The sequence below is a fragment of the Capra hircus genome, chromosome 5 (genome assembly GCF_001704415.2).
Source record: "Capra hircus breed San Clemente chromosome 5, ASM170441v1, whole genome shotgun sequence".
Lineage (NCBI taxonomy): Eukaryota > Metazoa > Chordata > Mammalia > Artiodactyla > Bovidae > Capra > Capra hircus.
The window spans coordinates 32,033,660-32,158,587 of record NC_030812.1 but is presented as its reverse complement, the minus strand read 5'-3'; the positions used below and the strand labels follow the sequence as shown (position 1 = coordinate 32,158,587).

The window sequence follows — 124,928 nt, the reverse complement described above, 5'->3', positions numbered from 1 at the left end:
ACGCCTTGAAATATTTCCTTGGATTTTCCTCAATTTTTTCTCTAATATTTGCCTTGCTGTATGTAATGGTATTTTACAATCTTAGTGAGTATGATAATCATATGAGAAAGTTACCCCTTGTCTACCATGAACAGGCTATGGAAACTGGTAACTCTAGCAATTTTTTTTTTTTAAGTTCTTAAATGTGGCAAACGAGTTTTTCACTCTGACTGCCGTGCACCTTTCAAGTAAACTCTTTGTAAACGAGTCTGGGTCTTGGATGTGTGTCAGTATTAAGATCAGTCATTAGATTTGCCCTAGCCACAAAGAAAAAAAGAATATGAAACTTTTAATATTTCTTGCTCCTATTTCCTGAATGAGTGAGCTTTCACTGTTCATAGCAACTCAGATTATAAAACAAAAATAATTTTAAAAGAAGCGAAACAACCTTTCTGTTGAAAGAAGCAAAACTTTCCATTTGAAATAGCCCTCACCGAGGGATGGAACCCATGCCCCCTTCAGTGGAAGCTTGCAGTCCTAACCACTAGACCACCAGGGAAGTCTCAAAGCAACGATGTTTTTAAAAATGAATTCTGGCAGAGTCAATTGAGAGAGAAGGGGGACAGCTGGCTGCTCTAGTAAAACATCATAGATTCTCTCACATCTCTCTCTCTCTCTCTCTCTCTCTCAAGTAACATGATAATCGTTGCTGGGCAAGTATAGAATCAAAGCAAGAGGACTTAGTCAGTCTTGATGGCCCCCACCATCATCTAACCCTGAGGCTTCCACTGTCCTGCAAGAAGCTATGCCTGAATGGCAGCCTTCCTTCTGCAAGGGAGGTTGAAGGATTTTCTTAGCAGTCATGTGCTCATCTAAAAACTAAGAATTCGATAAATAAGGAAGAAGAAACAGAGCATTACTGAGAGCAACCAGTACCCTTTATTAAAGGCCTTATTAAGTATTCATCAAAAGAATAGTGAATAAATAAATTAGTCCATACTGAGAGAAATCCAGGCTCACTGTAACCTTAGGAAAAGGGCTGAATTCTGAAATACTGATTCTGCCACTTACTGAAAATGTGATCTGAATGTATCTGTACATTGAGGCTTAATCTAAATTGAAATGAAGATAAAAATACTACTAGAGTGAGAAAGGATATGTAATCAGCCTACTTGGCACAATTTGGGACATGGTAAGAGCTTAACAAATGTTTCCTGTCCCTCCCTCCTGCAAAGGTAAAATCCAGACCCTGGGATTGAATAACTTTCCCCTGCATCTCTCCCTGTCTCCCACTTGACTATCTGGAAGACCTCTGAAGAGGTCTCTAAGGAGCACAAGTTCTAGGTATCAGGAGATAAAGGTTAAGGTTGATAGCAAGGAAGGTAAACTGCTTATCCAAGAGCAAATGATATCTGTATAATAAGGGTTTATTCATTGGAAGGACTGATGCCGAAGGTGAAGCTCCAATACTTTGGCCACCTAATGCAAAGAGCCAACTCATTAGAAAAGACTCTGATGCTGGGAAAGATTGAAGGTAGCAGGAGAAGGGGATGACAGAGGATGAGATGGTTCGATGGTATCACCAACTCAATGGACATGAGTTTGGGCAAGTTCCAGGAGGTGGTGAAAGACAGGGAGGCCTAGAGTGCTGCAGTTCATGGGATCACAAAGAGTCAGACACAACTGAGCGACCGAACAGCAGCAATGATAAGGAAGACAAGAATTATTAGAAGGAATAAGCATGCTGTTTTATTTTGCTTGTCTCACAACAATGGTCATATTATCCCCATTCTGATAAGGACACTGACCTGAATAATTAAGGAATTTTCCCAAATAATTAGCAAATGATGGAGGCTGGTGAGTCAGATCTGGGCAGTCTGACATCAGAGCTGGCCTCTGTGACCCCCTGTTCTGTTCCTAGTCTTGCTCATTTGACTGTGAGCACCCCTGAGGAAGGGTAAGAGGAGGCTGTGTTATCCACCTATACTCTGTAACTTACCTGAGGCACTCAATTGAGGAGTCTCAATACCTGGCATTTTCCTAGCATTTGTGGCCTAAATAACATGTTCACAGGTGAGAAGTCTCCTTGTGTCTCTCTGGCACTTCCTCCTCCCTCAGCTTGGTCAGCCTCTGCAACCACAAAAGCTGCATCCAGAGGCACCCTTATGTTCATGGTCAAGGGACTGGCTATCAGGGCCAGGAACCACCAGTCTCCATTTACCCCCTCATAGGCTATGTGCAATGCTCCTTTCACTTTTTTTCCTAAGACTTTATTTTCTGAGAGCAGTTTTGGGCTTACAATAAAATTGAGATAAATATACAAAAAGTCTCATGTCTACTCGAAGAAGGTGGTCTTTGCCCCTCCCCCTTTCCTTGGCTATAAAATTGTAGTCTACTTAGTCCTTGGAGCAGAGCTCCCTTGCCTTCATGCTTGCATCTCCTACAAGAATACTATATGAATAAATCTACTTCTTGCCAAAAAAAAGATAAATGTACATAGATTTGCATATACTCCTTGTCCCCCAAATATATGTAGCCCTCCCTTTTATCAACATCACTTGCCAGAATGGAAAAAAAAAATCTTTTTTTTACCAAGTATGAACCTACACTGACACATCATAGTCACCCAGAATCCATAATTTAGCTAAGGGTTCACTCTTGGTGTTTGTTACACAGTGGGTTTGCACAAATGACTAATAACTATATATCTATGGTTATAACACCATACAGAGTGTTTTCACTGTCCTAAAAATCCTCTGCGCTGCACGTATTCGTCTCTCCCCCTCAGCTGCCACCCACAATGACTATTGATCATTTTTACTGTCTCCACAGTTTTGCCCTTTCCAGAATGTCAAAGAATTGAAATCATATAATATGGAGACTTCTCAGTTTGGCTTCTTTCCCTCAGTAATATGAGTTTCAGATTCCTTACAGAGCTTGGTAGCTCATTTCTTTCTAGCTCTGAGTTATATTCTTTTGTTGGATGCACCACAATTTATTCACCTGCTGAAGGACATCTTGTTTGCTTCCAACTTTGGGCCATGATGAATGGAACTGTTAAAAACTTCCATGTGCAGGGTTTTGTGTGGGTTAAAGTTTTCAGTTCCTTTCATAGTACAATTGCCAAGGAGTGCAATTGCTGGATCATATGGTAAGAATATGCTTAGTTTTGTTACAGAATCATTAAGCTATCTTCTAAAATGGCTATACCATTTGGCGTTTCCACCAACAATGTCTGAGAGTTCCTGTTCCTCCACATCTTCACCAGCATTTGATGTTGTTAGTGTTCTAAATTTTGACCATTATAACAGATGTGTAGTGGAAAATGGTGTGTTTTAATTTCCACTTCCAAAGAATAGCAAGGAGATATGAAAGCCTTCCTCAGCAATCAATGCAAACAAATAGAGGAAAACAACAGAATGGGAAAGACTAGAGATCTCTTCAAGAAAATTAGAGATACCAAGGGAACATTTCATACAAAGATGGGCTCGATAACGGACAGAAATGGTATGGCCCTAACAGAAGCAGAAGATGATAAGAACAGGTGGCAAGAATACACAGAAGAACTGTACAAAAAAGATCTTCACGACCCAGATAATCACGATGGTGTGATCACTCACCTAGAGCCAGACATCCTTGAATGTGAAGTCAAGTGGGCTTTAGGAAGCATCACTACAAACTATGCTAGTGGAGGTGATGGAATTCCAGTTGAGCTATTTCAAATCCTGTAAGATGATGCTGTGAAAGTGCTGCACTCAATATGCCAGCAAATTTGGAAAACTCAGCAGTGGCCACATGACTGGAAAAGGTCAGTTTTCATTCCAATCCCAAAGAAAGGCAATGCCAAAGAATGCTCAAACTACCGCACTCAATTGCACTCATCTCACACCCTAGGAAAGTAATGCTCAAAATTCTCCAAGCCAGGCTTCAGCAATACATGAACCATGAACTTCCAGATGTTCAAGCTGGTTTTAGAAGAGGCGGAGGAACCTGAGATCAAATTGCCAACATCCGCTGGATCATCGAAAAAGCAAGAGAGTTCCAGAAAAACCATCTATTTCTGCTTTATCGACTATCCCAAAGCCTTTGACTGTGTGGATCACAAGAAACTGGAAAATTCTGAAAGAGATGGGAATACCAGACCACCTGACCTGCCTCTTGAGAAACCTATATGCAGGTCAGGAAGAAACAGTTAGAACTGGACATGGAACAACAGACTGGTTCCAAATAGGAAAAGAAGTACGTCAAGACTGTATATTGTCACCCTGCTGATTTAACTTCTATGCAGAGTACATCATGAGAAACGCTGGGCTAGATGAAGCACAAACTGGAATCAAGATTGCTGGGAGAAATATCAATAACCTCAGATATGCAGATGACACCACCCTTATGGCAGAAAGTGAAGAGGAGCTGAAGAGCCTCTTGATGAGAGTGAAAGAGGAGAGTGAAAAAGTTGGCTTAAAGCTCAACATTTAGAAAACAAAGATCATGGCATCTGGTCCCATCACTTCATGGGAAATAGATGGGGAAACAGTGGAAACAGTGTCAGACTTTATTTTTGGTGGCTCCAAAATCACTGCAGATGGTGATTGCAGTCATGAAATTAAAAGATGCTCACTCCTTGGAAGGAAAGTTATGACCAACCTGGATAACATATTAAAAAGCAGAGACATTACTTTGCTGACTAAAGGTCCGTCTAGTCAAAGCTATGGTTTTTCCAGTGGTCATGTATGAATGTGAGAGTTGGACTGTGAAGAAAGCTGAGTGAGCGCTGAAGAATTGATGCTTTTGAACTGTGGTGTTGGAGAAGACTCTTGAGAGTCCCTTGGACTGCAAGGAGATCCAACCAGTCCATTCTAAATGAGATCAGTCCTGGGTGTTCATTGGAAGGACTGATGTTGAAGCTAAAACTCCAGTACTGTGGCCACCTCATGCAAAGAGTTGATTCATTGGAAAAGACCCTGATGCTGGGAGGGATTGGGGGCAGGAGAAGAAGTGGGTGACAGAGAATGAGATGGCTGGATGGCAACACTGACTCGATAGACATGAGTTTGAGTAAACTCCAGGAGTTGTTGATGGACAGGGAGGCCTGGTGTGCTGCAATTCATGGGGTTGCAAAGAATTGGATACGACTGAGCGACTGAACTGAACTGACTAACATTTGAGGTGGAGTATCTTTTTATATGTTTATTTGCCATCTATATATCTTCTTTAGCCTGTTGATGGTTGATGTCTGTTAATGTCCCATTCTTTAATTAGTTGTTGACTTTTTGTGGAGTTTCAAGAGTTCTTTTCATGTTTTAGATAACAGTCTTTATCAAATGTGTCTTTTGCAAATATTTTCTCCCTATCTGTGACTTGTCTGCTGATTCCCTTGATATTGTCTTTCCCAAAGCAGAAGTTTTTTTTTTAATGGAAGTATAGTTGATTTACAATGTTTCAAATGTACAGCAAAGTGATTCAGTTTATATATATATATAGACACACATATATGTTCTTTTTCAGATTCTTTTCCTTTATAGGTTAATACAAGATACTGAATACAGTCCTCTGTGCTACACAATAGAGTCTAAATTCTCAATTTATCCCTCCTCCCTCACTTCCCCCCTTGGTAACCATGTTTGTTTTCTATGTGAGACTAGAAATAGACAAAAAGACTGTGAGTCTGCTTCTGTTTTGTAAGTTAGTTCATTTGCATCTGTTTTTAGATTCCAGATATAAGTGATAATACGATTTTTGTCACTGACTTACTTTACTTAGATTGATAGTTTTTAGGTCCCTCTATGTTGCTGCAAATGTCATTATTTCATTCTTTATGAGTGAGTAATATTCCTGTGTGTGTGTGTGTATCACACCTTCTTTATCCATTTATCTGTTGATGGACATATAGGTTGATTCCATGTCTTGGCTGTTGTAAATAATGCTAACATTGAGGTTCATCTTTTCAAATTAGAATGTTTATCTTTTCCAGGTATATGCCCAGAAGTAGGATTGCTGGATCATATGGTAGCTCTATTTTTAGTTTCTTAACAAACCTCCATACTCTTCTCCATAGTGGCTGCACCAGTTAACATTTCTACCATCAGTGTATAGGGTTTCCTTTTCTCCACACCCTTTCCAGCACTTATTGACTTTTTGACAATGGCCTGACTGGTGTGAAGTGATACCTCATTGTGGTTTTAATTTGCATTTGTCTAATAATCAGTGATGTTGAGCATCTTTTCATGTGCCTCCTGGCCATCCAGTATGTCTTCTTTGAAGAAATGTTTATTTATTCTACCCATCTTCTGGATTGGATTGGGGTTTGGGTTTTTTTTTTTTTTTATGTTGAGCTGGTTTTGGTTTTGGTTTTTGGTTTTTCTATTGGGCTACTTATATGTTCTGGAAATTAATCTCATGTCAGTAGCATCATTTGCAAATATTTTTCTCCCATTCTGTGGGTTGTCTTTTTGTTTTGTTTATGGTTTACTTTGCTGTGCAAAAGCATTTAAGTTTAATTAGGTCCCATTTGTTTATTGTTGCTTTTGTTTCCATTACTCTAGGAAGTGGATCTGAAAAAATATTTCTGCAGTTTATGTCAAAGAGTGTTCTTCCTATGTTTTCCTTTAGGCATTTTATAGTAGCAAGTCTTCCATTTAATCCGTGTTGAGTTTATCTTTTATATGGCATTAAAGAATGTTTAATTCCAATCTTTTATGTGTAGCTATCCAGTTTTTCCCCAACAACACTTATTGAAGAGATTGTCTTTTCTCCATTCTATACTCTCGCCTCCTTTATCATAGATTAATTGCACATAAGTACGTGGGTTGTTTCTGGGCTTTCTATCCTGTCCCATTGATCTGTTTTTGTGATCTATTTTTGTTTATAGAAATGCAACAGGTTTCTGTGTATTAAATTCTACCACACTGTTCTGACTACTATACCCTTAGTGTATCGTCTGAAGTCAAGAAGCATGTTTGTCCAGTTCAATTCTTTTTTCTCAAGATTTTTTTTGATAATTGGAGTCTTTTGTATTCCCATACAAATTTTAAAACGTTTTATCCCAGTTCTGTGAAAAAATACCATTGGTAATTTGATAGGGATTGCACTGAATCTGTACGTTGTCTTGAGTAGTATGGTCATTTTAACAATACTGATTCTTCTGATCTAAGAACATGATATATCTTTCCACTCATGTTGTCTTAAATTTCTTTCATCTTACAGTTTTCAGAGTACAGGTCTTTTGTCTCCTTGTTGCTGCTGCTGCTGCTAAGTCACTTCAGCTGTGTCCAACTCTGTGCAACCCCATAGACGGCAGCCCACCAGGCTCCCCCATCCCTGGGATTCGCCAGGCAAGAACACTGGAGTGGGTTGCCATTTCCTCTCCAATGCATGAAAGTGAGAAGTGAAAGTGAAGTCGCTCAGCCGTGTCCGACTCTTAGCGACCCCATGGACTGCAGCCCACCAGGCTCCTCCATCCATGGCATTTTCCAGACATGAGTACTGGAGTGGGTTGCCGTTGCCTTCTCCGTTTGTCTCCTTAGGTGGGTTTATTACTAGGTATTTTATTCTTTTTGATGTGATAGTAAATGGGATTGTTTCCCTGATTTCTCTAATTGTTTGTTGTTAGTTTATAGAAATGCAACAGATTTCTGTGTATTAAATTCTAACCTGAAGCTTTACCAAGTTCATTGATGAGCTCTAATAGTTTTCTAGTGGCATCTGTAGGATTTTCTATGTTGTCATATCATCTCATCTGCAAATGGTGAACAGTTTTACTTCTTACTTCCAATTTCGATTCCTTTTATTTCCTTTTCTTCTCTGATTGCTATAACTAGGACTTCCAAAACTATGTTAAATAAAAGTGGCAAGAATGGACATCCTTGTATTATTCCTGATCTTAGAGGGAATGTTTTCAGCTGTTTACCACTGAGTATGATATTAGCTATGGGTTTGTAATAGATGGACTTCTTTATGTTCACTGTGTGCCCACTTTCTGGAGAGTTTTTGTCATAAATGGATATTGAATTTTATCAAAAGATTTTTCTGCATCTATAGAGATGATCATACTGTTTTGTTTTTTATTTATTTAACTGTGCCAGATCTTAGTTGCAGCACACGGGATCTTTAGTTGTGGTATCCACACTCTTAGTTGCAGCATGTGGGATCTGGTTGCCAGGCCAGGGATTAAACCCAGGGCCCTGCACTGGGAGCGAGGAGTCTTGGCCAGTGGACCACTAGAGAAGTCCTGATCATGCAGGTTTTATTTTAAGTGTTTATTGTTAATGAAGTATAGGTTATCAGTTTTTCCTTTCATGGATTGTGCCTTTGCTGTTATATCTAAAAAAGCATTACAGTGACTTCCCTGGCAGTCCAGTGGTTAAAATGCTGCACTTCCAATTGAGGGTGTACAGGTTTGATCTTTCTTTTGATTAGTATTATCATGGTATATTTTTCTTTATCCATTTTAAAGTGGATTTCCTATAGATGACATTGTTAGGTCTCAGCTTTTGATTCACCCAGACAATCTCTGTTTTTTAATTAGTAAATGTAGAACATTGACATTCAAAGTGATTACTGACATAGCTGCGTTAATATCTACCATATTCATTACAGTCTTCTGTTTGTTGCCCTTGCTCTTTGTTCCTAATTATGTCTTCTACTCTTCCTGCCTTTTATGCTTTTGAGTATTTTATATGATTTTATTTTCTCTCCTTTCTTAGCATGTCAGTTATACATATTTTTAACTTCTATAGTGGTTGCCATAGTTTGCAATACACATTTACAACTAATCCATGCCCACTTTCAAATAACACTATGCCACTACATGGATAGTGTGAGTACTTTATAATGACAAAATAGTTCCTTCCTCTGTCCCTTTTACCCGCATTGTAGACAGATACTTTACCGTCTGAGCCACCAGGGAAGTCCCCTTTTACCTGTCACAGATAAGTTTATATAATCAAATACATTGTTGCTATTATTATCTTGAATAAACTGTTATCTGTTAGATCATTTAAGAATCATAAAATAAAAGTTTTATCTTCACTTATTTCTTCTTTGACACTCTTTCCCCAAGCAGTTCAAGGGGGCCATATACAAAGACGAGAAAGATTTCAAGTTTTCTTAAATGACTTTAATTGGAGACGCAAGACTCTAAAGCCTCACTCTGTGGGACAGCATTTGGTCCCCAGTGCGGGTAGGGAGAAATGCATGATTGAGGTTGAAATAGGGAGCCCCAGTCTCCCTGTCTTCCATTTTGGAGCTTATGCAAATTTTGGCTGCTGAATGAGACTTATAATTATGTTAGTGATACCAAACTATAGGTTCCTTTCTTCTTCTGATGTAGAATCTTCCTATGAGGGAAACTCTGCTAAAAACTCTTTGGAAAAAAAAAATAAAAATAAAAACTCTTTGGGATCAAAATTCAATTCTGTAACTGCACTTAATATCTACAAATAGGAAGTTTCTTGATGCAGTTACCTAGCTGCAACAAAAAAAAAAAAAAAAAAAATCAGGCCTGGAGGAGTCTACTCCCTCTCCAGCCTGCTCACTGCATCAGCCCTTACCCTCTCACAGACCCTGTTCTGCGAGTGTTACAACCCTTGGAAAGACCGAACACTTGCCCTTGATCTCCACAGCCTGATTTCTTTGAAGGCCCAGTACAGGGGTGATTACAGTTTGCAGCGCTGTGTACACAGCTATTATGTTAATCTGGGATTTCTATCAGCCGTTCTTCCTAAGAACAATTGAAAACATCTTCACAGTAAAAATAGCATCAGGTTTGCCTTCTTACCAACCCCCAGAAGAGGAAGTGGAGCAAACCCCTTCACTTTGCATTGAAAGGAAACATGAGGCCTGGAGAGCCTTCTTCATGGTTCCATCTCCCTTCAGGGCAAAGAGCTATGGAGGGTCCCATCCTTCTATTTCTAAAGTGCTGGAGGACAAAGATTTGACTGTTTTTCTAACTTGTATAGTTTCCTTCTTTCCCATAGGAACATTTCTGGATTGGGGAATTCCTTCCAGTCTCCTCTAATCCCATACCCTCCAGTGCAGAGAAAATAGCATCTCAGTCCTACAAGACCTCTCACTGCCCTCATATGCCTTTCTGGCTTGAAACTCTAATGGATGGAGGACACCACATAGGCTGTTGCGATGTACTTCTTGCCATTTCCATAGGTTGACTTGTTCCAAGTATAGGTCTGGATGGCCAAGGGATGTCCACCCAGGCTCAGCTGGCACCTGTGGGGAGAGATCACCAAATAATAGGGACTTGCTTCACTCCACCTCCATCTCCAGGCTGGAAGGACTGAGTTTAGCCTATGCAGAAGGGCTCTACCTTGTCTTACCCTTTAGGGGAGCTGCCACAGCTTGCTTCAGCCACTGCCTCCAGCTCCCCACATGTAGAGCGCCCTTTCAAAATCTGTCTTATTTTCTATCTTCTTAAAGAATACTGCTTCTCATCTTTCCTAGAGGAATATTCTCAAATCCAACTCTAGAGCTGAAACGCCCAGAAATGAAATGTTTGCTTAGGGTTTCAGAAGTGGTTAGACCCAGAGTCTTCAGATGTCAGGGAAGACGAGACCCTTGGTTTCCAGCTGTGCTCTCTGGGGCTCCAGAGTCCCCCAAGCAGCCTCAGGAGCCAAGTAGGGAGGCTTCCCTGCGTGTTCCGTCACTTCAGTCATGTCCGACTCTTTGCAGTCCTATGGACGGTAGCCAACCAGGCTCCTCTGTCCATGGGATTCTCCAGGCAGAAATACTGGAGTGGGCTGTCATGAGCTCCTCCAGGGGATCTTCCCAACCCAGACATCGAACCCAGGTCACCTACATTGGCAGGTGGGTTCTTTACCACTAGTGCTACCTGTGAAGAGTCTAGAGAGGCTTGCAGCCCCAGGGCAGTCCCATGTCTAGCTGTGTGACACATTAAGCTCCTGCATAAGATTGCGCTTGGTGAAGGAGGGGACATAGGTCTGTTGCTGGGATGAAGCTTGGCAGCCATGTGACTGATCTCATCAACAGCTTCACAATCCAAGAGAGAAAACTGAGCCCCAGAGCAGCAATTTGCCCACACCCTCCTGGGCCGCCAGGACTTACACTTTGCCTGGCCTGGCAATGAAGCACAGAGAGTAGAGCGCCATCTCAAACTCAGGGCTGCTGCCAATGAAAGCTGAGCCCACTTCCTTGTAGTACCCATCCCAGTTGAACTGCATGGCCAGCACGTCGGGGTAAGAATCCCACTGCAGAGAGAAGGATGGCAAAGAGGGTCTGGTGAGTGCCCCAACAAAGTCAGAGACAGGGGTGGCCAGGATGTGTCGGGGGCCCGTGGGGGCCCATGTGAGCTTTCTGGGGAGAGTGAATTCTCTAAGTCAACAGAAGAAGCAGCCTGCCTGCTAAGGTGTCTGAGTTCCGCTCAAACCCTCTGTTTGGAACCACCATCTCACTTCCCCCAGGAAGGCCAGAGTCAGAATCCATATGCCCAATGCCAGGGGAGCAGGGACATAACTGTTCCCAGTAACCTTCACACGTGGAAGAGGAAGACAGTTTAGTGTCCCCAAATTGTTTCCAGACTTAGGGCAGCAAAGGTTTATAAAAATATAAGAAATTTAACTCAGACTAGCCAGACTGAAACTTCAGCTGACTCCACATTCTAAGGAAATTCAGGCAGCTGGTATTTGCATATCTTTGATTTTCCTTTCTGAGAATCCTCCCCTCCTATACTTTTCCATCCACAGAGGATGCCCTCTGTCCCCTCCTGCCCCCTGCGCCTCGGGAGCCCTCACTGTTTGGAAGCATGCTGGCTGGATAAACCTACTTTCCAGCAAATAGGAAAGTCATATACACAATCCCGGATGGGCTGCCAAGAGGGTCAGGGTAAGAGACAAGCCTGCCTGTTCAGAATGCAGAATGAGGACAAAAAGTCTGGGTGCTAACAAGGCTTTTCCAGCCTATGAGGTCAGCATCAGTACTCACAGGCCCATCATAGATGTGACTATAATAGTCCACCAGGCCCTCCTTCTCTTGCATGTAGAAACGGATCCAGTTATGGAAGCCAGTGACCTTGCCTTTTTTGACTTCACCTATGATAAAGAGATCAGGGTGGGTGATCTGGGCCTCCCCTCCACCTTCTTTCCCTACTCCCATGCCAAGGCTGTCCCCCTTCTCTAGTCTCTGACTCCTAGGATGTCCACCCCAACTTCCTGGAGGCCCTCACATCCCTAATTCTCAGCTCTGGAAGCTTCCCCCACCCCAACCATCATTTCAGCTCAAGCCCTCGGGAGAGTTTCTTCCCCTGGCTGACCCTGGACCAATCTAAGATCCTCTAGCCATTTCCCTAGGAACAGGCCAGTTTTGGTGGGAGCTTGGCGGGGTGTGGCAGTGCAGGAAAAGAACGTGGTCTTCTTGGGAAGCAGCCGGCCAAGCGCTGGAAGCAAAGGACCACTGACAGGTAGACAACCATGGCCTCAAAGGCATCTCCCTTCTTATGTGTGCTCGTTGGGAGCCCCAGTATCTGGGCTTCTTTCTCCCTCAGATACTCCAGAGGAGACCGGTCCTCAAGAATGGCTCCTCAGTCCCCTCCCTCTTGGCCTGCGAGCTGGTATGGCTGCTGATTCATCAGTGTGGACACTGCCCCATGCCTGAGGGAAGCGTCCCTCTTCATCCCTCCACCTCTTTCTTCCCAAGCAGAGTAATCCCACCTGAGAAGACGTGCTCAAAGCCACTTGAGTCCCTCTCTTCTTTGCTTCTGGAATACAGCCCAAACCACATGTTTTTTAGGTCACTGACGAACTCCTGTTCCGAGCTGTAGCGGTCTGGGGAGAGGAGCACAGAAGACTTAGGAGAGGGGAAGGCAGGGCCAGGTCTTGGGAAGCAAGGAAGGGCCATCTTTCCCAACTCGACAAGAGGCAGGTGTTTGTTTAGCAGTTATGTTTGGGGCACCTGTCCTGTGCCAGGCCCAGACCTGAAGGCTGAGGATTCAGCAGGGAATCACAAGGACCAGATCCCTGACTTTATAGTTTACATTCCAGTGGAGGACACAAATGATAAACAAATAAACAGGATGATTTCAGATAAGTGCTATGAAGAAAACAAAGGAGATTATCCCATGATGACTGGCGGTGGGGATGAGGTGCTCTTCTAGAAAGCCAGAAACGCCTCTGAGAAGGCACTAATCAGAGATCCGAAGGATAAGGAGTCAGCTGTACAAAGACCTGGGAGAAACATGCTTACACGTAGAAGAAACAGCAGGTGCAAAGGCTCCAGGATGCCTTGAACTTGGTGTTCAGAGAGCTAAGAGTCTACACGGGGAAGCACAGTGAGCAAGAGGGGAGAGTGGTGGGAGAGGGGGTCTGAGAGGCAGTCAGAAGTCAGCATACAAGGGCTGGAGCTTGATCAAACAGTAATAATAACAAAAGTATTTTAGAGTTACTATGTTCTACGTGCCTGGCACTGCTTTGCTGCTGCTGCTGAGTCGCTTCAGTTGTGTCCGACTCTGTGCAACCCCATAGACAGCAGCCCACCAGGCTCCTCTGTCCCTGGGATTCTCCGAGCAAGAACACTAGAGTGGGTTGCCATTTCCTTCTCCAATGCATGAAAGTAAAAAATAAAAGTGAAGTCGCTCAGTCGTGTCCAACTCTTAGCGACCCCATGGACTGCAGCCCACCAGGCTCCTCTGTCCCCGGGATTCTCCAGGCAAGAGTACTGGAGTGGGGTGCCATTGCCTTCTCCTGGCACTGTTTTAACTGCTTTCAATTCTCACATTGATTCTTCATGTCAGAGTGGTATCAGGCTTGGACTCCAAAATCACTGCTGACAGTGACTGCAGCCATGAAATTAAAAGACGCTTACTCCTTGAAAGAAAAGTTATGAGAAATCTAGACAACACATTAAAAAGCAGAGACATCACTTTGCCAACAAAGGTCCGTATAGTCAAAGCTGTGGCTTTTCCAGTAGTCATGTACGGATATGAGAGTTGGACCATAAAGAAGGCTGAGCACCAGAGAATCGATGCCTTTGAATTGTGGTGCTCGAGAAGACTTTTGAGAGTCCCTTGGACTACAAGGAGATCAAACCAGTCAATCCTAAAGGAAGTCAATCCTAAAGGAAGTCAACCCTGAATATCCATTGGAAGGACTGATGCTGAAGCCCCATTAATTTGGCCACTTGATATGAAGAGCTGGCTCACTGGAAAAGATCCTGATGCTGGGAAAGGTTGAAGGCAGGAGGAGAAGGAGGCAGCAGAGGATGAGATGGTTGGATGGCATCACTGTCTCAGTGGGCATGAGCTGAGCAAACTCCAGGAGATGGTGAAGGATAGGGAAGCCTGGTGTACTGCAGTTCATAGGATCACATAGTCAGACAGGACTTAGCAACTGAACAACAACAACAACAATTCCTGGTGGAGGAAATGGGGGTGGAGAGTGGTGACATAAAGAGAAGAATCAAATATAACTCCTGGGCTTTGGGCACAGGCAGCTGGATGAATTATGGAACTATTAATGAGATGGGGAAGGCTGAGAAAGGAGCGGGCCTGTCTGGAGGAAGAGGCAGGAACTGTGAGTTCTCTTTACACTAAGCTCTGAGTAGATGCCAGTTAGGCAGGTGGAGATGTCAGAAAGGCCAGCGAGACCCAAAGGAAAGGTCAGGGCTGGGGATCTGAATTAGGGAGCCATCAAATACCAAAGGTTTACTGCCTAGAATTGTGAGAGGGGGCATAGAAGATGTACCAGACATATTCCCTCCTTTCAAGGACTTAAAACATAGTTGGAAAACAAGACTAAAGATACATGACATACCATATAGCTGATTCACTTTGCTATACAGTAGAAACTAACACTACATTAGAAAGCAACTATACTCCAATAAAAATTAGTTTAAAAAAAATAAAAATATACGATGTAACAGAGAAGAGCTTCACAGTCTGAATGATGACTGCTTTTCACTGAGTACTTTCCATGCATCAGTTTCCCAAGACCCCACTGCACAGACAAGGCTCAGACAGGGTCCAAGGGTCAAAGGGCCAAAGGGCCCGGGGTCACTTGCTTCATTAACAAGTGAAAGCAAGTCTCTCTGCTCCAAAGGTATTTTAAGACAGAGTCCAAACCCTTGCCGCAAGCTGCGGCGAGTGCAGCTTCGTAACGAGGTAGAATGTGAGCTGGAACTTGAAGAAGTGGGATTTGGATAGGGAGAGAAGGGAAGACTGGGTGAGCAGTGGAAGAGCCTGCAGTAGGGCCGTCTCCACCTCCAAAATCCTCTCGCGTGTTTACCACAAAGAGGACACCAGGGGGCAGTGCAGGATCACGCCCTCTTCGTAGGGTTTGCTTGTGTGTCGCTGGCTTTACCTAAACAAAGTTACTAACTTAACCAGGCCACCCAAGGATGGAATGCGGTGTCTGAGCAGAGGCCATCCTCCGCCCCGCCAGCAAGGGCGACCTGGCTGGAGCCGCCCCCAGGCCAGGCCCGGCTGCCTGGAGTTCAGGGAAGGAATTCAGAGGACACTAACAAACACACCCTGTGCCAAGAAGCCCTGAGGCCCAAGCCATTTTTGGTCTGATTCGAATGTATCTCTATTGGAACCGTTCCAGCTAGAACCCTTCCCGGTAAAACTTCCTACTCTGAACCTTTGTTGATTTTCCGTTGCTACTTCCCCAGCAAAAAAAAAAAGAAAAAGTGAAGTGGGCTGGCCTCCTTCCTGGACTTATTGCCTGAGAAGGGAGCAGGGACAGGGAGTCTTCCTGCCTGGAAAATGAATGGTGCTGAGCCTGGGGTCCACTGAGGGGGCGGGGTGGGGGGGTGGCTCACAGCCTGCAGTGAACCCTGAGACTGACATACTCACGGAGGATAAACGAGGTGGCTGAAAGAAAGTGAAAGTATTAGCCGCTCAGTGGTGTCCACTCTTTGCGGCCCCATGGACTGTAGCCCACCAGGTTCCTCTGTCCGTGGGATTTTCCAGGCAAGAATACTGGAGTGGCTTCCCATTCCCTTCTCCAGGGGTTCTTCCCGACCTAGGCATAGAATCGTTTCCTGCATTGCAGGCAGATTCTTTACCGTCTGAGCCACCAGGGAAGCCCCCTGGTGCTGAGATTAGGTTAAAAGACAGGATGACTCCCAAGCCAGGCAGAGGATTCTTCAACTCCTGCTGGAGTCCATGGGCTCCTTTCTCTGGCCCCTCCCCTGTCCCCTCCCAGGTATACACTGGCCTCCACCTAAATCCTCACCTGCTCTCCTAACCTGCCCACCATGGAGCCCCGTCCGGCAGGCACACCCCGAGTCCTCAGCATGACCTCCCTCGCGGGCCTAGGGGGAGGCTTCGCCGCCTCACTCACTCTGCTGGTGGAGGAAGCCGTAGAGTTCCTTCATGACAGCCGTCTTCATGATCTCTCGGAGGAAGGTGTCCTGCTCAGCCAGCTCCTGGGCTGTGAAGTGCTCCCCGCGGCCCGTGGCCCGCTGGTAGTTGTTGAGGAGGTTGATGAAGGCGGCGTAGGTCGGCTTAGAGAAGAGCTTCTCATTGACATATGTGAAGAGCCTTGGGGAGGTAGAGTGAGGCCCAGTGAGAGGCCTGGACATGGAGCAGAAACACTCCAGAATGTCCAGATGCAGGGCAGGCATGTGAGGACTGGGTCCAGAGGCAGAGTGGGGCCCTCAGATACTCTTGGGGACAATGCATGAGGTCACTCTTTTCTCCACTTCGTCTCTTGGAAGGTCAGTTCTATTCTCAGCCAATCCATCTATCCTAAGTTGCTTCTATCATGTCTGACTCTTTGCAACCCCATGGACTGTAGCCTGCCAGGCTCCTCTGTCCATGGGATTCTCCAAGCAGGAATACTGGAGTGGGTTGCCACTTCCTTCTCCAGGGGATCTTCCCGACTCAGGGACAGAACCCACACCTCTTAAGTCTCCTGCATTGGCAGACAGGCTCTTTAGCACTAGTGCCACCTGGGAAAGCTCAGAAACCCTTCCACATGGATGCCCACAGGCCCTCAGGCCGGCTTTATATGTCTCCAGAGAACCAGTTTCCCCTCTGCCTTCGATCCCCTGCCTTAGGAGAAAAGAGCTGAGGCACCAAAGGAGGCAAAACTCGGGGAGAGGCTTTGCTGGAAGAGGCGTTCAGGGAACTCACGGCTCTGGGCAGCGGTCTACTTGGTCTCTGGTCTCTGAGGGTAAGATGCAGTTTTGGCTGTTGAGAACGATGTCTTCCTTCCGCGCTTTGTTGGTGTCTGCCCTGTAGATCTTCTCAGAGACACTCTGCAGTTCTTCCTTGCTTATGGCATCGCTGCTGTGGGAGAAGCCCTCTGAGAGGAATTGGGGGAGGGGTATCTCAGAGCTCGATGGAGGCCAGGAGGCAGGTAGCTATCTGCGAACATTCCCAGCTCAGGTACCTTCCAGGAGCCAGCATCAGGGGAGGGGGCTGCAGTCGGGCACCCTAGTGACTGCAGGGCAGTGGCCTAGAGCCTGTTAGTCCCGCAGTCGCGTCCAACTCTTTGTGACCCCATGGACTGTAGCTCACTAGGCTCCTCTGTCCGTGGAACTCTCCAGGCAAGAGTACTGGAGTGGGTAGCCATTTCTTCTCCAAGGGACCTTCCCAACCCAGGGATCGAACCCAGGGCTCCTGCATTGCAGGAAGATTCTTAACCGTCTGAGCCACCCAGGGAAGCCCTAAGAGTCTAAAGGATCCTTACACTTAGCACAAAATACCCACATGGTCCCCTGCCACTAGGAAGGTTTTTGCACTTTGGCAAGCATCAGGATCATTTGGAGGGTTTGTGAAAACATATCAGTGGGCCCGACCCCAGAGTTTCTGATTCTGTGGATCTGGACTGAGCCCTAGAGCTTCCACGCCTAATAAATTCCCAGATTATGCTCATGCTACTGGTCCAGGGGCCACGCTTGGAGAACCATTGCTCTAGAGAGTCCCCCTGCCTCCAGGGCTACGCTGAAGGGAGCGGGAGACTGACCATGGCCACACAGGCTCTCAAAATCCTCGCAGCAGTTTCCAAACTCTGGGCAGCGGGCATTACAGTGGCATGGGTGGTGCTTGTCGAAGGCCTCCAGGCAGCGGCCCTGGCAGGAGTTGGGTGCCAAGTACAAGCCTGAGAAGACAGAGAGGAGGTGTGTCCTGACCAGACCGCTAGGGGTCGCTCTGTCGTGTCAGCGGCCAGGCCATGCCCCCTCCCCCAGCCCATTGCCAGCCCCTCAATCCCCACCCCCCTACCAGCCTCGCTCTCCTGCTTCCTATTAAAGAACTCCAGGGAAGGAAAACAAACAAGCTTAATTGGTGCACACCCTTCACAGTCAGGAAGTCCTTTCTGATGCTGAACTCTCCTTTCTGGCCTGTTGTTTTTATAATCTTCCCTCTCTAAAAATAAAATCTCTTAACCCTCCCTCTCCCTCTTGCAGGCTTCAGACTCTTTCCTGCCTACCCCCTCAGCTCACTGAGGCCCCCAGGGCTTCCTCCTGCCCAGGCCTCAAGAGTCCAGTGAGCCCCTCACCACCTCCAGGTGCTAGATTTGGGGTCCTGGCTGGCTTAGGCCCGGGCCTATTGCTCACCTTTGACATGGCTCACCTCTCCTTGCCCCATCCCGTGTCCCTTGTCCTTTCCCAAAGGCCCCCCAGAGGTAGACTCACTGCTAGCTGGGGCGCCCTCCGTCTCCTCTTCCAGCTCCAGGAATGGCTCTGGTTCTATGGGATTCTCTTCAGCTGTAGGTCAGAGAAGTAAAGTCACCAGTCATCCCCAAGGGGCCCCTCCTCCTTATCCCTGGTTCTCAGTCCTCCCAACCAAGCATGTGCAGTGGAAAGAAACACAAAACCGGGGCTCGGGTACAGTAAACAAGTACCAGGTGAAGGAGGAGAAAAATAGAAAATGTGAGACGGAGGGGGATTGAAAACCATTCTGAAACATGAAAGAACACCCCCAGGCATGACCTTCCTCACCATTTGCCCTATGACCTTCCTCACCATTTACCCTGTGACCCTCCTCACCATTTACCCTCTGGTACTCAGTGTTGTTGTTCGGTCACAAAGTCATCTCCGATTCTTTTGCAACCCCGTGGACTGTGGCCCACCAGGCTCCTCTGTCCATAGAATTCTCCAGGTGGGCTACCATTTCTTCTCCAGGGGATCTTCCCAACCCAGGGATCAAACCCGCATCTCCTGCTTTGGCAGGCAGATTCTTTACCACTGAGCCCCCAGGGAAGCCTGGTATTCTCTGTGCTCACCCGTAAAAACGGGAGTGGGGACAAAAAGTGGTCCCTTCTGAGATGAAAACTCTGAGGTTGGTATGACTTTTCTTTAATATAAATTGATAGATGGATAGGCTTGAATCCCCCAAATGACAAGGCCCTCACTTAGGAACGTCCCTTACCTATAACTCCCAGGGTCAAGGGTGAACTTCTCCCAGGCCTCAGGGAATAAGAACTGTTTCCTGAGTTACCAACTTCCCTTCTTTCTTCACAGTTGCACTTGGCAATGGCCACAAAGGCTGCATTTGGGGGAAGGGCGTTCAGAAAGGCGCATTTCTACTGTGCCCCACCCCCCTGCCTGCAAGCAGATTGACTGCAGCCAGGGCTCTAGGCAGAGAAGGATGGAGTGGGGGTGGGGAGGAAGAGGAAGGCATGACCTGGGGACTCAGCTCCTCTCTCATCAGAGTGGAATAAATTCCACCCCCTGCCCACCGCTCAAAGCCAACAATATGACAAAGTGCTTCTTAATCTGTTATTGTGTTCATCACGTGGTATGGGTTATTACCGTCAGACCCATGTTTGTGTGCTAAGTCACTTCAGTCGTGTCCAACTCTGCGACCCCATGGACTGTAGCCTGCCAGGCTCCTCTGTCTGTGGGATTCTCCAGGCAAGAATCCTGGAGTGGGTTGCCATACCCTCCTCCAGGGGATCTTCCCCATTTAGGGATCAAACCCGCGTCTCCTAAGTCTCCTACATTGGCAGGTGGGTTCTTTAGCACTAGCACCACCTGGGAAGCCCATCAGAACCATGGGGCAGGTTATTCACTGTCAACAAACCTCTCCAGTCACTTGCTTTCTGCCAGCCTGCGTTAATGCTGACAATCCACAGGGTTCTTAACTCAGCCACACTTTATGCTGAATAGATTTCTGTGAGCTAATCTAGGGTCTCAACCATCATTTATAATATATTTTCTATAGGAAAAGGGCTCTGAGTTGCACATCAGGGACAGGGATGAATGGTTGCTAAGCTGAGAATGTTGACACGGCAAGCTGATGGTCCACGGTGAGCAAGCCACCCTGTGTCTGCTGAATGAGGGTCTGATTCTGGCACTGAGCTCTGGGCCTGGGTTTCCCTGCCTGGACCTGAACTGCTAGTCCACTGGCGTTTTTGTGCAAATCGAATTAGCGTTCCTTAGGCTGGAAGCACCTCTGACGGCACATGGCTGGGTCAGTGGAGACCACACTTGGGCAGATTAGGAAAAAGTACTCCTATCTCTCAGCAGACACAGCTCTTCACCAAGACGCGTGGCTTAGCGAGAAGGATACAGATTCAACTTCGGTTCAGCTTGCCTTCTCAATCAGAGGCTCTTGTGCAGTACACAACACACACAACTGTATGCAGCTGGCCGTTAGGTACCAGGGCTCCAGTGACCATGTTTTCCAAGCTGGGAGTCAGGGCATACGATTGGACAGTAAACTTAGCAGAAGACCATTTACCTAGGTGTCTAAAACATGGGAAGCACCAAAATAAGGGAATTATTCTAAATGAGTTTTTCAAATTTAAAACTGGGTAGTCGGAACAGCAGAACAACTGGCTTTTGGGTTTCTGATACTTGTCCCGCTTAACCCTTGGCCTAGGAATGATGTGCAGCCACCCAGTCCACTCGTGATAGGAAAAGTGAAAGTGTTAGCTGCTCAGTTGTGTCCGACTCTTTGCGACCCCATGGATTGTATTCTGCCAGGCTCCTCTGTCCATGGGATTCTCCAGGCAAGAATACTGGAATGGGTAGCCATTCCCTTCTCCAGGGGATCTTCCCGACCCAGGGATCAGACCTGAGGCTTCCATATTGCAAGCAGATTCTTTACCATCTGAGCTACCAGGGAAGCCCTGTGATAGCAAGAGTGGTGTAAATTGTGACGGTCATTGACACTCTGTGTTCTTCCTGGTGGCGTGCAAGTTGGGAACGTTCACTACCATTTGTTTACTTTTGCAAAGAGTAATTGGTAATGTCATATATGCTAAAATCATATTTTCATCTTTTCACTTTTTTTCAATTCCTTAAACTTTCCAGATATTAATACTAATAGTTCAGACAAATGTTCCAGGTAAATGACTTCTATTTTAAGTTGGGGTCTTACGTTGGGGACATCCTAATCCTCTTCAGGTCCTTTGAGCACCGTGATCAGTCTGGAACCCTGCTCTGGATAGTTGGACATCCTGGCCGGCAGTCCCTCAAGCAGGCTAGATGTGGTCATGGCCTGGCCTGCTGTACCTCCCAGACCCTTCACCCCACAAGGAGGCTCACCTGTACACAGCTGCTCATAGTCTTCACAGCAGTCCCCGTGCCGGGGACACCGGCGGTCACACTGGCAGACAGCATCCCGGTCAAATCTCTCATTACAGCGAGATGCACATGACTTCCTGTTGCCTACGGTCAGTAAAGGTCACAGACTCAGCTCCTTGGGGATTCTACTCTGCTCATCAGGGTACCCTCTGCAGGAGGGTTCACAGACAGGGACCAGGGACTTACCTAGCAGGAAAGGTCATTACTAGCTGCCAGGGAGAAGTACACACACAGCCTCCCATGCCTCTCCCGCACTGCCCACCAGCCATCACCCACCACCCACTGACTATTGCAGGGTTCATAATATAGACCAAGACCACAAACTCAGATGCCTACTGGAACTAGACCTGTAACACAAGCGAGTCAAGAGCAGGGAGGCAGTAGAAAGAGGTGGGGACTGTGAGAGACTCGGAAACAATGCCCCGCCTGAGACTGGCAGCCACTAGCAGCTCCAGCCAATTGTCACCATTTGGGATGCAGGCTGAGTGTTGCCAGAGCCTCCAGTTTGTTTTTTTTTTTTTTTTTTTTTTTCAAGAGAAGCCTTCATTTTTATGTAAATTTTCCAATTTTAAAAAATTCGGAGAGACCAAAGAAAGAGGTCTGTGGGCTGGGCTTGGCCCAGAGACCGTCATTCCCCTGTCACGCTGAGGACGGTGGATCACGGTTGTTCTAACGACCCCACCTGTCCTCTCCCCATGACTCATTCCCTGCCTTTCATCCTGTCCCTTTTACACCTTCTGCTTCTTTGTTCTTCCCTCCCCTTAGCCTGCTCTCTCTGCACCCCCTTCCCCACTTGGTACAGCTTTCTGTCTCTTCTAGTCTTGGGAATGTGTTTGGATTAGTTTCATTCAGGGTGGGGACTGAGGTGGGTGTGGGTGAGAATTGGGCTTTGGAACAAGATCCGTTATGCAACCACAGACCACATCCCTTGCTCCAGCCAAATGACTTGCAGAAGCAAGCTTTTGGTCACAAGGGGCATAAAACAAGAAATTTTGAAAGAAATGGTACAAACCCACCACCACTGCTGAAAAAACAAGCCCACCACAGCAAAGACAGTGGAAGGAGGGTGAGCCAGGTCAAGCTGGCTGCGCTCTCTTTCCTTCCACTCTAGGCTTTAAGGGTGATAACACAGCCTTTGTTTCCACTTGAGGTCCCTGAGGTTTGGATTTAGCGGGTTCTGGGTTTAGGGTCAGGCTGTGGGTTACAGAGAATGTCAGATCAGAGTCAGAGTCACATTTAACACTGGAATTTGTATGAATGAAGAAACTTAAACCTAATTTTAGCCAGATGGGGCTTGTTAGGTTTAGATGAAGAGCTACAGATAGGATTTGGGCTTGAGTTAATTACTGGTGAAAATAACAATGTTGCATTGCTGTCTGGATAAGGAATGAGGAGTAGGTCTAAAACCACATTCAGGGTTGAGGAATGTGTCAAAATCAGGAGAGGACAAATAATCCCAATTTTGCCTTTGGTACTGGCTGCTGTTTCACACAGGTATAGCGTCACTTAGGGTGGAGGTGGAGATAGGGCTATGGGCTGGGTTACTGGCTTGGGATTAGGGCTTACACTGGTATAATGAGGATGACACAGCAGAGAAGCCAAGAACCCAGACTCTGGCACCAAACTGCTTGAGGCTGGAATTCTAGTTCTGCTGCGTTCTAGCTACGTGTTCTCGGGCAAGTTATTTCACCTGCTGTGCCCCAGGTTCCTTCTCTGTAAAAGTATGGCAGTAATGGAGCCCATCTCATAGAATATTCATAAGAATTCAGTGAGTTACTTTTTGGAAAGTACTTAAGACACTGCGGGACACAGCAGCACCATGTAAGCGTCAGATAAATAAGTGGTCAGCACTCCATGCCCATCTTCTTCAAGGCGGAAGTGTCCAGACTGGCTGGAGCAGTCTTCCCTGCCTACATGCCTGATCTAGCTGACTGCCTCCCTGGGATTCAGCCAGGCCATGCCTTGGGCTGACAGTTTCTGGCTGACATCATCGCTATGGGTCTGTGTTCTTTACATCAAAGAGGTTCTTTACATCATGTCAAGGTTAACCCAGGTTCTGAGGCAACTTCACATAAAGGGCCTCCAAAGTGGCCAGAAAGGCAGAGCCAGTGAATCATCCCTAGAGAAGACCGGGTCAAGGCCACTCGTCCCTCCAAGCCCAGGGGAATGCCCCCTGAATCTTAAGTGATGCTCCCTTGGAGCCCACATGCAAAGAACTTAAGGAGAAGTTTTCAGCCCAGGAGGAAAGCTATGTCAGCTGCCTGCTCAGTTAGCCTGGCAGTACACCCAGAATCCAAAGGGAGAGAACTCAGACAAATCAGGACAACCTTCTTAAATGGGCCAGATCAGCAGAGTCCAAGGAAGGAATTCACTCCAGTCCAGCAGCTGGCGCCAGTTGAGAAGGGCTGCAAGTGAATGGTCAGCTCTGTAGAGCTCAGGAGGACACCCCGCACTGGCCCTGGCTGAGTGAACTCTTTCATCTCTATTCAAGAGCTTTGTCATCCCTGGAAACCCCGAGCCAGAGATCCTTTACACTTCCTTGTAAACCTGACCATCTGCTTTAAGAGGACCTTGGGGTGTGAGGGGATGGGGAAGGGGTGGGAGAGACTTTTCCTCATAGGCCTCTCTGCTGTATCTGTTCTGGGGACCCTCTGGGGACTAGTCACCATGATTACTTACTCCAGTGCTCCCAGCTCACAGCTCCGATCCACACAAACCCTCTGTGTACACCTCGCTCATCAGCCAGGTACCTGAATCACTGCTCCAGTAACACTCTTGCTCATCTCTCTAATTCTTTTTTTTTCTCGTACTCTATTTTGGCCTATCTTTACCTTCACAGAGCTTATCAACAAAGCTTCACAGAGCTTATCACCCACCCCACCCCCACCTCTGGCCAACAATCCCTACATGAAATGCTAAATTTCTCTAAACACTCCAAAACGCAAATGTGCCAGAATGCCCACCCCCATCCGTACTGCCCATCAAGAAACTTGGTCCCAAGCCTGGGTGTCCCCTGTATGACAGTGCTCCGCCCCTCTGATATTTAGGGAATCCTATATCCATGCTTCTCTGGGGGCCCCAGGTGCTGTTTCCATGGAGGCCTAGCCCACCAAGATGATTCACTCCCAGCCTCAATTCACCTGAAATAACTGAGGACCTAAGACTGGCTCCCATGCTATTCGTACTTGCATCTAAGTTCTGAGATGTTGGCAGAAGACAGACAGGAACCGAGCCCCTTTCTCCCACTTTAGGAAAGAAGGAGGCATCACCCACTGGACCCTGACTTCTCCATCACTCCCGCAGCAGGATCAGACCACCGGCCCCAGGGGCAAGGGCTCCACCTTGCCTTTCTGAAGCCACTGTTGCGTCTGCCCTCAGGAATACCCCCCAGGGACCGAATGTCTCCAGTTGCTCTCATCTCCTGAGACTGGGATGCCCCAACCCCACGGCCACTGCTTCACACTAACCCTGAAGCTCTACACCCTCCCTCCCTCTCTACCACGAGCTCTGTACCGCCCGGGCCTTGCTGCTCTGCCCCGTGTGCAGGAGTGGAGGTAGAGCATCCCAGCAAGTGGCGAGGCCTGGAAATGACTTCCCCCTCCGAAGTCTTTTCATTTAGTTTCTTTGGTGGTCTCCTTACCCAAAACCTCATGGGAAATGATGGCAAGACTAAAGTCTGTCTTTATATAAATTATTTTGCATAAATATTTATTATATCATATTAACATGATTAATATATTATAATACAGGTAAAATATACATGCTCTTATCTGTATTTACATTACGGGCTTCCCTGGTGGCTCAGGGGTAAAGAATCTGCCTGCCAGTGCAGAAGACTCAGGTTCAATCCCTGGGTCAGGAAGATCCCCCGGAGAAGGAAGCAGCACCCGGCTCCGGTATTCTTGCCTGAGAAATCCCACGGAGACAGGAGCCTGGTGGCCTACAGTCCATGAGGTCACAAAGAGTCAGGCACGACTGAGTGACTAAATGACAATTTATAATCACAATCATAATCAAAGACCCATTCTTGGAGACATCATTCCATGTAGGGTGCTTCTGATATATTGTCTTATTTAATACTTATGACAGTCCTGTGTAGGAACACCCTGGTGGGGTGCAATGGGTATCAAGCTCGGATTCTTTCTCCTCTGGGCAGAGGAGGCTTCCCCAACACCCCTCAGCTCAGTCTCCTCCCTTGGCACTCTCCCTGCTCACCCAGTAACCACCAGTTAACACGGCAGCACCAGCGCCTGCCCCCTGCTGAACACGTTCCCATCCTCAGCACTGGTCCCATCCCTGCACCACTAATACCTGGGGGCCTGGACCTTTCTCCACTTTAGGTCCTCCACCAGGGACGAGACGGAGTCCTCTGACCACGTGGCCTGCCTCCTGGTCGGGAGCTCTACCCCTGGAGCCTGCCCACCGACTAGGGCTTCGTAGGGAAAAGTCCCACCCAGACAGCTCACCCCTCACCCAGGTAGCAGAGGAAGTGACCAAGGGCGGCCAGGCCACGCAAACCCAGCCAGTCACAGTCCAGCTTCACACCATATGGTGGCCTTGGAAAACAAAACCTTGGTGAAATCAAGTCAAGCTGGACTAAGGGTTGTTTGGGGCTCATCTTCCAAGGTGCCCCGGCCCATCAGTCCTGCAGCTCCCCTCACACAGCCCATCTACTCCAGAGGCAACGCCTGCCTCAGACCAGGCCTGGTCTAGGGGGTCCAAGGCTTTTGGACAGAGCTGGCCCTCCCTTATCTCACGACCCTCACGCTCTCCCTCCCAGGTGCCCCAGCTCTCTGCAGGACCCCTGTCATCCACACCAGCAGTGACTTACCGGCCCAGGCCAGGCCGCAGAGCATGGCCACTGTCAGGGGTACACAGGCCCTCATGGCGTCCAGTCGGAGGCCAGAAGGAGATGGCTGGTGGGCTCTGACTAGCGTCCACGTGAATGTCACGGTTCCCAAATGAGCCTTCTGGCCCAGGCTGGTCCTTTTAAAGACATCAGACCTTGTGGATCTGGTGCCTCCAGATCCTTTCAGGAAGAAAAAAAGAGGAGGGAGGGACCCCAGATGGAAGGAGGTGGGGAGGAGGTGGGGCCTGACACCTGTTAGAAGCCAGAGGCAAGGTGACTAAGGAGGCAGGTAACTCCAGATGTTTAGAACAGGTAATGCTAGCTGTTCGTAGCTTCGAAAATAGGCCACGCAAGCAGGCACAGCAACTCAGGCCTAGTTTGGGGGGGTTCTCTGTCCAGGTGAGAACTCATGGGCTTGTCTCTGGGTGATATCCTCTAAACATCCACCTACCTGAAAGCCAAGGGCCTGACCTTCCAAGGGGCTATGACTGGCTCCATCTTTGAACTCCAGGTGCTCAGCTTGAGGACTATAGTGAAAAGATCATTATGCGTTAGACAAATAGTAAGTGCTTAAGCAAGCTTTGGGCTTCCCTCGTAGCTCAGTGGATAAAGAATCTGCCTGCAATGCAGGAGACCTGGGTTCGATTCCTGGGTTGGAAAGATCCCCTGGAGAAGGAAATGGCAACCCACTCCAGTATTCTTGCCTAGAGAATCCCATAGACAGAGGAACCTGGCAGGCTGCAGTCCATGGGGTCGCAAGAGTCAGACACGACTTAGCGATTACGCCACGACCACCAAGCAAGGTTTGGGGCACAGGAAGGAGTGATCTAGGAGACACGGGTCAGAAACAAGTGCGGCTCTTACTACATCAAGCTGCACGTAGATACCTCATCCTTGAAATATGCAAATGGGCCTCTACTCTTACTGAGTCAGCATCTCAGGTTTTACCTGTTTTAGGTTCTCCCAAGCTCCAGGTTTATGAGGCTGGGGAGGGCAAGAGGCCTCTTAAAGGCTGCCGAAGGACCACCCTTCCCCTCCTCCTTCATCCTCATCCCTGTTACATTCCTCTCCCCCATGGACCGACCCCGCAAGACACAAGGCTCTCAGGACTCCCATCATCCCAGGCCCAAGGGCAGAGACGCAGCAACGAAGAGCTTCCACGCTCTCCCCGCCAACAAAGGTAAACTCTTCTAAGTGAAATGCCCTCTCCAGAAAGAGCCCTGCATGGAGAGTCTCAGCTGTCTCAAAAAAGGAAAGTCTCATAGGAAAAGCCAAAACTGATGCACAGTTGAGACCACACTGTAGTAATTTTTCTTGGGGTAGAGTCAAGGCAAGCACAGCCTCCTCAACAAGTGCTTTTTAACAGTGGAAACTTCCTCTCTTTCAACTTCAATTTTCCTATCTTTGAAACAATGACGGGGTTATAGTTAATGATCCCTCCTAAGTTCTCAGATTCTAATTTTCAAGCTTCCTGTCCATGCCCTGTGGTGGGCAGCTGCAGTGAGTTAAGGAGAATCCCCCAAACCTCCCTGTGTGGAGATGAGACCAAACCGTGGCCCCCTGGGAATGGAGCAGGCACTTTGTAAGGGACTTGCACCGGGAACACAGTAAGGAGTAAGCCTCGCCCTTCTCTCCAGGAAGTCCGGTTAAAGGGAGTAGGCGTCCTTTGTTTGCATAAATGTCGTTTGCACAATCAGAAAGCAGGAGCTAAGCCTTCGCCAGCCAAAGTACTCACCCTCCCTGGACTGGCAACACAGGGACATAGACACATTAGTTTAGGGATTAAAGGAGAGAGTCCCTGGCTGGGAGGAAGCAATGTAGCCTCAGAGTTTGGGACTGGAAGGTCTGTCCCTTCCAGGGGCCCAGCTGCATGGACCTTGGGTAAGGCCAAAGCTCTCAGGGTGGGAGTGGGGTCTGGCCGGGGTTGCCCTGATGTCCAGCTGAACAGACTATGGGATGGAGCATCAAGTGTGGGAGCACTTCCCTCCTTCAGGGGAGTTTCAGGTCACGGGCAAGGCTGGGAGCTGGGGAGACCATTGAAACCAACCCCTCAGGGCCAGTGTGCTGATGGGGTCAACCTTAACAACAACTGCCAGCACTGACCGAGCACGTATTACGTGTCAGCCACAAAGAGCTGCCTACGTGCTGTTCCCTCCTCACTCACTGCAGTCCTTTAGAGGTACTATTGTTGTGTGTAGCCCAGCAGATTCCTCAGTCTATAGAATTCTCTAGGCAAGAATACTAGAGTGGCTTGCCATGCCCTCCTCCAGGGGACCTTTCAACCCAGGGATCAAACCCACGTCTCCTACATTGCAAGCAGATTCTTTACTATCTGAGCCACCAGGGAAGCCCCAGGTACCATTGTTACCCTCATTTTACAGGTGAGGAAACTGAGGCACAGAAAGGTTGGGAGATGTGCCTTAAACACCTGTTCCACCTCCCTTGTCCTCTCTGAAACTGAGGCCGAATCACTGCAGCCCAGGACCAGAGTCCAGATGGACCCTGCAGCTGGCTCAGCACAGGTGAGGCCTGGAGTCACTTACTGAGGGGCCCCTGGCACCAGAAGATGCTGGATCTCCAGCCTCCCCCCAGCTGTGACCTGGGAGTGCCCCCAGGATGGCAGCTCCCATCTCATTACTTGTGAGCCACATTAATCTGTAGTTTCCTCTTACTGAGAGTGTCTTAGAATGGCTCCATGTGTGGTTTTCTCCCACATTGGTTTGCCTGCTGTGTACCACAGTTGGGTTTCCAGGAATTTTTTTTTTTTTTTTAAGTTCACGGGCATCCTTGACATTCAGTATCACATTCACCACCAGCCCTAGGCATATTCGTCAGACATGCCACCGGGCCCATTCGTACGTGATGTACCCAAGCTGTAAATCTGATTCTACTGGCCACACCATATCCTGGTACTCTGCCTGGAATGCCCTCCCCCCAACTCATCCACTGTCCATCTCCCACTCATCCGTCAGCCCCAGAGCAAACCCACCCTTCCACAAAACCCGACTTCCTCCTCCACTCCTGTCTATGGACTCAGTTCCTACTATTTGTCACATGTGCCTTTGAAACACATCACGCCTGAGACAGTGCTGCCAATGGAGTGGGGTTAACCGCTGCCCTTCCATTGAACTCTTCATCTGTACTGGTGGTCTCTTCAGCTGGCCTCTGAAATTCCTTGATCTAGGAACTCTGCCTCCTGGGTCCCCTCTACTGCCTTGTATTGCCCACCCAGTGAGTATTAGAGTACGGTCAACTTGTGCCTGGGACCATCAATGAATCAGTGAATGAGAAGTGAATGAGTGAGCAGGCTGAGCCTTCCAGCCTCACTGTGATAAAGGCCCAAGGGAAGATGACAAAACAGAACAAATGGCTTCCTCCAGGAGGTCTGAAGGGTCCAGAATCGGTCCTGGGGGAGAACGTGGGAGAGCTCGTCGGCAGTGGATGGAAGTGGGTGTAGGGATTCACTTTGTGGTTGTGTTGTCATAGCAAACACTATTTTCATCTGGGACTAATGGAAACCTGGGGGCACCCAAAGCCCCAAACCATTCCTTGGCACCACCACTGCAAAGGAGCAGCCAGTGCAGGGACTGGCTAGACCTCAGGATTCCAGCAAATTCTGAATCCACCATGTAGATCATTCAACTTTATCCTGCTTTTTAGAATCCCAAATAGTCAGCTGCCTGCGCTTTTTGCCAACCGTGCTGTCTGTTTTATACGGCTTGCTAGTGACTGTAAAATAAAACTTTTTCACGTCCCCGAACCCCAGTGGCTTTGGAGAGGTCTGGGGGCACAGATGGGAACAAAGAGAAGTGGATGAGACAGCAGACAGGGATAAGGAGGCTTGGAGAGACAGCAGGGGAGTGAGCAAGGGCAAGATCAAGGCAGAGTGCTGGGCGGAGGCCGACCAGGAACCAGGTGCAGGCATAAGGCACCCTGCCCACCTCTTGCCCCAGGTGTGTTGGCACCGCCAGCTGCTCTGTCCTCACAAAGACGATGACAGGACTGGCAGGAGCAGTTCCCAACCCATGGCGTGGAGATCTGCAATCTGGCAAAACTTTCATAATTACTTGCTGAAGTAGTTGAATGATGGGTGGTTCGCCCCTTCCTTGTTCATCTGAGCATGCGCTCTGTTATGCCAAGCCAAGCGGACCATGGGTGAGTTCTCAGCGTCATACAGGATGACGGACAGAGCGCACCGAAAGCTCGGACTGAAGCCAGCCGGGCACCATGCTGAGGCCACTGGTTCTAAGCCAGGCCGCCTGGGTCTGAATCCCAGCTCTGCCCGTCACCTACTGTACAACCTTGGGCAAGTTCCCTGACCTCTCTGGGCCTTGGTTTCTCCTAGTAAGAATACCTTACAGGATAGGTTGTGGGACTGAATGGGTCAGTATTTGCCGAGTCTTAAAACAGTATCAGGCATGTAGCAAGACCAGGGAGGTGTGTGCTTTAAAAAATAAAAATAAAAAAGGTCTGGCCTCAAAACACAGCCATGGATGTTCCCCTGGAGGAAAGATCAACAGGCTGTGAATGGAGCTGAAGAAGAAGCTGTTCAAGTGGGCGCTGGTGTTGAACCTGGAGTGGAGACTGAGGCATCGGGTGGTTGGGGCTGTGATAGACGAAGGGCTAATCACGCGGAACCACCTCAAGAAGCAGGGGTCCAGTGCGCATGCCAACATTACTGTGTGAGAAGAGGCACAGAAGACTCTCGCAGCAGAGCCAGCTTGCCCAGAAAGAGAAAGCAGCTACGAAAGTGGAATCCCCTCCCAAGCCAGCCAGGACTAGTGCGTGCGGACTAGGTTGCCTCACTCTTTGCGACCCTATGGACGGCAGCCCGCCAGGCTCCTCTGTCGATGGGATTCTCCAAGTAAGAATACTGGAGTGGGTTGTCATGCCCTCCCTCCAGGGGATCTTCCCAACCCAGTGATAGAACCCACATCTCTTACATCTCCTGCTTTGACAGGCAAGTTCTTTACTACCTGGGAAGCCCACAGCCCAAATCAAAAAAGAAGACAAAAGCCCCCCAGACATAGAGGACCTTGAATATAAGAGCTAGATCTCACAGCTCTTCCACCAGAAGATTTCAAGGGGAACCAGGAGGACTCGAAGCTTGTTTCAGGGGACTTTGGAGAAACTGTTGCTCCTTTTCACTCCCTACAGATTCCTCTTCCCTAACAGCCTACTGACCTGCCCTATAGGGATGTACTGAGAAAAGGAGGGTAGAGAAAAAAGATTGGAGAGCGGGTCCAAGCAGACAGCTCTATTTGTAACAGAGCCCGAGTGTTCTCTCTGATTAAGAACACAGTGGTTAAGCATGGGAATGGGCCATGAAAAGGGGCTGTGAGTGTGCAAACAAGACAATTGGGAAACAGGACACACAGCGCTTACTTGAGCAAAGGCAACAAGAAGCCAACCTACGTGATGGCCCTGTTTCCCCAAAGAGTGACACTCCAACTTTGGATTTCTGACCAAAATGACTATTGTAGAGATGGCAGAGGCGGTAAGGGTCCTGATATGAGCCCTGCCACCTGCCCTGTGTGACCAGGGCGGACTAGTGACCGTGGTTGTCTCTGCTTCCTTTGCTGGATTATGTTTTTAATAAAGTAAACATTATTTTTCCCTTATAAAAATAGGTTCACATAGCATCTAATTTACATGGATGCTTAGGGAAGGTCTCCCTGAAAAAGTGACCTTTAAAGTGGCAATTTTTCTTTTTGTTTGCAGTAATTTCTCTAAGCTTCCCATTAGGTGATTTTTTTTTTCTTTTTTGGCCCTGCCACATAGCTTGTGGGACCTTAATTCCCTGCATGCATACTCAGTTGCTTCAATCGTGTCTAACTCTTCGCCACCCTATAGACTGTAGCCCTCCAGGCTCCTCTGTCCATAGGATTCTCCAGGCAAAAATACTGGAGTGGGTTGCTATTCCCTTCTCCAGGGGATCTTCCGAACCCAGGGATGGAACCTGTGTTTCTTATGTCTCCTGCCCTGACAGGCAGGTTCTTCACCACTTGTGCCACCTGAGAAGCCCTGATCAGGGATCAAATCTGTGCCCTTGCAGGGGAAGCCAGGAGTCCTAACTACTGGACCACCAGAAAATTCTCTATAAGGTGATTTTTTAAAAATAATTCCAAAAATAAATTTACATTCTCAAACTGTACATTTGAGTACTTTCAAGTCTTGGGGACGACACTTTAATGAGTCACACCGTCTAGCTCACCTGGTTTGTTTGCCAAAGGTGACCACCTCTTTTCTGGGGGTCCAGCTGCAGCCTGGGGAACTGAGCTTTCTGCTGTGGGAATCTGAGCACTTCAGTGGGAACAATGCACAGCTCTGGCCTCCTGGGCCTTGGCTGTTGATGAGATTGCCAACAGTTACCTGGCCCAGAAGACAAAAACCAAGAAGAGGGACAAGGAAGGCTGGCCTCTTCAGTGGGCCTCCACAGTCCAGTAGGCTCTACCTCCAGCACACAGGTTGCCCTCCAGGGCGTGGTCCCAGTGAAGCTGAGTAGGTGGAGCTTGCCACCCACTTCTCTGTCCAACTATCACCCCGGAGGATTCTGCCATATTCCCTAAGTCATACTCTGGACCTTGCCCTTGGCCCTCTGTCATGAACATTCCCTTTATGCCATTGCTTTAGGCTCTTCCTTTCCTGTTCTCCCCCTTAAAGTGACCATTAGAAGTATTCGCTAAAACCTTGACCATCAGAATCCTCCCAAGTTTGTTGTTCAGTTGCTAAGTCTTTCCAACTCTTTGTGACCTCATGGACTGCAACACCAGGACCTCCTATCTGGGAGTCACTATCTCCCAGAGTTTCCTCAAACTCATGTCCATTGAGTGGGTGGTGCTATCTAACCATCTCATTCTCTGCAACCCCCTTTTCCTTTTGCCTTCAATCTTTCCCAGCATCAGGGTATTTTCCAATGAGTTGCTCTTTACATCAGGTGGCCAAAGTATTGGAGCTTCAGCTTCACCATCAGTCCTTCCAATGAATATTCAGGATTGATTTCCTTTAGGATGGACTAGTTTGATCTCCTTGCTGTCCAAGGGACTTTCAAGAGTCTTCTTCAATACCACAACGCAAAAGCATCAGTTCTTCAGCACTCAGCCTTCTTTATGGTCCAACTGTCACAACCCTACATGACTACTGGAAAAACCAGAGCTTTCACTACATGGACCTTTGACGGAAAAGTGATCTCTGCTTTTTAATATGCTGTCTAGGTTTGTCAAAGCTTTCCTTCCAAGGAACAAGCATCTTTTAATTTCCACATCCAGTTCTAACTGTTGCTTCTTGACTTGCATACAGGTGTCTCAGGAGACAGGTAAGGTGGTCTGGTATTCTCATCTAAGAATTGTCCAGTTTGTTGTGATCCACACAGTCAAAGGCTTTAGCATAGTCAATGAAGCAGAATAGATGTTTTTCTGGAATTCCCTTGCTTTCTCTATGATGCAACGAATGTTGGCAATTTGATCTCTGGTTTCTCTGCCTTTTCTAAACCCAGTTTGTACATCTGGAAGTTCTCAGTTCATATATTGCTGAAGCCTAGCTAGTAAGGATTTCCTTACTAGCATGTGAAACGAGCACAATTGTAGAGTAGTCTGAACATCCTTCGGCATTGCCTTTCTTTGGGATTGGAATGAAAACTGACCTTTTCCAGTCCTGTGGCCACTGCTGAGTTTTCCAAATTTGCTGGTATATTGAGTACAGCACTTTAACAGCATCAGCTGGAATTCCATCACCTCCACTAGCTTTGTTTGTAGTAATGCTTCCTAAGGCCCACTTGACTTCACACACCAGGATGTCTGGCTCTAGGTGAGTGACTACACCATTGTGGTTATCCAGTTACTAAGACTTTTTTTTCATATAGTTCTTCTGTATATTCTGGCTATCTCTTCTTAATTCTGCCTCTGTTAGGTCCTTACTGTTTTTGTGCTTTATTGTGCCCATGCTTACGTGAAATATTCCCTTGATATCTCCAATTTTCTTGAAGAGACTGCTAGTCTTTCCCATTGGTTTCCTCCATTTCTTTGCATTGTTCACTTAAGAAGGCTTTCTTGTCTCTCGTTGCTATCGTCTGGAACTCTGCATTCAGTTGGGTGTATCTTTCCCTTTCTCCTTTGCCTTTTGCTTCTCTTTTTTCTCCCAAGTTACATACCTATGTAACAGGGACCTCCTAGAGACAACTGGAACTCAAGTAGGCTGCAGAAGGCAATATTAAGGGGCAGAGAACTCTCTGAGAATGCTTCTGACAAAACTGTGCTTGGGACTTCCCTAGTGGTCCAGGGGCTAAGACTCCCAGCTCCCAATCCAGGGGGCCCAAGTTTGATCCTTGGTTAGGGAACTGGATCCCAAATGCTGCAACTAAGAGTTTGAATGCTGCAACTGAAGATCCTGCATGCTGCAAAGATCAACAATCCTGCATGTTGCAGTTAAGACCCAGCACAACCAAATAATTTTGTGACTGACTGTTCCTCCCACAGGCAGTCTGGCTGGGGGTTACCACGGGGAAGATTCTCAGCAAGTGGGGAGGATCCACACCCTCACGACCCAAGAGGGTCACATCGCATGTGACGCCTTGCGCTAAGTTAAAGACAGCAGTTGCAAGAAAATATCACAAGCCCTTCTAATCCAAATCCCTGTTTATTAATAAGGAAGCTCAGCCCCCAGAAGAGGAAGGGACTTGCCCAAGGCCACTGCTCGCCCATGGGAGGACTGCCCTGACACCAGCCTGTGCTGCCTCAAGCTCTGGTTTACAGAGCGCTTTTTCTGGGAGGTGGAGTACGTTTTAAATGTCCTGTTGCCAAGGACGCAGCAAAAGGTTGCCCTCTCGCCACCCCTGTGCTGGCTAGAGACCCTTGAGTGCCAGGAAAGCCTTGCAATCTCCTTCACTCAGCAACCAGGAAGCAGCTCCAGCTGCCCACAGTTCACACACCAGCGAGAAAACTGAGGCCCAGGCCCTCCTCAAAGGCCAACAGCATGGCAGGCAGGGTTAGGCAAGGCCCTGGGCTCCCTGGCCCACAGGCCATACTGGTCAGAATCTAAACACACAAAAAACCAGAATCTTACTCTTTCCCACATGACGTGGGTCTGGGCTCCAAGCCCAGCCGTCCTCCTTCTTCTGGGGGTCCCGAGGCCCAGACTCTTGCAGCAGCAGCAGCCCTTTAGCCCCAGCAAGACCACTTGCCCTATGACATACAGGCGTGGGAGGGATGAGCTCTCAAAGCACAGGGCAGTCGGACGCGGCTGGCTGGGAGGGATGGTAGCCCCATTTCAGAGCACTGTCAGGTTGGGGGCTGTGCTCAAGTCTTGAAGAGCCCAGAGTCTCGGAGAGGGGTGCTTGGATTGGCTGGGGCAACCGGAAGGGCCTGAGAGGATGCTTATTTCCAGCCCATGGCCTTGGCCCTCACGTGAGAAGCCCAAGACTCTGGGGGCAGGGGCAAGGTCTGAGGACACATTCTAGAATGCATTTATGTTCTGGCCTACAGGTCCATGGAAGGGAGGAGAGATGGAGAACAATGGCCCAGTCAGAGACCGTCCCAGCCACCAGCCACCATACTGATACTTGGATGGCTGGTGCCAGTGGTGAGCTCAGAGCGCCCCAAGCCTGGGAGGCAGAGCTGTTCAGGCAGGCGTCCAGGACTCAAGGGGGCCAGAGAGTTGCAGCCAGGGGTGCAGCTGTGGGCCTGAGTGCTTAGGGGCAAGTAGTGAGATCCCACGGCCCCAAGCATCCACTGCTCTCTGGACTTGCCCTCTGTGGCATCTCCTCCCCTCTGCCGGCCTTCTTCTGCATCAGTCTCCCTAGCTGGGTGGTCTGCTCCAGGAGGCCATAACCGCCTGTCTCATAGGTAGGACTGCCCTACCAAGCCCACAGTAAGTATTTCAAAATAAAAGGAGGGACTGCTGTGCCGTTCTCAGTTGTGTCTGACTCTCTGCGGCCCCATGGACTGTGGCCCACCAGGCTCCTCTGTCCATGGAATTTTCCAAGCAAGAATACTAGAGCAGCCATTTCTTCCTTCAGGGGATCTTCCCGACCCATGGACTGAACCTGCATCTCTTGTGTCTCCTGCATTGACAGGCAGATTCTTTATCTCAGCACCACCTGGAAGGAGATATTTATAGGCAGGGTCTAGCCTGGCAAGGCCTTCGCAGACCAGCTCAAAAGGTGTCCTGCCCGAGAGACTGAGGCAGCTGGAGGTGGCCGGGCAGTCGAGGCAGAAAGGAGATTCCTGCACTGCCAAAGCTCCTTAGGGACATGGGTGTGACCACAGGGAAGAAAAAGAAAAATGCTGATGGAAGATGCCCACCATGGTTGGTTTCCACTCCTTGTCACAGGGCTGGTCTCCCCTGGGTCTGAAAGGATGCAGAAGAGCCGTCCAGCTGGCTGGTCTGGACTTGGCCGAAACTTTGACACGGTTTAGGAGACAAGAAAGGCCCTGGAGTCCTGACTCAACTGGTCCACACCTCATGTCATGATTACTCAGCTCTGGAAGCTTCCATGCCCCTGGGTCTTCCATCTCCACCCATGGGTAAGGGAACTGGCTTGGTTACCCTGCTCTCTGCTCCATCCCAGGCTCTCCCTGGGGAGTGGGCTCCCCTAATTCCTCTGAGGAGACGCTGCCCCCAACAGGCAGTGGACATGGGGCAGCCCTCAGCTGTCACCTCAGCTGCAGAGGCAGAGAGGCCGTTTCCCTTTTTGTCGCTAAGAGCGGACCTGGGATCTTCACACCCATCTGACAAATGGAGAAATGGAGGTGAACTGCTCACTGACTTGCCCGGATTCACTTAGAAACCTGAGGTATGATCCCCCAGTTGGGCTGCCTCCTGCCAAGAGCTCTGACCCTTTCTGGAGGCCAGTGTGTGTCCATGACCTCAGGGATGAGATCTGGCAGCAGAGGGGTGAGGGAAGAAGGGGGTGTTCACCCTGAGCCCCTGCGCATGTGCCAGCTGCCTCCCCTCTCCAGGTGTGGGGCCCGCTTCCTCCATACGCCCCAGGGCCCTGGTACTCAGAACCTGCACCAGGGTATCTCCAAGGCTGAGAGTCCCTCTCAGGGTGAGGCAGTGCACCTCACCCTGCCAAGGCTCGAGGCCACGGGATCAGAGAGGGCTGTCCCACTTGGAATTTCCTCGTGTGAGGGTCCCTGTGCAGGAGGGTCCTCACGTGTGGCTGGTTACCAGGGGAGATGTGGAGGACTCAAAACCGACAGAGCTGATGGGCCCACTCATCACCGATGAGAGATGTGACTCCCGGAAGCCTCCGCCTCTGCATCACTGCCTCCGCTCAGAGCACCACCCAGCGGCCCGGAGGCAGAAGGCAGGAAGTGGAGAGGGAGGGGAGGAAGGAGCAGCCTCTCAGACCGCCGTGGACCGCTGAGGGCCACTCTGAGGGCCACTTGGACCAGCCCCCCGCAGGGCTGCAGGCTCCCACAGCCCCTTTCCCCGGGGGAGGCGGGGGCGGGGGCTGAGGCCTGGATGCAGTCAGCCATGGAGCCCTGCCGGTCCCAGAGACCATCCCGGGCAGGGGGCGGGGCTTGGCCCTACCTGCCCCGCCCCCAGGGGCTGGCTGGAGAACACAGCCTCTGTCCACTTAGGGTAACAATACTGCTCCTCAGGGGCCACCGCTCCTGGACAAACAGCCCTAACCACACCCAGCTGTTTATCGCCCAGGCTGTGGAAACAAAAGCGCTGCTGCTCCCCGCCTCCACCCGCTGCCTCCCCAGGCAGGGCCTGCTCCTGCTACACACGTGCAGACACTCAGCCCACCAGGGAAACACACCCCAGGGGCCAGAGACGGCTGGACAACAGAGCCAGGAGCGCAGAATCTGGGAAAATCCTGTTGTGGAGAGCTCTCTGTTGAATACAAAGAGAGAAAACGCGCTGCTCTCCCGCTCACTCCAGGGCCTCTCTGCCCCCCACTCCTTGGCCTTGGGCCCCGGCTCCTTCCATCCGCAGGTCCTCCGTGGCCGCCAGTCATCGCGGGGGACGGGTGCCTCCACGCTGCCCGCTCCCGGGCCTCAGGTCCAGTCCTTGGAGAGCCCTGCCTGGCTCGGCCAGCCCCTGGGCCTCCTGGCCCGGCGCGCCCCGGGCTCTCCTGGCGGCCAGTGTCTGCTCCAGCCCAGGCCCTCCTCACGGCTCCAGCTCCCGGGAGAGGCGGGACAGCTCCCGCTGGTTGTCGATGACCTTCAGCTGCTGGACGTAAGCCCAGGTGCTGGCGGGACTCCGGGTGCTCAGGGACTGCTCCGAGCCTGGGGGGCAGGGAGGGCGGTCAGCACTTTGTAGAGCCCACCTTTCCCCCTTCCAAGAGGCAAATCGACCCTCCTACCTTCTGCCACCCAGCCTGCTGCTTCCCACAGCCAATCTGGAAGACACCCCACCCCCCATCTGGGACAGAACAGCACAGTGAAACGGGCCCCAAATTATATGCAGCTTCATACCCCTTTTACTAAGTTCAAAAACTGAAAACTAAAGAATATTTTGTTGCCATAATATATATATGAGATATGTTAAAGATATATGTATATGTATATTTAATTATATGTACACACGATAAAGCTATTTTTTAAAAACAAGGAAATGGGTAACTCAAAATTCAGCATACTGGTTTCCCTGGGTGGGGAGGGGCAAGGGAACAGGAAAGGGGACCACCACTAGGGAGATGGAAATTATTGTCAGTGTGCTCAAGCTTGGCTTGGGTCCAGAAAGGCTCATCTTATTTTCAGAATAGATACATACATAAAGTAAGATAATGATGATGATGTGGTATGAACTGTAGATTACAACTAATCCCATTTCACACAAACTGAAGGCCAATTAAAAGAATACAGGTCTGGAGTAGGAGTGTGTGGGTCCCAGCTCTGTCTAACTGCTTATCTAACCAGCTCTACCTCACTCCGGCTTCCACCCGTTTTTTCAAGGCCCCAGCCCACTGTATACCTTTAAGTGGGGATAACACTCTACCTACTTCATACAGCTGTTAGGAACTATTATCACCATCGTGCTTTGCAACCCCATGGACTGTAGCCCGCCCAACTCCTCCGCCCATGCGATGCTCCAGGCAAGAATACTGGATCTTCCCAACCCAGGGATTGAACCCAGGTCTCCCTCATTGCAGGCAGATTCTCTTCCATCTGAGCCACCGGGGAAGCCCTTTCATGTATGGATGTGCCTGTAAGTGCCAGCCAGCCATGGCCAGCTTGTCAGCACCCACCCCTGCCCTCACTTACACGTGGAAACCCTGACCGCCTGGCTGTCCTCGTGCAGGTGGGAGACTCGGCTTCTGAGCGGTGACAGAGGCACTGGGAGGTGAGGAGGGAGTTAGTGAGAAGAGACCAAGTTGGTGCCTTGCAGGGGACATCACTCAGGGGCGCCCACCGAGGATCTGCCCTCTCACCATTACTGTGGCTTCGGCAGTGGTGTAGCATCCGTGCAGCTCTGGCCATCATTCTCTGGGGGTCAAGCAAGGACATGAGACCTGATATGAGGGACGGGGCCCTGGCCTGGCCTAGGGGACAGCTGAAATGCTTCTAGGCATCAGCGGCTGTAGGAGATGGGCTGTGCCTGCTGCACCCCAGCTCACCCAAAGACCCAGCGGGAACCAGGCACTGGGAAGACAGAAGTAAGGGAGGGCTTAGAGAGGAGGAGACCTGGTGGGGAGGGGATTCTGGTTGAAGGGCGAGATAGCTGAGGCCATCACCCCACCATTCCCTGGTGGAGACCAGATCCTCTGAGGGCATGCAATGGAGTAAGACAGGGGCTATTTTAAAGGAAGTCTTCATATTTATATTGTTGAGAACAACTTTGGACCGTCTCTCATCCCCCGCCCCTTCCAAAGTCATCGTCACAGCCTCCAACCTGTTCCAGCCTCAGACACCTGCTCTCCTTGGACTCACCATCTTCTCAAAGTTGATGAGATTCTCCACCAATGTGTGATTTCCCTCATGGATGAAGGTCATGTCTGCAAAGAGATGGGCTTTGCTCATAGGTCCCCAAACTCCTTCCCCTCCCAGCAGCCAAGGAAAGGTGAGGGACCAATAACAGGGACGCCACGTGGCCCTCTTCCTCCCTGCTAACCTCCCGGAGCAATTTCTTTATATCTCTTAGGCCTCATGTCATCAGCCATCTAATGTCTGCATGTGTTAACTCTGCTTCTATCTGGTGAACTCCTAGTTCACCTTTGTGGCCCCAGGGCATTGGCACACTGGAATCACCCAGAGGGTCAGGTGGACACTCTGGGGCAGGGACGGGTGGGATGGGAGCAGGGTGGCAGGCGCTGGTGCCCTTACCTTTGAGAAGAAGGGGCATGAAGGGGATGAGGGGAGGGGAGAGCTTGGTGAGGGCCAGACGGTACACTCGGTGGTTCCACGAGGGGTCCTGAGAGGGAAGAAGCCACAGTGAGAGAGAGAGGGTCCCGCACACCATGACCTACTACATGCCACAGCATAACCAAATGCCCACCCGCCAAGGAGAGGCCGTGTGCGCACTCCTTGGAGCTTAGCCTCCCCTCGACCCCAGATCTCCCCAAGGCAGGCTGTGCGGCAGGCAGAGGGGCTGGAGCTGTGATGCCGGGATGCATGACATAGTTTCCTGGCCTCCAGTTAGCCCCCAGACACTCATGGACATTGTCACAGGGGCTCTGAGGATTCCTGGAAAACTTTTCTGCCCGTTTCTCCCTCTCTCCCTCTCTCTCTAGTGGGTACACCCCTTTGAACTTCTTCAGCCCCAGGAGGACAATTTTTTCCTCAGGAGCTCTTGGAGCCTTGCTAATGAAAGCAGCCTGCACGAGTTCTCTCCTGAAAGCTATACACCTTTCGCTACCCCCGCTACAATTCCCGGGAGTGGAGGGCTCAGCTCCTCAACTCTTGCCTCGTTTTTTGGCCTAGGCTCCTTGAGTCTCCTGAGGGGCCTCTGACAGACCCCAGAACACCATGGGAGTTGGGTCAAGACCTGCTTCCTGGGTCCTGAGGCAGGTCAGCGCCCCCCTGGTGGTCCCCTGGCACCTCAGACCCCAGGGCCAGCAAATGCCGCAGCAAATGCCACACGGGCCCCTATACACCTGCTGAGGCATATAATACAATACACAGACCCCCATAGTGCTAACACTGCATTTCTCAGCCAGCCCCCCAGGGCCACAGGCCAAAGGGAACCAGGCCCTGACCCAGGGTTGGAAGCCCGGAAAGTGACCAAGGACAGGCAGGGGTGCTGTGGGGAAGAAGCCGGGGGTTGGACCAGGGTGGTGGGGGCGGGGAGCACTCACCAGCAGCCTCTCGAGGGCTGAGTAGAGCTTTCGGACTTTGTGGGGCAGCCGCTGTGAAGGAGAGGCAGGCGAGGCTGTCACTGCTGTGAGGTGTGGGCCCTATTCCCAGCCAGGACGCCCAGGACAGGCAGGGGCCTAACTAAGGACTGAGGTGGGGAGGCCCTGACCCACCCAGCAGATGGCACTCACCTCCCAGGTATGGGCCAGGCGGCTGATGGCTGAGTTGCTGAGACCAAACATGACGGCAAAGAAGGAATTAAGATTCTTTTGCTCCTTGAGGCTGTGAACAGAAGACCCAGAGACCCTCAGGGGAAGCAGCCACACACAGAGCCCCACACCCACACCACCCCAAGCCACAGCACAAGACCCGGCCAGGCCAGTGCTGCCCTTGCAGGGACTGGAGCTGTATGGTGTGGGGAGGCGGGGGCTCCAGGGGCCCTAGGCAGGCACGAGGGTGGGAGACTTGGCCGCACTCCGACCACAGATGGGGGGTTAAATAAAGGCACCATGGGACTCTGCCACCCAGCCCACCGGCACTCACTGGGCTGCCAGTTTGATGAACTTCCTGAGCAGCTGGGCCCGTAGGCCGGGCACGGAGCAGAGACACAGCTCTGTGGCCACCCAGTACTGTAGCTCGTTGAAGCGGCGCATGAAGCGCTCCAGGTTGGCGGTGGTGACGTCCCGCAGGTGCTGGGGGCCCAGCACATAGTGGATCAGCTCCACCTGGGCAGGGGGGAAGCACTGCGAAGTCAGCACAGAGGGCGGGGCGTCCCCATCGCCCACTCCTCCCCTCCGCTCCGCCTCAGCACCTGGTGGATGCTGTTGAAGAGGCTCCAGTCATGATCCGTGAGCTGGCCCGCCAGGTCCTTGGTGCTCACCAGGTCCAGCCCCTCGGCAGAGCCCACCGTGGGCCCCAACTGCTCGGGGTGTGGGGTCTGCAGGTGGAAGAGTGCTCAGAGGGCTGCCTGGGGGGTCCAGGGGGCATGGTGGGAGGAGAGAGTCTGGGGCCAAAAGTCTGTGCCCAGGGCCGGAGGAAGGTCAGGAGGGCAGAGGTGCTGCAGGGGTGGAGGGGCTCCCCAAGGAGGCATGCCCTGACAGCTCCCCAGTGCTGGGGCCCCTCTCCCACTTGAGAGCTCCCAACAGTTCTCCCCTTGTGACTTCCTCCATCGGCCGAGGCCCAATCCTCTCTCTTCCTCCTTAGATGCAGCCAGAGCCAAGCCCTGCTCTCCTTTCCATGTGGCCCCTTCCTAGCACCCACCCAAAACAGCCCTTCCCGGGGCCCTGGCGCCCTGCCTGGCCCTACCAGCTTGTGCACTTCCTGTGGGTTGACAACAAAGAGCCGCTCGTTAAGCCCCAGGGATGTGGCCACACCACGGGCATCTGGCTGCAGGCCAATGGCATCTGCAAAGAGAGCAGAGGCTGTGCTGGGTGCGGACAGAGAAGGAGGCCAGGGAGTAACCGGAGGCGGGGTGGAGGCTGGAAGAGGTCTCCCAGTAGCAGCACTGGAGTCCTAGGCAGGTGTTCTAAATGCACAGATGTGCATGCCCACACACACACAGCGGTAGCATGGCCAGAGGACAATGAAAGAGGAGTCTTGGTGAGACAGGCTGACACTGGGCAACGCTGGAGCCTCCCTGAGTCCCAGCTTCCTCCTTTCTCAAAAGCAGACACCAAGATTTCCCGTGACTACTCATCAGTCAAATGAACTCACCGATATAAATAGTGGCTATAAGGATATGATACATATACAAGCCCTTTGAAAATTGGGAAATGCCTTACAGAAATCTTCGTGTGGATTTTCATCAGCTCTTGTGGACTGGGACTGTGTTTTCAGTCATGTTTGAGTCCTCAGTCCCTAGACCAGAAGCCTCCAAAGTAAGGTACACAAGACCATTCCATGCGTCCAGGAAAAAAATATTAGCACTTATATTGATTTTTCTTACCTGTTTTGCATTTGCTTTGTGTATTGCTCTATGATCACGTAGCAACAGTGTAGGAACGTATGTATGTGACTTGCAAGGAAATATATACACAAATAAGGGAGTTTGTAATAAAATACTGATTACTAACATAGGTGTCCATCAAAACAATCAGTGCTCTAAACAGAGCATGGCATGTAGGGTCTCAATTAACACTGGGTTTGGACAACTGCAACTTTCCACGTGGCCACCAGAGGGCAGTGCTTCCCAGAGGAGCACACAGGCACCAGTGCCCTCATCATCTCTCCCTCCTGAAGGAGGCTTTGCTGGTCTCCCTGCCACTCCTTGCCATTATTCTCTGGATGGCCAGCTGCTTACCCTGGGCTCCCGCTGTCATACCCATGCTGTGTCTTTCATGGATAACAGTGGTTTTTAATGTCCCAAGTTCTCTAAAGGCAGGTCTTAATAATCCTCATGCTGCCATACTCTGAGCACCAACTTTATGCCAGGTCCCATGCTAAGAGCTTCAAACACAGTAGCTCATTTAATAGCCACAGCAGTCCTAGGTGATAGGTAGTTACAGTGGTCATTCAACAGACAAGGAAATGGAAGCTCACAGAGGTCAAACAACTTGGGCAGGATCATATACTCAGTAAGCAGTGGGTCTGGGAGTCCACAGTCTAGGCTCTAAACCATCAAGCTGCTCATCTTACCTGCCATGGTACCTCTGCCTCCTAACATGCTGCTGGCCCATAGATGACCCTCAAAGATGTTGATGGACTAAATGAGCAACTACCTAAATTCAAAGTCTGCCTATGCACTCAAGGGGTGAGCCTGGGAAAAATCACTGAATCCATTTGAGCTTCAGTTTCCTTGTCTGAAAACAGGATAAAAGTACCTATCTCATAAGACTGCTATTAGGATTAAATAAATGTGTAAGCATGGTAATAATGTGAGGCATCCCTGGTGGCTCAGTGGTAAAGAATCCGCCTGCCAAGCAGGAGACGTGGGTTCAGTCCCTGGGTCTGTGCCCATCACCTGGAGCAGGAAATAGCAACGCATTCCAGTATTCTTGCCTGGGAAAGCCCACGGACAGAGGAGCCTGGTGGGCTACAGTCCATGGGGTCACAAAGAGTCATACCAGACTTATACGTAATATGTATAAGTAAGATGTAATAAGCCTCCCATAAATGCTAACTACCATTAACCTTGACAGAGATGGTGATGATCTTAATTCAGGGGGTGGGCACAGCTCTGAGGGGGGCCCCCTCCCTTGGGGCCACCCTACCCAGAGACACAACTCACCACCTGCTGAGTTGACCTTCACCAGCACCTGCCCCTTAATCCAGCCGTCCTCCTGGGCCAACGCTGCCATCACCTCTCTCACTGAGGCCGTCACAGGCAGCTGCAGGGTTAGCATGGAGTGGTCTGGCCGGCAGATGTCGTAGGGGACTGGAGAGGAAGATGGGACTGAACTGTGGGAGGGAGCTGCCTGGTCTCCCTGCCCCAGCAGGGAGAAGGCAGTGACTGCAGCAAGGGAGGGAGGGAGGGTCTCAAGGATGGGGGGCAACAGCACTAAGGAGAAGCCTGGGCAGGCAGGTGGGAGAGCCTGAGGTGAGCAAGGGGGGAGGAGCCAAGGCCCCGAAACAGAGGCCCCGATGAGCACAACATGCCATCTGGGCCAGGCACCCCGAAGTCAAGGTGATGAGAGCAGGGCTCGAGCTCTGCCCTGGCTGACTCAGACCACCAACCTTTGTCCCCAACTCTGATGGCGCAGTTGCTGCTGGGGAGAGGCTCATCCTGGCTGGGGAGCCAAACGGGAACATTCCGGGCCTGAGAAGGAGAGGAAGTAAGGACCAGAGGACACAGGAGAGCATGCAGGGACGGGGAGGGGCCTGTCACCCGGAGCGTGGGTCCCGCACAGCACACACACCACCTAAGGGATCTGGGTGTCCCGCAAACCTGGGACAGGTAAAGCGCTGGGGACCTGGGGACCGAGGCTGCCGGGGAAGACAGAGCAGAGCTCAGAATGAGTCTGTGCCCCTGTATATGTGTGTTACCCCCTCTGCCAAATGGGTCCAGAGCCTCTCTAATATGAACACAAGGCAACTGTTGATCCTGGTCTTTTCCTCCTTCAGCTACCATTTGCTATTTTCTATATGCTTATTTTAAGTATCTAAATATGCACAAAAGCCCTTTGACAAAATATTATTATCCCCATTTTACAGACAAAATCAGTGAGGGCTCAGAGAGCTTAAGTAACATACCCAAAGCAGCACAGCTGCTAAGCGGCCCTAAAATCCTAAACCTGCCACCCCCCGGTCCCCCTCCCCCATGCTCTTGTCCACCAACACTCAACTGTGTTAGCTGCCCCATAACACTTCCTCCAAGGCCCCACCACAGTGGGCTCTTGGGGGCCCCCACTGCCTAAAGGCCTCCCTCACACAGCTCCTCTGCCTACCGACTATTCTTTCCAGATTTTGTACTATTTTCCTCCTCCCAACTCTGAAAGAGGCAGATGAGGTTTAGACCTTGGTCCATGGCTCTTCCCTGGATTTCCAGAGCTCTGCACTCCCCTCAGGGCTCCTCTCAGCATCATGTACCAATGGCCCCTTTCTCTCCACCCCCAGCATATGGAAGACTCTTAAAACCATACCACTGGTCACTGAATTCTCTTGCAGACCTTGGTCTCAAATGCCTCCAGGGTCTTCCATATCTGTGCTGCATCACCCCAAACTCGACACACTCCTCAGATGCCCTCATCCCGCCTCCCAGGCTACTCTTCTGGCCATTCCCCTGGGTTCAAGGCTCCTGCTCCCCCCTGCTCCCCTCCCCCACTTCCCCACAGAGTATCATCTAGTTCCAGGGTCTCTGTGTCCCCCTTCCGCAGCCCAGGCCATCCCCAGATCCACCAGCCCGTATCGCCTCACGCCTTATCTACTACAACAGTGCAACTATTCTCCGGCAAGGCCAGCCTTGCCTCTCGGGTGCTTCCCTCCCTCCCACTCCCATCTGCCTGACCAGAGCCAGATTAACCTTCCTATCATAGTGTCCAGGCCACCACTGTCTGCTGAATAAAGCTCAGGCTCCCCAGCTGACCTATTCAATATACAAATCCCATCTTGTCAATCTTGGGCTCAAACACCTCCAATGGCTTGCAGTGCTTAAAGGACAAAGGCCAGGCACCTTTCCAGGGCCCACAGGGCCCCACCTGCTCTGGCCCCCCAGGGCTCCATCAGGAGGCAGGCTTCCTTCCCCACACCTGCCTGCAGCCTCTTCTCCCTCCATCCTCTCTCCCTGCATCTCTCGGTTCCAGCAGTCACTTCTCCCTGACCCTGACACTTTCCTTTTCAGCCCTTTCCTTCCTGCCTCCAGAGACCCCATCTTTGTCCTTATTCAGCATGAGGTTGCTCTGTAGCTCTGTCCCTCACTTCCCTGTGAGCCCCTTGAGGCCAGGGTGGCTCTCCCAACCCTGCACAGCATCCTTGGCACCTAAGGCATGCCGCCTGCTCTTCACTGAGCATCAGCAAGAGGTGAAGGCCCCTCAGGGATGGAGCCAGCATTCTAGTGGGCCGTGAGGGTCACCAGCAGACAATTAGCAAGGAGACAGCTAAACAAAGAGAACAATTCCACTAGGACAAGGCTTTGAGGAAAACCATTGAGGACCCCCGTGGAGAGGAGCCAGTGAGCCAGTCGGGGAGGGGCTCTCACAGGGAGATGGGGGGGGCCAGGGGCCGGCAGGTGGGGGCAGGAGATGGGAGGGAGGGAGCTTCACCTTCAGCAGAAAAGGAGTCAAGAGGAAGAAGCGAGCAGGATGAGGTGGGAGAGCCAGCTGGGCCCTGCAGGCCCAGATGTGGCATTTGGGTGTGATTCTCACTGTGAGTCTCCACAGGCGGCCCCAACCTACCTTCCCAGTCTTCCCCACCCCATTCTTCAAATCTTACTCCACTCAGGACTCCTCCTCCCACTTTCCTCTCCCAGCCCACTGCTGGGGATGGCACTGGCCCCCAGGAGCCCCGGAGTTTCCAAGATGCCTCCAGGCACCACCCCTCACCTGCCAGGAGGGAACTGCTAACTGGCTCGAGCTGTGAGCATGAGGGGGCTTCCCAGCTGGTGCTAGTGGTAAAGAACCTGCCTGCCAATGCAGGAGACATAAGAGATGTGGGTTCGATCCCTGGGTCAGAGAAGATCTCCAGGAAGATCCCCTGGAAGAGGGCATAGCAACCCACTCCAGTATTCTTGCCTGGAGAATCCCATGGACAGAGAAGCCTGACGGACGGGCTACAGTCCATGGAGTCGCAAAAAGTTGGACACAGCTGAAGCAACTTAGCTTGTACGTGAGCATGACCAGATGGAATAAACCCCTTGTGGGGATGGGGAGCAGTGACCTTAGACCTCTGTCTCCTGCAAGGCCCAGCCCCAGCGTCACACGCAGCCCGAGCTCCATGATCACCTATCCCAGACCAAGGATGTGCCTGTGTTTTGGGGGGACCTTCCCATGCAGAGGGGCCTGGAGGTCCTTGGAGGACGGGGAAAGCAGGGACCCGGCAGAGGCATGAGGAGCCCACTCTGGTCGGACACCTTCATCTGAGGAGACGCGTTCCCGCAGCCGTTCTCCAACCTGTAGAGCAAGTGAGAGGGAGGTGAGACTGGGGGCAGGGTCCCCCAGCAGGCAGGACGATGCAGGCTCAAGTGCAGAAGAATACCAGGCTCTGGATTCCCTCCACCGTCACCAGAGGCTCAGAGGTTGGCAGACTTGGAGAGGATGACCCAGAACAGGCACAATTGAAATCCAGCCCCTGGATCCTATGATTTTCCCAGGCTATCAGGGGAGGGAAGGAGCTCAAGGGAGAAAGGGACCCGGTGTGGTGTCAGGTCAGGGAGGCCACACGTGAGCTCTCCCCGAGCCCCAGCTGCCCCCACAGGAGGCCTGGGAGGGTGGGAAGGTCTGGGAGCGTGAGGTAAAGGCTGGGAAATTGAGTAGAGCAGGCGGGAGCTGGCACCAAGGGTGCTCAGCAATAAACAGGAGCCAGTGAGCAGAGCAGGTGTGCAGGGCAGTGGGAAGATGACGCACAAATGACTGTGGGCTGCCTGAGCATGGACGGACGCGTGACGGGAGGGCGTGCAGCTGGTGAGAACACTCGCTGAGATGAGCAGGACTAGACAAGCGAGCACAGCACAGGGTTTTACAGCCAGGAGCAGGAGCCCTGGGGGTGGGGTAACGGGCTCAGGGCGGCGCGGCTGCAGGGCTGCAGGCTGGATTGAAGCCACGTGTTTGCCCCCCAAGGCGGTGCTCCCAGCTCCTGCCACACAGCCTGTCCTGCCCGCCTGTGACAAGCTCCCTTGAGCCAAAGCATCACCTGTGGTGTCGCCGCCTCTCTGGCCACTGCTCCCGCAACAGGTTGCTAAGCCGGGCGTCCCTGCTCACCAGGTCCGACAGTTTCTGGGGGAAGCCAAGGTTCACTGAGACCCCCGTGTCCACCCCGGGCAACCCGGCCCAGCCCCTCCTGGCTCCCAGGTACCTTGAGGAAGCTGGTGGCCACAGGGTCGGTGCGGAGCGTAGGGCCGTACAGGGTCACCCACTGACTGACCAGCCGCAGGATCTGCTGCCTCTTGTTGCAGACGTAGGAGCTGCGCTCCTGCTCGCTGCCCCCCGCGGGCTCCGCGTGGAAGGTGGGTCCCAGTCAAGGGAACCACAGTGTCCAACAGGACCACCCACCACCCTCAGGAACAGGGACAGGAAGGACAGGACACCCGGAGCCCATGAATGGGCTGGGCCTGGAGGGTTCAGTACAGCCATGCTTCGGGGGATCCCTCCCCGCTCCACACACCATCCTCACCCCCAGGGCTGGAAGGATATTGGTGCAGGAGGGCAGCACAGAGCTGGGCAGTGGGCATGAAGACACTGTGGGTCAGGAGGAAGTCACTGAGGAATGTCTCTGTAAGGCAGGGGACAGGTGAGGGACTCAGCAGTCGAGTCTCCTGAGCTCAAGTATATGCACAACCGGGGCACCCCTTTTACCAACCCCGCCATAGGCCAGGGAGCAGCGACACCCTGTCCCTGTCACAGCACTTCCTACACAAGCCAAGAACACAGAAACGGAAACTTCGGGCCAGCTGACCAAAGAGACCAATCGAGCACCCGATGAGGTCAGATGCAGGGTGCCTGGCCCTCTTCCAGGCGGTGCTGACCACCCTCTGAGTCAGAAAGCAGGCAGGGTGTCTCCTGCCCCTACCTGTTGGGTCATGAGCACTGGAGTCAGGCCGCATGGCCTCCAACAGAAGTTCTAGGATCTTCTCTGGGGTGCCAGACATCACCGTATACCTGGCAGAAACAGCCGGTCCATAGCACTTGAGCCCAGACTCCCCCTCCCGCAGCTGGGGCAGACATCAAGAATTAATCGTATCACTCGTCCCTATTTGCCAGCCCTTTCCCCACCCCATGTGGTGGAGGGGGGACTCGGGGGATGCATCTTAATCCCTGGAAGCCTCTCCACCCACTGTGGGCAGATGTATGACACAGAGAAGGGAGTAAAGCCCGGGAAACAGAAGGAGAGAAGGTGGGCAAGAGAGATAGTATGGAGAGGGGAGCATGGCGGGCGTGTTACCGATTCCCGCCTGGGGTTGGGGGACGGGAAGGGCCGGTGCCCTGAGAGGTTCTCTCCAGCACTAACACCACTTTGCCATGTTCTTCCAGCCTCATGGTCTTTGCTTCCACGTCCTGGAGAACAAGCCACACCCAGTGCTCAATACATACCACAACTCCTTTACCCATCCTAGGGCCTCTCCCCCTGCCTCCCCCATTCCAAACTCCAAGCCCCACAAGGCTCCCACAAGGACCCACAACCCTTCTCCTGCCCTAGTCAACACCCACGACCTTAGATTTGTCCCTCACAGCTGCCTCTCCCCCAGCCTGAGCCCCTCCTCCACTGTCTCTCCCAGTGCTCCTTCTATGGACCCCACCCTCCATTACGCTGCCTCCCCCTGCACCCCAGACCCCCACCCCTCTGTAACCTCACCCCTGGTCTCCCACGGCTCACTGAGCCTCCTCAGCAAGCCACGCACCTCCTCACACACTCAGAGCTGGGCTCCCTCCTCCAGCCATCATCCCCAAGGTTTCCACCTCCGACCTCTCCCTACTCCTTAAAGTCTCCGTCTGGTCCCTACTCCTTGCCCCACACCACTTCTCCAGACACATGTCCCTGCCCTCCCCACCCCCAGCAGCAGCACCTTGATGATACGGTTGAAGTCCTGCTTGTCCACGCGAAGAAAATGACAGTTGTCTTCTCCCAGGATGATGGTGGCTGCCCGGGGTGCATCGTTCACCAGAGCCAGCTGTCCGAAGTCGTCTCCCTCGTGCAGGGTGGTCACCAGGCCCTGCAGCCAGGCCCGAGTTACAGCCCAGCCCCCCAGCCCTCACCGGGACAGATCCAGAGCCACCAAAGCAGGAGGAGACCTGAGAGGCCGGCAGCCTTGGGTCCATTAAAGGCACTGCCCACAAGGACAAGGACCAGAGACCAGCTCTGCCCCAGGGGCTGGGCATGGGGGAAGACTCACCTTGCCATGGGTCACCACGTTGACCGATCCCTTCCAGATAATGTACCACGAGGTGCCCTTGTCCCCCTGGCTGAACACTGAGAGAAGCAGCACGAATCAGACATGCCCCAGGCACCCATCGCTCCTTCCCTGTGGCCTCCGCCCACGTCCAGGCAGGACTTACACACAGTTCCTGCCTTGCTGTGCGGTTCAAAGAGCAGGACTGCAGCCAGCTCCCGCTTCACCTATGGGCAGGGGGACGAGAGTCAGAGAGGCGAGTCCAGGGACGAGGGGCCAGGTGAGGAGGTTAGGTCCAAAGCCACGCATACTCGGGGGACAGAGCTGTGATGAAGTCAGGTGACCTGGGATTCAGCAGGAGACAAAGCAGGGGAAGAAATGGGCACAGAGAGCCAGAAGGACCTTCAGACAAGGATGCCATGCCGGGGACAAGACATTAGACTGAAGTATCCAGGCCACGGGTGGAAGGGGAGGGGGGTGTCTTCTGGCCTAGCAGGGGTCACAGGAAGGGAGGTTTGAGGGAGGGCAAGGTGGGGCGGGGTCAGGGGCTGACCGAGTTGGAGAGGTGGGCCACCGCCTTGATGTGCAGCAGCTCCTCAAAGATGAGGTCCAGCTCCTCGTCTGTGCGCTGACCAGGGCTGCGGGCACAGGGGACCAGGAAGAAGTGATGAACAAGCCAGGTGTGGGGAGCCACAGCACCCACTCAGCCTGGGCTGGCCGGGGCCCCAGCGGTGGCTGTTCATCAGTAACAGGCCAGCCTTTGATGGGAGCACACCATGTGCCAGACGCTGGGCCAAGCACTTTACATATGACTTCATTCCACCCTCACAACAACCCCATGATGTGGGCTATCGTTATCCTTTGACAAAAGAGGAAGCTGGCCAGCAGAAACCCAAGGACACAGAGCTAGTAGCCAGTTGAACTGGAATTTGAACCCAGACCTGCCATGATTGTCTTGGTCGCGGATGCTTCTCAGAGGGGGCAGGGTCCCTGGAGGCCACAGGCCCCACGGCCTCAGTTACAGAGGAAGGACCAGGTTCAGAGGGGGCAGGAGGGCTCGAGATCACACAGCATGTCCGTGGCAGGTGCAGACCAGAGCTCAGGCCTCGGGTCCAGCCAGGGTCCTATCCCTCCACGAGAGGTCGGGGAGAAGTCGGGGCTCACTCCCCCTCAGAGGGGAAACTACGGAGTCTGAGAGCGGGGTTTTGCCCACTTACGGCTTTCGAAGTGCCACCGTGAGCAGGGCATCGGGTCCCCGCTGGGACAAGAGGGCCAGAGCCTCCACCAGCTCCTCCTCCAGCTCATGGGCACCCACGGGCTCTGGCTCCAGCCCCGGGAAACGGTAGAACTGGGTATCTCGGTCCTGGAAGGCCCAGTCGTGTTTCACTGTGGGGCAGAGGCCCAGGCGAGGGGGAGGAGAGGAAATTGAGGCCACATAGGTATGAGGCTTCCATGGAGATGCCTGGCACAGGCTTGCTCCCCAGGACTGCCTGGCACTGGGTGCCCACCCACCCGGGGCTCAGGCTCACCGTGGCAGAGGGCGCCTTCATCCAGGAGCACCTGGCAGATACCCACGGCTTGGCTCCGGGAGTGGACGCCCAGCCCCAGGGCCAGGATGCCATCCACCAGCTCCCGGCCGGAGCAGCACTGCCTGGGAGGAGAAGGGGACAGGGCAGGGAAAGGAGATCAGATGGCAGGAGGGAGAGCGGGGAGGGAGGAAGTCCATCTTAACAGCACCTTCTAGAGCTAGCCCCAAGGCTGGGCCCAAAGCCTGGGCAGAGTGAAAAGGAGAGAAAACTGCTGGGGGTGGCGGGGAAGCGGGCGAGGAGGCAGCCAGGGCCGCCACTCACCGGTGGAGCCGGAGGTGGTACTTTCTGTCTCGGATGAGGTTGGGGCAGTTGGCCAGGAGGTGTCGATGCAGCTGCTTTCCCGCCCTGAGCACCCGCTCCGTGGAGGCCTGGGGGAGGCAGGCACAGCTAGCTGGCTCAAGCCCTGAGTCCAGGCGTGCGGGCCCCCTCCCAGCCCCACCCCTCTGGACTCATACCTGCTCCAGGCTCACACTGAAATCCAGGGACTCCTCACTGCTGGTGAGTGGCGTCTGAGGGCAGTGGGGAGTCTGTTAGTGCCAGGCCTTGAAACCCAGCTCTCAGGCCCCTCCACCATGACTCCCAGCCCCGGCCCAGTTCTTGACTCCAAGCATTCATTTAGCTAACGGTTCAACAAATACTCACTGGGCAACTCCCCATATGCCAGGCATCTGCCTCATCACCACCCTGCAGCCCTATTACTAGATCCGTGTCTTCACGACACCATCAGCGCATCCCCAGGGATAAGATCCAGGCTCTGCTTCCTCAGTGCCCAGTGTACCCAGGCATCCAGGTAATTCAGCGTGTAGGGGAGGGAGGGGCACAGTGGATCTGGGGGAGCATGGGGACATGAGATAAGAAGGCCAGGAAGTGAGCAGCTCAAGAGGTCCAGAGACCCACGGCCTGATGCCGAACCAGGGTCGGTCCCCAGTCACAGGACTATGGACAAACCTCCTGCCTTCTGTGGACCTCGGTGCAGCCTCGTAGTTGAAGACACAAACCCTGGAGCCAACTCCTGGATTCCAGTCCCTGCTCCCATGTAACCCTGAATACATGATTTAATCTCTCCCTGCCTATAAATCTATAAAACATTCATAATAACAACTCAAGCTTTGGAAAGGATTATGTGAGTTAATAGAGATCAAACATTTAAAGCAATGACTGGCATATACATGCAGCTGTATGTGCACGTTAGTTATCATTACTCATCTGCGAAGCACAGCGCCGGCGGCCTGCTGGAAGGCCCTTTATTCTCCGAGATGCTGCTGCTAGTCCCTAGCCCTGCAAACGTGAGTCAGTCTTGGCAGAACATGGGATGGCTCTGGAAATGGGGTTTATGTAGAATCACTGGTAAACGAGGTTCCCTGCCCTTGGCATCCATCAGGCCATGCAGGACTCGCCGGCCTGTTCGCCCTGGGATGTTGGCCATAAAAGCCTCTCACGCTCCTCTCCTACCACCTGAGGACTGGAATTTGTGAACACCCCTGAGCAGGATGCTCTACCCTTTAGGAGGCCTCCCAAAGGCAGGCACTGCACAGTTCATACAGCATGTCTTTCTCGTAATTTCATCTGAATTCATAGAGAATGGGCTTCCCTTGTGGCTCAGCTGGTAAAGAATCCGCCAGTAATTCGGAAGACCTGGGTTCAATCCCTGGGTTGGGAAGATCCCCTTGAGAAAGGAAAGGCTACCCACTCCAGTATTCTGGCCTGGGATCAGACAGGAAGTAGGCAGAGCAGGCAAGGTCAGTCCTCCTTGACTTATCAGGAAACAAAACTCTAGAGGTGGTAACTCAGACACATAGCCAGACAGCCAGGGATAAACTCAAGCCCCTTCCAGAAGTGCTCACATTTTTGGTCTCACTCCACCCAGTACACCTGCCTGTTTCTTCTCCGTCCCCTTCCTTCTCTGCAATGCCTCCCTATCAGCACTCAGGGCCAGAAGAGGACCTGGCCTGGGGCCAGAGCCCTCTCCCCTGGTCCCAGCATCTTCCCACTGTGCACTGGGCAGAGGCCTGAGGTCCAACATGCGTAGACGCCTGGCCCAGTGCCGGGCGGAAGTTGCTAGGTGTCCCAAAGGTATACTTACCCTAGTCATGGGGCCCATTCTAGGGCCAGACATGGCCCTGGAGACTCAGCAATAGGACAGGAAAAGAGAAGGAGGAGCCAAGGAGGGAGGAAGGGCAGGAATGCTACCCGGCCAGCCTCCTGTGTTGGAACAAACAGTGCCAAGTGCTAACGACTTGTTGTTGTTCATGTCAGAGTGCCCAGGTGGCCCCAGTCCCCCCAAAGCCCCTTGGTGTCCAGGACCCAAGCTCCAGCACACACTCCCTTCCTGGTATTATTCTGACCCTAGAGGGCACATCAGGAGGGGAGGTGCCCAGTCATGTGGCCAGGCTGGGCAAGACTCAGATCTCAGATCCGCAGGCCTGGCTTCAACCATTTCCTGTCCTGCCCCAGGGGACGTGCAGGAGGTTCAGAGCTGGAACACTGGCCCATCAGAGCTGAGGAAGAGACCTGAAGGCATCCCCCTTATTTTTCCAAGAAAAGCAGCAGGAGCCCAGAGAGATGAAGTAACTTGCCCAGAGTCACACAACTGCTTAGAAATGTACGATCCTACTGAATAATCGTTACCAACACTAATCCAGAAGTAGGTGTTTGTCTCCTGTTTCCTGGCTAGAGAAAAGGAGGCACAGAGGTTATGTAACCTGCCCTTTTCAAGCTGGTAAATAGGGGCACCAGAATTCACCCTGTGCCCATCTGATTCCAAAGCCCATGATCTTAGCCACTAAGCACTGCCATCTCCCATGGCACCTCCACGGTGCTGGGCCTCCCCCACTGTGCGCGATGGACACAGAAGTGGTAAATTCTGTCCTCAGGAATGTTCCGCCGGCAGGGAAGTCTGAACAGTCCTGGGTTAGACGAAGTTCCGTATCTGTGTCATCACAGTCCCTCTGAACCCCTGCCGTGTTCCTATGCACGGGGACCTCCTGGGATCATGGTGGGGGTGCTATTCAGGGGCTGCAGTCAGCTGTGTAGGCTCTGGAGTCAGGTGCCTGGGTTCAAATCTTGGTTCCCCACTACCAGCTTGTTGTGTGACCCTGGGCTGCTTATAAAGCTCTCTGTGCTTCAGCCTCCTCATCTATAACATGGGGTTGGTGGCAATAGTACCTATCCCATAGGGTAATTTTGAGGATCAAATAAGTTAATAATATGGAGCATTCAAAGCCATGCCTGCTTTGCAGTAACTACTTACTCAATGGTAACTTAATATAACTCTTCCTTCATGATGGGCAGCTATCACCTGGACACGGTGCAAGACATGCTGTACTTTGACTGATGCTGTACCTGATCTGATGACCCTGAGTGTCAGCTTAGGGGCTTCTCAGTTAGAAAGCAGCGGCTGGTATGGGTAGGGGTGGAGGCCCTCACCCACCGCCTCCTGTCAGGTTTGGACAAAAAGGACTCAGGGTGGAAGAAGAGGTCTTAGTTAGCTTCCCTGCACAGGATCATGGCTTGCCCCACCCCCCTCCCTGTCACTGAGTGTCAGAGTCACACTGGAGGGGCAGGCACAGAGCCAGACAGCCACATGGGGACTCGTCAGACCAGTTCCCTTAGGCCACGGCTAGGGTCTCAGGCCAGGGTTGTGTGCGATGGGACTGGGAGAGGATGCATGAAGCAGGGTGAGGTTCTGGAGTGTCAGTGGTACCTTCTGTAGCAAGAGAATATACACCACAAACTTGAACTCTGCAGCCAGACTGTCTCGGACCCAAGCCCAGCTTGTCCCTTAGCAGCTGTGTAGCCCTAGACTGTCACTTAGCCTCTCTGGGCTTCTGCTTTTGCATCTATAAAATGAAATGATGGCGTTAGTAGCTATCTCTCAGGGCTTCTGTGAGATTATTTGATGTGATTAAAGCTCATAATAGCAGTTTGGATATAAATACTGCACAAACACCAGCTCCTTCCATCATTTGGACAGGCTGAATGAAAGCATGTTTTCTGAGTTAGAGAATAGAGACGCCTCTCCTAAAACAATCACTCAAAGAGTAGCATCTCAGGGTTCTCTAAGCTCAGGGGACCCACGAGAGGTCATCCTGACCTTGCCCCTGCCTCTAGATAGACTGGTTTCTGTGTTGGCTCCCAGACATCCGATAAGATCTCATGTACCCCTAAAGTTTATCAAAGGAGACGTTCTTCCATCCTATTCCAGCATCAACTTTGCCATGGTTGTTAAGTCCTTTCTGTATCAAACCTCAGGGTCTCCTGCTGTAACCCGCTTTAATTTTCTCTTGTTCTGGTCTAATGGGAACAGAAAGTGCTCTCTTCAGGCCTCAGGAGGTTGATGGGTTTCCCCCTCAGTTTTCTAAAGGTGGCCATGGCCTGGGTAACTCCCAGCACTGTCCTCCTGGGACGCTGGGCTCCACCTCCTTAGAACATCCACCCATCACCCTGTGTGTGCACATTTCCTGCCAGACACTTGTTCCCTAACACGAGCCCCCTCAGCCAAAGGCATCATCCCAGAGGTGAGAATTAATAGCTTCACAGGGACCCAGAGTCTCTTAAACATAGACACAATGGGCTGAAACCACCTCACCCCTATTCCCCAGAGACGGTCCTCAGGAGAGGATGTGGCTCCTGCCTCAAGCCCTAAAAATCTAAGTTCCCTCTAATGATCAATTCATGCACATATACCTGGTGGGGGAGGAGCCTTGTTTCTGTGCCTCTGATTCCATCCCTCACTCCACTGATCCTCACCCCCACCTTTCTGGCCTCCCCTCGCATACCAGCCCTTCAATTCTGGGACTGAGGGAGTCAGGAGACAGCCTGGCAGCCTCCTCCACTCTCTCCCTTACTTTGGGTCCCAGGGGATCCTCCAGTGACCTCATTGTCCTGGCCCCTGACCTTCCCCCCACTCCCCACCTAGCCTCTACAAGCTAGGAAAGGGACAGGAAATGCACAAGTAATTATAGCCTGAGAGGGAAGGAGGGAGGGAGGGTTCCAGCCCACTGGCTCCAAGCAATAGCTACTGCCAGTGACCTGGGGTGGGGCTGGGTCTGGGGATGGGGGTGGGAGGGACAGACAGCTAAGCCCCAAAAGACCATGGTTCCCCTGCTCCGTCCAGAGTGCCATCTGCAGCAGGACCCAGGCCAATGAGGCCCCTTCTCAGTAAGACCCAGGGAGGGAGGGGATGGAGGACAGCTGGGGACTGACACCTAGATTCTCCTCTCGCTTCCCATTGCAAGGGGGACCCCATTATCTTGGTGGGCCTTGGTTTTCTCAACTCAGCTTCATATTTTGGTACATTTGATAAATATAAATGGCTATATTTGGTAAATATATAAATGGGTGAGGTAGGAAGAGGGAGGCAGAAGGTGGTGGTCATTCTACTCAAAAGAATGCTCCTAAGAAAGGGGTTCTCCCAACTCTATCACCTGATCCAACTCCACCCCTTTGCCCCTATGCCCTCCCCATACCTACTTGCACACATATCACAGACACATACCAGAGCTCAGGTGAAGAAACTCAATTATTAAGTCTGGGTGGTTGGGGAGAACTTCCCTGATGTTATGGATCCTGCAACCATATCCTACCCACCATCCACCATCTCCCCCCTCCCCACTTCTCTTTCCCTCATTCTTGCAGCTCCAGAGATATTCTTCACTGGCAAAGGGAGCTCCGTTCATCTCACAGTCTCCAAACTTCTCATAATTCTCCCCTGAGCCCCTCTAAGCCAGATGCCAAGCTACGTTCACATGACCATTTCACCCCAGATCAAGACACAGACTCCACGCAGTTCAGTCCTCACTAAAGGAGAATGCTGCCACGGTGATGTTTAAAGAATAGTACCAAGCTTACCTCCCCAGCACTTGACCTGACCCCTGTATTTCATACATGTCTCCCACCCCCACCTGAAGAACACAGGAGCACCTAACTCAAGGCACGCGGAAGTGACAAGTTCTTTTCCCCTTCGCCACATGCCTGAATAGGGGGATTGGGCACCACACGCGTGCACAACGCAGTTGTGTGAGCCACCCACACTGCAGCCAGGCTGCCCACCCCAAGTGTATCCCCCATGCCTGCAGAGCAAGCTGGACTGCCAGCAGCATGGTTGCCCTCCCAGTTGGGCCCCCTCCAGCCGAGGGACGGGGATGGGACTCACCCAGCGCAGCCCCTGGATGCAGCTGGGGCGCTGGTGTTCGAGCAGCAGCTGGTAGGAGCAGCTTCGGGACCGGTACATCCTCCTGAGCACCATGTTGAGCAGCGTCCCCTCCGGCACCACGTCCGGGAGGCCTCCCAACGGCGGTGCTCCCAGAATCGAGTCGCCCTCCACAGCCAGGCCCACCTGCCAGCGGCTCTCACCTGGCCAGCCCACCTGTGATGGGAAGAGGACGGCAGACAGCCATGAGGCTGGGTCCGGGGCAACTGGACCAAAGCACGGCCCGGCCGCCCCAGGCAGAAGCACTTCCTTCGAATCCTCTGGACTGGTCAGGCGGAGGTGCTGCGCCCCTGCCAGGAGCCGGGGGAGGGACAGGAAGACCTTCACTGGGGCCTGCCGGTCTGGCTCATTTAGGGGTCTCCAGCCGGCGGCGGCGGCATACCAGGGATCTGGCCCTTCTTTGGAATTCTGCCCCACCCCACCGACCATGGACCTGCAGGGATCTCCACCAACTCCCAGAATGGAGCTGTGGACTCACTGGATCCCCGAGAAAGGCAGCTTCAGCTCAAACCCTTCTCTTCTCCTCCTTCCTCACCCTTGACCAAGCCTCTGTCTCCCACCCCAACTCCCCCACCGTGTCAGCTTCCTCCCCTGCTCCTCCTCCCCTGCCCCCACCCCACCATACCCACCTTCATGTTCCTCCTTCAAGCTCGCACAGCCGTGCAGGCTCTAGCAGAAGGCAAGGGGTGGCGGGAGCACCCGCCCGCCCCACAACGAGCCACTGTGTGCCCCCGGCCTGTTAAGTTCCAGGCGAAGTGAGCAGACCAATTCGTAGCTGAAGCCGCTTCCAAGGCAGCCCCAGCCAGGCTGGGTGGAAAGGCTCCTCTCGGGTTGGGGGAGAACTGGGGACTTGGTGGGGGTACAACGTCACCCCCGCCCCCAGCGACAAGGAACCCCGAGCCTCCCCTCCGTCCCAAACGAAAGAGCCAGCTGGCACCGGGCGCTGAAGCGAGGCTGCAGCTGGCACTGATCCGGGCGGGACCTGTCACACCCCCTGCGCGGCCCGCCCCCTTCCCCTCCCGGGCCGACAGGAGGGGGCGGGGAGGACGCGCCCAGCGCTCGGGCAGGGGAGGGGGCGGGCTCCGGCAGGGGGCGGAGTCGGAGCGCAGGGTACCCGGAGCTGGCGGGAACCTTGGCCTCGAGAAACCCCAGGGGCCGTAGCGTCCTGGGAGTGTGTGCCCGGGGGCGGCGGCGGCGGCGGCGGCGGGGCTGCTGGGGTAGGGGCTGCGGGGTAGGGCCGCCACGCGGCCGGGAAGAGAAACGCAAACAAGGAAACGGGGGGAAGGGGGAAGGGGGTGAGTCATTGCGGCCCCACCCGGGAGGGAAATCCGGGCTGGGGCCGCTTCCCGGCCGGGGGCGCCCTGCCTCCTGTTTCGGTTCAGGGTCTCGAACAGGCTGAGGGAGGGACTGGGCCATTTTCCCGGAGGGAATCCCGCTGCCCAGCCTCCCACCGCAGCGCTTCTGTGCGTGCACCCCATCCGCCGCCTTCTCCCCGCCCTACACGCGCACGCACACCCCCGGCACGGGTGGGGAAGTCGAGGCTGGAATGGAAGGACGGAGCTCGCGGACGGTGGGGGCTGGAGTCGGGGCCGAGCTCTGGGAGGAAGGGTTAGAAGGCCTGGCCCCGCCCGCAGTTCGGAGTCTCAGGCCGGCTATGTGTGGAGGGCCATCGCCTTCCCGGGCCTCAGTTCCCACCGCCGCGTCGGTGGCCCAGCGCCCCCTCTTCGCCCTTCTGCTTCTGAGGCGGTGGAGAGACAGTGGCTCCGGGTCAGCTATTCCCCCGGCGCCAGCGGCGTAACTGGTCCCATTCTTCAGTGAGGGTTTTGGAAGGAGTCGCGCGCCACCCCCCCCCCCCCCCCCCGGCTTTCTAGAACGCACCCTCTTTTTGCCCCATCAGTGTCCCTTTCCCGCTGCAGCTGAGCCTGCCTGGACAGAGGAAGGCACATCTCTAACATACCATGTCCCTTGGGGGTGTGGGTGTGGATTTTCATTGTGATTAAAACCTCAATTTCAATGTGTCTTTAAAAGTCTTCACAGGAGCTTATCAAATGTAAGTTCCAGCCCCTTATATTCAGATTCAGTCTTACTGGCATGAAATGCAAAATCTGTGTTTTGAGCAAATACCCTAAAGTTGTCTGCTGGGTTCACACTTTGAGAAATGTTGGTGGAGTTTTAAATGCTCCCTCAGGGTAGAGGAGGTTAGGTATGCGTCCTCAGTCGCTCAGTCGTGTCTCTTTGTGACCCCATGGACTTTAGCCCACCAGGCCCTTGTCCATGGGATTTTCTAGACAAGAACACTGGAGGGGGTTTGCTATTTCCTCCTTCAGGGGACCTTCCCAGCCCAGGATGAAAGATGAGTCTCCTGCATTGGCAGGAAGATTCTTTACCACTGAGCCACCTGGGAGGGGAGCCTAAAGATGATTCTAGCCCCAAGCCCAAACCCAGCCACCCAAGTTCAGGGAAAGATGATGCTGTGAAAGTGCTGCACTCAATATGCCAGCAAATTTGGAAAACTCAGCAGTGGCCACAGGACTGGAAAAGGTCAGTTTTCATTCCAATCCCAAAGAAAGGCAATGCCAAAGAATGCTCAGTTCAGTTAGGCAGCTGGAAAAGGAGCCAGTGAGTAAGGCAGGACCCTTGCGTCCCTCACAGCAGACCACAATAGCCTATAAGTGCCTGACACTGTTCCAGGTGTTCACAGGTATTTTCTCTCTGCCACCAGCCTGTGAATTAGTACCACTGTCATCACCACCTAAGATGGTGAAGATGAGGCTCAGAGGTATTGAGTAACTTGCCAAGGCCACACAGCTATTCAGTGATAGAACTGGGGCTTGAACCTGGGTGGCCTGGCTGCACTTAACCCCCAGGCTATGCTGCACTGTATGTGCATCACATTCAGTTTCTGATCCAGACTACATGCCTTAGAGAGGGGGCTACAGAAACAGAAATTGAGTATGGTGGAGGGTAAGGCACCACTATCCAAAGAAAGTCATCAAATGGGACCTTCCAACTTGTTTCTTTATCTCTGAAGAGCAGGCAGGGCCCCCCACCTCCCACGAAGGCAAATGACTGAGCAGGTGTTGCCTTCTTAGGATTCCTGGTTGAGACTCGTCGGTGGATTGAATGCTCAGTAGATTTTTGATTGGAGGCTGAGGCCTGGAGGGGGCAGGGGTCTAAAGGAGTGTGTCTGAGGAAGACACTTTAAGCTAGATGGTGACTCATCATGGGGACAATCGTGCCATGCCCCAGTACAACCTCCACCCTCCCCCAACTATCTTTAGATGCCTGAAAGGTGTGTTAGAACAGATAAATAATAACAATAGTTAGCATGCACTGGGCTATGTTCTTGACACTTGTTATACATTCACAGATTTAATCATCACAACAATCCTATCAGATAGGTACTATTGTTATCCCATTTTGCAGATGAGATGGAGACATGGAAAAGTTAACTGATGTGCCCAAAGTCTCACAGCTAGGATGGGGAGCACTGAGTGATTCTCCCCAACACTTACAAATCTGTATGTGCTTTATTTACCACTCTGCAGTCCTGCCTCTCAAATATACTGACAGCTCCCTCAAAGGCAAAGCTCACATCCAGAGTCCTTTCCCCCACACCTGGGTGCACAGGCTCCAAGAGGTGGGGAGTGGGACAGACAGATGATGGAGGCTGAGCACCTGGGCCCCTTGACACCGTCCACCTCCATGCTGAGCTCTCTGCCAGGACACAAGCCTCCTGGAACCATGCCTCCCTGTTTTCAGACTGGTAGCAGAGGAAGGCAGAGGCTCCCAGGGAGTAGTCCAGGAGGCTCGATGGGTAAGGAGGGCTTCTTGGCCTGCTGTGGCTCTGGGCCATAGTCCTCACCCAGGCCTCTCTGCTGAGCTCTACACTGGTGGAGCCCACAGCCTCCTGGATCTTCACACTGTATACATGAGTGAAAAACTGCCTTCCCACCCTAGCTGCCCCTCTTCCCACCCTGCCTCTCTCAGCTCCCTGCTCCAGGATCGCCACCACTGCCTAAGCAGGGCAACTCATACCTCAATCCTTCCTTCTCTCACATCCAGTTCAGTTCAGTTTAGTTGCTCAGTCATATCTGACTCTTTGTGACCCCATGAATCGCAGCACGCCAGGCCTCCCTGTCCATCACCAACTCCCGGAGTCTACCCAAACCCATGTCCATCGAGTTGGTGATGTCATCCAGCTATCTCATCCTCTGTCATTCCCTTCTCCTCCTGCCCCCAATCCTTCCCAGCATTAGGGTCTTTTCCAATGAGTCAACTCTTCGAATGAGGTGGCCAAAGTATTGGAGTTTCAGCTTCAGCTTCAGTCCTTCCAGTGAACACCCAGGACTGATCTCCTTTAGGATGGACTGGTTGGATCTTCTTGCAGTCCAAGGGACTCTCAAGAGTCTTCTCCACAGTTCAAAAGCATCGATTCTTCAGCGCTCAGCTTTCTTCACCGTCCAACTCTCACATCCAAACATGACTACTGGAAAAACCATAGCCTTGACTAGAAGGACCTTTGTTGACAAAGTAATATCTCTGCTTTTGAATATGCTGTCTAGGTTGGTCATAACTTTCCTTCCAAGGAATAAGCATCTTTTAATTTCATGGCTGCAATCACTATCTGCAGTGATTTCGAAGCCCCGCAAAATAAAGCCTGACACTATTTCCACTGTTTCCCCATCTATTTCCCATGAAGTGATGGGACCAGATGCCATGATCTTTGTTTCCTGAATGTTGAGCTTTAAGCCAACTTTTTCACTCTCCTCTTTCACTTTCATCAAGAGGCTTTTTAGCTCCTCTTCACTTTCTGCCATAAGGGTGGTGTCATCTGCATATCTGAGGTTATTGATATTTCCTCCACGGTTCACGTGTTGCTGAAGCCTGGCTTGGAGAATTTTGAGCATTACTTTACTAGTGCGTGAGATGAGTGCAATTACGCGGTAGTTTGAGCATTTTTTTGGCATTGCCTTTCTTTGGTATTGGAATGAAAACCAGCCTCCAATTTGGGCTGATTCAACCAGTGGATAACCTCTTGCATCCATCCATTATGCCCCAGTTCAGTTCAGTTCAGCAGCACCCTGTCCATCACCAACTCCTGGAACTCACTCAAACTCATGTCCATAGAGTTGGTGATGCCCCATCCCCTCTGAAACTGCTCTAGCCCAAGGATGGTCTCTTCCAGCACTTACTCTATGCAGGGTAATCTGCTTATTACTTTAGAGACATCACCTTTTAACCCTCAAAACAATCACTATTTACCAGTGAAGACCCTGAGGAACAGAGAGGTGAAGTAATGTAGCCAAGGTCACATAACTAGTAAGTAGTAATGCCAGACTTAGTCAGTCTGACCGCAGAGCCCACACTCAGTCACAGTTTGGTACTGCCTCCCTGATCACTGACGCTGAAGCTCCAACACTTTGGTAACCTGATGTGAAGAGCTGACTCATCAGAAAAGCCCGGATGCTGGGAAAGATTAAGGGCAAGAGGAGAAGGGGTGACCGAGGATGAAATGGTTGGATGGCATCACCTACTCAATGGACATGAGTTTGAGCAAACTCCGAGAGATAGTGAAGGACAGGGGAAGCCTGGTGTGCTACAGTCCAGAGTTGCAACGAGTCAGACACGACTGAGTGACTGAACTCTCCTGATCACTACTGTCAGCCTTGTCGTCCTCAGCCATTCCTATGCAATGCCACAAGAATCTTTAATTTCTTCAGCAGCATTTATTGTAAGTGTTAGGAACTCTGCCATAAACTGAGGATCTAAAACCAGGCAGATACTAGGCTCCAGGGCCATGGAGCCTGGTGGAATTTTCTGGTAACTACCTAACATACTACTCTGGTCAGGCCTCTACCCAGCACAGTGTCTGGCATATAGTGGGTGCTTAATTATTCCGGGGGGAAATGAGATGAAGTCTGGGAGGAGTCAGCCGGGGCCAGCTGTGGGCATGTACCAACGGCAGGGCAGAAGGGACAGCAGCTGCTCTTCCAGTTCATTTTCAGGACATTTTACTTCGTCTCCTTCCCTCCTGGCTGCTTCCTTTTCTCCTATTCTTTCCTTCTTCTCCTATGCTACAGACCTTGCTCACGAGGCTCAGCTACATCCTTTGAAGTTGTTGGTAGAATGGAGGGTGCAGGTTGGAGGTTGGAGGGCGTCTTAGCTAACAGGCCTCCTGTGGGACTATGGAAAAGGGCCAGCTTGGAGACCAGAGGGTGTACGGGCTGTTCTTCAGCCTGCTGCAGCCTCCCTCAGCATCCCCACCATTCTCCCTTGGCCACGGCTTATCGACAACAGAGAGAGACTGAGAATTGAAAGAGCCCAGCTCCCCTCACCCGCGCTCCACCACCCAGCTCTGTAAGGCTGAAAGTCCACTTGGCCAGGCTCCTGACCCCAAGGGTGGTTCCAGTCCAGTTCCCCCATCTCCTCTCCTCCCCATTCCTGGGGTGGGGGACTGAGGCAGGGAGCTGGAACACTGATGGGACCCAAGCCAAACCTTCCTAGGACCAGCAGGTCACAGATAGACACTCTTGAACTGCTAAGGACCGTGAGGGTAGAGTGAGGGGCAGAGGAGAGACTGGCTCCCACTTCTCCCGGAGAGCGAGCAAGCTGGAGAGAGGTCTATGAGGGTGGACAGAGCTGGGGACCAGTGGGGAGCTGACCGAGGCCAGAGCCGGGACCCCACACTTAACTGGAGGTACATTTTTCTGGCTGGTGGTCAAGCTACCCGTGCATGATGGGAGCAAGGAAACGGTCACTGAACAGGCCTGTGGTGCTGACAGTGGTGGCCAGAGGGCAAGGAGAGGCTGGGAGAGCGAAAGAGAAAGCAGGGGCAGGTCTGGAGCTGTGCTACGGGAGGGAACAGGCCTGCCTAGCGGGCAAGTTTGGTTGTGTTTGAATGTGCAGGAGGGGCCTTCCCTCTCCAGCTTCTGCTTCTCAAGGGTGTGTGTGTGTGTGTGTGTGTGTGTGTGTGTGTGTGTTACACACACCCAGAAGACACTGCATCTGCCCTTGAGTGATCAATGCTTTGGAACGCGGCTCCAGCCTAGTCATGACTACTTCCTCTCAGAGTCTTCTTGGTCCTTGCTCCTGCACCCCTATTAGAGCTTCTAGTCTGCACTCGCCTTTACCTGAACCCACCCCACTCCCTACCTCCCCCTGGGGCTCACCACCCTCACTACCTCCTCCCCCAGCCTTCTCCCAACATCCCCCACCCTCCCCAAACCCTCATCTTAGGGGCTCCCATCTTCCACCCACCCTGGGCCATGGACCCTTGCTCAGGACACAAACTCTGCACCCACTTGGCCCTTGTATTTTAGAGATGTGGCAGGGGTGCTGCAGGAGCCTGAGGGAAGGTTCTGTCTGATGTCAAGCCCTGGCCAGGGAGAGAGTAAGGCTGGGTAACCAGGCAAGCAGGCCAGGCAAAGAAGCCCCTTCCGAGCATCAGAGCAGACCCCAACCCTGCCCCCAGATCCCAGTCCAGAAGAGCTAGGGCCACAGGAAGCTGAACAGTCCAAAGACTTGGCACCAGACCCACTGCCCATTTCCTCTGTCCAGACAGGACACAGCGAAAGGCCAGGGAGGCTGCAAAGAAGGGGTCCAGAGAGGGAAACAGAAAAGAGAGGTGACATCCTTTGTCTGAAGGTCTGACTGAGAGAAGGGGCTGCAGGCCACTCCCTCCCCTCCTGGGATCAGTCCTGGCTCCAGGATGGAGGGGCGGCCACCAGCTGCTCAGACTTCCTCCCAGCCCCACCCCAGGCCTCAGGAAGTCCTTCCTGCTCTTGCCTCAGCACCCCCTCCTCTAGGAGCTTCACCTTCAGAGAAATGGAGAGGCAGCAGGCTCCCCTTTTAAACCCGTGGCATGGGGGCATGGTGCCCACCTCATGCCTCCCCTTCTCATTCCACAGAGGGCTGGATTCTGATTTCACATGCAAGCCCCTTCAGGCCCCAACTCCTGGGGCCTCGGCTGACGGAGCCCCTAGGGTTTGGGTTTTTCACCTGCTTTGGCCCAGCACGGCTCATCTCCCACACAGAACCGGCCTGTGTCAGTTCCTCCTGTGGGGCCCCATCTCCCTGCCGCACACCTGGCACTCAGCTCAACTGCAGATTAGAAATTTCACAGAAGTTGCTTCTTCGCAGTGACTTTGGCGGGCAGGAGCTAGCTGCGCGTTGCCCCAGGCCCCTGGCTTAGCACAGCCAGGGGGAGGCACAGAGGCCCTCAGAAGAGGTTCCCTGGGTTGCAGAGGTCAACTGGTCGCCCAGCTCCTGCTGCGGGTCCCTTCGCCCTCCTCCTGTCTCCCGCAGCTCTGCCTTTCCTGCTGCTACCTTTCTACCCAGTTTTCTTGACCCACCCCCATTCCTCACCCTGCTTCAGTCTATTTCTCACCCATCCTCTGCCTCCTCCCGGAAGTGCCCTCAGATTCGTGCCTCAAACCTCTCTAAGGTGCTACCCGTGGGTCCCACGCACCAGACTAAGCACAGAACAGTCTTCTTTCTGGTCCCTTAACTTTACCCAGTGCCTTTTACAGCTAGACCAGAGGTGATTCCTGTGTGCTGACTGAGCCTCCCTGGTGACCTTCTCATTCTATAAATCCGATCCCTAAACACAAATCTAAAGGCTAAACGTGTACTAATCCCTGTCCTGGCCTCTGTCCTTTAGGGAGAGTTGGTGCCCTCCCCTCCAGCCTTTGTTGTCTCTTGCCTTGCAGGGGTTAACTCCCAGCTTTCTCTCTCTCTGTCTCCTCACCCAACAGCAATCCCACAGTGAAACAGGAAGGGAAAGAGCGTTGGAGGACATACCTGTGACCGAGGGGTTCAGGTCAGGAGACGGAGGTCACCAGAGGACTAGAGAGGCGAGTAGGCCTGGGCCCCAGGCCCTTCCTTGTTGCCCGTCCAAATGCCTCGGCAGCTGTGATCGCCCGCACGCACCCACATCCTCCCACTCCACACTTGTCTGTCTCTGGTGCTCATCTAGCTCTGGGGCTCGGAGACCCGTTGCTTCCGCTCAGCATCTTCTCACTCAGCATCCTATCCTCTGCACGGACCTCCAGGTTGTCAGTGCACAGACAGAGGAAGTGGGGTTTCAGTGAGAAGCCAGACTGTGAGCGGTTTCACTCTGGCTGTACAAGATGAAGGTGTCCCCTTCTAGGGGCAGAAAGCAGCCACAGTCCTAGGGAGCAGCACTGGAGGAGGCGGAGGCCAAGGTGACCCCCCTGGCTCTGAGTCCTCAACTTAGGCTTACTTCCTTCAGCCTGGGCAGCTGGGATGCTCACGATGGGCCTAGCTCCTCCCTGCAGTGAGCCACCTGCTGCTCGTCTCTAGAACAGTCCTTTCTGCTCTGTGGTCTACAAGCTGACCTCAGGAGGAAGATGAAGCTGCAGGAGGGCAAGCTGAGGTGTCAGGGACAGCCTCAGGCTACCTTCGCCAGGGTCCTCAGCCTTGAACCCCACAAGGGTTGGGGGTGGGCAAGGGGACCACATAAGGTCTGGGGAGAATCTTGTGGAATTTGCTGGACTTCCCTGGTGGCTCAGACGGTAAAGCATCTGTCTATAATGCTAGAGACCTGGGTTCAATCCCTGGGTTGGGAAGATTCCCTGGAGAAGGAAATGGCAACCCACTCCAGTACTCTTGCCTTGAAAATCTCATGGACGGAGGAGCTTGGTGCAGGCTGCTGTCCATGGGGTCGCAAAGAGTTGGCACGACTGAGCGACTTCACTTTCTTCTTTCTTTCTTTGTGGAATCTGCCACCTAAATACATGCAATAGGAGAGTCTTACCCCAATCTTGGCACAGCTGAATCTCAAGGCACAAGATTGGAGAATGCTGCCCCCTAGAGCCAGGATTAAAGAATTCTTCACAGACAGCTGGCCATTCTTTCCTTTATTTATAGAACAAATATTTATTGAGTTCCTACCTAAGCCCCTGGCATTAGACTAGGAACTGGGAATACAGAAGTGATCAAGGCAGGCGATAAGACCACTAACCATGAGAATTTTCCATAGACTCTGGGATTTCTTGAAATGTTGGACCTGTGATGGCACAGTCCCAGACAAACCTAGAGGAGCTGGTCCCTAACTGATAAAGCCCCTGCCTTCATGGAGGTTTATATTCAATGGGATGGCAAGGATGAGGGTGAAAAGATTAAACAAATATATACGACAATTTCACGTAGTGATAAGATGTCACTTATCACAAGGTGTAAGACAGAGTAGGGGGCTGTGCTGCTGCTGCTAAGCCGCTTCAGTCATGTCCAACTCTGTGCGATCCCATAGATGGCAGCCCACCAGGCTCCCCCATTCCTGGGATTCTCCAGGCAAGAACACTGGAGTGGGTTGCCATTTCCTTCTCCAGTGCATGAAAGTGAAAAGTGAAAGTGAAGTCACTCAGTCATGTCTGACTCTTCACAACCCCATGGACTGCAGCCTACCAGGCTCCTCTGTCCATGGGATTTTCCAGGCAAGAGTACTGGAGTGGGGTGCCACTGCCTTTTCCGAGTAGGGGCTGTACTTTAGAGAATAAGGACAGGATTGCCTCTCTGATGAAGTAACATGTGACCTGAGGCTTGAATGATGAAGGATCAGTCTTATGAGCACTCAGAGAAGAGTTTTCCAGGACTTCCCTGGCAGTCCAGTAGTTAGGACTCCACATTATCACTGCTGGGGGCGTGGGTTAGATCCCTGGTCAAGGACTAGGATCCCACATCCTGCTTGCTGGGCTTTCCTGGTGGCTTAGACGGTACAGAATCTGCCTGCAATGTAGGAGACCCAGGTTCAATCCCTGGGTCAGGAAGATCCCAGAAAAGGGAATGGCAACTCACCCCAGTACTCTTGCCTGGAGAATCCCATGGTGGAACCTGGCGGGCTATAATCCATGAGGTCACAAGAGTCAGACAAGGTATGGCCAAAAAAAAGAGAGAGAGAAGTGCTTTCTAGACACAAAGTTACTAACACCCCAGAGCAGGAACAACCTTTGCACATTCAAGAAACAGAAATAAGACCAGTGTACCTGAACTGAAATGGGCAGAGGTGAGACTGGTTGGAGTTGGCAAGGCTCTGATTTGCTTACCCGAATTGCTATGGAAAATATTGAGGGATTTAAGCAGGGGAGAGCTGTATTCTGGTTGTTATCTTTAAAAGACCATTCCAGTAAAATAAAGTAAAAATAAAAATTAAAAAAATAAATAAATACTAAAAAAAAAAAAAAGACCATTCCAGCTGCTGGCTGCAGAGTGGACTGGAGGGGCAAGAAGGAGCAGAGGAAGACGGGTTAGGGAGCTGCTGCAGAAGGGCAGGTAGTGACGATTGGTGCTTAGACTAAGCATGGGGACAGAGAAAGGGCACAGAGGGCAGACCCAACTGTGCTTGCTAATGAATTGGACATAGGGGTGAAGCCATAGTGAATAAGGATAGATCCCAAAGGACATCAGAATTCTCTCCATGTGGGGATTAAGCAGCGAGGAGGAAGCCCTGACACATCCAATGAACTCAATCAACTGGCGTACAGCTCGGTAGCATTGTGCTGTTGTTCAGTCATTCGGTCGTGTCCAGCTCTTTGCCACCCCATAGACTGCAGCATGCCAGGCTCCCCTATGCTTTACTGTCTCTCGGAGTTTGCTCAAATTCGTGTCCATCAAGTCAGTGATGCCATCCAACCATCTCATCCTCTGTCACCCTCTTCTCTTCCTGCCCTCAATCTTTCCCAGCACCAGGGTCTTTTCCAATGAGTTGGCATTGTGGGAGGAGATCTATGTCTGGAATGTGCCTGCTTAGGAGGAGTGAGGAAGAAATGTCTTAGGAGACAAGATGCCCATGGGTGGGAGTTAGGAGTCTGTCTTGATATTGATGTGGTCCAATTTAAAAGTGACATCAGAGGTTATGCATGTAAGAGATGTTTACATGACCTGAAATGGAATGAGGGATGGTAAATTAGGGTAATGAGGTTAATTGTAACAAGCCTGAAATCTCAGTGACTTAGTGCACACACACAAAAAGTGCTTTTCATTCATATTACAGTCCAGGGAGGGTCTGGGGAATGGAGTGGGTAGTTCTGTTCATTCACTCATTTAAGGGTCCCAGGCTCTTTCTATCATGTGGCACAGCTGTCTTCAACATGTGGCTTCTAAAATCATCACAGAACGGGAAGAGGGAATGCATGGTGCACAGGAGACTGTATGGGTCCAGCCTGGAAATGGGGCACTTTGCTTCTGCTTTGATTCCAATGCTCAGAACTTTCTCTGATAGCATCAACTTAACTGCAAGGAAGCTGGGACGTGTTCAAAGTTCCAATTCAGTAGGTCATGGGCCAGAAAAAGAAATGCTCATGGTGAGCACTGCTGGTCTCTGCTGCAGGCAGGGAGAGTGGCTGCCTCTCTTAGGGATGTTGGGTGAGGGGGGTGGTGTTTTCTTGAGTTAGGATTGCAGTGAGAGCTCACTCTCTGAAAGCCCCTTGGAAAGGAAGCTGATGTGGGGAGAAGAGCATGTGTGATGCACACCTGTGTGCTTTGCAACTTCATAATCCTCCCATGTTTTCCCCTTCTCCTGGCCTTTCTCCAGGTAAGATCTTTTTTTTTTTGGCCGCTCCAGGTCTTAGTTGTGGTATATAGGATCTTCAATCTTTGTTGCAGTGTGCAGGATCTTTTAATTGTGGCATATAGGATCTAGTTCCGGGATCAGGGATCAAACCCAGGCCCCCTACATTGGGAGCTCAGAGTCTAAATGACCACCAGGAAAGTCCCCAGATAAGATCTTTATCCCACATCATATCATTGAAATAGCATTGTGAATGCTTTCCCCTCTACAATTTTCTTTTCCCATCAAATCTAACTTGATACTAAAGTCTAAATAATCTTTCCTAAGACATGGTTTTTGTTGTGCTATCCCTGTTCAGTAATAACAGTAACAACAATTTCAAAAATGGCAATAATGACTTGTCAGATTACCGTGTTGAGTACTTTAACTTCGGCATCTCAATATTTCTCAGTTGCTGTAACAAGGTGATTACACATCATTCATTCCCACCCTATAGATAGAGCAGCAGAGATTCTGAGAGGTTCCTATACTGTCTAATGTGCTGTCTAATATGGCAGCCACTAGCCATGTGTAGCCACTAGCCACTAGGCACCCTTCATGGCAAATAGATGAAGAAAAAGTGGAAACAGTGGCAGATTTTATTTTTTGGGCTCCCAAGTCACTTTGGATGGTAACTGCAGCCACGAAATTAAAAGACGCTCCTTGAAAGAAAAGCTATGACAAACCTAGACAGTATATTAAACCTAGACAGCATATTGGAGAAGGCAATGGCACCCCACCCCAGTACTCTTGCCTGGAAAATCCCATGGACAGAAGAGCCTGGTAGGCTGCAATCTATGGGGTCACTATTAGTTGGACACGACTGAGCAACTTCACTTTCACTTTTCACTTTCATGCATTGGAGAAGGAAATGGCAACCCACTCCAGTGTTCTTGCCTGGAGAATCCCAGGGATGGGGGAGCCTGGTGGGCTGCCGTCTATGGGGTCTCACAGAGTCAGACACGACTGAAGCGACTTAGCAGCAGCAGACAGCATATTAAAAAGCTGCATAATCAAAGCTATGGTTTTTCCAGCAGTCATTGCAGATGTGAGAGTTGGACCATAAAGAAGACTGAGCACCAAAGAATTGATGCCTTTGAACTGTGGTGCTGGAGAAGACTTTTGGGAGTCCCTTGGACTGCAAGGAGACCAAACCAGTCAATCCTAAAGGAAATCAAACCTAAATATTCACTGGAAGGACTGATGCTGAAGCTCCAATACTTTGGCAACCTGATGTGAAGAGCTGACTCATTGGAAAAGACCCTGATGCTGGGAAAGACTGAGGGCAGGAGGAGAAGGGGGTGACAGGGGTGGTGGTGAGATGGTTGGATGGCATCACTAACTTAAGGGACATGAGTTTGAGCAAACTCTAGGAGATAGTGAAGGACAGGGAAGCCTGGCATGCTACAACCCATGGGGTCACAAAGAGACACAACTGAGCAACTGAACAACAATAAGCCATGTGTAGCCATTTAGATTAAAATCAATTAAAAATTTAGTTCTTCAGTCATATGCAGTTCAGTTCAGTTCAGTCGCTCAGTTGTGTCTGACTCTTTGTGACCCCATGAATCGCAGCACACCAGGCCTCCTTGTCCATCACCAACTCTGGAAGTATACCCAAACTCATGTGCATCGAGTTGGTGGTGCCATCCAGCCATCTCATCCTCTGTCATTCCCTTCTCCTCCTGCCCCTAATCCCTCCCAGCATCAGGGTCTTTTCCAATGAGTCAACTCTTCGCATGAGGTGGCCAAAGTATTGGGGTTTCAGCCTCAGCATCAGTCCTTCCAATGAACACCCAGGACTGGTCTCCTTTAGGATGGACTGGTTGGATCTCCTTGCAGTCCAAGGGACTCTCAAGAGTCTTTTCCACCACCATAGTTCAAAAGTCATATTAGGTACATACCAAATTTATGTGGCCAGTAGCTACCAGTGTAGAGAGGGCAGATATAGAAAATTATTTTCCTCTGGGCAGAAAGTTCTCCTGAGTTAGGGGAAACCTACTTATGTGACATAGTAAGTAAGTGGTAACCGCATCTGAGCATGAAATTCTTCAACAGCTCCTTATTGCTTTCACAGTTAAGCCAAAGTTTCAGCCTGCTTTTAACCTTCTTGTGTTATATCCTGGGCCCAAGCTACTGTTACATAATTATCTCTCGTTATTTTCTTGCACAACCTCACTCTCCAGTGTAACGAGTTTGTTCACTCCTCTCCATTAGTCCTGACATGTGCATTCATAAATATTTTTGCTCTCCTCCTTTCTATCTGCCCAGCTAGTTAATTGCTACCTGACCTTACGGTTCAAATAGCATAAATATTTCTTGAATCAGTTCCCTCTTCCCCATTCTCGCTGACAGCCTGAACCACCTTTCATTCTCCCCTCACCATCTGTTGCCCTCACAGCCTTTCTGCTGCTACTAACCATACTCGCTGGTGTTTATGAAGCACCTACTGCATACTAGTTACTCTTCTAAGCACTGACTCGTCACAAAATACTTTGAAGCGAACAACACAGCTGCCTGCATTTTACAGGTAGGACAACTAAAGCATAGGGAGACGAAGGATTTGAATGGCCTCTCTGCTTTCTGCTCTTTTCAAAGGAAGTTCATCCTCACACTATTACCCTGGCCACATTTCTTAAACACAGAACTGTTACTTCCCTCCCCTGGCTCCACAGAGTGGGGGAAACCTTCTAAGAAGAGCAAGCAAGGCCATTTTCGTTCAGAATAATTCCAACCTCAAAACCCTTTACATCACCCACAGACCACAAACTACTTACAGGTTCCCAAACCTGCCACGTTATTTCTTCCTTCTGGGCTGTCCCCCAGGCTGCTCCCACCGCATGGAGTGCTTCCCCGCAGGCCAGCTCTGATGTCATCCATGGCAGTGCACTCTGGACCACAGGGCCTGCTCCCTCCTCGGAACAGCCAGCAGTGACTCCCTCCATCAGCAGCTCCCAAAGGAGGGCTGGACACCGAGCTCACCAAATTGAAATCACTTCTCATTAAAAATATATATACTTCCAAGATTCAAACTTAATAAGGCAGGGGTGGATTCTGGGGTCTTTTTTTTTTTTAAAGAAGCTCCCCAGGCTATTCAGAAGTGAAGCAAATATTTCCTTTGTAGCTCAGAGGATAAGAATCTGCCTGTCAATGCAGGGGACTCAGGTTAGATCCCTGGTCTCAGGAAGACCGCACATGCCTTGGAGCAACTAAGCTCCGGCCGCAACTACTGAGCTGGCACGCTAGAGCCTTCTTCTCTTGTGCTCCACAAGAGAAGCCACCACAATGAGAAGCCCCTGCACCCCAAGGAAAAGTAGCCCCCACTTGCTGCAGCTAGAGAAAGCCTGTGAAAAAGCAACAAAGATCCAGTGCAGCCAAAAAAAAAAAAAGTGAGGCAAATGTGGTTTACATCATTCACTTGGCAAGTAATCATGTCCTGACTAGAGTTCTTGTATATGATCTCCTTTATTGTTATTTAATTCTTACCTTCATTCACTCACATTCATCCATTCAACAAATGTTTACCAAGGGGATTTGAAATGTCGGAAACTCTTTTATGTGTTGGTGTGAATGAAAGAGGCACAGATGCTGTTCGTGGAGATGACATTCCAGAGAGATGTGATAGTTGAATAATGGGCCACCAAGATGTCAGTGTCCTGAGCCCCAGAATTTGTGAATTTATTACTTCACATGCCAAAGGGATTTTGCTGGTGCGATTAAGTTAAGGATCTTAATGGGGAAATTACTTTGGATTATCCAGGTTTTTAATCACAAGGGTCCTTATAAGGGAAAAGAAGGAAGCAGCAGAGGTAGTGAGAGAAAAGACGATGTAAGGACAGAAGCAGAGGTCGAGGTGGTGTGATTGTTGGCTTTGAAGATGGAGTTGGCTTTGAAGACACTCAGGAATCAAGGGCTGTGGGCAGCTCTAGAAGCTGAAAAATGCAAGAAAACAGCTTTTCCCCCTCATGCCTCCAAAAGGAAGGCTGCCCTGCCCTCCCCTAGACTTTAACCCTCTGAGTTCCATTTTTGGACACCTGACCTACGGAAATGTGAGATAATAGATGTGTGTTGTTTGAAGCCACTAGATCTGTGGTAATTTGCTACAGCAGGGGAAAGAAATAAATACAAGGTATATCGGATACTCACTTCTTGCCAGTATGGGATGAGCCTCCTCCACTATATCATAAATGTTTGAGGGCTCCGTGGGCTACATTCTGGTCTTCTCTGCGGGCCCCCAGCATGGCACTGGGCCCGCAGCCCTAGCTCAGTATACATCTGCTACAGATTCCAGTCTCTTCTTGGGTTTGTCTGACTCTGATGGAAGTGGCGTTCGGTAGATTTTGGGTGGGAGGGGTACGCTTGTGGAGATTAGAGAAAGGAGCTGTCCTTGACGGGAAGGAAGACCGGAAGGGTTCCGAGAGAAGCATCTGCTGAGACTGCTTAACGCCTGAGGAGGGAACCTGATGGATAGATAGGCTCGAAAGCAATCATATTCGCCGTGTAATTTCCTATATCTTAATTTTTTATAATTGATTTTTAACGAGAAATTTACATCTTACATTTTAAACGAGAACGTGATAAATTTTAAAGGCAAACACCGCAGCTGGTTTGTAGAGCTCAGTGTTTCCGGGCCCCGCCAAGGCCTAAATATCCCGATACGGTAGCTCAGACGACGGGCCCCGGAACCTGCCCTTTTAGGCGGCATCCCCAAGAGATCCGGGCCGCAGACTGCAGGCAAGCCCAGGACGCGCTCGCCGCGGTGGTTCCGGGCGCGGGCGGCCTCCGGCCGGGGAGGGCGCTGTGCCGGCGGCGCAGGGGGCGGGCCGGGGGCGGAGCGCGGGCGGCCGGCGGCTCCGGCTCGGCTCCCGGCTCCCCGCTCCGGCTCCGGGCCTTGCACCTGTGACCAGCGGCCGCGCTCGCCCTCCGCGCCCGGCGCCCGCAACCCGCAGCCCCATGGCCCCGTCCCGCCTGCAGCTCGGCCTTCGCGCCGCCTACTCGGGTCTCAGCTCCGTGGCCGGCTTCTCCATCTTCCTCGTCTGGACGGTGGTCTACAGACAGCCGGGCACCGCGGCCATGGGGGGGCTCGCAGGTACCCCGGGGCGCGCGGGGGGCGCTGGGGTCCGGCTCCCGCGGCTCGGGCGCCCGGCTGCGGGGAGGCGCCGGCGGCTGCTCCGGGAAGCTCCTCCCGGGCGGCGCTTCCCCGGGGAGTGGGTGGCGTGTTTACTCAAGACTGGCCGTGGGCAGAGCAGGCCCCGCGTGGGCCAGGGCTTCTGGGCATCCCTAGGGGGCCTCGGGGACCCAATGCCCGCCCCAAGCCCGGGGCCCCGACGTCCCGCCTCTGCCGTTTTCACCAGCCCCGCAGCCCCCAGGTTAGCCGTCCGCTCTCCACCCTGTGCCTCGGTGACAGCGCCCCTGTGCGCCCGCTGCCCTCGCCACCTCCTATGGGCGGCCAGGTGTGAAGACACCCAAACACACAGGCACTTGTTCTGGGGGATCCGCGCCCCTTCCCTGGAGGCTGGGTGAGCGCGGAGAGGGAGTCAGTGGAAAGGAGGGCTGGGTTTCTCGGGGAAGCCCGGCTGCCTCCTTCCAGGGTGGAGCCCAGCCCCGGCAGAGTCCTCGGCGGGGACTCAGGACTGCGCTAGGGGTCTGAGGGAAACTGACGTTTTCTTTCCACCACGTCGGTCTCTCTGTGCCACCCTTCTGCTGTGGCTCCTGGGCCAAGGTCCGTTAAACGCCGCCAGCCTCTCTTTCTGTGCCCCCAGTAGGGCAGAGGAGGCTAGCACTGGTGTTGAGAACGTCAGCGCGCTGGTGGAGCCCGTGCTTACCAACGCTCTGTGCTTGCTCTGCCTCTTTGGGCATGTTCTTAACCTGTCTATGTTGTAGAGTCGGTGAGAAGAAGAAACATTTTTTCTACTTGCTCACCTTTTTTTTTTTTTTTTTAGCGCTTTCTATATGTCGGGCACCCTGTTAAGCAAACTGCTTCCGCCATCTCATTTAATCCTTAATTAGGCATTATTCCTGTGTCCATTTTACAGGTCAGGCTTAAACTGAGGCTTAGTGTAAATAAATAGCTTACCCAGGGTTACACAGCTCCATAAAATAATATGTGTGGGAAAGCACTCTGGGAAAAAAGTACATGTGAGGATAATGCTTCTACATTAGGATGATCTTATTGGTAACTAAACTCTGCCAAAAGAGCCCTAAATGGACTAACTAAAAATAACTAGATTTGCTCATTGCCCTGAAGCTTACTGACTACTGTCTGGATAGAGGAGGAACGGAGGTGGGGTTTCTGCCTTGTAAGAGTGGCACAGGTTACCGTAGCCTAAGCAATGCCAAGCCGAGCACTGGGGGTCTCCAAGGAAGGGTGAGTGGGTGCCCAGCTGGGCTGCTCCTCATGCCCGCCTGGATTCCCCACCTGTGGGTTCCTGTCCTCCTGGGGGCCAGCTTGCCCATCTCTGCTCAGTTATCTAAGGACCCCTGGCCCCTTTCCGCTCTGCAGCCCGCTCTCCCCTGCCTGCCATGTTCCTCCTGGTTCTCTTGTCCTTGCAAAGTATTCCCATTTCCCTCGACCCTGCTGCTTTCCCCTCTGGATGGCAGGGTGACTCCTCAGGCGAGGCCCAGGGGTTGCCCTGATCCGACCTGACAGGAGGGGGCTGCTTGGGGGTGAGGAGGAAGGGCCACCCCTGGAATCCGAGCTGGGTGTGTGGAGTCTGACCTGATGGAGTGAGCCCCACCGAGCCGTGTGACCGCAGGCACATCGATGCCTCCTGGGCTCAGTTTCCTCTTCTGTTAGGAATGGGAGGAGATGCTGCCGACAGGCGTGTTGTGTGAGGCCCCCATTCAGGTCTAGAATGTAACAGCTGTCTGTCCTCTCCCTGAATCACCCATCTTGCAGCTTCCTGTTGGGTGGCAGCCCTGGGGAGTCCCAGGGTTTCCCTCTGACCCAGTCCTGCCTTCTCTCCCTCCCTGAAGACCTCCCTTAGCCTCCGAGACAGGCCAGCTATGGAGCTCCTGCGGGGAGAGGTGTGAGGGCAGCAACAGCTGGGGCAGGATCCTGGCACCTCCCTGACAGCCTCGGCAGAACCCAAGATGCCCAGTGATGGTGGTAGTGGCTGCCGTGGTTGTGGCCCTCGTGGTAGCAGCGTGGCAGGTGGGGGGAGGGGCAGTGAGGGCCACACGCCCGCTCCATGTGAATGGGTGCTGAGAGTGTTGCAGCCAGTCAGCCTCTTCCTCTTTTGGGGGTGAATCATCAGCAGATTTGTGCGCACCCCACTTCTGACTCGGCATTTTCAGAAACTGCCGAGTCACCAGAGGGCAGCCCTAGCGCACTCCTTCCCCTGTGTGCCAGGTGGGGCTGCTGGGGGGTGCTGGTTTCCTGGAGCCCCTGGGAAAATGTGCCTGGGTGGAGACCCACTCTCCCCGATCCTGTTAGAAGTGGCTTGGAGGAGAAGCTGGAGAAATGGTTTTGCTTGGGAACCCTTGGGAAGAAGACTGACTGACTCTAGGTCTAGTAGACCAAAACAGAGAGTAAGATTGGAAAGCTTGGCTGGGTGTCTAGCGGGCTCTGGGTTCTTCCCGTGAGCTGTGAGTGAGAGAAGCAGGGGTAGGGGAGGGGTGGGGGAACAGGTGGGCCCCAGCTTCAGTGGCTCACTCGTCTGCGTTTCCCTGTGGGCCCCCCTGGGCTCCTCCTGGCTCCTCACCTGTAACCCAGCTGCTGGGGGTTCTTTCACTGACCAGCTGTGTGCCTTTAATGCCTCGAGCCAAGCAGGGCCCTACTCCTTGAGGCAGGTGGGCTGGAGCAAGGAGTGAGGTCTGGCATGGACACGCAGCTGGGTGGACCTGGGAAACTATCTGCTCTGCCCTGAGTCATGCAGACCAGGCTTCTTGCAGTCAGTGTCCCAGGGAAGGGAGCAGGGCTGAGGTGAGGGAGGAACCCCGGGGGCTCTTGCTGCCTCACTGACCACCTGGGTGGAGTTAGGGCTGGTCCCTCTTCTATGGACAGAGGCAGGAACCAGGGTGTGTGGGGATGGGCCTGCTTCCAGATGTGGCTGGTGTTTATCTGGAGGCCAGGCCTGTGAGCAGGGGAAGTGAGAGGTGGGGGCAGGTTGTGCCTGCTTATTAACGGAGAGCTGGGATCTGGAACACCCCAAATGGTCGTCTTCCTTTTCCTCCTGCTCAGCCCTTTTTGCTACATGGGTGGATGTGGGGGTGGATACATGGGTGTTTGGGAGGCACCGCTGGAGCGCAGCTAGTGGACTAAGAGAGGGCATCTCACAGGCCCTTATTTCAGCATTTCCTAACCCAGAAATTGCTGAGTCACAGGGGAATCGCTCTGACCTCCTTATTTTTCCCCTAAGCTGGCTTCCAGAATCTTTAAGTGTAAAACATCAGAGAGCCGTCTATTTCAGCCCCTCCATGGCACAGTGAGGTGACAGAGGGCAAGTGGAGCTGTCACAGAGGTGCCCATCTGATGGCTCCTTGGATGTGCATGGTGACAATATCCTTCCTTCCTAGGGCCCTTTAAGAAATCAAACAGCTCCCCCAGTGAACACTTAGGATGCACGTGAGATGATTGGGAAAGACTTCTGGGAAGGGTGACTAGCACAGCATCCATTCAGATCATGGAAGATGTATGCAGAAGCCGGGGGGTTGGTATTCTGTCCTTCTCTGGCCTGGACCTGCTTCCTGCCTAGGCAGGGATGAGGACATGCTTGTCCTGGCTTGACCTGACTCTAGGGCCACATTCCAGGCCCCTAACCCCTGAGGGAGGTGGGGGTTGAGCAGGGGCCGAGCTGGGAGAGGAAGCCTCAGGTGTCGGCGGAGGTGAGTCCTCATTAGCGGGGAGCCTTGTGTCACCCAGTTTCCAGGTTGGTGGGACCTTCGGGCGTCCCTTCTTTCAGATGTGGAGGCTCTGAGAGTCACGAGCAGCCCCGCAGTGCCAAGCCCAGGCTTCCTGGCTGGCAGTCTCGTGGTTCTCTGTCCCTTGCCAGGCTGCCTAAATTGTGACAGCTTCTGAGGTGGTTCCCAGAGTAGAGATCTGTGATAACTCCCCCTCCACCTTCTTATTTTCCCCCAACTTAAAAAAATATTATGAAATATTTCAGGCACATAAAAAGGGATAGACAATTCAGTGAACGCCCTTAAATATCGTAGATTGAGTCAGAGCACTCTCCCCCACCCAGATCTCCGTGTCTGCGTCGCCTGCCTCTTCCCCTGCCGGAGCTGACCGCCGCTTTCCCCAGCCTCCCAGTGCCCCTCTGCATGTAGTGTGTGCGGCTCACTTTCTGAAAAGCCTCCTGACTCTCAGGATACAGCAACCTCCACACAGCTGACTCTGCCTCATTCCTCATTCCTCCCTTGTCGGGACCCTGCAGCTCTGCCCCAGACCTTTGCCAATGGAATTAATATTTGCTTCTCTCTTTGGGCTGCAGTGGCAGGCAGCGCCTGGCACAGAGGGCACTCATTGTATTGGCTGACTGGCAGCTGGCAGTGGAGGGGAAGAGCCCAGCCAGGCCCAGAGGGCAAACCTAGGACTGGCTGGGGGCAACTAGCCTGCCGTTTCAGCAAACAACTTGGGAAATGGAGGCCTCAGGGGATTTCCCCGGCAGTCCAGTGATGAAGACACCACGCTTCCACTGCCGGGGTCTGATCCCTGGTCAGGGAACTACAGGCCTGAATGCCACATGGCACAGCCAAATAAGTAAATAAAATAGAGTCTGGCCAAGAGCAAGAAGAAGGCCACTTGGGCACTGGGTGGTCCTGGGGGTTTTACCCCTAGGCCTCCCCAACCCATAAAACCAATACATGGAGTTTGGGAAGAGCCCCACTGCCCACACCATTAGCCTTTCAATGTGGTGGTGGTGGTGGCTTCTGAAGGTGGGGGAACAGGAGCATCAGAAGTGCTAGTCACTCAGTCATGTCTGACTCTTTGTGACCCTATGGACTTTAGCCCATCAAGCTTCTCTGTCCATGGGATTCTCCAGGCAAGGATACTGAAGTAGGTTGCCATTCCCTTTTCCAGGGGATCTTCTCGACCCAGGGATCAAACCTGGTCTCCTACCTCACAGGCAGATTCTTTGCCGCTGAGCCACCTGGGAAGCCCAGGAGGGGCACCAGGGTGGGAGCAATGCCCCCACATCTGTGGCCCCCAGGTTGGGTAGTAGGGAGTCCTTGGAAAGCAGGTTGGACTGCAATGGTCCTCAAACTTTCTGACTTCAGGACCCCTTTATGCTCTTAAAATATGGGGAAATCCCAAGGAAATTGTGTTGATGTGGGTTATATCTATCAATAATACTGTATTAGAAATTAATACTGAGGAATTAAAAATTTTTAACCATTTTAAACTATAATACTAAAAATAACATTGTGATAAGTAACATTTTTTTGGTAAGAAATATTCAGGTTTTCCAAAACAAACAAAAAACTAAGGAGAAGAATGACATGGTTTCATATTTTTGCAAATCTCTTTAATGTCTGGCTTGCTGGAAGGCAGCCAGACTCAGCTGCTTTTGCATCCGTGTCCTCTTTACATCACAGGCCGCTGTGGTCTCCAGCAAACTCCGCTCCACAGGGACAGAGAAAAGGCCCCTCCTGCCTTACTGCCTTTTTGTGAGAACAGTCTGGTCTGGGGGGACCCGCAGGCCCTGGGGGTCGGCATGTGAGGATGAAAGGGCCCTGCCTGAGCCTCCTTCGGTCTCTCCCCGGCAGGTGTGCTGGCGCTGTGGGTGCTGGTGACACACGTGATGTACATGCAGGATTACTGGAGGACGTGGCTTAAGGGACTGCGCGGCTTCTTCTTCGTGGGCGTGCTCTTCTCGGCCGTCTCCGTCGCCACGTTCTGCACCTTCCTGGTGCTGGCCATCACTGGACACCAGAGTAAGGGCATCCGCCGGGGCAGAGAGAGTATGGGTGGGCCGCTGGGTGGGGCGCTCAGCAGACCCCAGATTACCTTGCTACGTCCAACGTTTATGCCCACAGGACTGGGCAGATCTCTTAACTTCCCCGTACCGAGGTTTTCTCATTGTTAAAGTGCGGAGAATGGACTCCCCCCGCCCCAAACATCTGGGTTAGAAGGGGGAAGTGTGAGCTGCAGTCAGCACCCAGGAGTGTGCGGTTAGCAGCACCTTTAAGTCTCCTGCCCAGCTCCGGGATAGGAGCGCCCCCTGGTGGCTGCAGTAAGCAAGTAGCCAAAGGCCCTTCCTGCCCGCTCCGACGCTGAAGCAGATTGGAAAGTAGAGGTCTAAGGTCAGTGTCACAATAGCAGGGTGGATGATGATACAGACCTGTGATTAGCCAGCCCTGACCTAACTGCATCCCCACTGCTTCCTGCTAGCAAACTCTGAACGCTCCGGAACCTCTATTACACCTAATCTCTCCACTGGATCGGTTCAGCCTCTGTTGGAGACTGGGGAAGAATGGCCCGGGGCTTGTGGCATGGTGGCTAGGGGTCAAGGGCAAGGTCCTTTTGAGTCACAGTTGGATTCTTCTGCCCTGCAGGCCTCACAGACCCCAACAGCTACTACCTCTCTTGTGTCTGGAGCTTCATTTCCTTCAAGTGGGCCTTCCTGCTTAGCCTCTACGCCCACCGCTACCGGGCTGACTTTGCTGACATTAGCATCCTCAGCGATTTCTGACCCCACGGGATGAGGGCTCTGCACCCTGACGGTCCTCAGGACCTGGACTCAGCCTCTGAGACATCAGGCGGACTTGTACACCCCCTGGGAACCCTGGAACTGAGGCGGAAAATCTACAGGAGGACGGATGGTGTTTGTGAAGCTGTCCTGTCCCCTTTGGGGGAGCCCTGGGTGCTGTGGGGAGGGGCCCCGCCATGTTGCTCATCAGCCTGGCTGGAGGGCAGCTTTAGACCTTTAAAATGTGGATCTATTTTCTTAGCACTCGGTGGGCAGTCTTTGTAAGCAGGCCAGGGCAACAGTGGAGGCAGTGGGGGCCGTGCCTGGGGCCCAGGGGCAGGCAGTATGGTCTCTGCTGCCCTGGGCCCTCTCCCTCAGGCAGGGTGGGACCCTGGGGAGGTCAGGTCAAATAAGGGACCTCTAGTAAAGGCTTCTCAACCCCCTACCCCAGCACCCCCATCCTTGTGTCCCCCAAGTGTCAGGTAGTTGAACTCATTGGTCCCAGGGGTGGGTGACATTGGCTCTTTTCCTAAGGCCTGGGGACCTGCGGGGAGTTCAGCGTCCCTCTCCCCACCCTGTTCCCACAGCGCTGGCTCCAAGATTGTGCTAGAGCCATTGCCCTTTCACCACGCATATCAGAGCAGGAAGCCCCAAATGAGGCCAGACTCACGGTCTTGGGGGAGGTGCTCCTGCCCCGCAAAGGGCTTTGGGGAAGGGGGCAGCACAGATTGGGCTAGAAGCAACTCTTAAATGAGGCTTCTATAGCCCAACATTTCCAGTCTTCTCACACCTGCTCCTTCCGGCACCTGAGTCACCGCAGCCCCCAGACGTGTCCTCATACCGCCCCTGCCAGCTGCCCTTCATGAGAGCTTTTTATCTTTCAAAATCTCCCTTCCGAAGGACAAAATCTGCTTTACTACCTGTACACTGGCCCAAGGGCTCACCGGGGGGGAAGGGGCTACATCGGTCTTTTCTTCGGCGGCCATTTTGCACGGTCCACCCCTCTCCCACCCGACGTGTCCTGCCCCTCGGCTCGCTGCCTTATCTGTCACTGTCACTTCAGCAGAAGCACAGCAGCCATTCATATCAGCCAGCCTCCAGTGCTTTCTTGCAGAGTGGACTGTGGGAGCAGTGGGTGGGAAGGGTGGGGATGGGAGGGCTCTCCAGTTGTCTCATTAAGCCATTTCCGTAACAGAGGAAGTTCTCTCCCTCTGGTCCCACTTGAAGGACTCCCCATGGGGGAACCCCAAGGCCAGCACTCCTCCTCCAGCCCCCTCAGCATACCCCCAGCCAGGGTGAGAATGCCCCCGGGCACAGCTTCAGCAATCCCTATGGGACTGAGTGCCTGTCGCCCAAGAGGCCAGGACAGAAGGATGGACATGCTTTCCTTGTGTTCTCCAGGCTCTGAAGACTTGGGGCCAGATCCTAGCTAATGAGGCTGCTGCTTCTGCTGCCTGAAGAAGCCTGGCCATCTCAGAACTGTAAAGATAGGCGCCGGCAGCCCCAGCACCTCACAGTGGGTGAGCGTGCCCAGTCCTGTCGTCTCACCGCTCTCTCTTCTAGGCTCAGTAGATGCTTAAGGAGTCAAGGTACATCAGAGCAGGCCTGAACCCAACAGTGTCTATTTCAGGAGACTTCAGCTGATAAACAGAGGCCCCAGGAGGTGATGTGACTTACCTGACATGACTTGCCAGTCCCGGTTGGGACTGAGACTCTTTAGGGAAGCCCGAGTGAGTGGGTCTGCAGGCCTCCATGTCCCCCACCCCTGTCTGTGGACCCAGAGCTGCCGCCTCACTGTTACCCAGAGGTGGGGTAGGCGGGGACAGCCAGGGTGGGTTCAGGATGGATTCTTCCTGCAAGGCAGCTGCCACAGATCAAGGAGCTGGAGGGAGCTGCCTCCCAGCCCAACCCGTCCCTTCTCTTCCACATCAAATCAGGTATAAACTGCTGTGTAGCTGTAGGCCCACTGCCCACCCCTCATCCCCCGGAGGCCCTTTCACATGCACCTTTAAAGCAAATAAAACATTTATTGTTCAGATTTTTTTCCATTTTTTTCTTTTTTACAAAAACATGCATACATACACAGGGTATAGTGGTCCTGGGGAAGACACGCACGCTTGCACACACACTCCCCCTTACTCTTTCACTCGCACATGCGTGCATGCACACATGCATGCACACACACACACACACACACACACATACACACAAATACTTTCCTTCTTGGCCCCAGGCCTCAACCCCAGAAGCCTCGAAGACTGTGCCAGGGTAGCCTCCCCCTCCCCCATGTCTTCCATCCACTCTCCCACCCACTCTCCCCTCAGCCAAGCTAGTCCTATGTAGGGCAAAAGTCAGCTGGGGTCTAGGAGACCCCAGAAAGAGAGAAGGCTCACAGAGGGGCATGGTGACTGAGGGAGCCCTGGGGGGATCATGCTGTGCTGCTGAGGAGAGATGAGAGTTTGGCACCATTGGATCAGGAAGCACGAACTCCAAGAGCACCTGTCTGCTCCACCAGGGCACTGAGATGGTCGACGCAGGGAGTCCTCTGACAGGGGCAGGGGCCAGATGGGAGGCCTGCCATGCCTGCTCTCAGAGGGGGTTTTGCCTCACTGCCCCGTGATGGGGAGGAAGCTTCCAGAGTCATCCGAGGGAGCAGGAGAGGAGGAAATCCCCTGCACCCAGGGACATGGGACCCCTCGGTTCCTCCTAACCATCCTCCCCCGACTCCAGCCCCCAGAGCCTAGGAAGGGCCTCTCCGGCAGAGGCCACGTTCACATTTGTGTGTGAAGCCTGGGGCTGTGTGCAAAGTCCGGGGTCTACAGAGCCTAGAATAGTGGTTACGGGCTGGGCCCAGCTGAGCCAGTCCTCCTCTGTGCAGTCCTGAGGAGCCGGGCCCAGCTAGGGGCCGGGACCCAGAGGGGTAGACTCTGCTTTGGAGAGAGGCCTACCAGGGCCCGGCTGGCTGCGCAGCCTGCCTCCTCCAAGGTCCTCTGGTCCCTGTCCTAGACCCCGGGCCTTCTCGGGGTCCTTGGGGTGACTGTCAAGGCTGTTCTCTGGCCCCGACTACCTGCCCAAAGGATCTCTGAAGACCCCGGGAACCGGTACTGCTGCCAGAAGTTGGAGGAGAACCAGGTCCATGGGGTGGGGTGGGGAGGGCGCAGCGGGTGGCAGATCCGTTCTGGAGCCTCAGAGATTCATGGGTTCCTCCTCCTCCACCAGCTGCCCTGAGGTCCTGGGAGAGGGACAAGGCTGGTGCTGCCAGAGGGCCTGGGGCTGCAGGAAGCACTGGGGCCCAGCTTCCTGAGAAGCCTGGAGTGGCTATGCTGGGACCTGGGGGGATCCCTGCAGGGGAGGGGCCATCAGCCCAGGCTCTTACCGCTCTTCAGCCAGGATGCCCACGGAGAGGGATGCCAACGCCGTCACTGCCTCCACTTCTTCTGCATCGGCCCCTGGCACCCTGTGCACCCAGGAGTCTGGACGGGAGGCCAGGCGCTGCATGCAGCCCCAGTATTCACCTGGGCAAGAAGCTGATTCAGAAGCGTCAGGGATACGAGGCCCCCCACCTGCCAGCCACATGTCCTAGACTGGCACTGAGGCTGCACATCTCAGGCCAAGGGCCCCAGAGTAGCAGGCGTGTCTGCAGCATGGGGTCAGTTCTCAGCTGCCTCCACCTCCACACAACACCCTCCCCAACTTGATCCCCACAACCCTGAGAAAGTGAGGGTTCAGTGTGCTGTGAGGAGCCCTCACAAAGCCCAGGCCACTCCCCCACCCCTACGGCTGACCCTTTCCCATGGGTATAGGGTTCCCGTGAGCACCATCTGGGCCTCTTTCCCCTGGATGGGGTCTGCGTCACAGTGACCTCATAGAGCCCTGAGTCCCAGCCTGCTGGAGCGCAGGGTCCCCCTCAATGCTCAGCCAAGCACAGGACAGGGGAGGTGGGAAGGACACAGGAGGGAGAGCTGAGCCAATACTGCAGCCGCTCTGTGTGGCCGTCGGAAGTCACTTATCTGCCCAGGGCTCCCACTGCCCTATCTAGACCATGGACATGACCATCTTGCCTACTGTTGTGAGAAAGAATGTCCACGGAACATGCCCAGCACAGAGCCTGGCCAGCTCTGTGGGGCTCCATGCCAAGCACGGCAGCGCCTTCAGTGTCAATGCATGGCCCCGTGCTGAACCCAGATGTGGGAAATCTGCTTTATTCATTTTTGTATCCCTAGCATAGGTCATGGGGCTTCCCTAGTGGCTCAGACGGTAAAGAATATTCCTGCAATACAGAAGGCCCAGGTTTGATCCCTAGGTCAGGAAGATCCCTTGGAGGAGGAAATGGCAACCCATTTCAGTATTCTTGCCTGGAGAATTCCATGGGCAGAGGAGCCTGGAGGGCTACAGTCCATGGAGTCTCAAACAAGTGGACACGACTGAACAACACACACACACACACACACACACACACACACACACACACACACTCTCACTCACTCACTCACTCACTCACTCACTCACTCTACACAGATCATGGGTAGCATATAAAGTGCTCCACAGATGCTGAGCTGAAGTTGAAAATTTAAAGTGCTTTCCAAATGTGGGGTTAACCTAGGACACAGCTCCCAAAGCAGGTAGAGTTCCTAAGACGCTGTGGCAAGAACTGAGGGTCAGGGTGGGAACCAGCACTTCCACAAACGAGGCCTGAGTGCTGCTGGGGGCAGGGCCCTGGCCTAGGGCAGCAGCTGGGGAAGGGAAGCCAGTCCTGCCTGGTCCCCACTGTCTGCCGGTCCCTGCTGGGTCCATCTGGAAGCCTCTGAGGGTATTCACCTGTGGGGGCACCTGCCCCCCATTACTATGGGGTACTTTACAGAATGCCTACTCCGATGCAGCAGCAGCTCCCCTGGGCTGGCTGGGGTTGGAAGACCTGGGGCTCTGGTCCCTGGGGGCAACAGACCCCAGAGTTTTCCCCAAGTCTGGGGTCAGCAGTGTCCTCTCTCCACACTCACTGTGCACTCGGATCACAGCTTCCAGGGAGCGGATGGCATTGAGGTTGGGTTTCTGCTTCCAGCCTTCTTCTGAGAGGGGATCCACCTACAGAAGAAAGCATGCATCAGTTGCCTGCCTCGCAGGGACCCACAGGCCCAGCTCTCTCCCACCCCGGGGCCCTCGCTTTCCAGGCTCAGATAGGCATATGCTCCTGGCTCTGCCTGGGGCAGGGGACGCTGACCTGAGGTCTGACCCAGAGAAGAGGCATCCACTCTGTTCCCCTCAGTCCAGGCCTGGCCACCCCCACCCTGCCCATCTGCAAGCCCCCAGGGAGGCGCCCCAACAGCATGCTCCTTGGGGTGCTCCTGGGAAAACTGGACTGCCTGCCCCACAGCTGCACAGATCAAGGGTGGGCACCTCACCTTGTTGCCCAGAAGAGCAGCCACGCAGGCCTCGGAGGCATCACAGATGGCTGTGAGGTCATGGCCCCCCTCCAGGGCCAGCACCACCGCACCTCCAGCCAAGCTCATGAGCTGCTGTGTCATGTACCCAAAGCCTGCGTGGTGGGTGAGAGGGTTAGGAGGGGCCAGGACAGGGGGGGAAGCCCTCTCTACCTCTGTTATTTCCCTGCTCGGCTCCTCCCTGAGAAAGAGTGACTCGGGGGACAAATCTCTACTTTACCAATGGCTTTCACATGGAACCCCCTGTAAATCTTACTAGTGTGCCTCACTGAATGCTCAGTGAGGTTAAGGGTCGCTAGTAAGTGACAGGGCGAGGACTCGAACCCGGGGTAGGGACTCCAGCCCATGTCTTTTCCGCTGAGACACACCATATTCCTCCCTGTCCTCCAGGCTCAGCATTGCTGAGTGGGTTCCCTCTGTTCTGAGAACTCTGCTCCTCCCCATCCACCCCCGCCCAGCCTGGGAAGGACACAGTCAGGGTGGGAGAAGTCCTGTGACCGAGCCTCCAGTCTGCAGGACTTGAGTCCCCAGGTGTGACTTAGGCCTTGCTCGATGAACTGACCTGGCCTGTGCATGATCCCCGTCCCATGCTCATGGCCCTGGGCCAGCCACTGTCACCTCCCTGTTGACTTGGGCAGCGCTGCCCACCCCCCCGGCCCAGCCTTCATGCCCTTGCCACCCCCCTAGCCGGGGCCCTCCTTACACTTGGCAGAAACATGGTAGCCACCCAGTGGGGGCGGGTGACCCTCGGCAGCATCAAACCCAGCCGACACCAGAACCAGGTCCGGAGAGAACTCCCGGGCGATGGGCATCACAACTATCCTGTGTGCGGGGAAGGGGGGCTCACAGGCTGTGCAGGGCCGCCCGGCAGCAGAGATGGAGGGCCCTGCCTGGGGCCAGTCCTCTCCCACTAACTCTACAGGGGAGCACCCTACTTTCAGGACTCCCAGCAGGATGAGCGGATGCCTCTGGCTTCTCGACCTTGGCCCACCATCCATGTCCCTGGTACAGCCTAAGGACTCAGCCACCCAGGGCTCTTAGCTGGCAAGAGGCAGGAAGGAACCAAGGATGAGGGGATGAAAGAGGAGCCAGTGCACTGTGTTCGGTGGGGAGTGGTGGGCAGGGCCACAGGGAAGGGGCAGGTTACTAAAGCCTCAGGGCAACACCGGAAACACTTGGCGCTCAGCTGCCACCTGCTTAGGACTGAGTCGGCCACACGTCACCACTCACCACCTAAGAGCTGACCAGGGCAACAGATCCTCTGAGGTCCTGGGCCACCAGATCCATGCTCATCCTTTGCACCTGCCGGCTCCTCACAGCTACCTCCCTCCACCGCTCATCCCTCACCCAACCCTAGGTCCACTTTGCTGTCCTTCAAGACCCTGGGTGCACAGATGCCAGGAACCCCAGCCCAGGGCTCCTACAAAATTAACTCTCATTAAGAATACTCCAGAAAAGTATACAGAGACCTATTTCCAGGCTTCCCTTTCTCCAAATGGAGTCTAGGAACCCCCAGAGAGAAATACACAACAGCTCCTGAGCCAAGTCCCCCTTACAGAATGGCTTTGCTTAAGCAACGACCCCAATATGGATATCACCTGCTTGTTTTCCCTCCTCCTCCACAGTTTAGGCTTCTCAGCTCCTATGCAAAGTCCACCTCCTCCAGGCAGCTTTCTTCGCCTTAACATAGCAGCTCTGCTGCTCACTCCCCCAGCCTGTCTCCCTGCACTCAGCTCAACACTGGCTCTTGGTAGCGTGTGACATTATAAAGTACGCCTTGACCTTTTCAGTCCGTTTTCCTGTCTCCCCACAGGGACTGGATGCCCCTAGAGTCTAGCGTAACCATGCCTTTCCCTGTGTCTCAGTCCACAGGCCCACTCCAGGGCTGGCTTATAATGACAGTGGCTGGCTTATAGTGATTCGATGAGGACGAGCTGACAAGCCACCCGATCACCTCCAACCTGGTGCTGCTGGAAAAGGGGAAGAGAGGGGGGCCCTGCTGGGCCAGGCCTCCTCTGGGCCCCTAGTGAGCTTACCTGAAGGCAGCCAGGTACTCAGGATCCCCCATGGGAGGGTCAAGACCTCCAGCCCAGGCCACGTTGACATTGAAGCCCTCACCGCTGCCAGCTCCCACCTGGAACACAGGAGGCAGGAGAGATGTGAAGAGAGCAGTGTCCCGGGAGCAGAACCCCTGGATGTCAGTGCTACAAGAGCAGCTCATGCAGCCCCTTCACTTCCGAATGTAGAAACGGAGGATCCGAGAGGCTCAGCAGCCTACCCAGGATCACACAGCTAGCTGTGACAGAGACAGTTAGGGCTACTCGTGAGAGTGAGCAGGCCGGAAGATGGGGTTACCTCATCCACAGCCCCACTGCCAGGGAAGAAGTTGCCATCATCATGGCGATGAAGGGAGATGTACAGCACATTGGGGTCCTGGTAGAAGGTCTGCTGGGTGCCGTTGCCATGGTGAACGTCCTGTGGAGGGAGATGGGCAGTGAATTAGGGCAGGTCTGAAAGCAGAGAGATGGGGGCTAGGACAGGCTGGAAAGGTCTCCAGGTCAGTGACCATTGTGAAGGTCGGAAGTCTAGACCTGGGGGTGAGAACACGGGGGCTCCTAGAGTTAAACTGTCAAGGGACCCATGGGTGTTCAGATATGTACATAACACGCTGGGTGGGGGTGATGATAACATGAGGCCCGGAAGAGGAGGAGCTGCACCGAGGGCAGGCCAGCCAGAGCCAGAGGGAGAGTACGTGTTGGGGGAGGGTGAGTGCCAGGAGAGGGAAAAGTCCAGGGTCACACATCAGGAACCCTTACTACTGCGTCTTGCTCAAGGTCAGGGCGTGATGCAAGCAATGGAAACCACACTCCATTACAGAGGGGTTAGGACAACGAGGCCCAGCCCCATCCTCAGAGGAGCGCCGAGCACCGCCCCCATGCTCCTGCTTGGCCTGGGAACGCGAAGGTGGACTGCGCATGCGCACAAGTATGGCCTGTTCCTTCTGCGCGGGAACATCCGGTAAGTAGATGTGAATACGAAGTGGTTAAACACAGGTGCTCCAGGGCTAAGGGGCCTCAGGTCTCAGGGCTTACAAGGTGTACGGCTGTGTACAGGTTAACCTAACCCCTCTGTGATGACTTCCCTTATCTGTAAACCAGGGCAGAGTCAGGATTAAATATGTGATGTGTGAAACCATCAGTGTCTGGATGAGAAGGGCTGACTCATTGGAAAAGACCCTGATGCTGGGAAAGATTGCGGGCAAGAGGAGAAGGGGACGACAGAGGATGAGATGGCTGGATGGCATCACCGACTCGATGGACATGGGTTTGGGTGGACTCCGGGAGTTGGTGATGGACAGGGAGGCCTGGCGTGCTGCAGTTCACGGGGTTGCAAAGAGTTGGACACGAGTGAGCGACTGAACTGAACTGAGGCTGATGTTATGTGCTATTATTGGCACTCTCACTACCTGCAGGGGAAAAGCAGAAGTGACCAGATCTACAGAGGGAAGCCAACAGAGGCCCAAAGTTAGCATTCAGATTATGGCTGAGCCCTTCCCACAGGCCAACTCCTCCGGGCCTCCCAAAGGCCCCGTGATGGGGACACTCTGCACCCACGTTTACACACAGGGAAACCGAGGCTCGGGAAGGCGAATGCAGAACTAGGCGGGACACAAAGCCTTGTCTCGGGTCGCCAGGCTCAGGGCTCTTTCCACGGGGCTCTCGGACCTGCAGGGGCCAGGAGCTGGGACCTACCCAGTCCACAATGAGGATCTTGCTGGCCTTGCCTTGCTGTTGTAGCTGCCGGCAGGCGATGGCCACTGAGTTGAAGAAGCAGAAGCCCCTGAGAGGAAAAGACAAGAGGTCGTGCCAGCCCGTTCCCTCCCCGTGCCACCCCCGCTCCCGCTCCACCTGTCTCCAGCCCAGCCCCAGAAGGCTAACAGGAAGGAGGGGCCAACCAAGGACCCTCCCCAACAGGAGGGCCATGAGGGCCTGCCCCCCACTCCAGCCCATCTAGGCCTCCCCGGGCCTTACATGGCTGTGGAATGGTCTGCATGGTGTCCTGGGGGCCGAACCACAGCAAAACCATTCTGGAAACAGAAAGAATGCTTGTCAACCGAACAGCCAACTGTCTGCCCCACACCTCCATGAAGCCGCCCCCCAGCTGCAGGCTCTTCCCCTGAGAAGGGACTACAAGACAGTGTGACTGACCAAGGGGCCCTCTGCTGACCCCCAGGCCGTGAACACAGAAACTCCCATCCTGGGGGCTCCTGGCTGTTATCACTTTGTAATAACAGCTATTATATTGGGCAAAATCTATGTGCTTGCCACTGTGCTAAGCACAGGGTAAACACTGGATTTCACTCGCACAACGTTCTGAGGTAAATGTTACCTAATCTTCATAACATCTTCATAAGATAAACATTGTGATTATCTGGTTTACAGACAGGAGAAACCTGGAGCCTCAGGTGGATTTAATATTAATAACTCGTGCGAAGTTGCCTGATAGCAGAGCCAAGACTTGGGCCATGAGCTCCCAAACAGAGGGGGCTCAACACAAGCTCGCATAAGGTGCCAAGCCCAGGGCAAACAAGCATGGGTGTCAGCCCAGTGTGTAAAACTTCAGCATCACAAAGGGCCACTCTGCCAGTGCACGGGGCCCTGGAGAGGCTCCACGACTTGCCTGCGGTCACACAGCAAATATGTTAACTGACCCCGCATGAGCATGGGCCTGCCTCTCTTAGAGACCACAGGACCAGGGGCCCAGTGACTTGATTCCTCAGCAGGTAACGTGAGCCTAGGATTCAGATCTCATCTGGGTCCCCAGAGCTTTCAGTGTCCCTCCCGAAACCCTGTGGTGATCTCCAGGAATGCGATGCTGGGGGCTGGGTCTGCCTTCCCTGCTGCCCGTCCCCTGCCTCCTTCCTCCGTGACTCATCCACCCTCCACTCGAGCCTCCTACCTTTAGCTCACGGGAGGCCACTTTGAAGGCGAGGTCGGTGACACTGCCAGCAGCCCAGCGGGCCGCATTGGAGGAGTGCAGCTCATTCCAGATGGTGTCGGTGTCCACCTGTGGGGGCCAGAGTCAAGGCCCGCCTCACCCACGGCCTCCCACAGGAGCCAGGGCCTCAGGGGCAGTGCCCACCCCATGGCTAGGACCCCAGGGGCAGGGAGCTGGGCAGATGGCTGCCTCCCCCATGCCCCACCGCCCAAAGGCAAGGCCTCCCATGTCCCCCAGTCCCAGCACAGCTTCTTCCCAGCTTCAGTCCACATCACCAGCCCGCACCTGGCCAGCACTCTGCTGGCAGCAGCGCGCCTGCCCCCCAGGTCAGAGGAGGGGGCATGGCGTTACCTGGGCGGGACTTGGGGTTTGGGCCTGGAGGGGGTTTTAAGCCCCCGCTGACTCTGCTCAGGCCCTCGGGATGGTCGGAGCTCGAGGGGCCGTCTGCACCACTGTCTTCCACTCAGGGCCCCTAGCCCAGGCTGGGAGGCCCCCCAAACCCAGTCCCTGGGCCTCAAGGCTAGGGAGGGGCCGGGGGGCGTGATGGGGAGATGGGGAGGGCGAGGCGGACCGAGAGAGGCGAGGAAGGCAGAGAGAGTCGCAAGAGGCTGGAGAAAGAGAGAAAGACAGAGACAGAGAGGGAGAGGAGGGAGGAGAAAACAGAAGCAACAACAGTTGGAAAAATCAGAAAGTGGCAAGAAATGGGAAGTTGTGAACAGGGCGCTGACCGGCTCCCACACAGCCTCCCAGAGACAGTTCCCATCCCTCCAGGACTAGGCCTCCGTCCCCTGCTCCACATGCCTGGCCAGGAAACCACCACGGGGACATTTTGAAGGGAGGCAGGGCACTGCCAGGAGGCAGAAGTCCCCAGGCAGAGTGAGAAGGAGCAGGGAAAGCTAGGGCATCGGAGGGACATGCCTGGGTCTCCAAGGATGCCAGAGGCACCCCACAGCCCCGGGCCGGGTGGCCTGGAGGCCAGCGTGCTCTCAGAGGGAGATGAGCCCAAGCCCCAGGCTCAGCCCTGCTCTCTCAGCCTCCTCAACCTCCACCAGAGGCCTTCGAAGTGCAAGGCAAGGGGCTCTACACTCAGGAGGACACACCCACCAACGAGGAGCTTCTAGCCGGCAGAGGGGGCACTAGGGGAAAGCCCTGGCCCACTGGGCCCAGCAGGACCACCGAAACAAGCAGGCAGGGGCTGGGCCTGGGGGAATTGGGAGGGAGGAGGTCTGGAGAGCCTGCACACTTACCCCAACGCCGCCACAAGGCAGCATCACGAACATCCGCTGTGCCAGGAGGCCTGCAGGGAGAGGCCCAGGTGCATGAACTGAACCCGCTCAGCCTCCGGCCCAGCCCGGAGCAGGGGGTCCCTGAGAAGAGGGCTGGGAAGGGCTGGCAGGGAGGTGGGCAGCAGAGGAACCAGGGGCAGCACAGGGATGCCTGGATGCTGAAGGGACGAGCTCTATGGCGCGAAGACTAGAGCACAGGAGGATGCTCGGGCTGGGTGAGCCAGTGGCATGGGGCGGGGGGAGTCTGGGGGCCCCTACCTGCCAGCTTCCCATTGTCCAGTTTGAGGCGGCTGAGCGGGTTGGTGCCGTAGAGGAGTACGTGCCGCTCAGAGTGCACCGACTGCAGCTCCTCCAGGGAGGCCTTCCGGCCCCGGAGAGACTGAGGAAGGACCCACAGAGCCCCTGAGCCTCTGCTTTGGGCAGCCCTCTCCTGCCATTCCCGCCACCCAGACTGGCTCCAGGCCCTCCTAGCTCCTTCCCTCCCACAGCCCTCATGCACTCTAACCCCAAAGCCCCCACCTGCCTCCTCACCTCACACTGGCTCCGGAGCCCCCGTTCCAGCAGCCGGGACCAGATGCTCTGGATACGGCCCGCGTGCTCCGGGTGCCTGCTGTTGTCCCCACAGGAGCACTGGTGCTTCAGCATCACCGAGTCATAGACCAGCCCTGCGGGGAGTGGGCTCAGGGGTCAGGGCCCCGGGGAGCCCCAGACACACCCCACACAGTCCCCCATGCCCCGTCCTACCCCATGGCGCCTGCACACACACCCCAGCTCCTTACCCAGGCAGCCTCGGGCACCTCACCCACATACCCCCCAGCCCCAACCTACACAACTGCCACATACTACTGCCTTCCCGACTCACTGACCTTCCTCATGTGGCCCAAGGACCATAACCTCAAGAGCTTGGAGCCTAACAAAGGGAGGCCTGAGGCTGGGGGCTCGCCTGGATATGATGACCCAAACAGGAGGTCTGGAGACCTGGGAGCTGGGAAGCCCACAGAGACACCGGGCCATGTGACAAGACAGATGTGGCTTGGGGAAATTCAAATGGGGGAAAATGAATAACCACCTAACTGCTCAACCAGTAAGAAACGTTTACACTAAAATATTATGATGACACACTATAAATTCTCATTTTCAGGGCTTCCCTGGTGGCTCAGTGGTCACGAATCTGCCTGCCAATGCAGGAGACATGGGTTTGGTCCTTGGTCTGGGAAGATCCCACATGCCAAGGAGCAACTGAGCGCATGTGCCAGAACTGCTGAGCCTGTGCTCCACAGCAACAGAAGCCACTGCAGTGGGGAACCCACACCCCGCAACTGGGGAGCAGCCTCCACTCACCACAGCTAGAGGAAAGCCTGCACAGCAGTGAAGACCCAGGACGGCCAAAAATAATAGATGAAATCATTACTTTTTAAAATCTCGCTTTTAAAGGTTGATTATATCACAAAGTATTCATAATGTGTAAAGTGAATAGCGTATAAAATGTAGCCACAAAACGTAGTGTCTATGGGATTTACACGTGTGGCTAGAACGAAGACTGGCCTGAAATACGGCAGCATTTACGAGGGGTTGCGTCTGGGTGATGGGATACTGGCTCGTGATTTTTGTTATGAATTTAAAGGTCACACCTGTATTTTTTTCTTTCCTTGTTTAATATTTATTGATTTGGCTGCACCAGGTCTTCATTGTGGCCTGCAGCGTGTGAATTCTTAGCTGCAGCATGTGGGGTCTAGTTCCCTAAAGATCGGACCTGGGGCCCCTGCACTGAGAGCATGGAGTCCTAGCCACCGCATCGCCAAGGAAGTCCCCTGGCTGGTGGTGTTTTTCCTGTTCTTATGCTTTTCTATTATTTTTCAAATTTCTAAAATGCTCGTGAGTTCTTCTCACAAGCAGAGCAACAGTGTAATTTCTGAAAGGCCTGAATTAATTGTCAGGAGACCTGAATTCTTAGCCTGGCCTGACTGCCAGCCAGCTGTCCCCTTGATTTCCCGAGCCTGGGTCTCCTTAACTGTAACATAGATACAACCACCTGCTCCATGGGACACGAGGTAGACCTCCTCAGACTAAGAAAGGGCTCTGTGCTCTCAAAACATATCCAGAGTGAATTATGACACAGGGAATTATGGAATCCCCTCCAAGCCCCCGTGTGCCCCGGCCTCTTCCTCCTGCCCTCTAATCCAAGCCTTACCCGTGGTGAAGGGCAGGGTCCGGGCAGGGGTCTCTGAGCTGGGCAGGATACGGGCCTGGCTGGCGGGCTCTGGGGTCGGCAGCGAGGCAGGTGCGGCCGGGGACGACTGAGCCCTGGACAGGGGCCGGTGACTGCCCGGGGCCAGGGGAAGCAGCATGGAGTCTCCAGTGGCTCCTCGGGGGAGCCGCCCAGCCAGCCGCTGCTGCTCCCAGAGGAACACCTGAGGGACACAGGGGGCCTCAGGCTCTAGGTTCTCAGACCCTGCTCCATTCGCCTCTGCCCACAGCCAAGAAACTTCCCGTCAGGCCCCTCTTCTGCAGAAGCCTCTGACCCTGCCGCCCAGCTGGGCATTGAGTCTCTGAGCTCCCTGCCCATATACTCCCCCAAAGATCTGCAGCCCAAACTGACCACCCCATTCCACCAGCACTCCCTGAGCCCTCAAGACTCCAACACCGGAACTAGGGTGAGGGGCCTCAGGTTGGCTCTGACCAGGATCTCCTCCTGGTCTCCGAGGACTATCCACTGCCCGAGGACACAGGGGCCTGTGCGAGCCGCCGCACTCTGTGCACTGTTACCACATCTTATGGGCTGAGCTGTGTCCCTTCCCACCTTGTATTTAGGATGGGACACCCAGTCCCCTCAGAACGTGACCTGATCGGAGACAGGGTTTTCACAGAGGTACTCAAGTTAAAATGAGGTCATCAGGGTAAGCTCCAATATGATTCTTGTCCTTATAAACAGGGGAAGTAGGCATACAGACGTGGACAGAAGACAACGTGCAGACCCAGGGAGAAGGCGGCCGTCCACAAGCCGAGGGAAGAGGCCTTCCTTCACAGGGCTCAGAGGGAGCCAACCCACCAACACCCCGGTTTCAGACCTCTAGCCTCCAGAACTGTGGGGAAAGGAACACCTGCTGTTTCAGGCACACGTTCTGTAGTACTTGTTACATGAGCCCCAGCAAATGAAGACTCCACGGCTTGACTCGTGCAGCTGAAGGGCCAAGCCCGGCTCTGCCCCACCTCCTGCCCTAGCACCTTCCTGGAAACAGCACTAACAGTCACGAGGGGAAGTCCTAGAGCGGGGGTGCGTGGGGCTCCATGTGCCAGTCTCACCACTGGAAAGGCACATGGCTTCACCCTGAGGCTGGAAGGCTGCTGGAGGTGCACACACATGTATGTGTGTAGGAATGCACGTATGCATGTGTGTGAATGCATGTATGCCTGCGTGTGTGTCTGTCTGTACCTCAGTGTGGGTTTGGCAGAGGAACCATGGTCCTAGAGTTGTCCCCTGCACTGACATCCCATCTCCCTCCCTTCCACCATTACCAGGCCCCAGAGTCTCCTGACTCTACCTTCCAAGAGGCCCCTGGGCCCGACCATACCTGCTGGTGCTGCTGGAGAGGAACAGGGCCTCTGGCCTCCTGCTGCCCATGACTGGACTCCCTATGTTCCAGGCCATCATCCTGCAGCGGCCCCACACTCCCACTGTCCGTCTCGAGGTCCTCAGCTGAGGGTATCTGCCGCAGTCGGGGCTTCTCACTCGGCTTGGCTGACCTCTGGGGGTGGGGGAGATGACTACTGGGGAGACTTGCTTTGGCACAGTGCGTGAGGTGGGGAGTGGTGGTTGGGGCCAGATTGTCCTGCATCCCACTGGGACTCTAGTGGTCACACAGCCCTGGGCCCCACACATCCCCTCTCTGGCCCTGCCCCTCCTGAGTCTCCCTTCTTTCAGCCCCAGTTCAGCCACCCCTCACTGCCTCCCCTACCCCGTTCCCCTCACCTTGATCAGCTGGACGTGAGGTTTGAGCCGCTCCAGGCGGGGCTGCAGGGGGCCCAGCAGTGAGGGGGCAGTGGCGCTTGGGGGCAGGGGCTCTGAGCGGGTCCGGCTCAGTGGCCGGTGGAGGCCTGATCCAGAGGGCCGCTCGGTGGTCAGTAAGGACTGGGCAAAGTGGAAGGGCAGTGGCCCAATCCCGGGCACTGGAAAGAATGGGGTGGGGGCATAAGGAGGGGACCACAAGGAAGAGTGAAGGGAAGCCAGGGTTGGGGGGTGAGGCGAGCCAGGGACTCAGCAGCAAGACGCACAGGACGGGACCCTGGCCATGCTTGGCCCTCGGCAGGGTACTAGGATCCAGCCCTTCTGGAGAAGCTGGGACTCACCAGTCAGCAGAGGGGTGTGAGACACTGAGGGATCCAGGAGGAGAATGGGCTGCAGGCGAGAGGGCAGGGGGCCCCCAGCCTCGGGCTCCAGGCCATGGGGCAGGAAGAGGTGAGCATGGGGGTTCCCCAGGACTGGGCCCCGAGGGCCCAGAGTCGCATGGGTCCTGCGGTCACCATCAGCCTGGGGGAGAGTGGGGGAACATCACTGGCGAGAAGACCCCGGAGGGGAGGACAGTGAAGGCCAGGGGCGGGGTGTAGGAGAAGGGATGGAGAGATCTCGGGTGTTTGGGGGAGGGCACCTCAGCCACTCACCCTGGCAGGGGCGGGCAGCCCCAGTGTGATTGTGGGCAGCAAGGCGAGCGGGGCCAGAGAGGTCTCCTGCAGCCGCAGCCGCTGGCCCAAGTGCGCCTGCCACGGGAGCAGGGCAGGGGTCACCGGTTCCAGACCTCCACCCCCCGGCACACGTTCCCCGGAGCGCCCCCCCCCCAACCCCGAGGCTTGGGCTGGGGCTGCCCAGATGCTGAAGCCCCAGCCTGGACGGGCTGCCTGCTGAGGGCCGCCGAGCCCCAGAGATGCCCCGGGGCGCCCAGCCTGCCAAGGCCTTACCTCGGAGCCCAGGACGGGGTTGGGGCCATGCTCGCTGTCGTTGGGGGAGCTGCACCCTGATGCCGGCGTGCTGCTACTACTCGGGGAGGAGTCTGAGGGTTGGGGAGAGGGAGGTGCTCAGTTAGGAGCCAAGAGTGGCTAGGAGGGGGCCAGGAACAAGCCCCTTCCGCGGTGGGTGGGCTCTGCTTCCTGCTTTCTTCCCAGCAGGACAGGAAGGCCATCACCAGCCTCCAGCACTTCTGAACACTTGGTTTTTTTAAGATGCCCCTTCTTTTGGGCAGACGTCAGATTAGCCAATGGAGCAGGAGCTGGGTTCTGCCCCAACTCACCCCCTGGCAAGTGTGTAGGCCACCCTGTGACAACCACCCACCGGAGCCCTGGGGGAGGGCACCAGGCCTGCCCCACCCACCCACCCTGCCGGGCCTCACCGCCAAGGGTCTCTGCCGGCCGCCGACGGAGGCTGGGAGGGGCGCTCTCCTTCCGCAGTAGCGGGTTCTTCCTCCGCTCCAGGGACTTCTTGGGCTTGTAGCGCAGCTTCAGGTTGGGCTCGGAGACTGCAGGAGCGCCGGGATCACTCGGTGCACGCCCACCCCGTCTCTGCCCTAAGCCTTCCCTTCCAACCTTCTCTGAGACAGACAAGAGAAGGCAGTACCCCTTCCCTGACCCTCCCCAAGGCTCTTCCCCCTTAGCCCCTTTGGAGATCCCTGCTGGCCTGTCTACGCACCTGTCTTGCGCAGAGGGAAGTGTTCTGGGGGGTCGCAAGGCAGGCTGGGAACAGGAGGCAGGAAGCTGCCGAGCATGGAACGGGCAGCTCCCTCCGTCTCCAAGGGCTCGAGAGTTCTGCGGAGTGAGCACCAAGGCTGCTTCAGAGGGGCAGGGATGCCCAGAGGCGTAGCAGCCATCTCCTTCCACCCTTTGGGACCTGCCGGGGGAGGCAGCGGGGCTTCCCAGGTGGCGCTAGTGGTAAAGAACCCTCCTGCCAATGCAGGAGACATGAGATGTGGGTTCGATTCCTGGGTTGGGAAGATGCCCTGGAGGTGGGCACGGCAACCTACTCCAGTATTCTTGCCTGGAGAATCCCATGGACAGAGGAGCCTGGCGGGCTACAGTCCATGGGGTCACAAAGAGTCGGACACGACTGAAGGGACTTAGGATGCAGGCATGCTGGAGTGGCGGCGGCCAGCAGGGCCAGGCGGAGTGCATGGCCAGTAGGAACAGAGGCCATCTCCAGGGGGCAGTACTGGGCCACCCATCCTGATCTGTCCTTAGGAGCCAGGGTCCCAGACACAAAGGGAGGAAGCTGTTCTAGGAATCTGGATATTTCTGTGCTTAGGGGAAAATACAGAGGAGAAAGCCAGCGTGGTGTGCGTAAGAGAGTGTATGTGGGGGGAGGAGGGGCTTGTAGGGAAGAAGGGCCTCAGGCGGGGTGAGGCGAGATAATTAAAGGCCAGAGGAGAGCAGGTATCAGCTGGGAGAGAGGGTCTGAGAGGCACTAGGATTAGAGGTGAGGGGTGAGGATTAGGTGAAGGGCACCTGAGAGCAGCGGTCTGCGTGTGCTGTGTGCTCATTGGCGGACATCCGGAGGGGGGCGTGGCAAGGACACAAGGAGGCGGGGCGGAGAGGGAGTTACCTGTAGGGAACGCTGGGGCTATTAGGATGAACCGTTCTCTCTAGGGCCGCCTGTTGTTTCTTCAGAATCACCTCTGCCAGCTTCTGCTTGACCACACTGCTGGCTACGGCACCTGCAGGGGCGGAAATCATGAGTGGTTTGGGGGGTGGATGGGTGGGTGGCCTCCCTGGAATATTTTCTGCCCGTTGCCCTGATCACGCCCCCCGCCGCACACCACCCCCCCCAGGCTTCCCAGGGGCCCTTCATGCAACAGCCAAGCCTGAGGCTACATCCCTTCTGTGAAGCCCGCGGGTCCCCCTTCACCTCCTCCCGCGTTCACCCGCAGTGCCTGGCAGGCAGAGACCCCGACTGAGGCTGGCATCCTCCTCCCCCCGCAACACAGGGGGCCGTGGACACGCCGGGGGAGGCTTCCACCCTTACTTCGCTTGCTCTTGTCCTTGTTGAGAAGCTGCCGCAGCTCTTGTTCCTGCTGCCCCATCTGCAACTCGGGCATCGGCGTGTCCATTGAGAGCTGTGGGGAGGGCGCGAGGAGTTGAGGACAGAGGTGGAGGCTGAAGGGAGGGCGGGGCCGGGTCTGGGCTCGAGGCTTCGTGGGAGCTTTAGCTTTACCCGCATGGGCTCTGCCGAGCGCTGGGGCTGCAGGCCCGCCAAGAAGAGGTGGTGGTGGAGGCGCTGGGGGTGCTGCAGGGCCAGCAGTGTGGGCTCCGGCGGGGCATCCACCGCGGGCCGCTGGCCCACCCGCAGGTCCATGGGCTGGGGCTGAGGGCCTGGCGTGTCTGCGCGGGGCCTGGGCCAGCCTGAGGGCGCACAGAGAGGGCAGGGTGAGCGGGAAAGGCCCGCAGGTGAGCGGTTACCTAATCAGCCTCCTTCAGCCTCACTTGACAAGGCACTACACCCTCCAGGGGCCTTTCCCTTGGGGGCCCTCAGCACAGTCCTGCCAGGTAGGTATTTTCAATTCTGTTTCACCCGTGAGAAAGAAGGTCACATACACCATGGCCTTAGTCTATCGCCGGTGGTGGTGAGCTGAGCCTTTTGACCCCAAGCGTAGTTTTCTACTAAATATATTGCCTCTACAGGCCACAGCTGGGGGCTGTGGGATTTAGGAATGGACTGAGGACCCTTTAGTGATACATCCTGGACCCTGACCTCTACTTCCCTTCTTCCCCCCTGGAGGAGGATTGGACACACATGCCCTCTGATAAACTGATCTCAAAAACAGCAATAGGACAGGCGGTTCCTTTGTTCTGCCTCCAAGCCCAAAGGGCACCCCAGGCCCTCAGCGCCATCCTCCCTACTTTATCCCAGGCCACAGGATAAAGAGGTGCCTCAAACCCACAGCCAGCCCTGGCCAGCACCCTAGGCCTGCACAGCCCATGTGCCCAGGGAGCTCCTAGGTACCCTCACGCCAGCTCCGGGCGGGGCGTGGCAAGGACGGCAGCTTCAGCGCCTCGAGTGTCCCCTGCGCCCATGCCAGGAGCACCCTGCCAAGGCCATGGACGCAGGGGCTATATATAACCAGTTGCCAGACTAGGTCCCATGCCAGCACCGCCAGCTAGGCCAGGCTGTGCTCAGCAGCCAGACATTCCCAGTTATCCTAGAAAAGAGGTCGCAGATGGGGCTGGGAGCAGGTGAGAGCACACAAGCGGAGGAACCTTTTCAGAGAGGCTTCCTTCAGCTAATGCAGTGCTGGGCATCCCCTGTGGAGGCAGCCATGGGCTGTCTTCCAGGCCAGCACTGAAGAGGACTGGAAGGCGCTGGGGCAAAGACCAGCCAGGGACTCAGGAAACACAGCCTCCAGGTCCAGCTGAACCATTATCTTAACATCCACAGCACATGTGTGGACTTGCTGCAAACCCTTTCACCTCATCACCCTGGGGCCCTGGGAGGGAGCTACTACTGTTCCCACAGGAAGAAACTGAGGCTCGGGTGAAGGGACCTGGCCAAGGGCACCAGCCCAGGGCACAGTGAGCTCAGGCTCTGTCCTGCTGAGACCAGCCCTCTGGCTCCACTTTCCCATCCACTTTCAGGAAGTCGCCTGCCCTGCCTCTCACCCCAGGATGGGTTTCTTGCTGGAGAAAGGCAGAGGGGCTTGCAATAGGTGGTCACTAAGTGGTGCCCACTCTTATATTCTCTGACTGTGAGATGGAGACTAGAGAGAAGCAGAGCAGGGAGGTGCCTGTACCATTCTCTGGATGTCAAGAGACCAGAGTGGACGGCTGGGCACCCAGATACTGATGACAGCAGGCAATGCACCACTTTGATGTCCCCACTTCTTGCTCATGCCTCCACTCAGGGACCCCAAATTCTCATTCTGGGTTGAGTTTGGGCCTTGATGCCACTGCACTCCTGCCCCAGGAAGGGTCTCAGTCCTCTCATGGCAGGTGTTCTGGCTTCCTGGGGGGACTCCCTCAGCGATGCATAAGGGTCCTCAGGGCAGGCCCCCTGGACTTGCGGCCAGCAGCTTTGGCCACACAGACTGGGAGCAACCCATTCTGCTCTCCCTCACTGCCTCAGCCCCTTCCACTGCTGGGAAGTTGGGAGGGGCTCTGCCTTCAACCCTGGGAACCCCTCTCAGGGTGAATTAGCATTTGAGGGTCTCCACAGTCTGGTGCTAAGCTGGTCTCTCTCCGCTTTGTCTCCCACATCTGAACACAGACCCTCCACCTAAGCTATCAGCTCCCATCTCATCACAGCCCATGTACCTTCCATCCTCTGAGCTTGTGCTCATAAAGTACCCCCCGCTGGTGCTGTCTTCACCCCTCAATTCCACTTTTCTAGATCTTGCCAGACTTCCAAGCCTTGCTGGAGTCTTTCCCCTTTCCTGAAGCCAGCCCAGGGTCCCGTGTCCAGCCCTCCTCTGGATTTCCATCATGCTGGTGGTTCTGTCCCCTGAAAGAACCGGCGAGGCAGGTACCAAATCTGAGCTACGCTCCAAGGGCAGGGACTTGCTTCTCCCTATTGCTCACTATCCCAACACCTAGAACCAGAACCTAGCGCATGACAGGCACTCAGAAAATATTGTCTGAATCAATAAATAAATCCCTATGTCCTCTGTGCCCTGGAATAGAGATGGAGTTCATTCATGCTTCTTTTTCTTTTTCCAATTTCTTTCAATGTTTAGAAAATTACACAGCTGCTGCTGCTAAGTCACTTCCGACTCTGTGTAACCCCACAGAGGGCAGCCCACCAGGCTCCCCCATCCCTGGGATTCTCCAGGCAAGAACACTGCAGTGGGTTGCCATTTCCTTCTCCAATGCATGAAAGTGAAAAGTAAAAGTGAAGTCGCTCAGTCATGTTTGACTTCACAACCCCATGGACTGCAGCCCACCAGGCTCCTCCGTCCATGGGATTTCCCAGGCAAGAGCACTGGAGTGGGGTGCCATTGCCTTCTCCAATGTATGAAAGTGAAAAGTGAAAATGAAGTCGCTCAGTCGTGTCTGACTCTTCACAACCCCATGGACTGCAGCCCACCAGGCTCCTCCGTCCATGGGATTTCCCAGGCAAGAGCACTGGAGTGGGTTGCCACTGCCTTCTCCGATTACACAGCTAGGAGGACTAAATGACAGTAGGTGGTGAACTCAATGCTTCTTGAATGGGTGGATGAATTCCTTAATCAGCTGCTGCCTCCTTTCACATAGATCACATATTACATTCTACCATTATTTCTCTCTTTATTTGTGTGTCTCATCTCCCCAGGTCTGCAAGCTTTCGACAGCAAGGACTGGAGCAAAGAGGACATGCCCTTCCTTTTTCGCTGCCCTAGGCTGGGTGTCAGGTGTGGAACCTGCACCCAGAAGGCCCTCAGTGGATCTGGTTGAAATTAAGGACAAAGCAGCCCTCAGTCAGTCCAGCCTCACCCACCCCAGCCCAACCACGGGCACATCCTAAACTATGGACATCCACCCCCCCTCACCCAACACAGCCTGACAGCAGCAGGGGTGTGGAACGCTGAGAGGATCACGGAGGGGGGGTCCTCAACCTCCACCCAAGCACCACAAGGCATCTTCCCATCCTGCAAGGGCTGCTGTGCCCAACCTGCAGGGCCAGCGTGAGGACCTCAGAGCCGACAAACAAGAATGCACCCCCTCCCCAGAGCCCCCGAGGCAGGGACCTGAGCATAAATATTAGCTTCCTACTTGCCTTCCTGTTTCGCTGCCCCAGCGCGGACAAGAAGAGCATCCTGCCTTTCCTTTTCCTGTTGTGCTTCCCAGCTCTGGGGCCTGCCTGGACCCAGAATTGCCGCTCTTATCCCCCACCCTCACCTCTTCCCCACAAAACCCCAACTTTGCCCCCTCCCCCAGAACCCCAGTCTCCCAACTCTGGCCCATCCTCCAGGCACCCTGCTGAACCACCTTCTGTCCTTTTCAGCTCCTCACCCTCTTTGTCCTTTCCAGCCTCATCTTCCACTCCCACCACACTCCCCCTCAGGCATACTCTTACCTATGATGGGCGGGCTGGAGCAGGGGGCAGCCGGGCTCACCTGGGTCCCATCTGTACAGAGAAGAGATGGAGTGAATCAGCTGCCAGGAGAGGACGGGCAGGGGAGGGAGAGGAGAGAGGGCTAAGCCAGGCAGGTTGCCTGCCTGTCCAGGAGGCCTCACTCCAGCCTGAGCATGCCAAAACCTGGCACCTCCACCGGAAGCTAGCCAGAAAGTCAAGACCCCACCCCATTCCTTTCCTTGAACTCCCATGCTGCTTAAGAGTGATCCCCAACTCCATCTTCCTCATCAGATCTATCAAGCAGCTCAGATATCTCACTCTTCTGGAGCTCAGTCCTGGACAGGAAACTCAGGTGGTTCCAGTTTACCCAGCAGTGTCAGCCCTCCCTGAGGTGCCCAGCCTTCTCTGGGCAGCTGAGGCAGGCTCCCAGAGTTGGAAGGGGAAGGAGAGGGCTGAGGGGTGAGGTGGACAGCAGGCTGGTGAGACTGCACTAAGGATGCCTGGAGGGAGACAAGGGGAAAGGGGAACAGGACTGAAAAGGGAGCTGGGCCCCCCTCCACGGTGGGGGAGGGATTAGGTCATGGCCTGGAGGTCAGGTCAGATCTGATGGGAGCTGCGAAGGGGTGGGTCTGGAATGCACAGCTCGAGGAACCCACAAGAGGAACTCCCTCTTCCTACTGCCCCATCCTGGGTCTTGCAGCCTCTGTGCCCCCAGAGAAGGGAATCACTCAGCCTTTGTTTCACGGATAACCTAAAGAAAGAAGTCTTTCCTTCTGGAAATGGCCACCTCTCCCAGACTCCTAGGTCCAGTGCAGGGCCCCCAACCCCACCTCCATCCAGTTCAGAGCCCATGGAATCCCATGGTAGGACAGTCAGCAGCAGAGAGGCCTAGCGGAGCCCAGAGACTGGCTGGGGTGGGGAAAGCTGAGTCCTGAGGCCACCTTGCCCTCCTGCTGTCCAGCTCAGGGCAGAGGACGGAGCTGGAGACCAGAGGCGTCCTGAAGGGGCAAGTGGTGGACACACAGAAGCCCTCCTCAGACCAGATTTGGGGCAGAAGGGGTGTTTTTCTGAAGGTCAGCTGGCAGGTACTGCTCTGTGGCCTAAGGGCAGCCTCAGTCCTCTTTCAGAAGCTGGACAAGTAGAAGTCCCTGCAAGCAGGTGCCTGTCAGGGAGGGGCGCCTCTGCGCACAGAGAGAGAGATTCCCACCAACTGCCCTCAGATACTAGCGGCCAGCGCCCGGATGGCATTTGGTAGGGAAATGTCGCTCCGCCTATTCAAATGAGGCCTATCCTCTCAAGTCCAGCCCAAGCCCATCTCCTCAGGAAGCTCCCCCTGACCTCCCCCTCCTCACCTTCCCCAGCACCCACTTGGTACCCACCACCTTGAAACTTCAGTAATCGGGGTCTCTGCAGTGCCACTGGTAAGCTATGACCTAATACCTTGCTTGGCACATGGCAAGCTGTTAGGAACTGGTGACTGGAACACAATGACACTCTCCTGGCCCCATGCCTAGGACATGGCATGCGTATCTCTCAAGGTTTGTGAGTCTCAAGGAACAGGAGTGCGGGAGGCAGCCTCCCGGATGGGATGGCCCCCCACCCCGGGCCTCTCTCAGGACCTCATTCTCTGAGAGAGGCTTCAAAACTAGGCTCGCGGCTGCACGTCCAGAGACTGTAGAGTCCTGTGTCTCCAGTGCCTGCTGCTGGGAACTGTCTCCTACAGCCCTTGGTCCTTGCCTGGGGGCTGGCCAGCAGCACGCGCTGTAGGGGCACAGCCAGCTTCTCTGCACCCCACTCCCCTGTAACCACGGGTTCCGGACACCATGCACCCTCTGGAGGGGACAAAACTAATGGCCCTGAACTCCGTAGTGTTTGTTACGGGGCTCAGAAGAGACGCTGTGATGAAGATATGATGTAAACTCTTTTTAGGAAAGCTGGGTGTGTGTGTGTGTGGTTTGCCTACCAACAGGGGTAGATTTTAGAAGAAATGCCTGGAAAGAGCTCTGCTTCTCTCAAGCCCCTGGGTCCATGCTGAGAGACCAGGGGTTCAGAAGCGCCCAGAGCAACAGAGATAATTGTTGGGGAGCATCTCTCCTGTGTCCCAGAGAGAAGAAAAGGCACCCAGTCAGCAGCTGACCTGAAACCATGAAGTGACCACCTGGCATCTCAGACTTGGGGATGAACTTGGGGGCCCTTCTCATCAGCCCCTCTCACAGTGCTATTACCACTAATTTGGGTGCAATCAGGAGTGAACTGTGGGCATTCCTAGTGGCTCAGACAGTAAAGAATCTGCCTGCAATGCAGGAGACCCGGGTTCAATCCCTAGGTCAGGAAGGTCCCTGGAGAAGGAAATGGCTACCCACTCCAATATTCTCGCCTGGAGAATTCCATAGACAGAGGAGGTTGGCGGCCCAGTCCATGGGGTCACAAAGCGTTGGACACGACTGAGCGACTGACACTTTCACGAGTGAAATACAATCAGGACTGAATGGACCCAAGGGATGGAAAACACAGCATAGGTCTGACCCTTTTGCACACTGCTCCAGGCCTGCGTGGACAGCTTTCATTTCTGGAATCCTGGTCACTCCCTATTCCTACCTTCTTTGGAGGCAACTGCAGTCAGGCTGAAGAGATAGTTTACCAGGTGCTGAAGTTTGCATCAAGTCACCTTCCCCAACTGGACACCTGATCTTACCCAGAAATTCTGCCCCAGTGGGTCTGCCCTGGCCCTCAGCCATCTCCAGGGCAGACATAAGTGCAGCTCTCCCATCCCCGAGCACCTGTACAAGCTGGCCTCCCGCTCTTCCCTTGTTTCCCCTTGGCCCTCACCTGCCCAGCAGATGTGACTGGAAACCTGAGCTCGGCCTGGCCACCTGCTCTCCCCGGCGCTGCCAGTCCTATGTCAGGGGAGGGCTTCCCCAAGAGCATGGCCACCCACAACCCCTCTGAATGCTTTCCATGTCTTTGTCAAAGCTGTGTCCCCCTCCCTGGTCTCCTGAGGAGTTGAAAAAGGAGGAGCAGGCAGATCCCTGCCCTGCAGGCACGAGGCAGTGAAGCCCTGGATCCTGGGCTGACTCTCCCCCCTCCCTCCCCCAGCCCCCTCAGCTCAGGTCTTCTTCCCCTGACAAAACTTGACTCCGCAGCGGGCTGGCAGAGAAGACAAAGCTGGGAGTGAAATGGCCAAGAAGGTCCAAGAATCAATAAACACAAGAGAGAACGTCACAGTTGCCCGACTGACAGCGTGAGGACTGTATGGTGCATGTTAGGAGCTGATGAGGCTTCAGAGATTGTGCAGGCAACACTCTCACTTCCCAGAGAAGGGCAAGAGAGAGGGGAGGGGGGCTAGGTCACAGTCACCCAGCAGGGCAGCAGTACAACCAGGCCAGACCAGTGCGGGGAGAACCCAAGAAGTCGACCCCAAAAGCGGGTTCTAAGTACCTCTCAGTGAGGGCACTGGTCTTGGGCTCAAAGGGGCAGAAAAGTGGATAAAACCTGACTTTCACTTTCAGGAGTTTCAACTCCAGACAGCCCACAATTTTTTTAAAAAATTGGAAAGTATATGACTTGTAAACACTAAAAACATTTCAAAGAGCCCCTCAAAGTATGAAACTAGAAGTTTCTCACTCATCCAACTCCCTAGGACTTCCTTAGACTCAACTCCTTTTAACAGTTTCTTATGTCCCCCTTCCAGAAATTCTCTTGCTACTTACTAATTCTATTGCTCATGATCTTGGCACCAAGCTGCTTATTACTCAGATTTATCCAGGACCCAGTGTGCTGCAAGCTGGATGGGAACTCTGGCCCCACGAAGGGAGAGAAATGAGGGTCCGCAGCACGGAGGACGTTGGCTTTGGGGTTAGATAGACCGGTGTTCACACTCCGACTCCCTCAATGACCGGCAGGGATAGCCAGGGACACGCTGCAGCCTGGGCAAGGCTTGGCTGTGCCTCTGAAATTCGACGGTAAGAATATGGACCAGGAAGAGGTCATCTGAGATGAGCGACGCTGTGCGTGAAGCACGGGGCACATGGCGGGTACTCCCTGCCAGGGCTGTGATTCATCCTGTTTGCCCCTGAACTTACCTGCAGCCGCCCTCTGGCATAAGCATCTCAGCATCTGGTCCCGTCTGCGTTTTGCCCTCGTCTCTCTGTCCACTTGCTCCCAGATGCGTTCCTGTCCAGTCTCTTATCTCCTGACTCTCCCAAAACAGGCTCTTCTCTTTCTTCTCCATCTGAACTTTTGTAACTAGCAGTTTACTACGTGCCCTGCATTTGCTAGTTCATCTAACCCTGAAGACAAACCTATGTAGTGGCTACTATTTTTATCCCTATTATATAGATTAGTCAACTGAGGCCCAGCAGTATTAAATAACTCATCTGGAGGCACATAACAGGGAAGTGGCTAAGTTGGGACTTCAGCCAGATAAATGGGCTCCAAAATCCATGTTCTTAAGCAACACTCGTGGCTGCTTCTCCCCAGCACCTCGACTCTACAGGCTACGGGGTGGACAGCCGAATGCAGGACTTGGCTGGGCACAGGGAAATATAAAAATCACGCAGCTCCCAGGAAACTTGAACCAGCGGCAGACTCCAGTCCTGCTGCAGGTGAGAGGGCGGAAACTGCCTGTCTCATCTCTAGGCCCCGGTGAGGACAGTCCTCCCAGATCACAGATAGACACCAACTGCTGACAATGCAGATGCCATGCCAAGCGATGACTTCGGACTATAGGTGGGAACAGGGGCTGGCACCGACAAGGCGGGAACTTGGACGAGCACCGCCTTCATCTTCAGGCTCTCGGGTATCCTCCTTTGTCCCTTCCTTAGATGCTCCCAAGGGCTTCTGAGGCTTTCTCATTAGCGTCTCAAAGCAAGCTCCACCAGGCAGGCAGGAAGGCGGGCGGGCCTGGGGCGGAGGCTCCCAGGTGAGCGGCCTGGGACGCAGGCCTGCCCAGACAAAGGCCTCCAGTCAGGCCGAAGCGGGGGGCCCAAGCTCGCAGGCTCCGCAGCTGTGTAGCAGGCAGGAGGCTGATGTGAGGGCCGCAAGGCCGGCCCTCCGCCTCCGCCTCCGCAGCAAGCATGCCCCTTTCCCCACGCCTGGGGCCCTGGGGCAGCTATTTTTAGCTCTTGACACCTGGGTATTTTGCAGCCGCAGGATGTCCGGTTTGGAGTCTCTTTCTGGGAATCCCACATGCGGCTGTTGTAAACAGCCCCACGCAGCGGTGGCCTGTGCTGGGAGCCGGCACCCCCCTTTCTGCTGTTTGAGATGAATCAAACAGGAAGCAGATGTAACCATGGCAGCGGCAGCTTGAGCTCCCTGGGGGTGGGATGGGGTCCTCTCTGGCTTCTTGTCCCTGCCCCGGGGTCCAGTCCCTTCTGTGGCCTCTCCTGGCGGATGGAGACCACGCTGAGGCAGGGGAGCTGGGCCTTTCTGGGTCCTGAGGGGCTGGCAGTTCCTGGGACTCTCTGGGGCATCTCACTGCCCTCTGGCAAGGAAAAATGGGAGTCTCTCCAAACCCGGCGGCCTCAGGGCCACTACCCAGTCTCCCCTGGCTATTCTCTGTGATGGTGGGAAGGGGAGGGCAGAACCACTTGCTCAGGGTGTGTGGCATCGCTCAGCAGCAGGCTCCCCCCAGTCCCAGGCCAGGCCCCCTCGTCCAGACTGCCCTAGGCTTTCTCTGGTCCCCAAAGGCCTCAGAAACCAAAGTTGCCACTTACCCTCAGCCCTCTGCTCCAGGAGCGCCAAGCCCCAAAATAGGAAGTTCACCACGATGTCTGCCCACCATCTGTCTTTCCTATCACAAGCAAAACAACCTGAGCAGTCAAGATGGGGGCCCCATCTGTAATTCGGGGAGAAGAACTGAGTTTCTGTCAAGCTTCTGCCTTTGTCTCTCCCCTTCCCCCACCCCCTGGTGCCCCACTGAGACCAGCTGCTCCCTCTTAGCCGCCAGCCCCAGCCCCAGCCAGTCTTTCTCAAGGGCCAGCGCTTGCCCCAACAGGAAGCACGGTCACCGCCCTGGGGCTGTCTCAGAGCTGCTCCTTTCTCCCCTCTGAGGTCTGTGTTCACTCCCTCACCCTCACTGGTCCCCCAGCTCCTGGGCCCTCCTTGGCCAGACCCTGCCTCCCTCTGCACCCCACTTCTGCCTCCCGCTGGTTCTGTCTCTCTCAGCTATGCCTTTCTGGCTCTGCTCACTGGTGCCACCCACGAGGCCACCCAGTCTACTCCAGAGACTGCCAGGGAAAAGTTTAAGTTATATTAATATCAATCATTATTATTTTATTGTTACCAGTAATTAGTAATATTAGTAAGGATCAACAACCATATACTGAATGCTTACTGGGTGCTGGTTACTGTGCTAAGTATCTGACTTGTACTCTCTCATTCGGTCCTCACAAGCACCCTATAAGCTCAACACTGCTCCCATCCTCAAATTACAAAGGAGGTAACTGAGGCTCAGAGAGGTTACGAAACTTGCCAAGGTTACACACATGGTAAGTGGGGCTTCAGGGACTCCAGAATCTAAGCACATAATCCCTAGACTGGTGTGTACAATGAGCGCCACCCGCTGAGGTGAGGTGAGGCCACCTGGGGGTCACTGGACAGTGTGGTCAGTCCCAGCATCAGAAGGCCTGGGCGTGACTCACGCGTTCCCACAATGCTGGCACTCCATCCAGAAGACAACAACAAAAATAAAGACAGGACCATCTCTGCCTGTGCCTCCATGAGGCCTCCAAGAGGCACTCCCCAACTCCATCTTCACTTCCTTTTTCATCCTTTTCATTTTCTCTACTTTTTAAATGTACTTGTTACCATTTTATCATTTCCTGTAAGCTGCCCCCAGCCGCCTATAACTAAATAAGCAAACCCCCAGGCCTGCCTCGGAGGACAAACGCTGTGTGAAGGCACTCTGGAAACCGTCAGGCCCTGTCTAAAACCCAAATTACATAACCCAAGCAAGACACTCACAGAGCGGCTACTTGGGAGTGAATCCCCAGGGAGAAGATGCTCTCTTCTCTCTCCCTCTCTTGCCCAGGCCTTACACACTCCGGCAGGCCATGGCAGGGGTGGAGGGGGCCCGATGTGCAAAAGAGAGCCCCCATCCTCAGGGCTTCCCTGGTAGCTCAGTGGTAAAGAATCTTCAGGAGACCTGGGTTTGATCCTTGGGTTGGGAAAATCCTCTGGAGAAGAGAATGGCAACCCATTCCAGTATTCTTGCCTGGAAAAACCTATGGACAGAGGAGCCTGGCAGGCTAGTTTATGGGATCACTAGAGTCAGACATGACTTAGTGACTAAACTGCCACGATCCTCAGGGCAGGCTCCTGAGGGGCTAGGAACACAAGCAAACAGCCATCAGCACCCCTGGACCTGGATGTCTGGAGAGAGACAGAGATCACGGTGGAGACCCTGGCCTGCTCCATGGCCTAGGGCATCATGGATATGAGTCCATGAATAGTAACAAGCTATGAATGCTGGCACTCACAGGATGCCACATTAATATTCATGACAGTTAAATACCAGATCCCCATCCCAGCTAAGCCCCGGAATCCCACTCATTTCGCCTGTTATTTTTGGAAGGTGGCGGGTAGATTCTCCAGGTGACACAATTCCCTTTTGCGGCCAGGGCTGCCCTTCAGGCTTGCTCGGCTGGGGTGTCTCCAGACCACAGACCCAGCTAGGGTGCATGCACAGCTCTCAGGGAATTCAAATGCCAGATGCATGGTACTGGGTAGTGATTTGGGCCAACCAGCTGTCTTGGAAAATTTCTAGCCAACTGGGGATTTGATGAGATGAAAATTTACTGTAGTGGAAGGTAGAGATCACTGACTGAAAAAACGGCATACACTGTGTGGTCTTGTTTCGGTAAAATGCACAACACATGAAGGCATGTCAGGAGATGGAAAGGTGCTCAGAGGGACCGTGGCCGTGATCTCCCATTGCTGGGATTGGATGTTTCTTACTCTTTCACCTGTGCTCTTCTGTGTTGTCTGGCTATCTACGAGGCGCATGAACTGCCTCTGTAACAGTGAAACAGAATTGATATGTATATATACACCCCATGCACAATCAAGATGGCACTGCCAATGGGCATGTAAGCTCTGGATCCCGTGAGAACTAGGACACAGGGCTCTCACTGATTCCTCGTATTCTTGGACCCCGTATCCTCTGGGGTTCTGCATTATCTACAGCCCAGGATCCTCGACCTCTCCCTGAAGCACGCAGAAGGCCGAGCACGGGCCTGGGCACCAAGTCAGGACTGACTTAATGGATGCCTGCAGCCTGAATAATGATCATTTCCTGAAAGAAATGCCTCCCGCCTCTTCCAGGGCCGCTGTGCTGGGAATAGAGACTGCTGACATCACTGACCTTCTCATCCCTCCCCTGCCTCATGCTCCTTTTAAAAGTTGCCAGGGAGGGGCTAAAATAAAGGTCATTCCAGCAGATGCTGGCAAGGTACTTACTGCACAGCAGGGCCATCAGGGCCAGTCCCATCCCAGACCCTCCCTGTGCCAGCTGGCAGCGAGGCCCTAGGGTCCCTTGCATCCTGCCTCACTGGGAGAGCCGGGGGTGAGGGAGTGAAAGAGAGAAGGGGTCCACCCTGTGACTTCTGGCTACAGACTCCTGCTGTTCCAGGCCCTTATGGGTGGAGGAATCTGTGAATTTGGCCTGATTTTTCTGTGAACTGGGGCTGAGCCCAGTTTCTGTTCTTCATGTCTTTAACATTCCCTATTCCTGACCTTCAAAAATATGAACAATAACATCAATGATGGTGATGATGTTCTCTGTGCACTGACCTCATACCGGGCACAGTGCTAGTCTTACTTACTTGAATCTTGAGAGCAACTCAAGGAGCTTGAAGCAATTATTACTTTCATATTGCAGAGATGAGGAAACCAAGGCACAGAGAGAGCTACACTTGGTTTTTTGCAGGAGGAAAATAGGGACGCTACCATATTCCTCCCTGTGCCCTCATTGGAGGGCCCTTCTGCAAGCTCTGCAATGGGCCCAGGAGAGTGAAGGTGATCACTCACATCTGCAGGGGGCATTTGAATCTGCAGGGTGCATTTGAATCTGCAGAGGGTTGACAGGCACATATGAGTAAATCCCTGCTTGAAAGATTAGGAAATCAGGTGTCAGAGTCCTTGGCAGCCTTGCACAAGGTTCCTCAGCCTATTCAACTGGATTCAAACCCAGGTCTCTGGTCTGAGAATGGTTTCTTCCCCACTACCACACTATCTCCATGGCCGGACTCTCCAGAGGACTCTGAAGGCCTGGAAGGGAGAGGCCGTCCTTCCAGTGCGCTGGAGCCGAAGTCAGGGCCCAGCCCCTCGCCCGGTGGGGTGGGGGTGGGGGGCTGTGCCAGCGCGCCTCCTCAGCTCCACCGTGACTCACTCCTGGGACCCAGGGGAAACACAGCCCTGAGCTGCGGGCAAACACGGCCTGCCGCCTGCCCCGCCTCCAGCTCCCCGCCTCCACATTTGCTAACCGAAACCCGGCTGTTGCTATTTTTAACCCTCCAGCTCCCCCTTGCCTGGGGCTCCCCCCTTCACCCCCCCGCCCCCCCTGCCCCAACCGGGTGCCACCGGCCTGTCATTCTGAGAGCAGTTCCACAACCTGCACGCCCCTGGGCGCAGCGGATGCCCGTGCAGGTTTGTGGGGCAAGCAAAACAACACGGTTACAGCCCTGTCGCCCCAGTCGCCGAATTCCCCCACCCCGACTCTTTCCGAACCTGCGACTCCCAGCCTGCCCTGCTTCTCCCTGTCATCCTGGCAGCGGGGGAGGGAGAAATGGGACTTCAAGGGCTGGGGGGGGCAGGTGGGGGGAGACTCCAGGAGCCAGAGCTGGCCTCATGGGGGTGGGAGGGAGCTGAGCTGGACTCCTGAAGGGGGACAGGGTCCCCCTCACTCTCTCCAGGGTGCCAGTCTCTCCCTGAAGGCCCAAGGTCTCTGCCCACCAGGATTTCCAATCCCTGCAGGCAACATGGGGAAAAAAGGAAGTGGCTGGTGACGGGTGGGGATGGTGAGTTTAGCCCAGGGCCCTCCTCATGAGCCATCCTCTCCCCCTGCTGGGGGGAAGGCCGGGGAGACACAGGAGTCCAGGGAGTAAGTGCACCAGAAGCCTAAAGGAGGCCCAGGGTGGAAGGACTCCAGGCGGGTGGTTGGAGGCCTCTTCTTTTACCTGAAGGCTCCTCTGATACACAGCCCTCAGGGGAGAGGGCCGGATCATCCTGCAGCCCACAGCTCTGGGGCCCCCAGGAAAACCTACCAGAAGAGGCTGGAGGCGAGAGAGTCTGAAGGCTGCTGGCTGACGTGAAAGGTAACCTTCTGAGAAGGGACCGAAGGAGCAGGCCTGCAGGGGGGCCAGAGGGGCCCGGCCTTCTAGCTGTCTTCTGCCGCCCCCACTCAATGCCTCCCAACCCCGCCCCGTGCACAGAATCTCTCCCGGTTTGAGGAGCAGATTCCAAGGGCCCAGGAGAGGCTCTGCAGTGCCCAGCCCAAGGTCTCCTCCTCTCTCTCTCCTGCCCCAGGCCCTACTCGACCAGCCTCAGCCCCCACTTTGCTCTGTCCTCACTGGCCTCGGCCCCAGTCCTTTTTTCTGGTGTGTCCTCTCTTCCAGGGCCCAAGTCTTCTCTACATAGGATCCCCCTCTCTCCTCGGTGACTCCTGAACCAGGTAAATAGATCCCAGTGGCCACAGAGGCAGCCAGGCTAGACCAAGAAGGGAGGGACTTGGCACAGGAGTCACAGGGTGGCGAGAGGGGGAGGAAGGGAATGAGGAGGGAGGAAGGTGAAGCAGGGGTGGCACTTTGCTGCCGCCTCCCTGGCACCCAACACATCCGTGGCCCGGGACTCAGCCCCTGGAAGGGAAAGAGGCTGCTCCCCCGAGCACTGAAGCAGCCTGAGGTCAGCCCTGTCCAGCTCCCCCCTCCTCTTCTCCCCTTTCATCAGCCTCTGTGGATTGCCTGAGGAGCCGAGACCCCTATGTCTTCCGTGCCAGGCCAAAGGCTGGCCCTCGGGCTCTAATCCTCAGCCTAGATCCCTCACCTGAATCCAGGTGGTTACCAAGCATGGCTCAGATGCTCCGAGGGCTCACTTCCAGGCTGGGAAGGTGAGAGCAGGCATCCATTTCGCTTCTCGGGCAGACCTCCCCTGGCCTCCCTGTCTAAGGAAGTCCCCCCTTGTTATTCTCTGTTGCTGCGCCCGGTTCATTTCCTTCTTAGGGTTCATCACAATGGGTAACTAAATGTATCTACTCATTTCTTGACTTGCTTACTTGTCTTACCGTCTCCGCCACTAGAGTGGAAGTTCCCTGAGGTCAGACGCCCTACCTATGAGATCACTGTGTATCTGTGCCCAGGACTTGGCATACAGCAAGGCTCAGTAAGCACCCAGTGAGTAAATAAATAGCTGAATGCTTGGCACAGCAAAGGAGGCCTTCTGGTTGCCAACGTCACTTTTAGGATTGATGAGCCACAAGTCCAGGATTTCCCCAGGGAGAAGGAAGCAGTATGTAAAAGGAAAAGCAAGGTCAGGAAGCCTGGGACCCCAGGGAAAAGGTCAAGGCCAGCAAGCATCCACTCCAGTTCCGTCTGGCCCACGGTGTCACGCTGAGTGTGGACATGTACACAATCGCATACCCGGAGGACGCATGGGTGAGTCCTGGACTGGTGTTGAAAGGCTGGGATTTTGTCCTGGTTCTTGTCTTACTGTCCTTGTGTCCTTGGACAAAGCACATACCTTCTGCGGGTCTCAGTTTCCTCAAAGGAAAAACTGAAGAGGTTGGCCCAGACCAGCAGTCCTCAAACACGGCTTGGCACCAGATCACCTGAAGCACGTGTCAAAATCCAGACTCCCAGGACCCACCCCTGCAGATTCTGAGTCTGGAATGGGGCCTGAGGATCTTTATTTTGAATACATTCCCAGGTATTGAAATGTACCTGGAATTGGAAATGTCCTAGGAAGCCAAAACGGGAAGGGAGGCGTCAGATTTAAGGACTCCTCCTAAATACTCAGATCACTAAGGAAAGGGATGTCTGGGGGCACTTTCCTGCAGTTCCAAGTGTCCTGAACTCTAAAGCAAGTGGTCTGGGAACCAGCATTTGAAGAGAGATGAGCATGCTTTCCAGCAAATACCTGGACTTCAAAAAAAAAAGCCATTCCTGCACAGGCATACGTCCCCTCCAAACACGTCCATCCACCCCATGCAGAGCCGCGAGTGCAAAGGTGCACAACTCTAGAGACCACACACATCCATACTACATGTGTGCATGTTCCCCAGACACCCAACAAAGAGCCACCACACGGACTGCAAATTGCCATGGAATCACCACCTCGACATACAAGCCTAGGGGCACACGTGCAGACCCCCCACCACTCACTCAGTGTGCATACACACCCATCACGTGTTGATCCACACGAAACAGACACTATGCTGAATTTATTCGGCTTCTGGGAAGTGGTGCAGGACCAAAGAAGCTATGCTCTGCTGATGAAAACATCTCTCCCGCCTCTGCCACTCCTCCCCACCCCTGACATTTTGCCCCAGGCAGCATGGTGTCCAGTTCCCTTTCACAGGGGGAGAGAGGGAGGACAGTGGAGAGATGGGATGAGGAGAGGCACAGAGCCCCTCACCCCAAAAGTCCAGCAAAAACGTCTCTTCTGCTTCCCCAACCAGGAGGTGCAAAAGGGCCTCCACCCAGCTCAGCCACCCACCACCCACCCCCAATGCTCAGTTACTTGCCTAGATTCCCAAGCCCCGGTCCCCAGGAGCCAAAATGGTAAGGGAGGTGGCCAGATTTAAGGACTCCTCCTAATACTCAGACCACTAAGGAAAGGGCTGTCTGGGGGCACTTTCCTGCAGTTCCAAGGCCTGGGTCCCCCTGGGAAGGTTGCCACAGAAACAGGGGGAAATATCACAGGGAAACACAATACCCGGCAGGGTCACCTGCTGACCAGGCTTCCTGCTGTGTTGCCCACCGCAGCCCCGCCTCCCCATCTCATTGCCCTCTTGGCCTCCTTCTCTGGCCTTACCGGGGCCTCCTCACCAAAGCTCTCCTTCCTGCCTCCCCTGCCTTATGCAGAAAGCTCTGCTCTTTTTGGTTCCAAACAACATCAGGGATGGCCCAGAGCTGAGTCCCCCACTCCTAATCCTACCAGCGGCCCCCACCACAGGAAATCAAAGCTTCCTGCCCCAGAGGAAGTGCCCCATCTAGTGAACAAATCCAACACAGAAACGACAGTCTCAGAGGCTTGGAAAGACAGATGCCAGCTCCCAGGCCTCACCCTGGCCCTGCTTCCAGCAGTACCCCTCACCCCACCACAGGCCCCAGTCTCAAGTCTGCCTAAGGACAGGTCAGGCCAAGGCATGATGAGGGTGTGAGCGGGACCTGAGCCTGGCCAGGGAGGAGAAGGCCAGGAGTATGGGCACTGGCAGAGTCAGAAGGTCTGGTCCTGGCCTCACTTGGCCTGCCATTCCCTGGCTGGGTGACCCTGGGGCTTACCTTAGCTTATCTTCTCTCAGACCCCTGACAACTTCAAAATTACCAGCTCTTAAAATGAAAGGCCAGGAGAAGGAAGGCAAAGAGGTGGTGGAGGTTACGCAGGCTTCTGCCTTGGGCAAGGACGCCTGCAGCCCAAGGAGGGTACCCATTCCTCACACCCGTCACACGTGAGATTCTCATATCCAAGGGCTTTCTATCCAGATTGAGGAGAGGATGGTGGAAAAGAAAGTTCCAACTCTCATTCCCAGAAAAGAATGAAAGCTGGGGTCCACTATTACTGAAGGAAATGGGGGCCATAACAGGCCCCATCCTGGACACCAGTCCATCTCCTATTGTCAGCCTCTTCTCCTCTGTGGTCACTTTATTGATGGGGAAACTCTTCAGTGTCAAAGTGGAGTGACCAGTTTAGATTCTTGGAACGGTCAGTGTAAGACCTGAATGCAATCTTCCCAGCCACAGGATAACAGATTAAGACTTGGTGGCCAGAGCCACCCACCCCTGGGCTCAGGCTAAGGAACACAGAGACCTCAGGACAACACTGCCCCGGGGCCATTCCAGGCGTAATACCAAGCAGCAGCTCTGAGCCTGGCCTTGGCGGGGTCCCGAAACATCAAGGGACTAAAGGCCAAGGAAGAGTCCCAGCAGGTCCCGGACCTCGTTCCAGTTCAGGTTCACTGGGAGCAGCACAGCGAGACTGCTTTGTGCCTTCGTTTCCCCAGCAGTGACTCCATGGAAGAGGAACATTACTTTTTAGTTCAGTGGGTAGAGGGGACAGAGAGAAGAAAGCAGGGAGGCTGGGATGCTGAGCAATGAGCTCTGCAAGAGGTCTTGCAGAGGCTGGAGAGGGAGCTTCCAAGAGGGTTGGTATGAGGAGAGGAGTGTGTGGCTGCCCAAGCCACTTGGAGGACCTGACCTATGGGGTACTACAGGGGAGAAATGAGCCACTGTTAGGGAGCAGGGAAACCAAGTCACAGTCTCCTTTCTTTCAACCTAGTGGCTGGGCAGGGGTTTTGAGGAAAGTCCTCATCGACCCAGGTGCATGTCCAGGGAATAGGATGATGAATCCAGATGCTGAGTCCCCAGCAGGGCCACTGAAACTGGCAGGCAGAGCTGGGCCTCAAGCAGATGCTGAATGAGGGTGTGGGGAGGGATGGGCAGCAGCAGGACAGGCAGTGTCCAGACGCAGGGGGAGGCCTCTGGGGTATGCAAGACCGCCAGCAGGGACAGGGAATGGCCTGGACTGGGTGGGAGGAGCCCCAGTGGCTGGCCAGGTCAGATCTGAAAGAGTAGCTTGGGGCAGCAGGAGAGAAGGAAATAGGGGTGGAGGTGCTGGCTGGCCTACAAGTCCCACCGGTCCCTCTCTTAGTTCACAGGCCGAGATTCAGAGCCCAGCCCAGATGCCGGATTTGCCGCCTGCTCTCACTCCCCAGGACCAGCGGACCCCAGGTTTGGGGGGCACACATCCTGTCCCCCACCGCTCAGGACACAGCCTGCGGTCCCCATCTTCCCGCGCCCCGACAGCACCTCCACAGCTCACTTGAGCACAGGTGTCTCTTCACCCAGATGGGTGAGCGGGGGGGGGGGGGGGGGGGGGGGGGGGGGGGGGGGGCGGCGGCGGGCGGGGGGCGTTGCTCAGAGAAACCTCGCTGTCAGAGACCCTCCCTCCTAGGGATCATTTTCCCCAGCGGAGGGGTCGGAGTAACGTCCAGCCGGAGTCCGCGGGCTGGGGGCGCTGATGTTCGGGCTCAGAGTGTGGCCCCAACTCAACGGGTCCTGCCCTTTGCCCAGCGCTTCCAAACCTTCCGCCCGGGAGCACCGCCCCCTCCCGGGGCCGCGGCGGCCGTCCCTCCCTCCAGGGTCCCCCGGTCAGTCCTCCCCGCGAATGGGGGTGATGGGACGCCGGGGCCGAGCACCGGCGGCCCGGGGCCTCCAACTCCCTTCCTCGGGCCTGTCGCTGCTCCGGGGCGGGCGGATGTGGGCGCCCCGCAGGAGGCCCTTAACCCTCCGGCCCCGGAACCAGCCTGGGCCGGGAGCCTGCCAGAGCCCCGCGGAGCCGGGCGACGCGGGCACGATCGCGGGGGCGCACGCCGGGCTGGGCCCGCGGGGCCGCCCGGAACCCCGCGCGGGAGCCGGAGCCGGAGCCCGAGCCCAAGCCCGGGCGGGCGGCGCTGGGTGCCGCGCGCAGGGCGGGGCGGGCGGGGGGCGGCAGCCCAGTACTCACCAGCGCCGGGGCTGTGCATCCAGGGGCCGGGGCCCTCAGAGCGGGGGGCTCATGGCGGGGCGGGGGGCTGGGGCGCCGGCCTTACATCCCCCCCGGTCGCCGGAGGCTGCGGAGCGACTGTGAGACGGCGAGAGGAAGGGAGGGGGCCGGGAGGGGGAGGGCCCTGGCAGCCCGGCCGGCCGGGTAGGATGACAATGGAAGGAAATGCTTTATCTGAGTCTGAGAGCGGGCCAAGGGGGAGGGGAGGGAGGGGGCAGGCGCTCGCGGCCCGGGGACACACCACCCGGCAGACACGACGCGGCGCCCGGGCTGGCGGACGGGCGGGCGGACACCCCGCGCGGCCGGAGCGCGGGGAGGCAGCGCCGAACCCGGAACGCGGGGGACGCGGCCCCGACCCGCGCGCGGCAGCCCCGCTGCAGCCCAAGTCCCGGCCGCCGCGCGGCGCAGCGACCCGCGCACAATTCCCGGAAACCCAGATACCTGAGCGCACGCACCCTCGCGGGCGACCGGGGCCGCGAGCACACATCCATGTTGGCCCGGGGCAGAGTCGTCTACACAGACACGCCGCAGGGAGGGATCCCCGCGCTCAAAGGCACAAGCACGCAAGGCCCAGCAGCCAGCAGTTACACGGGGAGGGGCGGGAGGCGCGGGACGCGCGTGGAGTCACCGGTCCCGGCGAGGAATCCCAAACGGACACCCCCGACCCCGCCCCAAGCACAACGTGCCTGAGGAAAGTTCCAGGATCTGATTTGAATCACTGCCCAGCCCTCCCCCTCTGCCATGCCCCCCACACACACACACCATGCCTGCTGAGGGGAATAGAAGGGTCCAGCCTGTTCCTATTAAAAGAAAAAGGGGGTGGGGTGGTGCGGATTTTGAAAGTTTTCTTTTTTTAAAGAAATTTCTCAAGGGATTTCCTTCCCTCCTGTCCTCTTCCTCTCTTCCTCCCATTCCTCTACCCCCACCACCCTCCCCCCCTACTTTACCCCTCCCGGTCCCTATGAGTCAAACTTCAGCAATGTGCCCAGTGTCTCCCAGTGCATTACAGCGGATCATAGAAATGTTCCAGTCTGTGAGTCGGAATGTAGCCGCCTCCAGCCCTCCCTCGGCTAATAAACTCAGCTCCGGGCTGGCTTTGCACAGCAGCCCTCCCTGCCCGGCTCCCTGTTAGCAAGACCAGAAGGTCAGGGTCAGAGGTCAGGGGCTGAGGACCTCCCCATTGTGCTTCCCCGCCTGGTCTGTCAGCCCTGTGCCTCTGGCAATCTGCTGGGTCAGAGACACAGAGGCTCCAGCGAAGTGGAGAAGTCTACAGGAAGCGCTGGTCTCTCTCCCTGATGGTGGGGGGCTCACCCCCTGGAAGGCAGAGGGCAGCTTCCCTCTGACCCCATCCTGCTTCCCTCGATCCTGGGAAGCCTGGAGTGCCACGATGCTACAGAAAAAGAAGAAATTGAGGCTGAGCCAGAGACGTGTCAGATTAGAAGCAAGAGCCCCAGTGGCCTAGGAGAGCTTGGCCATGCTGAGGTCCAACATCGGACCATAGCTACCCTGTTCCTGCAAACCTGGCTCCAGTCTCACCTGTTGCTCCAGCTTCCTACCTCAGGCCGTTTTGTGGTCCCAGCACTCACAAAGCAGGCAGATCTAACCCCTTTGCCCTTGTTCACTTATCCTCACAGACGCCTTTCCCAGCATGAAGGCCTCCTACAGCATGGCATCACACATGCCTCTCTCCCCGCCCCTTCCGCTGTTCTGCTCGGGGCCTGGAGGTACTTAGTGCTCAGTACTTAGATGTTAGTACTAAGTACTTAGATGTCAGTTGCTGTTGTTACTATTATTAATATTATTTCAGCCAATCCGGGCTACTGGCTGTCCCCCTCATGTCCTCATGCTCTCCCATCCCCCTACTTTGGCTCATGTCATTCCCTCCAAAAATGAATGTCCTCCCTCCCCCTTCTATCCTGTTAAAATCTGTCTAATCCTGTCTATCCCACCTTCTCCAGGAGGCTTTCCCTGATTCCCATAACCAGAGGGATTCTTTCTTCTCCTTGAAGGACTCCACTCCAGCATCTTGTCAGTCTTCCTCTGTACTTTGACCTTCGCCCACTTGTATACTTGTCTCAGCTCTCACCTCCTTCGCAAGAATGTTCTAGAGTGGACGTCCCCTGAGCCCAGCTACTGCCTTAGTCAGGGGTACATTCCTTGTAGTGTCTTGCGGAGCGTCTTCCACAGAATTCAGGCTCAGTCTGGGTCATTTTTGGAATTGAAACAGATTCATGGACTTCAAGGACCATCCCCCAGCGGAACAACCTCAATTATACCTTTTTTCTAGTGACTCTTAAAGACACATGTTCTTCTGCCTCAGGTGTGTTTTTCCCAGCCCTCGCTTCCAAACCAAATCCCTCTCTGTGCCCATGGCCTCCATACCCACAGCCTCCAGAAAATCACTTGGCTGCTTCAGACGCTCAGCCTCTCCTCTGCTGTGTGTCTCCTTTAGCCTCACAATGCCCCCTCCTGACACCCCCCAGGACTCCTGTAGCTATTTCTGGACTGAAATCAGGCATTTGTTTGCTCATTTCTACCATGTGCATCATTCATGTATTTGTTTGTGAGTTTTCTTTTTCTTTTTACCTAATCACTGAGTTCTAAGAGATTTGCACACAAAGGTTATCTCCTCTCAACCCCTACCTGTGCCCTCGGTACTCCACACATGGCTTTCTACACACACCAGAATTCCCTACCTGAAGTCAAGGCAGAGAGAAAGATAGCAGGTGAGTCCTACATCCAGAAGCTGGACTGTGCCCCTTCTTATCTTGCCCCTTTACTTACCACCACCGCACTCGCATCTCATGGTCCAACCTTAATCCAGTTTCTAAGTCACACCTCCCTTGCTGGGGTATATTAGGGAGTCTCCAGAAAAGAGACCTGAGGCAGAAAAGTGCAGGCTACCTTTTTCTCCTCTACCCTGGTTACCATGTGGAGAGGTTTGTTTTGTTTTATTTTTGCACAGACCGCTCAGTTAAGCGCCCTGCAGAAGAGATGAGTCTTATAGAACCTGCCTTGGCTCCCTGGTATCTTCCTTGAGGCTCTGGCCATACAAAGCGTGAGGGCACTGCCTTCTGCTTTCTTTGGGGCTCTGGGGCTACCTGACATTCTCTTTCCCTTTCTTCTTTCCTTCTCTGGCTTAGCTACCTTTTACTGTTTACTGTGTAGCAGCCCTATGCCATCCCCCTGGCAAATATTAGACCATTTATTCATAACAGTAATCCTTGTTATGCTTGTGATTAACGTACGGATGATGGCTCATAAAGGCTGAGAAACCTGACCACAGTTACACAGCTGGAAATCGAGGAGGGTATTCATCTATTCAACAAGTGTTATTGAGTGCCCACCTTGTGCCAGGGTTTAAAACTCCATCCAGAGTCATC

General features: G+C 54.0%; 4 protein-coding genes across 12 annotated transcripts; 1 reads left to right on the top strand and 3 right to left on the bottom strand.

Annotated features, from left to right (window-relative positions):
• Window positions 9,073-26,494, bottom strand: ENDOU (endonuclease, poly(U) specific). Of its 2 annotated transcripts, XM_005680035.2 has the most exons (10): window positions 26,309-26,494; window positions 21,439-21,561; window positions 18,580-18,651; window positions 17,910-18,044; window positions 17,075-17,246; window positions 16,281-16,480; window positions 12,654-12,767; window positions 11,929-12,035; window positions 11,053-11,195; window positions 9,073-10,200 (listed from the first exon to the last, which is right to left on the bottom strand). In XM_005680035.2, exons 1-10 carry the CDS (start codon window positions 26,361-26,363, stop codon window positions 10,080-10,082), a joined length of 1,242 nt encoding a protein of 413 aa, XP_005680092.1. In that variant the 5' UTR covers window positions 26,364-26,494; the 3' UTR covers window positions 9,073-10,079. The 2 variants fall into 2 exon arrangements, with proteins under 2 accessions (XP_005680092.1, XP_017903373.1); XM_018047884.1 differs by lacking the exon at window positions 21,439-21,561.
• RAPGEF3 (Rap guanine nucleotide exchange factor 3) lies at window positions 38,139-67,759 on the bottom strand. 2 transcript variants are annotated; one of them, XM_018047883.1, is made up of 28 exons: window positions 67,646-67,759; window positions 58,787-58,999; window positions 53,088-53,141; window positions 52,894-53,000; window positions 52,573-52,694; window positions 52,261-52,429; window positions 51,597-51,681; window positions 51,210-51,270; window positions 51,047-51,123; window positions 50,720-50,866; window positions 50,098-50,210; window positions 49,726-49,814; window positions 49,350-49,428; window positions 49,012-49,162; window positions 48,850-48,932; window positions 48,071-48,110; window positions 45,241-45,322; window positions 44,795-44,941; window positions 42,874-42,971; window positions 42,380-42,505; window positions 42,112-42,293; window positions 41,760-41,850; window positions 41,571-41,621; window positions 40,600-40,687; window positions 40,207-40,271; window positions 39,708-39,762; window positions 39,541-39,612; window positions 38,139-38,562 (listed from the first exon to the last, which is right to left on the bottom strand). In XM_018047883.1, the coding sequence occupies exons 2-28, from the start codon at window positions 58,877-58,879 to the stop codon at window positions 38,444-38,446; spliced, it is 2,646 nt and encodes an 881-aa protein (XP_017903372.1). In that variant the 5' UTR covers window positions 58,880-58,999; window positions 67,646-67,759; the 3' UTR covers window positions 38,139-38,443. The 2 variants fall into 2 exon arrangements, with proteins under 2 accessions (XP_017903372.1, XP_017903371.1); XM_018047882.1 differs by lacking the exon at window positions 67,646-67,759 and adding an exon at window positions 59,473-59,810 and having other exon boundaries at window positions 38,149-38,562.
• On the top strand, window positions 76,246-84,133 carry SLC48A1 (solute carrier family 48 member 1). Its single transcript, XM_018047881.1, has 3 exons — window positions 76,246-76,500; window positions 82,122-82,289; window positions 82,911-84,133. The coding sequence occupies exons 1-3, from the start codon at window positions 76,365-76,367 to the stop codon at window positions 83,045-83,047; spliced, it is 441 nt and encodes a 146-aa protein (XP_017903370.1). The 5' UTR covers window positions 76,246-76,364; the 3' UTR covers window positions 83,048-84,133.
• On the bottom strand, window positions 85,052-122,220 carry HDAC7 (histone deacetylase 7). 7 transcript variants are annotated; one of them, XM_018047874.1, is made up of 26 exons: window positions 121,987-122,220; window positions 105,790-105,840; window positions 101,959-102,146; window positions 101,770-101,860; window positions 101,350-101,461; window positions 100,444-100,559; window positions 100,148-100,273; window positions 99,720-99,811; window positions 99,426-99,521; window positions 99,114-99,294; window positions 98,737-98,933; window positions 98,339-98,512; window positions 96,958-97,177; window positions 95,298-95,431; window positions 95,025-95,145; window positions 94,728-94,777; window positions 93,442-93,549; window positions 92,514-92,569; window positions 92,235-92,322; window positions 90,838-90,957; window positions 90,519-90,616; window positions 89,186-89,304; window positions 88,444-88,577; window positions 88,042-88,126; window positions 86,421-86,559; window positions 85,052-86,276 (listed from the first exon to the last, which is right to left on the bottom strand). In XM_018047874.1, the coding sequence occupies exons 1-26, from the start codon at window positions 122,030-122,032 to the stop codon at window positions 86,231-86,233; spliced, it is 2,988 nt and encodes a 995-aa protein (XP_017903363.1). In that variant the 5' UTR covers window positions 122,033-122,220; the 3' UTR covers window positions 85,052-86,230. The 7 variants fall into 7 exon arrangements, with proteins under 7 accessions (XP_017903363.1, XP_017903369.1, XP_017903365.1 ...); XM_018047880.1 differs by having other exon boundaries at window positions 122,001-122,142; XM_018047876.1 differs by lacking the exon at window positions 121,987-122,220 and adding an exon at window positions 121,507-121,649.

Coding starts and splice junctions, on each gene's coding strand:
- ENDOU (XM_005680035.2), bottom strand. CDS start 26,363: ATGAGGGCCTGTGTACCCCTGACAGTGGCCATGCTCTGCGGCCTGGCC. Junction 12,768..16,280: donor CGGCTTCCTCCACCAGCAGA/GTGAGTGAGGCG, acceptor TCCTCTCCCCAG/ACCGCTACAGCTCGGAACAG. Junction 10,201..11,052: donor ATTGCCAGGCCAGGCAAAGT/GTAAGTCCTGGC, acceptor CTCTCCCCACAG/GTGCCAGCTGAGCCTGGGTG.
- RAPGEF3 (XM_018047882.1), bottom strand. Junction 49,163..49,349: donor TGTGCTGCCCTCCTGCACCA/ATATCCTTCCAG, acceptor ACTGGGACCCAC/CTTCCACGCGGAGCCCGCGG. Junction 38,563..39,540: donor GGCGGTCAGGGTTTCCACGT/GTAAGTGAGGGC, acceptor CCTGCCCCCCAG/GCTCGGAGCAGTCCCTGAGC.
- SLC48A1 (XM_018047881.1), top strand. CDS start 76,365: ATGGCCCCGTCCCGCCTGCAGCTCGGCCTTCGCGCCGCCTACTCGGGT. Junction 76,501..82,121: donor GGCCATGGGGGGGCTCGCAG/GTACCCCGGGGC, acceptor TCTCCCCGGCAG/GTGTGCTGGCGCTGTGGGTG. Junction 82,290..82,910: donor GGCCATCACTGGACACCAGA/GTAAGGGCATCC, acceptor TCTGCCCTGCAG/GCCTCACAGACCCCAACAGC.
- HDAC7 (XM_018047874.1), bottom strand. CDS start 122,032: ATGTGTGCTCGCGGCCCCGGTCGCCCGCGAGGGTGCGTGCGCTCAG. Junction 95,432..96,957: donor GACCCTGCCCTTCACCACGG/GTAAGGCTTGGA, acceptor CACTCCCCGCAG/GGCTGGTCTATGACTCGGTG. Junction 89,305..90,518: donor GAGTACCTGGCTGCCTTCAG/GTAAGCTCACTA, acceptor CCCCGCACACAG/GATAGTTGTGATGCCCATCG.